This window comes from Rattus rattus, chromosome 9 (assembly GCF_011064425.1).
Source record: "Rattus rattus isolate New Zealand chromosome 9, Rrattus_CSIRO_v1, whole genome shotgun sequence".
In the NCBI taxonomy this organism is placed as follows: Eukaryota; Metazoa; Chordata; class Mammalia; order Rodentia; family Muridae; genus Rattus; species Rattus rattus.
Genome location: NC_046162.1, coordinates 5,473,103 through 5,617,281, shown reverse-complemented (window position 1 = coordinate 5,617,281; position 144,179 = coordinate 5,473,103). Strand labels below are relative to the sequence as shown.

The following is a 144,179-nucleotide window of genomic DNA, read 5'->3' as shown; positions in this document are numbered from 1 at the left end:
TGATGATAATGGACTGAATCTCTGAACCTGTAACCAGCCCCAATTAAATGTCCTTTATAAAACTTGCATTGGTCATGGTGTCTGTTCACAGCAATAAGACTCTAACTAAGATACTGGGTCTCCTTATCCTTAGGGTTCATACACCAGTCTGTGGCCCTCCTTAAGTCATGTCTCCCGAATTACTCATTCCTCACATAAGTCCGTTCTGTGTCCACTGCCAAAGCCAAAGCCCTCCAGTCTCTGCCTCCAAAACTTGCTTCCTGCTTGAGAGTGACCTCAGGCCTCAGACCACCTCACTAGTTTTTGCTTCCCTTGTGGCCCTGGGATGCATCTAGGCCATCCGCACCACCGTGGCCCACCTTAGATGCTCAACTGTGCCACTGGACTCACCTGGAACTCATCTATCTACCTGAGTAACCCTGGGGGTTCATTTTCTCTCTCCCAGTTTGCTTTAACTCTGTTAAAATGGAGGTGCAGACTATAATTTAGAGCCCCAAATGCTGCCTGCTGGGCCACCAGGTCAACTTTTCTCTTTGCCAGTCTCATTTTATGACCGATAATGAATGACGGAGCTGCTATGACCTGCTCAGTTTACACCATGGCAAAGTGGGCAGTGGCAAAAACTATGTAAGAGGAATTGGCCATCCCTGAAGATAACACTCAGCTAAGTGGGCCGGAAGTGGCCCCAAGCTACCCCTACCCCAGCACTGTAACTGTCTAGTCCTTCTGCAAGCATTCTGCTCAGGGCTGAACCCCCTCCATAAATCTGCATCTCATTTGCAGACCCAGTGCCCAGGCCTCAGAGCCTCCTGCTGTCATTGCTACGGGCAGAGGAAGTGTACTTAGTCACTGCGTCCACACTCTGTACTTGGTGTCTCTCTGCTGTTCCTCCACACTTCTGCCCGTGCACACCCAACTGCTAGGCTCACCCTTGATGCTCAAAGGGAGCCGAAAGGCACAAGGAGAAAAGGCTCTCTCCATGCACTCGATAATCCAAAACCTGCTGGCAGCCACCTGGGTGGCCTGATACATGCCTGAGGTGGCACTGGGGTTGACAAGAGCTATGGACTGATGTCACCGTTAGTGATTGTAAATGATGACTGTGAACTTGACAGGACCCAGAGTTCAGGCACATCTGCGAGGGATTGTCTGCATTAGGTTGTTTGAGGTGGGAAACCCAGCCTAAATATGGGCTGGGGTCACAGACTGCATAAGAAGGGGAGCTGGGCATGGGTGATCACTGTTCTCTGCTTCCTGACTGGACACATTGTGACCAGCAGCCTCAGGCTCTGGCCACCACGCCTTCCCCACCGCAAAGGACTGTGTCCTCTCAGACTGTGAGCCCTTCCTTCCTTCAGAGCACCTTGCATGCTATAGGACTGACTGTGCCCATCCTCTCACGCCAGCACCATGCTCCCCATGCAGCAAAGCTGCAGGGTTAAGACAGGAGTTAAGCCAGAGGAGCCACTGAGGAAAAATGAGCCCCAGGGACCCTGGCCAGGTCCTTGCTTTTCTTTTTATATTTTGAGACAGAATCTTGCTATATTGCTGAGGCTGGCCTCACACTTACAATCCTCCTGCCTCATCATCCCTAGTTCTGGAATTAAAGATATTTGCCACTGTGCCTGGTCCAAAGACAACATCAAAACAAGAATGCCGGTCTCTAGCCCAGATATGATTTTTACGATTTCAAAACAGGGATGCAGGCAGGCGGGGAGAGGATACCACACAGGAAACAACCAAGCATCAAGAAGGGCTCAGAATCCTCTCTCCCTGCACATCCATTATTGTGTTAATCACTCTTGCGAAGCTGTGACCAAAACACCTGAGAACAACTTAAAAGAAGTAAGGTGCCTCACTCCATTTCAAAGGAGTGACTCCATGGAGTCATGCACTTGGGAAAGTGTCATGTCGGGTGGCAGAGCTGTCTCTATCTGATGACTAGAAGTGCAGCGTGAGACAGGAGCTGTCAGGTCCAGGCCCCCAACCAGGAACCTACTTCCTCTTGTTGGAACTCCTCTCCTAGAGCTTACAACCACCTTCCAAAATGGCTCCCCAGCTGGGGGCAAGCATTCACCACGCCGAGCCTGTGAACACATTTTATATTCAAATCCTTCCAGGTAAAGAAAGTAAAAGGCAACACAGACAAAACCTTCTAGCCACCAGCAGACTTAATCAGGAGTGCTGGAACGCAGTGGACCTAATCGGTGAGACAGCAAAGAACATTCTAGGCCCACGAGATGGCTATGTGGAAAGTGAGTCCACCAAGGACACAGGTGGTCCCATGTGACTCCATCAAAGGGGTTGGAGGAACAGATGAGGTAGCAGAGTTATTTGGGACCAACGGGCAGCCTGTCCTTGTCACAGCTGTTGGAGGATACTGTAACTGCTATCCTTGATTTGGACATAACCACGTCATCACTTTGACCCATGGGAGTCCTGGGAGGAGGAAGGAATGTGCTTCAAGTGCCTCTGGCCTCCTGCCTGCTGTTTGCAATCATAGATCCTGGGGGCTGGAATCGGGTAAGGCAGGCCAGGGACTCCATGCTCAGCCTGCACTCAGTCCTGCTGACCCAGTCAAGATCAGTCACTTGCTGTCCCACAGGAACGTGCAAGAACAAGAATAAAAAATGTTTACCTCTGCCTGCTGCAGAGGCTATGTGGTCGTTTGTCAACTCAGTCGGCCTTGGAGGCTTAGGTTGGACATTCGGGGAATACTCTGGAAGCAAAAAGAAATCGTTCAACAGTTTAATGCAGACCCACCCTAAATATGAGCAGCATCGTTCCAAGGGCCAGTCCTTGCACATAAAGGAGACAGAGCAGAACATTTCACAAAGTGCGGAACAACTCCCAGTTCAAGTCTGGGTGAGGAAAGGTTCCCTTCCTAGCTGGATCCTGTAACAGTGCTGGCCACGTGAACAGCCTCACAAATTCCTTTTGGGTCTGTGTGCTTCTACTCTGTTTTCTGTCTTTAGCTTTGTGTGTGTGTGTGTGTGTGTGTGTGTGTGTGTGTGTGTGTGTGTGTGTGTGTGTGTCTGTCTGTCTGTCTGTCTGTCTGTCTGTCTGTCTGTGTCTGTACTTGTGAAGGGCAGAGGAGGGCATCAGACGCCCAGGAGCTGGAGTTACAGGGAGGTGTGAACTGCCTAATCTGGGTGCTGGGATCTGAATCAAGGAGCAAACATTCTTAGGCCCTGAGCCATCTCTCCCGCCTCTTTTCAGTCTCAAACAAACAAACCGTTTCTGCCGGGTGTGGTGGCCTTTAATTCCAGGACTCAGGAGGCAGAGGCAGGTGGATCTCTGTGAGTTCCAGACCAGCTTGGTCCACATAGAGAGACCTGTCTTAACATCCTCCACCAAAAGGGAGAAGAAGGGGGAGGAGGGGTGGGAGAGGGAGGGAGGAAGGGAGGGAGGGAGAAAGGAAGGAAGGAAGGAAGGAAGGAAGGAAGGAAGGAAGGAAGGAAGGAAGGAAGGAAGGAAGGAAGGAAGGCAGGCAGGCAGGCTTTTCTGTTATAATCTCTTAATGGGAGACTTGTCTGATTCTGACTCTCTGTTCAGAACCTCTGCAAGGGATGTCGGTAGCTAGCACACAGCGGGCTTGGAAGAGAAGACTCTTCCAAACATGAGCCCCAGATGATTGAGATGATGTTTGCTTTCTCTTCGGTCTCTTCGGCATGCCAGGACAGTGCTTGGCACAGAGGAAGCACTGGCAAACATATGAATGGCAGACACAGTGCACAGCTCTTAAGAAGTGGGCCTGTGACCCCTGCCTCAAGTGTTTCCCCAGCTGCTAATATGCACCTAATGACACAAGCATATCTCTCTCTCTCTCTCTCATGCACACGCACACGCACAATGCACACGCACACACGCAATGTCTGTTCTTTCTTCTCCCACTTAAAATCCCAAACGTCCCTGCCCCTGTGTGCTACTCAGCTTTCACCACAGTAACTCTCCCTTCTGCTTCAGTAATACCTAGGCTGGGGACAGAGTGACATCACTGAACCCCGTGAGTCAAGACATCTACAGTAGGAAAAATACGGGTGCCCGTCCCACACAGGCTGTCCGGGCTGTGCTGAGCCAGCGGCTCATCTCTGAGAGCCAGCTGACACAGTGGCTTGTTGATGCTGAGTATTTATACAGAATTTCCCACATCAATCTTGGTCTAAAATGGGAGGTGATGTCATTGAGCGGTAAAACAAATGTAGTCTGTAGAAAAGCCTGCTTGGGGGGGTAGGGAGTGAAGGGGGCAGTGCTTGTTTATCCTGCATGGATTGTAAGGTGAGTGCTGATCTGTCCAACAAAGACCGGGAGCTAGGAGAGACCTTGCTGCCTCCCCTGACCCTAGGGACCAATCCCTCTCTCCCAGTTGTTCCCAATTAAAAAAAAAATCCCCTGGGAGGGGCCTAAGGAGGCACATTAAGATTCATGTCCCCAGTTTAATTCCTGGAATCTCACCCAGAAAGGGGAAGGGACAACTTCTCGATAGTCCAGCTGGAGGTTTCCCAGCAGCTCCCAGGCATTAAAATGATTACTAGAGTTCTTTCTCTTTCTTGCCTTCCTCATGAATTCACTCTGAAAGTCACCATGCTGGCGGTAAAGACACTCCTGCAGAAGGGGAACTGAGCAGGCAGGAGCTGGTACACCACAGTGGCCATGGCATGCTAGCCTTGGTGTTGAATAGGTGTGTTAAAGACTAACGGTGTCCAGGCAGAAGGGTGACCCAGTACCAGTACCAGTATCTCACCCAGGCAGGTGGTGGTGGTGGTGGTGGCCAAAGCCCAGGAAGTCAGGGCCTGAGTGGGTAAGGGCCAGTCATATAGAACGATGATCCCTGTAATGAACTAGGACAGGGTGCTGGAGCCACGCTTGAGGTGCCCCCCACCCAGAAGGACTGCTCCAAGCACCCATGTGATGAGAAAAAGGATAAGGTTCCTGCAAGGAACAGTAAGCCATTAGTGGCTGTACTCTGGGTTCTCATTGCCAAGAAGTGCTACTACAGATACAGAGAAACAGGGAGTAAGTGTCTTAGGATTTCTAGTGCTGTGAACAGACACCATGACCGGGCATCTCTTGTAAAGGAAAACATTTCATTTGGGCTGGCTTACAGTTCAGAGGTTTAGTCCATTGTCACCATGACAGGAAGCATGGCGGCATGCAGGCCAGACATGGTGCTGGAGAGGGAGCTGAGACTTCTACATCTGGATCCATAGGCAGCGGAAAGAGAGAGTGACACTGGACCTGGCTTGACGTTCTGAAATCTCAAAGCCTGCCCCCCAGTGACACACTTCCTCCAACAAGGCCACACCTACTCCAAAAAGGCCACACCTCCTACTAGTGCCCTTTCTATGAGCCTATGGGGGCCATTTTTATTCAAACCATCTCAGTGATAATGAATTGTTTCTGTGTGTTAGACTGGAGACATAGAGAAAGAGGGGTGGGTAGACAATAGTTGGTAGGTAGGTGGATAGGTAATTGGTGATAGCGAAAGAAGATAGATGATAAAGAGCTAGGTAGATAGATGATAGATAAGTAGATAGATACATACATGCATGCATACCTACATATATACATACATACATAGATGATAGATAGATAAATATATAGATGTATAGATAGATACATACATAGATAGATACATAGTTAAATAGATACATAGATGGATACATACATACATTCATTCATACATACATACCTAGATAGATACATAGATACATAGATAAAGTGGGCATGGAAATGTGAGTGAGTGTGTGTGTCTGTGTGTGTATGGGCAAACATGAGCATGTGTGAACATATAGTTCCCAGATCTGACAGCCTGGACTCTCTAGGAGCAGCAATGGCCCAGGAGAGTGAGCACCAGAGAGTCACCCCTGGTCTCCTACTCTCCCCTAGAAGGAGCAGCTTCACCAGCACTGATCACTCTAGACTTTCTCAGCCTACAAACTTCCAAGTATGAGGTCCTCCACCAGTGTCTATGGTGTCACTCAGCAAAGACACATCCTCCACCAAGCCTTGCAGACCAGCTGCCCCCTGTTAGGAAGGAGCTCTCTTACAGGGCTCCAGGCAAAGTGGCAGCAAGTAGCTGAAGTATCCAGCCATTTTCCAATGATTTCCTTGGACCAGGGAGCGAGTTATGAGTTGATGCATCAGCACCCTCACTGCCAAGAATGGAATACCAACACACGGAGAAGTTGAAGGAGCTGACCCAGCCCCCAAATCCTCTAAAGAGCCAAAGGCTAACGAGCTGAGCAGGACACAGGGACAGTGAGCTTCAAATAGAGGCATTTAGGGGCTGGAGACATAGTTCAGATTAAGCACTTCGCTGCTTTTGCAGAGGACCTAGGTTCAGTTCCCAGCACCCATACAGGGTGACTTACAGCTGCCTGTGACTCTAGCATTAAAGGACTTGACACCCTTTTCTGGCCTCTGTGGACACGCATGATGTGTACACCACACACACACACACACACACACACACGGGTGTAATGTTGGAGATTTACATAAATGCCAGGACGTGACTCTGCAACTCACTTTGCCCTCAACTTTGTGCGGACTTCTATGCTGTACCTGCACCTCTTTCTCCATACCCGCTACACGCATGCTCCTCAACCTGCCCAACCAGTTTTAAACTGATGGACATTTCGATTGTGCCCAGTGTTTCCATTTACAACGCTGCACTGGAAACTCTCGTATACCACTCTGTTGCACATGTCCCACAATTTCTCTAGGGTAGACACTCAACAGTGCAATTTCTGGGTCATGGGTTATGTACATTTTTATGCCCTTTAAACATATTTAATAGATCCTGCCAAACGTCTCTCCAAAGTGGCTATACAAATTTATAGTCTCTCTGTAGAGCGAAAGAATTCCCCACTCACTCACCAACCTGAAGTGTGGTTTCCAATCTGCTGGGTCGTGTTCATTTGCATTTTCTGATGCGTCAGGAATTTGGCTATGTGTTTCTGCCTCCTTGCTGAAGGAAGAGTGGCAGCCTTTTTGGGCAGCAGCTCAGAAGACTAAGTAAGCATGACATGGGCTCATGTGGCAGGATCGTCTCTGCAATGAGGGACTCTGGGCTTGACTCAGAGTCTCTGTTGCAGTGATCGAATAGAGTGTGTGGAAGAGGCCAGCCAAGGCTTGACAGATCCAAACCAACTAGTAGATGCCAGGACCAGCCTGTTATTGGTTAGCATTATTGTTGCCATCCCAACACTTCTGTTCTGAGGCAGGAAGCTGTCATCAGAGTTTCCCATAATTCCCTGTGCTGACCTTGCACTTGTTTCCAGTGAATGGAACACAAGTAAAGCATTCACCCCTACAGTTAGCTGTGAAGGGCTGTAGATCCCACCTCACTGGTGCTTCTCCCTTTGTGAACTTTAGGAAATGCTGTGCTGAAAGGTCTCACGTGACAGGAAGTGGGAGGAGCCTCCTGCTATCAGCCAAAGAGGATCCGAGTCCTGCCAATAATGGTATGAATTTGGACACAGATCCTTTGCCAGACTTTTGATGATGACAGAAACTATAAGAAACCTGGAGAAGATGTGACTAAATCATGGTCAGATTTCATGCATACGAAAATCGTAAGGTAATGAATATCATATTAAGTCATTAGATTTGGGCTGATTTGTTACACAGCAATAGCTAACTGATACGGGATAGAAGTTTCCTCAGGAAACAGGCTCTATTGAGGATGTCTCTCTTTTTAATGTGGGCTGGTGGTATGTGGGCACCAAGATACATGTATGTAGGTCAGAGATCAGTTTTGTAGTGTCAGTTCTCTCATTCTACCTTTTTGATTCCCGGGTTCCAAGAATCAAACTTTGGTAGTCAGGCTTTACAGAAAGCACTTTGGCCCACTGAGCATCACGCCATCCCTGACCACTTTTCTTGACATTTACTAAAACTTAGATTTCCCCCTCCTCAAAGGAAACAATGAGATAAATAGAAGATAAATAATAGAGGAGACATAGACAAAAGGTATACAGGTACAACTAAACATACTTCTGAGTAGTTTCTGAGGACAGAAAGTTGTGTTTCTGGACAGTTTCACACCTCTTGTGCACCTTTGTGCAACAGTAGAATCGAGGACTCAAGAGTCATGGACTTGACTATGAGGTTGGGATTGCTGCCTGTGTAGGCTTAGATTTTTTTCAAAACCATTTAATAAGGGTTCTTAAATGCTTCAACCTCCCTTTAGCCCACCACCTGCCAGAGGTAGGGGGACAGAAAGGTGATTAGAAACAGGGGTTGTGGACCTGTTTAGAAATAGAAACAGGGCAATTCCAGTCTTCATTGTCAGCAGTCCAATCCCTAGCAAACACCAACACAAGTGAGCAGTCGCAGTCCAGCCCACTCGGCAATCACCGCTCACAAATCAGCCAAGGCCACCCAATCTCTGCCAAGACCACCAGAAGCTGCTGAAATATCACGAGTTCTTTGGTGAGTTGCTCGCTATGAAGTCACAGCAAGCGAAGATCAGCAACGCGATGCAAGGCGAACTAATAACAGAATCATCAGCGAAGACGAGTGATGCGGAGCAACATGGACCAATGCCAGAGCCTCCTTCCACTGTCAATATGCGGGCTCACACTTATGTTGTTTTTAAACATCACAGATCCTCTCGTGTGTCTGCTTCAGCAAAGCATCGTATGACATAACGGAGTTTCCAAAGAAACCAGGAATTTCCACTTCAGTCTGCCTTGGCCTGTCACTTCTCTCTTGACATCTTTTCCTTAACTATATACAAAGCAGTTTTAGAGAGAAACTCCCATGGAAATACAGAAACATATGATATAGCCAAGCTTCCAACCCATAGTGTGTGCGCGCGCGCACACACACACACACACACACACACACACACACACACACAGAGTTACTTCTTCTGAGACTTTATGACCTTGGAATCTCTGTCTCTTTGAGTTCCAGTGTATAAGATTATGTCCTCTGCAAACAGAAGCAACTGGACACCTTCCTTTCAAGCCTTATGCCTGGCTGAGACTTCTAATGCTGCATTAAATAAAAGCAGAAGAATGGTCACTCTCATTCTGCCCCGAGTCTTGGAACCCGCTCAGACACACCCTGTTCGGAATGCAATAATCAGCTGGGGGGTTGTCATTTGCAGCTTCATTGTATGTATCTTTCTACACTTAATTTGCTGGGTCTCTATCATAAGAAGATGGATTCTCTTGGATATCTTCTCTGACCCCTACGGTATCCCATGGCTTTTGCCATGGTGTGGTATTGATTTGCATGTGTTGAATACCATTGAGCTCTGGGAGTGAATCCAACTTGACATATGCAGCGAAGAAAGCTTTAAATGTACACCCCTTTGGAAACAGATAAAATGCTCAAAACCAGGGGGCAGTAACAGGCAGGGGCAGTTCTGCTGGATGCATGTGGAAGGAGGGAGCTGGACTTATCTGCCAAAAAATAAAGTAAGAGCAGAAGCCACCAGTTCTTCTACTCTCCCCTCTTCTAGAACAACAGCAACTTCTCATACTTTGCCAGCCGCATCCCTGACACAGGATGGTGAAGGTTGAGGTGGAGGGCTTGCCCGCATTGGGTGCCCGGACACCAGGGCTGCCAACAACTCTGGCAAAGTGCATGTTGCTGTCATCACCGACTCCTTCACTGGCCTCAACTACAGGGTCTACATCTTCCAATATGATCCTACTGACAGCAAGTTCCATGGCACAGGCGTGGCTGGGAAAGGGAAACTTGTCACCAGCAGGAAGGCCACCTCCAGCTTCGGGGAACATGAGCCTGCCAACGTCAATGGAGTGATGGTGTCTTGTGGAGTCTACTGGTGTCTTCTCCACCATGGAGAAAACCAGGGTCCACTTGAAGGGTGGAGCCAAAACAGTCACCATCCCTGTCCCTTCTACTGATGCCCCCATGTTTGTGGTGGTCATGAATAAGGAGAAGTATGACAGCTCACTCGAGATTGTCAGCAATGTATCCTGCCCCACCCACTGCTTAGCCCCCAGGCCAAGGTCATCCATGACAACTTTGGCATATTGGAAAGACTCACACAGTCCACACCATCACTGCTACTGGAAGACTGTGGATGACCCCTCTGTGAAGCTGTGCTGTAATGGCCAAGGGCTTCCCAGAGCATCATCCCCACATCCGCTGGTGCTGACATGGCTGCAAGGTCATTCCAGAACTAAACAGGAAGCTCCTAGCATAGCCTTCCATGTCCCCACCCTCAGTGTGGTCATCAGGGAATCTAACAAGCCACAAAGCAGGCGTTGGAAGACCCACTGAAAGGCATCCTGGCTATACAAGGGCCAGGTCACGTCCTGCTACTTTAACATTGTCAGCCATTCTTCCACCTTGGATGTGGGCCTGCCATTACCCCTAATAACAACTTTGTTAAGCTCATTTCTCGGTATGACAGCAAATATGGCTACAGCAATGGGATGGTGGGCCTCGTGACCTACATGGCCCCCAGGCAGTGAGAAGCCCTGGACTCCCCACCCCAGCAAAGACACGGGAGCCAGAGAGAGGCCCAGGGTTGCCCCTGTCCCAACTCAGCCCCCAACATTGAACATCTCCCAGAAGAGGAGGGGCTTAGGGACACCATCAATAAAGTTCACTGCATCCCAAAAAATAAATAAGAGCTGAGCAGGGCAGGACCCACTTGGGAATGAGCAGGATGGGGTGCGATGCTGTGAAAATTACAGTAAGGGCGCATGCTCTCCTGGGACAGGATAGGGAGAGAGGGAAGGGAGGAGGGTGCTTTACAGTGTTAGCCGGAAACATCAGGCTTGGGGTTCCTTTCACTGTCTCCATCAATCTTTCAGTCTACTGGACGGAGAGCTGAGGGGTGACAGGGTACTGGATTTAGGGGGGCCTTATCTGGGCCTCCTTTGCGACTTCCAAGATAAATACTCATCCAAAACCCCACAGCCTACACCTGTTTCCTTCAACTTCAAGGCTCCCTTAAACGATGTTTTCAATTAGTAGATGTCTCTCTAAAGCAGATCTGAAGACAATTTTTATAGCTAAAATATTAATTTCCTCTTAGCAGCCTCTCTCCCATACAAAGGGGTGTAAGAGAAGAGGTGTCCCGGCTACCCTCCCTCATTAAAGTCTTCGCTGTGAAATCCAGGCCGTTCCTCTGTGGATGCAGAGACCCTTTCATTCCAGAGGAAGCAGCAGTGGGGCTGTCTGTGGCCTAGACAGACACAGCTCAGCAGAGGATGGGCTCCGAAGGCTCGGGGGTGTCTTGGGTTTCAGCTTTGGCCAAAGTTTGCTCTTGTCTGCTTTCCTGCCTGTCTAGTGGGTCAGCCCTGTCTAGACAGGCAACCCCAGAGATCATTTCCACTGTCGGTTCCCTCCCTCCCTCCTGCACCCACTCATGACGGTGAGCCCATGAGTTAGGAGATCTTGCGTGGTCTGCCTCCTGGTGACTAGCAGGGAGCAGGAGAGGAGGAGGCCTCTGTGTTCCACAAAAGAAATAGAGAACAGCCTTGTGAACTAGCCTCCCCATCCACATGGCTTCCTAGAGTCTTTAAAACTAACCAGCATTGCAGTTGATATATCCTACGCTGAGCCTAAATAAACCTTTTTTCTGCGTAACTTAATTGTCTCAGGTGTGTTGTTACAGTAACAGAAGATCGGTGTATGGTGCAAACTTCTCTCCCAATACTGGTCAGCCACAACAAGCCACGGCTTATCCATGCGCTCAAGGGGCAGCTCTGGGAGAGCTGGCAAAAACAGGAAGTGAGGCAGTGTCCGCCTACAACGTTTGCTGCCTGGTGTGGGGGTTAGCTGGGTTGGGCACCTCATCTTCAGTCCAAGCTTCTACCTCCAAACAATGGGATTGGTCTAGTTCCTAAGGTTGGCACTTGCCAACAGAGGAGAAAGGAATGGTAGGCATCCTGGCTTCCTCTCTGTGGCTTGGAGAGGAAAGGGTTTATTTGGTTTACACTTTCAAGTCACAGTGTGGGCTGGTTCTCTGTCTTCATTGGTTGTTTTCATTGGTTGGGTTGGGGTTTGGTTTGGGTTTTTTGTTTGTTTTTGTTTCTGTTTTTTGTTGCTTTTTTTTTTTTTTTTTTTTTTTTCAACTTGATACAAGTTACAGTCACTAGGAGAGGAGTACCAATTGAGAAAATGCCCCTGTCAGATTGGCATAGGCAAACATGAAAGGCTCTTTCCTCTCTCTCTCTCTCCCTCCCTCCTTCCCACCCTCCCTTTCTGTTTTTTTTTTTTTTTTTTTTAAAGATTTTTTTATTTATTATATTTAAGTACACTGTAGCTGTCTTCAGAGGCACCAGAAAAGGGCATCGGATCTCTTTACAGATGGTTGTGAGCCACCATGTGGTTGCTGGGAATTGAACTCATGACCTCTGGAAGAGTAGTCGGGTGCTCTTAACCGCTGAGCCATCTCTCCAGCCCTGTTTTGTTTTTTAAGACAGGGTCTTATTATGAAGCTCTGGCTGGCCTGGAACTTGTTATGTAGCCCAAGACAGCCTTGAACTCACAGAGGTCCTCCCGGCTCTGCCTGTGCGGGCTGGGATCACAGGCTTGTACCACGTGCTGCCGTGAGGCATTTTCTTGAATGATGATTGATGGGGAAAGGCCCAGGCCAGAGCAAGCAGTGGTATCCCCAGGTGTGTGGCTAAGAGAGCAAACCAAGCCGGGAGGGGAGAGCCAACAAATAGCTTCCTCTATGGCTTCTGCTTTAGTTCCTGCCTCCAGGTTCCTGCTCCGGCTTCCCTGGATGGCGGGCAACTATAAGCTGAAACATACCCTTTTCTCCCCAAATTCCTTTTTGTCCTGGCGTCTTTTTCACAGCAACAGGAAGCAAACCAAGAGACAGCCCATGACCGAGAGAAGTCAAGATGGGAACTCAAGGCAGGAACGGAGTCAGATGCCATTGAGGAATGCTGTTTGCTGGCTTGCCACTGGCTGGTGGTCAGCTAGCTTGCTAATACAGCCCAGGGCTAGCTGCTGAAGGATGGTGCCACTCACAGCGGGCTGGGGTCTCCCATACCGATTAGCAATCAAGACAATCGCTAATAGACATAGCCACGAGTCAATGGAGACAATTCTTCCTCTGACGTTCTTTCTTCCCAGGTGACTCAAAGTCCTGTCCCACTAGCCAGCATAGGCAGGTTCCTGTCCACTGACCTCTAGGGTAGAGTCCAGACCTCAGGAGAGGTGGCAAGGAAAAGCACAAGAGGCCCAGTTCTAATTTCAGATGAATACCCATTTCTTCTACTCACTGTTGTATTATTTTCTGAAAATGGAGTCTTCCTAGGCGGCTTACATTTTAGGGCCATTCTTGCCTGTGGTGGAGTGGACTTTGGGAGGAATGGCTCGAAAGAACAGAGTAAGCAGCGGCCTCCAGCTGCGTGTGAGGATTCAAGGCCCAGCACCTGCAGAACACTCATGGAAGCGCTTCTCCCCGCCAGCGATTGTTCCAGTGGCAGCCTCTGAATGGAGCCACCACTGAGTAGGGTCCTTGTAACCCAGTTTCCTCTTAGCTGCTTAAGGCTCATCCTCTGGTCCCCCTTGATTCTGAAGGCATCCTGATCATCACGTGAGGTTCCTGTCCTGGGAGTGCCTTCTTCATTGGAGTTCCTTTAAACCCACCTCCTGCCTCAGTTTCCTCCAGCACAGCCATGACCTACGATGTCAACCCTAGTCCCTCAAAGAGAACCAGGCACCAATGTGGGCTTGCTGAGCGGGGAGCCCACTTCTCCCCCAGAAGCTCTGCTCGCCCTTGGTCTTGGAGAGTCAGTCACACTGCAAAAATATTTGGGCCTGGCCCTAGCCACCTTCCTCCATGCCTTTTGTGGTTTCACAAGGAAAGAGACCATTTATGGGGTGGATTTTAGTGAGACTTAGGCGCTGTGTCCCAATGTCAGCTGCATTTCATTTGCCCCAGAGGCCAGTGCTGGCAGCGGCAGGCCGTGTGTCTGTTCTCCTTTCCCTCTAGTAAAGAGGCCCCAGGGTCCTCTTTTAGCTCATGAAGTGGCCCAGGCAAATCACTTGCAAAAGAACTCTCCTCGAAGGCAAGAAGTCAGCAGGGCACTGGGCCTCTGCCTTTGCAGCTCGCTGCTGAAGATCCTAGGATGACGGGACCTGCTTTGCTTATGTGATCCAAATCCTCTCCTTCCATACCTGTTCAAAAGCAAAGGGCGGGGCCAGTGGGATGGGTCAGTGGGCAGGAGCCCTTGCCCCTCAATCCTGAGACCTGGGTTCAATCCCCTGAACTCACATAAAGATGGAAGGAGAGACTTGTCTCCCAAAAGTGGTCCTCTGACCTCCACACAATTGTGTGCCTACATATACATCATGTGCACACATGTGTACACACACACACACACACACACACACACACACACACACACACAAAGGTTGAAGCATGTTGGAACCTGCTGTCCTTTTCCTGGAGTATTCTCTCAATCCTGTCCTTTCTTAAGCTTCAGCTTTCCCATCTGTAAAATGATTAAATAATGAGAGGGTTTATGAGGTATAGCTAAAGTTATAGGGAGAATGAAGGGGAGGGAAGGGAAGAAATGGAGGGAGGGAAAGGAAGGAAATGAAGGAAGGGGGAGGGAAGGAGAGGGGGGAAAGGAAAAGAAGGGGAGGAGAGGAGGAAATGGAGGGGGAGGGAAAGGGAGATGGGGGAAGGGGAAGGGGAAAGGAAAAGAAGGAGGGGAGGAAATGGAGGAGGAGGGAAAGGGAGGGGATGGGGGAAGGGGAGGAAGGGGGGGGGGGAACAGAGGAAGAGGAGGGGGGGAGGGAAAGGAAAGGGAAGGAAGGGAAGAGGAGGGAGGGAAGGAAGAGGAAAGAAAGGGGAAGAAGTCCTACCAGATGCCTTGGTGTTTTGTTCTTGCCTCTACACCTGTAGAGAGGCAGTTCTGTGGTGTCAGCCATTCAACCTCTCGTGGCCACAGACAGTGTAGAGGTTTGACAGAGACGTCCCCATAGGCTCATGTGTTTGAACACTTGGTCCCCAGCTGGTGATCCTGTTTGGGAAGGTTATGGACACTTTAGGAAACCTGCTGGAGAAGTGTATGGTTGGTCATTTGGTGGGGGTGGGGTAGGGGGAAGGTTTCATGGGGAGTGGAGGAAGAGGGGATGGGAGGATGGGAGGATGGAAGGGTTTTGAAGTTTTATAGATTGGCTCCACTTCCTGTTTCTCCCCACTCCCACCCCCCCCTCCTCTCTCCCTCTCTCTCTCTCTCTCTCTCTCTCTCTCTCTCTCTCTCTCACACACACACACACACACACACACACACACACACACAAAAATTTTTCTCTTTCCCTCTCTCTTTCCCTCTGCTTCCTGTGCGGGGGATGCCCTCACTCCTGCTGCTGTGCCTTCCACGTCGTGATGGACTGTATCCCTTTGGGAATTCAGAACTGAAATAAACCTTCTTCTTCCCTAAAGAACACCTTTTTGCCAGCATAGTCTGTCACTGTAACAGAAAAAAAAAAAAAAAAAAACCAAGGCGGAATCCAACGGTGATTTGCAGACAGACTGGCTGAGTCCCCACAGGATGGCAACGGCAGGTGGACATGCCTGACTCAGACCTCAGGAAAGGCTCTTTCTCAGGAAATCCATCACAAGTCTCAGAACTGAGCCTCATGCACTGGTTTCTCTTGATGTGTTTGCCCCTTAAAGACCCCACCTTTAAATACCATCACAACAACAGCAGAAGCTTGGGAGGAGACATTAAGGCCACAAGCAGCATGTGACAGCCGTCTCTCAAGTCACAGAATCAGGATGTGGCACCCTGTGGGCATTCTTCTCTTCTGAGGAGACCCCAGTTCCTTCCTGAGGTGGAGATGAATGAATGTCTGGTAGAAAAAAATCTGTGTGGCCTTGGGTAAGTGGCTCACATCTCTGTACCAAGCAAGTTACTATGACTATTGACAGGAATGAATTAGTTCCCACACACCAAGCCCCTGCTGAGTGTGGCAGGAAGAGAACCCTTACTGAAAGCTCTGCAGACATCATCATCCCTCTGGAGGCCCGACTTCAGCATGGGTGTTGGGGAGTAGTCCAGAGGGAGACCTGCTTGTGTAGCAAACGTGCAACGGGCCCCAGTAAGGCACGAAAGAGTTGACGAGGGGTTGAGCAAAGTCACAGATGAGCCAGGAAGTGTGGGCAGTGGCTGGGTCAGTCTCCGCACTGAGCCATCCCTGCCCTTTCCTCCTTGACACCATGTTCCTACTCCACTCAGCCCAAATTCAAATGCAAACCACGGGGGAAACCCAAATACTGGTCATCAGATAAATCACCCGATTACTAACCAGGACTATCCTCCCACTGCTAAAACCACTGTTTTCCCTGTGAGAAGTCAGCAGGCCTCCTCCCACCGCCCGACAACGAGGCCATTAATCCAGGAAGGGCGGCTCTCCCCGCAGCCGGAAACCCCTTGACAGTGGAAAAACAGCCAGGCTCTCGGTGATTCAGTGGTCCCTGAGATGGCCAAGATGTGCGCTTTCTGCTTCCCTGGCCCAGTTTGCAGTGCTTTGTCTAGGCTGAGATTAGAGGTGAGCCTGGGAATACAGTTATTGGGGGTGGGGGCAACGCCGAGCCTAGCGCATGTCTCCTGAGGGCTCATCCCTGCTTGCCTTGATGCCCAGAGCGGGCAGGAATCAGGGAACAGGGCCCCTTAGAGGAACAGAAAGGAAGCCCCCAAGCACCTGGCTTTGGCAGCCGAAGCAAAGAGAGAAACACACATATTGGTACTTTTCATTTGCTGACAGCAGAAGGCACGTCCAGCACTGGGCAGAGACAACATTTGTACTGGACCGCGCTGCAGGAATAACGCTGGTGACACGGCGCGGGTAGGGCAATGGCGGCTTCATCTTCATCTGTGGCCATGCTCCTTGGCTTTCTCGGCTGTTTCTGCCCGCTGGGCCTTGGCTGGTGGAGCCTGGAGCTTAGAGAAAGGTGAGACTAGCCAGGTTGAAAGAAGGATAAGGTCCTCCGCCCCTAATCACAAGTTCTTGTTAAACATTTCAAAGTCCCCGTGTCAATCCCTAGGCCTTCCCCTCCCCCGACTACTCACCCTTCTTATAACATGTGAGCTACTCTCACCGGTCCACTTTCACTGGTCCCTGTGCTCCTGCTGTTGGCTCTATTCCTTCTCTATTCTCTGTTCCTGCTATGTCCTCTATACCATCTCTATTCGCTGCCCCTGCTAGTCTCGCCTCTCTCACTGATAACCCTAGCCAGGTCCAGGTCCAGTCTGCTGTCCATGTTTAATCTTCTTTCTCTGCTCTGGGCTCTTCCAGCTGCCTCTAATTGTTCTCTCTCCTCTTCTCTCTCTCTCTCTCTCTCTCTCTCTCTCTCTCTCTCTCTCTCTCTCTCTCTCTCCCCCCCCTCTCCCTCTCATCTACAAGTAAACCTTTCCATACCATAAAAGTAAACCTTTCCATACCATAAAGCAGCCATGGTGTCAGTTTATACACAGAGATGATCCAAGCTTCCCACATTCCCTCTGCCTGCCCCCAGCCCCACCCTCAACAGACTAGAGAGGCAGAGGTAGCCAGAGCCCAGGCAGGATTTATATTCACTTCTGAAATGCAACCATCCAGACAGGAGATGGGGGATCCCCTCCTGGATGGCCACTTTGTGTCTTCATCTCTGCCACAAAAGCCCAGTCTTGGCAAGATGTGTCCAGCCTTAGAGGGCCCATCATTGACCTACGCCTCATTACTGGATAACCTTTACTTAGGGCTAGTCATGTGTCCAGTTCTGATCATGTGTCCAAAAGTCCCTGGGAAATTTCCTTCCTTAATAAATAGCACGTCTTGGGCTGGAGAGATGGCTCAGAGGTTAAGAGCACTGACTGCTCTTTCAGAGGTCCTGAGTTCAAATCCCAGCAACTACGTGGTGGCTCATAAACAACAAGTCTTTCCTTTATACCTGGAATATCACAGATAAAGCTGTGATGCCCTGAGCTATGGCCCCCTAGAGGCTAGGAGGTAGTTTGTACTGTTAAAGAAAATACACCAATGCCAGCAGAATAAAGAGAGTTCTCAGAGCCACCCTAGGGCTGCCAGTCCGTGACTGTCTAACAGAGATGTCTTCCTTACGATTCTATTACTTGGTTGCCCTGTTGCTTTGCACCAAATACATCCTAATAAATCCCACAGGTAAACAAAAAGCATAAGAAAATTCCATCTTGGAAAAAAGATGGCCCTTCCGAGCGAATGATCCTGGCTTTCTAACACTAACATCGATTTGTGCTCTGTTCTTGGAAACCATGCTCCCCTTCCCAGTCCCTGTTTGTCACTGACTTAGCGGAAAGGGGATGAGGAGATGGGTGTGAAGTGCAGGCCACATTTCCCGTCTCTTGGTGGCCTCTCTGTTACTTTACCCTTCCCAGCATCTCACAGAAGATCTGATAAATCACCTTCCTCCCTTCACTGGCCTCAGCACTGGGTATGTATTGATGTTGGATGGACCCTCCTTCTCTTCATGTTCATTGGCCCTCTGGCCTGCTCTCTCGGCTGCTTAATGAACAGGGTTCATAAATGACATCATGCGTTTACCAGGCAAGCCCAAGGTAGCCCTTATGATTTTCCCAAGCCCGTTCTTTACTTACGGTCCCAGCTGCCTTCTAAAGGGCAGGGTGTGGGCAGGTCAGCAGACCTAGCTGAGGAGGACGGAGTCTGTGTGCCTCCGCCCCTTCCACTGCCCAGGGGTGCCTCAGCCTCTCTCATTGTCTGGGGGCCAAAAGGGAGTAAAGTTAAATGTTTAATGTGGCATGGGTGGTATCAGGAACCCCAGGTATCTGCTTTGAGGAGCCTTGGCACTCTGATAGGTGTGCCCTCTGCCTCCACCTCCATCCCAAACTCCTGTGTGCCACCCCCTAATCCCCACCTAGTTCCTTCCTGCTCCTTCAGACAGCAACAATGCCTTTGCCTATAATTTCAGCACAGAGACCAGACCACAGCAAGAGCAACCGATCTGGAGCCCCACCCCCACCCCTATCCCACTCCATCCAAGAGCACTTCCTACTTGCTTCAGCTTCTGCATCCTTCCAGCAAACACAGGCAAGCAGGACCCAGAGCCTTGCAGTTCCATAGGCCTGGCCACGAACTGACTGGAAGCCTGCATCTCCTGTGAGGAGGGGTGGGTGTGAGGACTTGAACAACAGGGACGGAGAGTCAGCGATGCCTCTGCAAGCCTGTGGTTTGGGCAGAGGCAGGAGGAGCAGTGGAAGAAAGGCCACAGGGGTCAGAGGCCTGGAGGGAAGATGCTCAGATTGCAAGCCGACTTTCCCCACCCTAGGAAAACAGGAAGTAGGGTTTTTTCCCTCTTAACGCTGAGCCAAGAGAAGAGAAGTCACACCTGAGCACCCCAGACACAATTTTCTTGCCTGGGAAAGCAAGGCAAACCTTAGTTCCCTGCCAAGGAAAACACCTACCTAGCTTTTGGTAGAGAAATAATGACGTCCAGTGGACATCTGTGTCATCCCTAGGTGTGGGCCAAGTTGAATGGCTGGGGCCATAAAGAACCATGGGTTGGGCGCTGGAAATTTGAGTCCCGGTACAACCCTTGTTTTTCAGCTATATGACCTTGGGTAAGTCACTGCCCTGCCCCCTCTCTGGACCTCTGTTGATACAGGCAGTGTCTCCTGTGCATTGCTACACCGACAAATTCTCCCATATTAGAACTTGGGTCTCTTTGCTAAGACTAGCTGCGTGGAAAGGAAAGACAACTTAGAAATCAGAAAACCTGAGGTCAAGTATGGAACCCTCCCAAGGAAAAGCAAGGGCCACTCCGTGTATGAAGTTTTGCAGAATGGGCTGGTGGCTTCCCCACCAAAAAGGGCAATAGCCAGTGTAGGGTGAGACCCTGAGGGGTTTGCAAAGGCAACATCTAGAATACAGGGAGGCAGATGTGTGTCTACTCTGAAAGCAGAGAGGGTTATGTGAATGGGATCGTGGGTCTTGGTGCTCTGGGATCCTGAAGAAGGGCCTCAAACCACCACGCTTCTTGAGCAGGACCTGAAGCAGACTACACGGCATACCATGAGAACTCCATGCCATGAGAACTCCATGCCATGAGAACTCCGGGCCAGCTCAGGACAAGGTCAAGGCTACCTGTTAGTGGAAGAGACACTCAGGTTAGAGAGAAGAGGAGCCGTGAGAGAACTGGATACCCCCAACATCAAGTCACATCCCACTGCCGTCCTGAGAGGGACAAGATGTCATGGCTAAAGGGGACTGAGTTGTAAACCCAAATCAACAGTGCTTAATTCCCTACATTTGAACTGGAATGTGGCTGCATTGCGTGGTCTGCCACAAAGCACACCATGGGGGCCTCACGAACCAACCTCAATCTACATTCTGGGATCAAGGCTATGTTCCTCAGCCACTGGCCAGAGTTTGTGACTGAGGAACACACATTCTGGATGGAAGCAAGGTACCTGGAGGTCTCAGGATGTTGAGAGGGCTTCCAAGCCATTCTGCTCTCCAAACTTTTCTCTTCCTAAATGTGGCTTTTGGTGGGTAGAGGCCAGGTTTACAGTTATGTCTCTAAGAAAGTTCATAGTCATTTGTCCTCAGAGAAAGGGAGCAGAGAGTGGGACACTGTCTTAGTTAGGGTTTATATTGCTATGAACAGACACCATGACCAAGGCAACTCTTATAAAGGACAACACTAATTGGAACTGGCTTCGGGTTCTGAGGTTTAGTCCATTGGCATCATGGCAGTGTCCAGACAGAGGTGGGGCTGAAGGAGCCGAAAGTTCTACATCCCCATCCGAAGGCAGCCAGAAGACTCTACAGGCTCCTCCACAAGAAAAACCTCTCTTCTGTCCTGGGTGGAGCTTGAGCAACAGGAGTCCTCAATGCCCACCCCCACAGTGACACATTTCCTCCAACAAGGCTATGCCTATTCTAACAAGGACTCACCTCCTAATAGTGTCACTCCCTGTGGGCCAAGCATTCAAATACATGAGTCTATTGGGGCCAAACTGATTCAAACCACTACAGACACTAACTAACTTCCCTGAGGTTAGCCTGGTTTGGACATGGGCCAAGTCTCCATATGCATCACTTGGTCACAGATCTACTGCTTGCCGAGTGGCTCACAGCATCTCCAGGCCACCAAAAGCCTGCAAGGGAGGTATTAACCTCACACCTACCCACTTGGCCAAAGGGGTTCCTCGAAGAGAGGCAGAACTCCTCCAGGTTGCATGGATAAGAAGTTGAGGGACTAGGGTTTGAAGTAGCTTCAAGACCCTTCCACCAAGGACTGTGAGTTCAGGGGTGCACAAGGCCTTATGCTGCAGCTTCACAAGGATACAGAGGACTCTGTCTGCTCAGTGACAACTACAGGCTGACACAAGACTCCTCACCTCACGCACATCCCTTCCTATAGATTCACAAAAATGCTTATGACCCCCCACCAGGGTCATGTAACTCGCATAAAGTCACTCAGCCACTCAGTGACAGGATCAGGACTCAGTCTCGGCCCATGCTGATATCAACAGCATCCTTGACCACTCTGTGATCCCAGGTGAGGAAGGCGTGCATGTGGAACACAGAAGGTGCCTTGATAGCTCCAAAGCCTTAACTGTGCCTTTCAGTTCTTAATCTTCAGTATCAGCAGCTACATCACCATGAGCAACACCACCAGCAGCAGCAGCAGCAGCAGCAGAAACCCTATCATCTTCATCATTGTTGTCATCACCACCCCTGTCATTACTGCCGCCATTGTCACCAACACAGTCACCACAAGCAGCAGCACCACCGTCATCACAATTATCACTAATCATCACTGCATGAGTCCTCTCCCTTATCGATGTGTGATTGAGTCATCTCTGACATGCACAACTTAAGAGGGAAGGTTGGTTGGTTTATACAGCATTCAATCCATCATGGCAGGGAAGCACAGTGCCTGGGGTCCATCCGTGGCACTAAGATCTTGTAGCACCGCTTGCTGTATCTTGTCCAATCAAGACACAGAAAGACAAGGAATGGAGTCAGCCCTGTAATGCTCAAAGCCCATTCAAATGCCGCACACCTACCAGCCAGACCCCATGAGCTTAGTTAGGGTTGCTGTGGAGAAACACCATGGCCATGAGAACTCTTATAAAGGACAACATTTCATTGGGGCTGGTTTACAATTTCAGAGGTTTAGTCCATTATCATCATGGCGGGAAGCATGGCAGCCTGCAGGCAGACAAGGTATTGGAGAAGGAGCTGAGAGTTCTGCATCTGGATCCACAGGCAGCAGACATGAATGCCACACTAGGCCTAGCTTGAGCACTGGAGACCTCAAAGCCCACCTTGACAGTGACAGACTTCTTCCACCTCATAATAGTGCCACTCCCTACAGGCTGAGCATTTGGACACACAAGTCTGTGGGGGCTGAACCTATTCAAACCACCACAGTTCAACAACCTTCTCATATAACCACCAGCTAGCAACCGAGTGTTCAAACATGGAAGACTGGGGGTGGGGGATTTTAGGTCCAACCCATGATGACCATTATCGCCACAATCACCACCACCATTATTCCAGTCATCCTAGCACCACCATCATCAATTAATCATTATCATCCAAATGCCTTAAAGTATAAAACATCTTGCTTTTCATCCTTTTGAACTTGCATTGTGATGTTAGACGAGATTTCGAGATTCTAAACCTTGATGTTTTTGGGTATGGAGAACTTGTAAGTCCCATTTGCAAAGTGAGCTTTGATCAAGGAGCTCTTTTTCCCACCAGCCCCCTTCTTCCTGAGCAGCTAGAAGTCATGAAGAAGGTCAGCAAGCCTGTTCCCAAAGCAGGCTAGACCACAATGGAGTCAAATACAAAGCTGTTTCTCTCAGGAAGGGTACCAAGAGAGAGGTAAATGATACCCTGACCCTGTGTCTCAGACACAAACACTTAAGGGATCAGTCGACTCATTTCTCCTGTCTCTGAGACTTCACTTACCCATCTGCAAAATGAGCAGTCAATGGTAGTTTCTAAGGACACTGGAGCAGATGGGAAAATTAGCCAACAGCAGCCTAGAATCGGACATTTGCTGTCCCACTAGCAGAATATCCTCAATGCCTATGTCGTCAGGCTGTTTATCAAATGTGGGTACCATCTATCCTCTAGCTAACTCCAATGCCTTACGCCCCACCTCTGAAGACAAATGAAGGTCTTGTCTTCAAGGTCATGCTTCTGGCTAGTAAGGTCAGTTACACAGAGCTGTAAATAGTTGGGCCTCTGAAGTCACAGGGTATGCACCCACAGGTCCAACCGCTTGATGTGAGATTCAAGAGGGGACCTGTCTGCGCGGGCACCTCATTACTACGTGCTTAGCAGTGCCGTCCACAGCCATAAGAATTCATAGATGAATGGTGGTCCATGGGACAATGGCAGGTTTATCTAAGCTGTTTTACAGGGTGGGTCTGAGTATGCCAGGATGTTGGTACCTGAGAGGTCCTAGAATCATCACCTGAAGATAGCAAGAGACTACTGCAATGCATTGTCTGCCTTCCTTAGTCATGAGGTAGGTGTCATGAGGTCAGGGATATTGGTTTTGACCCGCCCCAGCTCTGTATGTGGCACGTAGTAGGCCTACAAGAAATATATCTTGAAGCCAGGTGGTGGTGGTGGCACATGCCTTTAATCCCAGTACTGGGAGGCGGACACAAGCAGAGATCTTGAGTTCAAAGCCAGCCTGGTTTACAGAGTGAGTTCTAGGACAGCCGAGGCTACAGAGAAAAACCCTGTCCCTAAAACCAAAAAGAAAGAAAGGAAAGAAGGGAGGGAGGGAGGGAAGGAGGGAGGGAGGAAAGAAGGAAGGAAGAGTCTTTAGTAGGACTTGAACCTAAAGTCACACAGAATGTGCTGGATGGTGACAAGGAGCATTTAGATGACCTGCTAGATGGGTCTCTGTGGCAACAGACAGCACACTGAACTCATGAATTTCTTGCTCAGAGACTATCCCTCTAAGGAGAAGGCTTTAAAGCTGAGGCTTGAATGAGGAAGAAGCATCCATGTACACAGCTGAGGGAACTGGGTGTTAGGCAGAGAAATAGCACATGAAAAAGTCCTGGGGCAGGAACAGAGGTGGAGAACACTTCTGCAGCCTATATAGGGAAGAGAATCCTGAAATTGCACAGCCCACAGCAAGGAGTTCCTGTGAGAGTCTGAGGACGGTGGTAGCCACTGGAGTATTGGCAGGGAAGTGCCCTGATCTCACTTGTGTATGCAAGAGATTGGTTGGCCCTGTGTGACAGATGAGTTTCAGCTGGAAGGTGACAGCGTAGCTGCTCCCAGACTCCCAGACTGATCAGAACTGAACACTGTAGGTCACACCCACAATGCTGCCAGCTACCGGCTATGCTCTTTGTCCTCTATTTCCTTTCTAGCTGTGTAAGGTGGCCATGCCTGCTCTGCAGAGCTGGCAGGTGACCCTCGGGGGCGGACAGCGTCTCAGTTCAGGTGAGGGCCAGAGAGGATGGTGCCCAGACAGGGGAGTGTGGCCTTCCTTTCCATGCCAAGTGGCTCCAAAGCACTTTTTCAAGCACACACATGGTTTTACGCAGACTCCTCCATAAGAGACACACTTTCGGATGTGTTTTGAAAAATATTCCATATGCTAATGGAATGTCACCATCTGCCAAAGAAGGCAGAGCTGTTTTTAAAGGGAAAACTATTACAGAAATGAGGTATTCACAGAGGGGCACTAAAGAGCCAACTGTCGCTGACCTGAGGTTGACCTGGGCCACCTGTGTTACCAACATGAAAAGGGGCAAGGAAGTCTGAGACCAATTCCCCCCACACGCTAACCCCCCTCCCTCTCTCCTTCTCTCCCTCCTTCTTTCCCTCCCTCCAACCCTGTTCTTGGAGACATGATGAAATTTCCTGAAACAAAAGCTCACAGCCCATTCTGCAAACTGCCTTTGCCTTTGGTGGAAAAGTCCCCACGGCCCCTTTTATCTCCCATTCCTGAGGTGCAGACCTGGCCCTGGGCTGTTTGTGCAGATGGGCCTCAGGAACATTCCCAAGGAGGGAGCCAGCCAGCAAGAGCCAGGGAGAGGCAGGAGGCTGGAAGCAGTGTGAGGCAGGATTAGGTGTCCAGTGTGTGAACAGCAGACAGGCACCGCTCCCGTGAGACGCCTGCATTCTGGTTCTGTCTGTACCATGGCGTATCCTTTACCCTGCCCCCTAAGCCATGTCCGTGTCCATCCAGGCTCAGAAGCCACCAAGAGCCCCCTTTCTAGACAGCTCTCAGGTCAGTGCTATTCTGGATACCTCCAGCATTCAAACCCCAAAGCTTTACCTGCCCAACCCCGGCCCCACCCTGGTGGTTTTTTCTCTTATTTAGCAGTCTGGATGCCCACTCTGGAAGTTTCCACCTTAGGGCCTTTGCATCTCCACAGCCTCATCAGGGACATCTTTTCTTGACTCAGCTTGTATCTGGACCCTTACCACTGAGGTCTTGACTTAGCTGACCCAACCCTCCTCCAACCCCTGCCCTTCACAGCTCTTAATCGTCTTGTCATACCATGTGTTTCAGCAGCCTGGGACAAGGAACAGGGGGACCACAAACCTCCTGAGAGGAGGGGGCTATGTCCCCCTTTCTGTAACAGTGCCCCTTAATGATGCAGGGAAGATACACACCAAATATGGGAGTGAGCCTTGCCACCTGCTCTGCCTCCCACCATAGGTTAAGTCTCATTGTTCCTAGGTCCTTAATACCCACCCAAGCCCCCACCCCATCTTACCCCACCCCTGACACATCCTGTGTTTGTATTCCAGACTTCAGCAACCTTCTGAATTGGGACAGTAGACACCCAGCTCAATAGCTTAGCCCAGAGCCTGATGACTAAGCAGCCCACCTTTGTTTTCAATCACACCTGAGTGTTGGCCCAAGCACATCACACACATTATTACTGATCAAGAATGAATGCCATAGAAACAGAAGGTACACTGCCCAATTTGTTCTATGAAGGCACAATTATGCCTAAACTTCACAAAGACCCAACAAAGAAAGAGAACTTCAGGCCAATCTCCCTTATGAACACTGATGCAAAACTATGCAAGAAAATTCCTACAAACCGAATCCAAGATCACATCAAAACGATTATCCATCATGATCAAGTAGGCTTCATCCCAGGGATGCAGGGATGGTTCAGTATACGAAATCCATCAACATAATCCACTATATAAACAAACTCAAATAAAAAAACCACACGATCACCCCATTAGATGCTGAGAAAGCATTTGACAAAATTCAACACCCCTTCATGTCAAAAGCCCTGGAAAGATCAGGAATTCAAGGCCCAAAACTAAACATAGTAAAAGCAATATACAGCAAACCAGTAGCCAACATCAAACTTAATGGAGAGAAACTTGACACAATCCCACTAAAATCAGGGGACTAGAGAAGGCTGCCCACTCTCTCCCTACTTATTCAATATAGTACTTGAAGTCCTAGCCAGAGCAATTAGACAACAAAAAGAGGTCAAAAGGATACAATTTGGAAAGGAAGAAGTCAAAATATCACTATATGCAGATGATATGATAGTATACTTAAGTGACCCCAAAAGTTCCACCAGAGAACTACTAAAGCTGATAAACACTTTCAGCAAAGTGGCTGGATAAAAAATTAGCTCAAACAAATCAGTAGCCTTCCTCTACTCAAAAGAAAAACAGGCTGAGAACAAAATTAGAGAACTGATACCCTTCACAATAGTCACAAACAATATAAAATACCTTGGTGTGACTCTAACCAAGCAAGTGAAAGATTTGTATGACAAGAACTTCAAGTCTCTGAAGAAAGAAATTAAAGAAGATCTCAGAAGATGGAAAGATCTCCCATGCTCATGGATTGGCAGGATTAATATTGTAAAAATGGCCATTTTGCCAAAAGCAATCTACAGATTCAATGTAATCCCCATCAAAATCCCAACTCCTTTCTTCATGGAGCTGGAAAGAGCAATTTGCAAATTCATTTGGAATAACAAAAAACCCAGGATAGCGAAAACTATTCTCAACAATAAAAGAACTGCTGGGGAAATCATCATCCCTGACCTCAAGCAGTATCACAGAGCAACCGTGATAAAAAACGGTATGGTATTGGTACAGAGACAGACAGGTAAATCAATGGAATAGAATTGAAGACCCCAAAATGAACCCACGCAAATCAATCCATTCTTATCACCTTGTACAAAGCTCAAGTCCAAGTGGATCCACATAAAACCCAATACACTGAAACTAATAGAAGAGAAAGTAAGGAAGAGCCTCAAACACATAGGCACGGTGGAAATCTCCTGAACAGAACACCAATGGCTTATGCTCTCAGATTAAGAATCAACAAATGGGATGGACCTCATAAAATTGCATACCTTCTGTAAAGCAGAGGAAATTGTCAATAGGACAAAATGGCAACCAACAGATTGGGAAAAGATCTTTACCAATCTTACATCCAATAGAGGACTAATACCTAATATATACAAAGAACTCAAGAAGTTATACTCCAGAGAATCAAATAAAATGGGGGACAGAGCTAAACAAAAAATTCCCAATTGAAGAATATCAAATGGCCAAGAAGCACCTAAAGACATCCTTAGTCATCAGGAAAATGCAAATCAAAACAACCCTGAGATTCCACCTCACAACAGTCAGAATGGTAAGATAAAAAACTCAGGTGACAACAGATGCTGTTGAGAATGCGTAGAAAGAGGAACACTCCTCCATTGTTGGTGGGATTGCAAACTGGTACAATCACTCTGGAAATCAGTCTGGAGTTTCCTCAGAAAATTGGACATAGTGCTACCTAAGGACCCAGCTATACCACTTCTGGGCGTATACCTAAAAGATGCTCCAACATATAACAAAGACACATGCTCCACTATGTTCATAGCAGCCCTATTTATAATAGCCAGAAGCTGGAAAGAACCCAGATGCCCTTCAACAGAGGAATGGATACAGAAAATGCGGTACATCTACTCAATGGAATACTACTCAGCTATCAAAAACAATGACTTCATGAAAATCTTAGGCAAATGGATGGAACTAGAAAATATCCTGAGTGAGGTAACCCAATCATAAAAGAGCACATATGGTATGCATTCACTGATAAATGGATTATTAGCCCAAAAGCTCGGAATACCCAAGATACAATCCACAGACCACATGAAACTCAAGAAGTTGGAAAACCAAAGAGAGGATGCTTCAGTCCTTAGAAGGGAGAACAAAATATTCATTCACACGAGGAAAAAGAGACAAAGTGTAGAGCAGAGACTGAGGGAAAGGTCATCCAGAGACAGCCCCATCTGGGCATCCAACCTATATACAGCCATCAAACCCAGTCCTATTGTTGATGCCAAGAAGTGCTTGCTGACAGGAGCCTGATATAGCTGTCTCCTGAGAGGCTCTGCCAGAGCCTGACAAATAGAGGTGGATGCTCACAGTCAACCATTTGACTGAGAATGGGGTCCCCAATGGAGAAGTTAAAGAAAGGACTGAAGTAGCTGAAGGGGCTTGCAACCCCATAGGAACAACAATATCAACCAACCAGATCCTTCCCCACCCCGGAGCTCCCAGAGACTAAACCACCAAAGAATACACATGGAAGGACCCATGGCTCCAGCCACATATGCAGCAGAGGATGGCCTTATCAGGCATCAGTGAGTGGAGGGCCCTTGGCCCTATGAAGGCTCAGTGCCCCCATGTAGGGAAATGCCAGGGTGGGAGATGGGAGGGAGTAGGTGGTGGGTGGGATAACACTCTCATAGAAGCAGGGGGAGCAGGGAAGGGGTAGGGGGATTCCAGAGGGGAAAATGGGAGAGGGGATAACATTTGAAACGTAATTAAAGAAAATATCCAATAAAAAAATTAAAAAAAAAAAAAAGAATACCAGTAGCTAGATGTGGTGCATGTCTTTAATCTCAGCACACAGGAGGCTGGTGCAGGTGGATCTCTGTGATTTCAAAGCCAGCCTGGTCTACACAGGGAGTTATGGGCCAGTCAGGGCTACACAGTGAGACTCTATTTAAAAAAACAACAACAACAACAACAACAACAACAAAGAAAACAAAAACAAAACAAAACAAAAAAGCACAATGCCAGCCGACAATGTGGAAGAGAGGCAGGAGACACAAGGAGAGTCTTGTCAGCTTGAAGGGACCACACAGCCTGAGGCCTGGCTCCTCTGCAGGGGTTGGGGTGAGCTCTGCTGGCATCATGGCACTCGCAGAGCATGAGGTCAGCTATGGCTACCAATATGGACCAGAAGCAACTCTAGGCAACGCATTCTCCCATCTTTTTCATGGAGGACACAATGTACACCCTAGACCCGCTTGCAAACTTGGGGTTCCTTTGTGAGGGTACAGTCCTGACCGGGGACCATCAGCTCATGGGCTGACTTCTCACGCCATCCTAGACACCGCTCTGCCCTGACTGAGCACTCTTAGCTATTTAAGCGCCACCCATGGATCTCTCAGACACTATGCTAGGCAGTTGCTTCTGGGACGCCCACTCAGTCTTTGGTTCTCTTAAAATACTCTAGATTATTTTTAGGTTATACCACTTAATTTCCACAGCACTCTTAAAAACACTGTGTCAGCTTTCTAGTGGCGGAAGCTTAGATTCTAAAGCAATGAATGTCCTTGTCCGCTAACCTGCACCTACACAGATGACAGAGTTCCAGTCCTGGGTCCAAAGCTGCCCTGTCCTCTGCCAGCTGCTAGCGGAGAGGCCCTTGGAGAATGCTCTCCAGCAAGATCTGAAGACCGTGGTGGCTGTTGGGATTTGGGAGTACAAATAAAGCCCTCAAGGTTATTGAGGGTGGGCAGAGGGGCCTCCCCAGGATGCCAGACTTGGACTGTTCCTAAGACCCTCACCCTGAGTCTCCTAAGTTCTGGGTTCTCCCAGGCCAGCCCAGAAAGAAGTTCCAGAGTCATGAACAAAACCAATCGGCTTTGGAGAGGAGAATGGAGATAGAGGGAGAACAGGGAACCATTCGTGTTCATTCATTCACTGAACTCCCACCCCTGAGAATCCACCAGAAATAAGTTACGCATGTGTGCCCTGGCAATTTCTCACAGCTATGTCTGAGCAGTTTCTAGATCCATGAACTAAGGTGTCAGGGGCCCAGGTTAGGCACTGTGGGGTATGCCTAGGATCCCAGCACCAGGGAACAGAAGCAGGAGGACTGCTGTGAGTTCAAGGGCAGGTTAGGCTTACACAGGCCATTTCAAAAAAAACAAAACAACAAAAAAGAATCCACTGCCCCATCCTCAGGCGAATCATGGTACCCTACAGCAGCCACATGGTCTATGATAGCTGGATATGTACTGGGTACAGGACACAGCTTAATGCAAGAACACTCAGCAGTGGGAGACTAGAATCCAGCTCCTGGCTTCTTCCTCCTCTGGTCTCCTGTTAAATACCTCTTCATAACCAAACATGTTGGCGTGACTACTGCATACTCTGCACAACGCTACAAGGCCTATCTTCTATCTTGGTCCTTTCTTCTATAAGTAGGTCACTAAAAATGATGACACACTAGTTCAAAGATCCAAGCTGGTGAGGTTGGTTTAAAATAAAGTCACCAGAGGATGAGGGATGGCTCAGCAGAGGACCTAGGTTCAATTCCCAGCGCCCACCCACATGGTGGCTCACAACTGTCCCTCCAGGTCAAGGCGGTACCTAACACTTTCTTATGGCTTCTGTAGGCACGTGCGACTTGGTGTACAGACACACATACCGGCAGGCGGTGCTGGCTAGTTTTGCTCGCCACAGGCTGGTGCCGTCTGAGAGGAGGGGGCCTCAGCTGGGAAGACGCCTCCATAAGATGTGGCTGCAGGCAGGCCTGTGGGGCATTTTCTTGACTGAAGATTGATGTGGGAGGGGCCGCCCTAGGCAGAAGGTCCTGGTGCTAGAAAACAAACGGAAGGAGCTGGGAGGAGCAGGCCAGGAAGCAGCGGTTGAGCATGGCTTCTGCTTCAGTGCCTGACTTCCTTCAGTGACAGAGTGTGACCTGAGAACAAACCGAACAAACCCTTTCCTCAAGCTGCCTTTGGTCATAGTGCTTCATCACAGCAACACATCTTAAGACACTGACAAAACACTCAAAGATAAAACAAAAATGGATCTTAATAAATAAATAAATAATAAATAAATGCCAACTTATAGTTGGAGGAGTCCACAATCCGGATTTCTGGTTTCCTTGGAATCAGTTCGGGCATCACTGGTTCTGCACTCTCAGTCACCTTCCCTTGGCATACGCCTTCCAGAATGAAGTCTGACAGGGAGCAGAGGCCCCCACCAGGAGTGCCAGGCAGCTAACTGGGAAGGGGATCATAAGGCATTGGAATCTCTATTAATCACGAGACAAGCAGACTGGGATGGCAGGGCAGCTCATCCCTGATGACAGAGAGTGCTCCAGGGCCCTCACATTCCCAGCAGCAGGGGATGATACGCAGCATTCAAGAAGGAAGAAGGGAAGGAGAAAGAGAGGAGTCTTTACCAGCTTCAGGAGGAGACCAGGACCTGTCTTAGTCAGGGTCACTGTTGCTGGGATGAAACACTATGTCCAAAACAAGCTGGGCTTACACTGCCACATTGCTGGTCATCACCAAAGGATGTCAGGACAGGAACTCAAGCAGGGCAGGAACCTGGACGCAAGAGCTGATGCAGAGGCCGTGGAGGAGAGGCCATGGAGGGATGCTGCTTACTGACTTGCTCCACATGGGTTTGCTCAGCCTGCTGTCTTATATAGTACCCAGGACCACCAGCCCAGGGATGGCACCACCCACAATTGACTGGGCACCACACACACACACACACACACACACACACACACACACACACACACCCTCGACTCTCACCTATAATGGGAAAATGACCTTATAACCATACACTGAGCCACTGAACAAGCACGGCATAGAGTAATCATCAGAAAGGGTTGTAGTACAGCCCAGAACTGCAGCTTTAGTGCAGCCTGGTACCCAGCAGACACAGGAGAGGTGGAAGAGAGGAGAGGGGGAGAAGCGGGGAAGCAGCGCTCCACTCTTTTCAGGTTGTAAACTCATTTTCTTATCCAAATTCCTGTTATGTTTTTAATGAGACCTATAGCTCCACCACTCACACCATTTCAAGAGGAAGGATCCTCTCTCCTGCAAGTCTTGGGGACCACTTCCCTATCTTACAGAACTCACCTGAGACACAGCTCTGCTGGGGACAGTTCCAAGGGTAGAGCCCTCCCTCTGCTCTCGAAGCTTATTGGGAAAACCGGAAGTGAGGAACTCCACAGGCCAGAAACACTGCCTTCAGCTTCACCTTACAGACCAGATGATTTTGAAAATCCACCTTTGATGGTATGTCACTTAATTCCTGGTAAAGACAAAACTGCTTTTCTGAAAAATGTGACAGGACAGCGGGGCACTGCAACACTTTATTTAGCGTATTGGCGTGGATTAGCTGAAGTTAACAATCGCCAGGAAGCCAGGTCAGCTGGACTGCATAATACTCGTCTTCATTTATTGACATTACTTAGCAATTTATTGGACAAAGGTCAAACTTTTGTTTTTATTAAGCACATTCCACAGTACAAAGCCGTCATGATAATATCTGTACAATTTAACAGGTTCAATAGCTGTTCAGACACATATTTATTTCAAACAGATAATTGGCAAACATAATTAATTACCAGTTAGAATTAGACTACCCCAGTGCTTTAACACATTAATATAGCAGTAATTTACAGTTGTTCAATTACGGTTAGCAAAATAAAGTCCAGAGTACAGCTGGGAGTTACTACTGTAGTCCCAGAAACTGGAATTCCTTGGGTACCCAAGTCCCCTGCTATAATTAGTAGGCACAATTCAAAGGTCGTGTGCATATCTGAAGGCCATGATCTCCCAAGGACCGACAGGAACTTCTATATTAAACATGCAGAAACAACAGAAAAGTCCAATTGTGCAGAGCTCCCCTCCTCCCCTCCCCTCCTCTCATCTCCCCTGGGCGTTCCTGTCAAATGGGTGACGAGCTGTGAGGTGGTGTGTTCACACCCCTTATGGGCTGGGGCCTACTTTCTATACATTTAAGCCCCCACCTCTCAGAAACAAACATGGAAGCACGTGAGAATGATTTAATCGGGAAAACAAACAAACAAAACTAAAACATTAAAAATCTAAAAAGGAAAGCCAAACCCAGTAAACACATCCAGTACACACTGACCCCACCGCATCACAATGCCAGGACCAGCGGAGCCCAGAGGCTGTCTCTCTCCTAGAGTGCACTTCCACGGGAAGAGGCTTCATTCACAGGGAGGGCTGGTTGGTCCTTTAAAACCGTACTGACATTCCTTGATCTTTGGATACAATGGCAAGGGGCAAATCAAAACTTAATCTTGGAAGAGGGAAATAATGTCACCCATCTCCTGCCTGTGTGCCACTCTCACTTGGGAACTTTGAGAACCAAAGTGATGAGTGTCACCAAAGCTGACAGGGCCTGGGGCTGTCACACACACACACACACACACACACACACACACACACACACACACACACACACACACACACACACACAGTGCCTTGTCCCCAGTGTGGGCTCTGAACAGCTGACCTGTTCCACAGGCTCTAACTCAGCAGCCCATCAGAGCGCAGGGAGCCCAGAGCCAGGAGCCCCGTCCCTGAGGCCACCATCTCAGGGTCACTGCCCTATGATGGGCTGTTGGACAGAGAAGCCAATGACCACCCTGAGGAGGGGAGCACCAGCTCTGAAGATACTCATGAGGGAAACAACAGTGGTGTGGAGACTGCAGATACCTGCCCACTGCAGTTGCCACACAACAAACACACAAGGGAAACTTCTCAAGTGCCATCTGAAAGCACATACTGCACACACAAAGACAGTGACAACTAAAACCCAAGTGAATACTGAAGGAAGGTTCTAGGCCAGCACAGCAACCCTGGAGTCAGGTGTGACCTTCTCCACAGTAGTGTCTCAGGCGCAGGGGGCTGGCCAGCCACCTTGAGCTTGAATCGTTATGTACATTATATCTACATGCGGGTACAGTATTTTAAATTAGGAGGCAAGCACTCAGATAAAGGTGTTATTCTACCAAGTATCAGAAGATGAAGAGGAAACAGAGAACAGTTAATAAAGAAAATAGCTATATTACCTGTGCAGAGAGGTAATATAACCACTTATTCTTTAAATTAAAAGAAATTGAAACAGAAAGGAAGTGTAATCCAAAAATACTAAGATAATCCAGGTCTGCCCATTGTCCGTCCGACACATTCCTATGCAGGTCGTCGGAGCGACGTGACTGTGACTGGCGGTCTAAGGAGAAGCTGAGGCTGCAGAGAAAAGCCCTGAAGACTCTGGGTAGTCGTTTGGCACCCAGCACGTCACCAAGAACACAAGGCTGCTTTTAGTACCAAACCAAGGCGCAAAGCGACGACAAATCAGAAGCAGGGCTTCTCCTGACGGCCTTTGCTGTGTCCTTCTTGGGAACGTGTGCGTCGGAAGCGCTGGGGTCTTCACGGAAGGGAGGGGCATGAGCTGCTGCCCTACTTGCAGGGGTGAGCTAAGAAGTCCTTCTCCAAGTAGAGCTGGGGTGCAGTGAGAAATGTCGGGGCTAGAGGGTGGGGCTGCTCTGTGTCTACCCAGCATCTGGAACCAAGTCCAGCCCCAAAACTCAGCCGTGAACGAACGAACTCCCTTAGGCATGTGATAGCCATGTAGCCAGTAGTTCAAGACCAGGAAACCCTGAGGAACAAAGGAGAATGGCCATTACTTGAGAGGACATGGAAAGGACGTGAGGGCAGGCTCAATAAGGAAAGGGGAAGATGGGGGTGTCAGACCTCCTCCTCCTCCCCTTCCCCTTGGCTTTTCTGACTATGCCTGGTGAGGAGCTCCGTGTCTTCCCTCTGTGAACCTCTAGACTCGTGTGCTCTGAAGGCATCACTCAGTGAGTACTGACTGCGGGTGCGTTTGTCAATGGACTCACGTTCTTCCAAGAGACAGCAGTGGGGGAGATGACTGTGTAGGCAGACAGGGTATGAACAACAAATCGACAGCTCTCCCCCCAACACCCCCAGCCGCTGTCACCAGCCCATCTTGCCATCCAGTCCTTTGGGGTTGCACAGCAGTTTTTTTTTTTTTTTCTTTTTTTTTTCGGAGCTGGGGACCGAACCCAGGGCCTTACGCTTGGTAGGCAAGCGCTCTACCACTGAGCTAAATCCCCAACCCTGCACAGCAGTTTGAAAGGGGGTCCTCAACTGTCACTACTGGTCAAACTGAGATGTTCGAGGCAGCACAGAGTCACCAATTCCTGCACATTTCTGATTCTTAAAGGGCTACACAGGAACTGGCCGACATGTTACAGTAGAGGCCGTGTGAGTCCCAACTACTCAGTTCTGCCACAGAGGCACGGAAGCAGCGCGGTGACGTGTGAACAAATGAGTGCGGCTAAGCTCCAATCAAGACTCATTTTATGGAGGCTGCAGTTTTAATATCACAGAATTTTTATATGACATAGATTTTTTTGATATTTTTCAAGTGTTTAAAGTGTAAGAACTATTTTTGGCCTGCAGTGGCAGAAAAACCAAGCACATGATGGGTCAGAGTCCATGCTTGGCTACAGTGTGTTAAGCCTGAGCAAGGTAAACTTCTTGAGAGTTGTTTATGGGACTCAGAATCTAGACTAAGACATTCTGAAACAGATGACAGATGTGTGCAGCACCACCCAGCGTCTTCTTGGTCTCTAATCAACTGGAAGGTACACAATACAACGTTACAAAGAGCTAAGTAATGCTTTTTAATTAAGAGAATTCAACCACACATCTTTATAGAGTCACAGAAGTAAGGGTATTCATGAAGTGGACAAAGTGGGATGTGCGCAGAATCCAACCGCCCTTGGCAAATCTTCCAGGTGGGAGTGTTCTTCCCAGTAGCCACAGGTATCTGGGATGTGGGCAAGTCAGGCTTCTCACCTTTAAAACTGACTACCTTGGTGAGCAAAACATTCTGTCACCAATAGTAGGATGGCTTTGTAACTAGCGCAAAGGACTTGCTTGTCACTCTTCACCATGAAGAACAGCTTTCAAGGTGCACAGCACAACGGAGTGGCTGCTCCTTGTGGAGATGGCAGTGAAGAGTAGACTGTGGTGACGGGAAGAATAACTTGGATTGTCCTGTATGTGTGTGTACTCGTGCGCATGTACATATATCTGTCTGTCAGCCACAGAACCGAAAGACCAAACCTATCTTGGTGTTAAGTGGCTATGACCATATAGGAACTCATTTAGGTAGTCAGGTTTTGACGCACATAACCTTCAATGGTGACACGAGAGTCTATGATGTTCAGGGTTCTGTTGGGAGTCTATGGAGACCTTACCTGCACTAAGGAACCTCAGTGGAAAGGTAAAGCCCAGAAGCAGGGACTTGAAGAGCCCAGACAGAGCTAGGGTTTGATCACACTCACCAGATTGGGCCAAAGTGCAGGCTGCTATCTGGAGATATAGGTGTAGGTTCTGGAGGGAGAACGTGTCTCATTCTGGGCACTGGGAGGCACATTTAAAAAATCCCAAATCAAAATAGTGTCATCGTGGGAGCTGCTGATGATCTGAAACTCATCAAACTGCAGCCGAAACACACGTCCAGAGTGTTCCTGTGGAAGAGCAACTTGGTTATTAACACACAGTAAGAGCTGGGATTTAGCTCAGGTTGGAGCTCCTCCTGCGTGGCCTCCCAGACACTGAGCTGCATCCTTTCTCTGGGAACAAATAAAGGCCCTCTAGGTTTTTCCTTTTTAAATTAAGCATTCCTCTCAAGGCTACAGGAGAAATGCAGCACAATCATGAGGGCGCCTGCCCACCTGAGAGGACCCTGCAGCAGTGGAAATGTACTACGCTCTGGCCGACCAAAATCACTTTTTAATCACTGAAAGCATGGTACAAGACACAAGCTTTCCTGGGCCCCACTCCAACAAATCACATACCACCAAGGTGCGCAGACACAATGTGCTTGCTGGGGCCCGAGGGTCTAGAGCAGCCTGCAAATCCCAGACTTTAATCTTCCTACAAGGAAAAAGGAGACCGGAATTAACAAGAGTTAACATTTTCTACACTGTGGACATACTCATGACAGAACAGTGCACTTGAAGGGTGCACAACCAAACCCGACGGGCAACATGTTGGTGTTTGAACTCAGACTTTGAGTATCTGATTTTAGAAAAGAACCTAAACCCTCCCGGAATCCCTGAAGCCTTACAGGGATAGAACTGCTAAGGAGAGGAACAGGCGAAGACTCGGGGTTCTGCAAATTCACCTTCCAACTGATTTCTATGTTACAAAATTCAATTACTTGGGGGCCTAACTATGAGACTCCCAGGATGCCTTTCTCCAAATGAAGAAAATGATTAGCACACTAATGCCCCGCTGACCAAGCACATATAAGGCAGAACTGGGACTTAGAGTTTCCATCTGTCACTAAGAACAAAAGGAGAAAGAGAAATTTTATTACTAAGTTCATGGGGGAAGGGAATGTTTCCTGGTTTATTTATAATTAAGGCAAAGAATCCCCTATAGTTTAATCTGTGTGTGTGTGTGTGTGTGTGTGTGTGTGTGTGTGTGTGTGTGTGTGTGTGCTGCCACAAGACAGACAACTCTTCTGGAGTGAGTTCTCTCCTTCCCCAGGATTGAACTCAGATCTCCAGGCTTGTGCAGCAAGCACCTTTCTTTACCAGTGAGCCATCTTGCAGGCCCTACTCTATTTCTGTTAATGGTTACAGCACAAGCTAGAATTCAAGTGCCTGGCTACAGCATGATTGAGCAAGCTTTACTTCATCTTCCTAGGTCTGAGCATCCTCTCCTGATCCACTCATCTTCCTAACATAGAGTTCTGCACTCACAGAGCTATTTAACACACAGCGATCTTGTTCTTGACAAGGCTACAGCCATGCTCGTGCAGATGAAATACATACCCGTCATAGGCGCCACTGACAATCCTCTTGTTATCAAAACGGATGCACCGGACCAATTCTTCGTGCCCCTCTAGGACTCTTAAACAGGCACCACATTCAATGTCCCATAACCTTGAATAAGAAGCAGTCATTTATGAAACAAATTCTCTCACATGACTCATGCCCTCCTCAAGTTCTATACACCTATTAATTCTCCTGGTGTCTCAGCTGAAAATCCGCAGAGCCCAATGCCTCGGAAAAGCTTTTCTGGAGGACATGTGGACTTGAGGCAGGAAAGGGAAGAACAGCGAGGAAGGGAGAGAGATGGATCACACACAGGCAGGGACTCCAGTCCTGTGCGTGGTCTTCCCATCTTGATGAAGCTCAGGAATGACTCATGCGCACTAGCTACCAGGGTCATTCAGTTCCTAAGGAGGGCGCCTTGGACTCAATCGTCTTAGAAACACAAAACCACTGGCCATATCCAGCCTTCTCCTTTGCATGAGTCACAGAGTGTAAACACCTGGGCTCTGATTCTGGAGAGAGAGACTTTTTTTTTTGTTTTCTACAATGGTTTTCGTAAATATAAACTGATCTCTACGCACCGGATGGTATTATCTGATGATCCACTAACAACAAGCCGGTCCCGGTACTGCAGACAGGCAATGCCTCGCTTGTGCCCATTCAGAGTGCGGACGAACTCACAGGTGCTCGTGCTCCACACCTGCGGAAAGGCAGCAGTGCTGTTAGGACGACACCAGAGAGCTGGCAGGGACACATGCACCATGATCCTAGCATTTAAGAGACAGTGTGGCTACAGGAGGGAGGTAAGGGCACACTCCAAGGATCATCCCAAATGCCTGGCCATAAACTCTCTTCTCAGTTAATGATAGGCTGAACGCAAGTTGGCCAGTGTCAGTCTTCCTGGCCATGGGTGATAAAGTGAGTAAAATTCAGGGGAGTTAAGAAGTCTAAAGTCCGAGATCTTCACCAAGGTTCAGGCCTTTCTTTCTGTGGAGGAAAGAGTCTCTAGTTTTCACGCTAGCTCCCATGTTGCACTTAATACCCCCGACACACGAAATCCTCACTGTCCACATCTTCCCCTTCTCACCAGTCTCTTGAATAGCACCATTTATTTTGCCATATGACCCTAGTGTGTATGGGAATACACATAATGACATAAAGAGTCTCCTCTTGTGAGTCCGTTTGTAAGATGCAGATGCTCCCAGGTACTTACTACTTGGTGAGCCAAATAAGGACACACACAGTGGCCGCAGTCTCAGAGTGACAGCAGCATTTGCAGCTCAGCAGAACGAGCAGCTGTTTCTATGCCCATTCCCAATAAATGGAGTTGGACCCCAAGTCCCATGCCATATATGAAAACTTAATTCAAACAGATCAAAGATCTAAATGGAAGAGCTAAAGTTATACAGCCTTCACGGGGGAGGAACAAAAGAGTTGTGATCCTCTAGTGTTAGCCAATGGTTTCTTAGGTACCACAACAAAAGTACACACAACACAAAAATAAATTGACAAACTAGATGTCATCAAAATTCAGAGATTTTTGTATTCCCAAGAATGGCATCAGCAAGGTGAAAGAATGAAGGAAAAGTCATTTATTTGGTTAAGGGTCTCATCTCCATAGTGTATAAAAAAAGTTTTTTAAAAAATTACAACTTGTTAATAACAGTGATTGTTCTTCAGAGGTCCTGGGTTCAATTCCCAGCAACCACATGGTGGCTCACAACCATCTGTAATGGGATCCAATACCCTCTTCTGGTGCGTCTGAAGACAGCGACAGTGTACTCATATATACATTAAATAAATAAATCTTAAAAAAAATTACAACTCCACCCGAAATATAAAACTAAGTTTTAAGTGGGCTTAAGATACATTATCCAGAGCAGGTACAGTGACCAACAAGCAAGCAAGCACCATTGGCCACGCAGCCCAGGACGGCTATGGCTCAGATCAAGACAGTGATGAATGTGGACAGTGCCATGCGGAGCAATCTCCCCACAGAGGGGACTTCTAATCAGGCCCAAGCGTCCCTGACTCTCGGGGCTGCTCCTGTGCTGACTGTTGTCATGTGGCTGAGTTAATGCACACAAAATCCATTTGTTCAGCCTCCAGACACCTGCAGTTTCATGTAGCACAGCCATGATTTGTACGGTGAGTTCTCAGGAACAGAGCTGTCCAGTGCTAACCATTAGAAATCCCTAAAGCCGGCACGAAGCCTGATGCTCGCAGGACCATAACATAGGACAGCAACCTGGAAAAGCGTTTGGCAGCTTCCTTCGGTCAGTCAATTAAGAGAACTAAATGAACATGCAAATCTGCATGGCAAATGTTTGTAGCAGCATCATTCATGACTGCCAGAAAAGGGAAACCAGCAATAATCCATCAGCACAGGGGGGAAACAAAGCGCGATCCAGGCAGATGGGTTTGGCCACCAGAAGCAACAAAGCATTGATCTGTGCTAAACCCTGTATTACACGAGAAAGCCAGACACAAAGGGCCACACAGCACATGATTCCATTTACATGAAATGTCTAGAATGTCACATTCAGAGACAGAGGGTAGAATGATGGATGCCAGGAACATGTGAAGACAGGAGAGCTGGGTGGATGTGATCAGCATGGACAATGTGTGAAAGTGTCACAGAATCAACGTGTGTGTGTGTGTGTGTGTGTGTGTGTGTGTGTGTGTGTGTGTGTGTGTGTGTGTGTGGTGAACATGGATATGGGAATGAGAACTGAATTCCTTACACCCCATGGGTTATCTCAGTCTACACCTGCATGTTTGCCTTCACCTGCCCAAATGAGCTTCTTGAAGGCAGGGACGTGTCTTGCTCATCCTTCTTTCTCCGGCATCTAACCAGCACAACAGCCAGCTCTCGGAAGTCAATAAACAAATCTAAGCTCCACATGACCAGTGTGAGTCGTGTTTGTGAGCCCGAGACACCTACCCTAGAAAAGCATGCAGCTGGTGGTGTGACCGGTACAACGCTCCTTACACTGGTACAAAGCACACTCGGGGCAACTACTATGGCATTGCATGAAATTGCACCTGGTCTCTACTGGGACCAGTGGCTTTTTCTTGCCTTGCCTGTGGCTCCAGAAGCATGCGGAATGGGGAGATCTCATGTGAATGCATAAAGGATAGAGCCTGCCACCCGGCGTGAGCCACCTCCGCCTTCTCTGCTCTGCGGGGATGGGACAGTCAGACTGAAGGCCGAAGACACACTCACTTTAATAGTCCTGTCTCCAGAGGCAGACACGATGTACTTATCATCAAAGTCTACTACATTGACAGCAGCACGGTGGCCAACCAGGACACGGCGTAAAGTGATATCAGTGGCAGAAGCCATGTCCCACACAGCGATGGAGCGGTCCTTGGAACAAGTCACCATCAGTCCGTTGCAGAAGCGTAAGTGCAGCACGGCTTCGTTGTGGTGGATGAGTGTGTTGAGAACTTCCCCCGTGTTCACATCCCAGACTCTGGAAGAGAACAGGAAGCTGTGAGAGTGAACGCCAGGGAAAGGTGAATGTGGGCTCGTGTCACGCTTGCTGTACCGGGCGTGTGCTGTCAGCAGAACCCTGGCAGCAGCCTTCTTAATGCTGACAAACCTAAGGCACTCTCAAGAAGAAGTTAAATGTGGGTTCGTGTCACGCTTGCTGTACCGGGCGTGTGCTGTCAGCAGAACCCTGGCAGCAGCCTTCTTAATGCTGACAAACCTAAGGCACTCTCAAGAAGAAGTTAAATCTGGCTCTGCACAGGTTTATCTCACGCTCAGTAAGGAATTAACTCAGAGACGTCTTCAGGTTTGTACAGGTGACAAAGACAATCCCTCAGGACAGCAGGCTTTGAGCAAGTCTGTGACAACAGGAGTCTGACAGTTGGGGACCCCAGGGTGATCTCAAGCTTAAAGTTCCCACTGGCCTCTGGCATGCTTACATCTGAAAACTAAGCCGTGGCATTTTATCAAAGCACTTTCTGTCTGACGCCTGAGACATGGCGTGCACAGGTATAGCGTCTCTAGAAAAAGCTCCAACATCCTAAAGGATACTGTCACGGACCAGAGGACAAGTCTGAAGGCTGAGCAGTGACCTGAGGCAGAAGCAGTACTCTAGAGGCCAAGCCAGGGCATGGGCAGCAGCTCTGCTGTGGGCAGGGATGAACAGAGCCTGACACTATGACACGAGAGAAGTAACCAAAGGGGACATCATAGAAGCCAGGGGTAGAATGAGCAACTATGCCATCTCCTCAATGTGCCTGTGAATGAGCAATCATCTCCCGGCATCTGAGTCACCTGAGAAGACCTGCTGCTTCTCCTCCTCCTTCCCTATGGTCGCCCCCACCCACCCCCCAATGCAGCCAGATTTCACAACAGGATGCCCTTTTCTCTTTTGGATTTGGTCATTCTGCCTGCAAGCCTATCAGGCAAGGGGAGGTGTGCTTTCCCAGGAGTACAGGAACAGATCTCAGTGACGGTCCTTTTTTATCTTTGATACCCAACTACCAGTCACAGCTCCCTTCTGCACTGATTTCTCCACTCTGCCCAGGGTTGACAACTAAGAACTAAAGCCCACACCATTGCAATGCCTACAAATACAGTCACAGGTCACCTAAACTCAGGGCTCAAAATGAGGGACTCCCAGGAAATTATTTAACTTCCTAGTTTTCTAAGGTACCAAGACAGATGAAGTCAATGCCTGAAAGAACTAAAGCAGATATCTGTAATCAAAATGTGTCATCCCTGGCTCTCAGAGCTCACTTTCCCAAGGGTCTGCAAACAGCCTGATTCTCTCCGTTCCCACACCCTTCGCACTTCAACAACTGCTGACTTCTTCCCCTGTGCTCTGCTGGCAGGCTCCTGAGAACAGGAGGGAAGTTAACAAAAGGCAGTGTGATTTACAGGAAAGCATACTACTGCCACCTCTATATAACATGGCAAGAGGAGCAGGACACATCCAAAACAGCCTTCTGCTCTATCTGCTTAGCATAACTCCACCAAAAAGAACCTAGATACATGGTAAGTTAAAAAAAACATGGCTAGAACCACAGGTGTGCATGCATGTGGATATGTATGTATGTGCAAATCTCTGAAAAGGTCTGCATCCCTGTCTCCTCAGGTCTTTGTCTTTGAGATCTGAGAACAGAGTTAGAGCACTCACCTCACTGTGGAGTCTGAAGAACCAGTTACAATGACTCGTTCATCATACTGGAGGCAGAGGACAGAGCCCGTGTGTCCCGTTAGCACTTTCAAACATTCCAAGCTGCTTTTATCCCAGATCTATAGAGACAAGATCAAGCACAGCACTTAGTGCACACACTCACACAGGGATCCCCATGCACCCTGCACTCTGAATCATCAAGAAACACATGAGTGTAAGAAACAAGATGAGTCTCAAACAGGAGTCACAAGAAGAGCAGGAAAAGCTTTCCTTACTATGTGAGCAGCCCTTAGCTACTGTGCTGGTTCCATCAGCAGCCTGACGAAGTGAGTTTAATAAAACTCTGGATAGAGTCATCTTACTCTCTAGTAAATAATATGACAGCCTCTATGAGGATCGCTTAAAAATGCATACCCCTTATAGTTTCAAAACTTTAAAAATATTGAGTGTTTGTTCCCTTAAAATCCCAAACAAAGTACCAAGAGTTCTTAATAAGAAAATGTTTTAACACAAAGTTAAACTAAGCACTTAAAAACGGAAACAAACACGGGTTAGGCGGTGACACGTGGTCCTGGTTTCTGGAAAGGAAATGGAAGCAGAGTACTAGCTTCTTTCAGAGCCGAGCTCTTGTTTCCATCCTTACTCTTCAGAGCTCTATCTCTTCTTCCAGAGCAGCACACACTGGACCCTCCATTGTGGGGGCCTTCTCAGCCCTGTTCTTTAACTCAGTGACATTCACTTAGAGCTCTCTGTCTTTCTGGGGCTTGTCAGGCAAATTCTTCTCAATGCTGAAAAGTTACCCCACTGCAGGGTACCTGCTCATTCCCAGGCTGCCAAGTATGAATAAAGTTGCTGCAAATGTGTGCCGGTTTTGGGGTAGACTAAGTTTTTGACTCCTCTGACCAAATACTAAGAAATATAAGCCCTGGATCATATGATAAGAGCGTTTACTAAGAAACTGCCTTCCAAAGTAACTGGACCACTTTCCATTTCCACAAGCAATGAATATGGGCTCTGCAGGATTCCTTACCTTCTCCCAGCGCTGCACCCAATGACATGGAATGCTACCTCACAACAAGAAGTAATGAACTACTGCTAAACAAAGCAGGAGAGTGAGGTGAAATGTATCTGTATTGAGTATAAGAAGCCAGTTCAAAGTTTGTCACATGTTATATGGATACACTGATAGAATTGCTAGATTTTACACACACACACACACACACACACACACACACACACACACACACACACACACACACACACACACACGAAATGTGGTGGGAAGACCACTGGATTCCCAGGTGTGAGGATGTCCTGAGGGAACAAGACAAGTGATTCTGAGGGAATATCATGAACAGAGAGGACCAAATATGAAGGTGTTCAGGAATAGGTGAGATGAGACAGGGGTGGGGGGTGGGACAGGGGGTGCTGGTTCTGGTTTCTTGTGCATCATGAGAGCTGCTGGTGCTGAGAACAGATAAAAACCTATTAGCAGAAGCAGAGACTGCCACACCAGTACCTTACGTCTGGGCATCTCTCTAAAATAACACAGAATCAGTAACTCACCTTGATAGAGTTGTCTCGGAGGCCACTGATAATTTTGTCATCATCATATTGCAAACAGTAGACGCCCTTACTATTTTCAGAGCGGCACTGGATCCTCTGCAAGTTGTGCCGTCCACACCGCCAGTTGGATTCTATGGTCTGGAGAAAGGAGGCAAGGGGTGGGTTGTGAGCCAACTGTCCCTTAGGTTTAACAGTCTGGTGTTGCATCCAAAAACAGACACCAGAGACCCTGACTTCGCTCTTTTCCCAGTAAAACACTAGGCAACAAGGTTTCTTCTTAAACCCTCCCTGCCCATGGCAGTTGTCATGGGATTTCCATGAGTTCTGGATTAGATTAGACACAGCCTAGACAGAATTCAGTGTGTTTAAAGAACATCACTTGTACTTGCCCCCACAATACAAATAAACAGTAACTCACTGAATCACTCCCAAATACTTCCTGATCACTAAGCACTAACTGAAGAGTTGTCTGATCTCTGAGGCAAAGCCGGCCAGCCGGCCAGCCTTCCTTCTTTCCTTCCTTCCATTCTTATTTACAGTGGTTTCAGTCTGGCAGGAGCTTAAAATTAACAATGCAGTTCTCTGTGGAGTTGTGGCACTAGCACAATGCCACCAATAGCACTCTGGCCTGGGAACTACAGCCCAGTTCAGTGGGTAAGTAGAAAGTGTCCACCAGAAGGCCTAGCCTCAGGGAGGCGCTAGGAGAGACTATCAGGATTAAAAGGCATCAGCCTCTGCCTAAGACTAGTTGCTCTGTCTCCTTAGCCTTTGGAGCTCGTAGACAAGAGGAAGAGCTGCCCACACTCGACTTCTGAGTCCAGGTTGAAAGAGGACTTGTGAGGAGCTCAAGTGCTTGCTGTCTGAAAAAGGTAAACCTGGCTCTGTTCACAAAGGGGCCCAGTCACTGGGCCTCCTAGCACCCAGTAAGCCAAGTCCTCTGCTCTGAGGACTGCGTATCCCAACTTTCTTAAAATGCTAACGTTCTCTGAGCACTCCCTAATGCTGCCCTATGCTTTGTACACTGTCATCCCTGACAATTCCTACAATACGGCACAGATCCCGAAGTCTATGGTATAGATCCTGTAAAACAACATAATTATGTACAACAGCATAATTATTACTCTGTTTTTCGATTTGCCTTTTTAAGGGCACTCCTTACTATGTAGCCAGTGCTTTAAACTCTCAATCTTCTTGTCTCATTTAATTAAATGGCATATTATCTTCATATACCTATGCAATCCTCATATATACTTTAAATCATTTCTAGATGAGCTTTAATAATAAATATGATACAAATACTGGAGAATTTTTGAGATTTTGTTGTTGTTCATTTTGAAACAGGGTTTCTCTGTATAGCCTGGGCTGTCCTGGAATGCAGGGATCCACATACCTCTGGCTCCCAAATGCTGAGATTAAAGGTGTGGGCTACCATGCCTGACTCAAAATAAATGTTATATAAATACTTGTGATGCTAATAATATTTAGGGAATCACAACCAAAGGAGAGAGAAAAGATCTTGTCCATGTTCAGTACATTTGTAATGTTTCTAATTACTTTCCACTGTGGCAGGTGAGTCTGTGAAACCAGTTATACAGAGGACCAGCTGTATTTCTACCAGTTCTTCATCTAATGCTGAGTCATTTATACAGAGAAAGAAGCAGAGAGTTAGAGCTAGTCCTACCAATATCAATGCAAGTGTATTTAAAGGGCGAGTGTCTGTCCCTTGTGACCTCTGTGCTCAGCACAAGCCCTGGGCACATCTGGGTCCTCAGAGAGCCATCACTCAACAAGTGGGACAGTCAGCAGGCGGGATGGCACATGTACAACCCTGGGAGACAGCAGCAGTATAGACAAGCTCTTCTGTGCACCTGCTACCATTAAGACTTCCTAGGCCAGGCAGGGTCTCTAGTGGCTGGTACATGTCAAAGCCAGGAAAACTAACTAACTCATCCCACTGTACATCCATCCCTCACAGCAGGCATCAATTAGTCTCTATGGCAACTTTCAAAAGGGATCCAGAGCATAAAATCTTACTTAAACAAACCCATTGTTTAGAAACATCTAGAGAAATAGTGCATTTTTGGTAGTGGCTGGGCCATCTTAGCAAGCTAAACCCTCTAGGGAAATGCTGACTCAAGAAGCCAGATACACCGGTAAGGAGTCTATTCCTAGCCTATTAGTTCCCCATGCTCAGCTGCCGTCCTTTGGGAAGAACAGAGTTGATAGGAAGTGTGTGATCCATTTGAACACAAAGCACTGAACACACAGCATACCTTACTATACACCAGGCGTTGTTTTTAAATTGTATGGATACCTTGGGCCTTTACAGCAGTGTGAATCTAAAGTACTTTGTGAGCCGAAGAACTGAGAAAGCACATGTACATCACATGGAGTTACAGGGAAACTGCTCTTCGTTCAAATAGAGGGACTGAGAGGATGCCTTATACGTTGTCCTACTACTCATCGAGGTATCTTCTGGAAGAGAGCTGGCCATAATGTTTAACTGCACCTAACACACTGAGGACACAGAGAATGAATGAGGAGAGGAGCCAGGATGGCACCTCATGGTCTCCATCTCCTGTGGTGGCCGAATCAGTTCTTGAAACGCCTGGGTGAAGAAGAGTCAGTATCACAGCTGGGTCACAGCCTCAGACAGCAGTGAGAGCAAGGGCTTCTTCCCATGAGTGCCACCAGATGGCCCACTTGCCTTCCAGTCAGAAGAAAACCAGGTATGGCTGTATGGCTGAGCTTCTCCACATCCACAAGGTTCTTAACTTTCTAAGATATTTTTATATTTTAAGGAAAAGTTCAGAAGACTCTTGGTGAGTCGCGCTGGGAAGGCCCTACTTAGGGCAAGTTTTTCAATCTTTAGGTTCTTGAGTCCAAGGTAAGTATAGCTCACCAGAACCAACAGGAAGTCTCAAGGCGGCCATGCAGTCACCAAGGGCACTCCTGAGACTGCTTGTCTCTAGTTCTCCAGCCTCCCCCAACACACACACACACACACACACACACACACACACACACACACACACACACACACACACACAGAGAGAGAGAGAGAGAGAGAGAGAGAGAGAGAGAGAGAGAGAGAGAGAGACACTACCACCATGTCTGACAACTTCAACTCTCACTCCAACTCTTCCTCTAAACCGGGTTTTCACAAAATGTCGCCCTCGGGCCTGGCAGGCAGCCTTGGCCAGGGGTACAGCTGAGCATCGGCCTCCACCTCTATGAAGCTGGTCCCTGCTCCCTGAACTATCAGAGGACCACAGAAGATGAAACACGTGCTCAGCACCACCTACTGGGACACTGACAGAAGAGTGGGCTGTAATTAAAAGAGAGGGTTCTCCTCATCAGTGGACTGTGCTGGCCCGAGTCATTGCTGGCCGCCTGCACTTCATACAAGGACCATCAAGGTGCTCAGCTATCAGCCCAGCGTGGCGGCAGTGAGGCCCGTCTCACACGGGAGCCCTCTCTAACACCTGCCACGCCATGAGCCGTGAGGTGGTACCGCTCCTGTAGAGGAAGGTTTCACGTGGTAGGGAACTTGTAAAATCGCCTTACCCTGCGCAAAATCTCAAAACACTGGGAAAGTAGCCATGATATACAGAGTATACAGCGGCATTTAAATTGGCAATAGAGTGAAAACAGATGTCTGAGTATGGAGGAATAACATTATTTTTAGAAGCCTAAACATAACTGAGTGGGTGGGCAAGTTTCAGCATTTTCTAGTTGGGACAATGTTAATATCAAGTTTGCAAACCACAAAAAAAGCTTTCCACTTTCCTTGAATGAAATGTGGTTTATTAAAAGGTGTGATACAACACACCGCCATTTTCCCCATGGCCAGCTCCAAGGAGAGTGCTTCAAAGCCACTTACCCAGTAAATATACAGAGTCACTACTCTGGAATGGCAGACATTAGTTTGCTTGTAAGAGCAGCAGCCTTCCATCTGCAGAGGCATTGGGAGTGTGGGCAGACAGAGCCTGGGAGTCGGCAGTTTCATCTAACCAAGTCCCTGCGGTGAGTGGACACTGAGCCTTGAAAGTAGCACTGACAAGGACTCTAGACAGTGAGGGAGTGTGTGGCTGCCTCTTGACAGGACACGCCTCAGGTTTACCAGGAGTTCCTTTTCAATTTAGAGGCCTGCAAACCCTCCATGTGGCAAGAACACCCAGGAGAGAGGAACCTTTGCAGAAAGTTAAGAATGTGAACTCTTCTCCACAGACTGTGACTCTCACTTCCCCATTTTCTGAACAGCAGGAGCTAGCCACACAAAACCAGGTTGCCTATTTTTCCTTAAAATACAGTCAATTTCTGGTGGCTTGATGTGAAAGGCAAAGTTGGGAGAAGAACCTTTTCCTCTATGCTCATGATAGCCAAAGCTGAGAATGATGTACTTCAGCAAGCCATCAAGGAGAGCAGTGTGAAACAAGAGTGGGGGTCAAGGGAGAGCCGATCTGTGGAGTGTAAGGGAAGGGATAGTAGACTGGGGAGCTGTGCACAGGCGAGGGCAACGCTACCTTTTCCCTAACAGAACTAAAGCAAGGCCAAGGAATCTCATCTGAACAGTTAAGGAGCTGATTATCCATATTCTCAGAGGAAGACAAGTCTACTGGAATAAAACATGCCTTTCTCCTTCGCTTCCTGAACTTTCTACTTTGGAAATAGCAAACCACTAACTGTAAACCCAGGGCTAGACCGGCCTGAGCTAAAAGTCACCTGTCCTATGTAGCACATTCTAAAACTTCTTTTAGTCTCAGTGTCCCTTTGTGATATGATATGATATGATATATGATATGATATGATATGATACAATATGGCATGATACAGACCTTGCAAAATTACTGCTTTTATATGTGTAAGTCCCCTCACAGTGGTAGACTACAGGAGTGACAATCGAGGTGCCCTGCAAGTGATATTTTCACCGCAGTCATCATGGACAAGCTCATCTGCGTGCCTCACAGAGGCACAGAGAGAACTTCCACACTTATGCCTGCCCTGACAGAGCACAGCACACTCCTAAAGGGTCCTGTATGAAGAGCCCGAGTGCGTGGTTGGTAGTGGGCTCCAGCACTCAGTAACTGTGTTTGTTAGAGTACATGGATGGCTGTGGACTGTGCCACTCAATAATGTGTCCGTTAGAGTGTGTGGGCTGCACCACTCACTGTGACCCAGGGTTAACAGTTTTACCTTGTCAGCTGTGTTTCCTAGATTTTCAGTGTGGAGTTGACCTACTTTCTAGGGTATCTAGACTACTGAATGAAAAGGTATGCTATACACTACTAAACAAAGTATCAAGTAAGTGTCCTATCAGTGGTACACTGTTTCTGTCACTATTACTATTAGTGAGTACACTGAAGTATAAGCGTCATCCCTCATACTAAGAAACTTAGCCACAAAAATTTGGAGGAGACTCTGTGGCCAGGCATTGGGTTTTCCCAAACCACACTGTAAGAACCACTGGGAAGACCACCATGATGCAGAGGTTTTGTGTCAAACTGTGTTTCCCCATGGCTCCATTTCCCGTCACATCTGCCTCCTCTGCTAGCTGTAAAGTATTTTTTCTGCCTGAGGAAATGGTTATGGTAAGTGCTGTCATCCTGTCAATTATAACGGTAGTCATGACAACTAAATAAAATAATCTACCTCACCAAACCTCAATCTGATAAAGGTTCTCCAGAATTCCTGTTTATTAATGAGTGACTTTAAACAACACCCCCTCAGAAGGAACGCTTTCTTGAGACCACTCAAAAAGTAGGAGAGTCTGTCGACAGACTCTGCCAAAGAACAGAAGGGCATTTCTTTTTCTTTTTTTTTTTTTTTTTCTTTTTTTTCGGAGCTGGGGACTGAATCCAGGACCTTGCGCTTGCTAGGCAAGCGCTCTACCACTGAGCTAAATCCCCAACCCCCCAGAAGGGCATTTCTAAGATGTGCATGCACACAGTGTCTTGGTGCGCCGACCTAGAGCAGCCCCTTCCCTCCTGAAATACACAAGCCCTAACCTGTAATGGCGGTCTGCTCTATGTCACCTACTAAGCCCTGCAGGACATTAGTCCAAGTTCTGAACAATAAGTCAATTAATTCCTAAACTTTATGTGGCCATGGTTTAAAATTATTGAGCCCTCCCTAAAAGGTTAGTTTTTAAGTCGTTTTAGAAAGCATACACACAGATGTGCCATTAATGGGATGGATCCATTAGTTCACATCTGCCTGAGAAGGAGCAGGGATGAACTCCACAAAAGCACCTGGCTCTCGTAAGGAATTTTGACACAATAACTTTTATGTTCCTCACCTGGGGAAGAGGATTACTTCCCACTTTGGAAACTGGCTGCAACTTTATGGGAGATACAACACTGGCCATAGAAAGCTCACCTTCTCTGCCACAGAGGACACAGTGGAGAGATTAAGAACATACATGAAAGAGTTAATGAAGAAGTACCTGGGCGTGCCTATCCTGGTTTAAGGGAAAGGGCTTAATAATCAAAGTGAATCAGAGCACACCGACAATATCAAACATGGCTAACATCTCTTAGCAAAAGCACAGAGCTCTGCTGGTCACTGAAGTCAACTTCACAACGGCCCCAAAGCACAACCTGCTTCACAAAGCCCGTTTCATAACAGCTTAGAATAACCTGGGCCATTTTTATGAAAACTTATGCATGACTTAAGAGTAGACTCCATACATGCCTTCCAGAGATGACTCAAAAATACAAAAGTACGTTCACCTAAAAATCTGGGCCTTGGATTGTAGAAAATTTATCAAATTAGAATACAGTTTATCTTGGATTAAGGTTTTAATTAACTGGCAGCCTTACAGAAGCATTCTGTGTTTTAGAGAGAAGTTGTGTTTCGATCAAAAGGTGTGTTCGGCTCTGAAGAGCAGCTACAGATTACACACTGTGACATTCATGTCCAAAACTCAACTTTTAAAAGTGCGGGTTCCATGAGTTTAGAACAAAAGGACTTTGAAACAATATAAAAAATTGAGAACAAGCCCCCAAGGGTGTGAGACAATTAAGTAAACAGTTACCTCTATGTCCTGGATAATCTTTGGGTATAATGATCTATAAAATGAGTTGGGAGGGCCATCTGTAGGTCTGTTTTTAAACAGGTACTGATCCCTGGCAAATGAAAACAAACACATGTTACGTTTTTGCACATAAGAGAAGGGATTTCACTTAAGCATCTTATGAGAACAGCCCGCGGTCCGTGTCTTTTCCTTGCACTAGTGTCAACTGTCAAAGGGAGGGCTCTAACAAGCTACAGTTCCCGTGGTAGACACAATCTAGCTCTGGCATGACGCTGGTCTTTTGTCTTCTGAGTGCTGTCTATCACATAGATAATTAAGCTCTCATTTTAGAGCTTTTTCCCCCATAAACTTTATTTGTAAAAGCTTGCAAAAAAACAAAAAAACAAACCAGGACACACAGAAATGAAGCAGTTGCAAAGGCTATACATTTTAATGAATGTCTTAAAAATTACAATAGGCATTCTGAAGCCATGAACTTCACACTAGACTTCACACTTTCAGGATCAAATATATCTTTATGGTCTTATCCACTACAAAAAATGAAAACTCCATGCTAGAGTTAGAATCAGGAGAACAATTAGCTTGCTATCCCTTTTCAAAATTCCTCATGCCCATTAGCCACACTCAGTCCTTCCTCCGCAGGACTGTGCCGTCCAGTGTGGAGTTCTGTTAGACTGCACCCACATGGAGAGTAAGTGCTAACGACGTCTGTGAAACGTCTTATTTCACATTACCTTTCCCCCATATGGAAATGCAGCGTCGCCCTCCATCTTCCCATCTTGTGCCTGACTGTAACTCTATGCTGACTGAGCCGGATCACCGACAATGCAAGCTATCAAACTGCATCTAAGCTCATGGGCCTTCCTAGAAACCCCATGGTGTGTTTCCATTCTTCCCCGTGCACAGCAATAAACAGAGAAATGGCCTAACTCAGGCTGCTGGAATAGCTCAGTGACAGAGCAGTTGGTTCAATCCCTAGCAATTACAAAACTCAGTAACATTACTAGACTCTCATATTTTCCTTTAACAATTTGTTTTATGTGTGGGGGTTTTGCTTGTGTGTAAGTCTGTGCACCACATGTGTGCCTGCTCCCCATGGAGGCCAGAAGAGGGCATCAGATCCTCTGGAACTAGAGCACCAGACTGTTGTAAGCTACCAGGTAGGTGCTGGGAATTGAATCGAGGTCCTCTGAATGAACAGCCCATGTTAACCACTGATGGATTTCTCTAGCTCCAGCTCTCTTACCTGTCTATGATGGGAAGAAGCACACATTTAGAGCTTTAAAAGATGAATGTGTCACCCACCTGAGGCCTTAAAACCTTTGTACTAACAAACCCATGTCAGAGGAGGAGCCTCTAACAGCTTAGTCTTTCATTTTCTTCCTTGTTGAAACAGACTACACATTCACAAGCATTTGCCTGAGTAATCAAGCTGACAGGACACCACACGAACGTTTTCCAAACAAGCCCGTACTTACCAGCCTCTTCTTTCTGAGAGTCCCTTCCAGAGAGGGTCGGTGCGCACCATCCTCTCGATCAGCTTCTTCCAAAGCATCCCCTCGGAGATGACCCGCTGCCACTCTTTACACACCAGCTCTGCTGCACACAGAGACCTGGCATCCAGGTAGGAAAGAATGTTCTCTGCTATGTGATCTAAGCCTTGCTCTACAACACAGAAAATCAAGGGAAGGAGTGGGTAGGGCAGTGCACAGACCAGTCCTTACTCCAAAGGAACAGGGAAGTAACTCTTAAGGCAGGCACAACAAGCACAAGCAAAGCGTGGAAAGGCTCAGGAGCTGTCTTGCCATGACAGCTGCCCTGGGACAGCTCTGTCCTTGGAATTCTCAGAAGCCCCTCCCCATTTTTCTGCTGAACTTTGAAAGGCCAATGGTTCTCCAAAGTTACAGCCAAGGAACACAGAGGGAAAGCTCTTGGGCTGTGCTCTGTAGTGAAGCCAGAATGGGAACTCAAGCTGTCTTGCTTCAAAACCTGTGCTTTTGCTCATATTGTGAACATGAGCAATAAACCACACTCCACAATGAACTCTTGACAGCCATGGGACCAAACGGTAAGACTGACCCATTTTTTAAAACATATGAAGATTTAAAAAGTGTTCAAGTCATGCTGGAGAGAAGGCTCAGAGGTTAAGAGCACTGCTCCAGAAGAGTAGTAATTCAATTCCCAGCATCCACATGGTGGCTCACAACCATCTGAAATGGGATCCGATGCCCTCTTCTGGTGTGTCTGAAGACAGTTACAGTGTACTCACATACATAAAATAAATAAATCTAAAAAAATGAAAGTAAAGAAAGGTAAGTGTTCATGTCAGTCTTCTAATCTCCTCTGACAAAGAACTGCTTTCTGTTCTGAGCAGATGGGTAAGAACCCTCAGAGCAATGTCCTACTTCCTCACTCACTTCAGGACTTTGGGAAGAAAGAGCCTGCTCGATCTACAGACCTGAGGAACCCAGAGTGGAAGGACATAACCAACTCCCAAAAGTTGTTCTTTCACCTCCATAGAGTTGGGAGTGTTGTGGCACGCGCGCGCGCGCACGCGCACACACACACACACACACACACACACACACACACACACACACACACACACACACACGCACATGGCAGAAATAAGAGGAAAATGCAAGGGCCTTGCAGAGAAATTCACTCAAGACCCAGCTCTGCCTGAGCTTTGCCATGGAAGATCACCATGGGTAGCACTGTCACCGTCCGTTACATTCCTTCTTGTACTTGTAGGTGTCTGCTCTGTAGCTACAGAAAGCACTACAAGCGTGGAACATTCAAATTCCATGTCCCAAGTTCAGTGTGCACTGCTGGTCGCATGACACAAACCAAACACTGAAACAACCCTGCCTCAGTTAGCAGCGGCTGCTGCCTCCATTTCCTCCTCACAGAGTATGGTCAAGAATGGCAGACTGTGAGAGAATCAACACAAAATGATGCATAAGGAATTCTGTCCACCCAGATGTGGTGGGCGCCCATGCCTGACATTTTAGTTGGAGGCAGGCATGTTTCACTTACTGTCTCAGAACGACATGGTCACACTGCTGATGACAGTCCCAAGCCTTTCATATACTGATTCTATCCTGGACTGGATCTAAGACCCAGCTCCACCCCGAGGCTGGAGTAAACTGCTATGCTGTTTACTTGAATTACCTTAGGGTCATACAATCAAAGACTGACCTCCTGCCCCTAAGGGCCACATCAGAGCAGGCTCCTGAGACGGTTACAAGTTAAAATAAATCCCATGTCCTTCTCCCCAGTTGCTATTAAAATGATTGATTCCCTTCAATTCTGACTTGCCCACCAGTGGGACAGGATCACAGCACTTCCTGCTTATCCCTACTGTAATTCAGCTTCAACACTTCCATGTGGCCCGGCCACTGCAGTCTCGAGAATTCTGGTTTTTAGCATCCAGAAAACGGATATTTCTACATAAGGAGCAGACCACCTCTACCCGCAGCTGACTACAAGGATGGGGAACGGGTCAGAACCAAGGACAGCACCCAGGACGGTGGCGCTCCCCTGCAGGCTATTCCTGATGACTCTGGTAATACTCCAGGGTCTCAAGACTCAGGTGCCAGCTCAGTGAGACATACAGACAATCCAGTCTACATCTGTCACTTCAGTCCCTAGGGACATGCGGAGAGGCTCCCATGAAGACACTGCCGTCTGTAGCTCATTCTTCTGACCTTGACTGAGGAGGAGCCCACTGAGTCTGGCTCACTTTGGTACTTACTAGTTGCTCTGCGTCCCTCCTAACATACACAATCCATGCTTATTGGAGAAAAATTACAAAACACACATAAACAAATTAACTGCTCTAAAGCCCTTATCCAAGCGATCTTTCACACCCTGCATTCACCTGTTGGAAGATTATCCACCCTTCCTAATCTTTCCAGGTGCCAATTAACTTTTTTTAAATTAAGATGAGCTGAAGAATAATATCCAGTGTAACAGATGCGTCCTATAAATGCCTCCTCGGTTCTTTTTTTAAAATATTTATTTATTTATTATATATAAGTACACTGTAGCTGTCTTCAGATACACCAGAAGAGGGCATCAGATCTCATTACAAATGGCTGTGATCCACCATGTGGTTGCTGGGAATTGAACTCAGGACCTCTGGGAGAGCAGTCAGTGCTCTTAACCTCTGAGTCATCTCTCCAGCCTGCCTCCCCAGTTCTTTTTTTTTTTTTTTTGGTTCTTTTTTTTTTTTTTTCTGAGCTGGGGACTGAACCCAGGGCCTTGGCTTCCTAGGCAAGCGCTCTACCACTGAGCTAAATCCCCAACCCCGCCTCCCCAGTTCTTAAAAGTTGGAGACTTGTCTGACAGTCTCCTCTGGGCACCATCAGGCAGGACTACGAGCCCAGCTGCACCAATACTCAGTAACTTCTCAGAACTCCCCAGTTCTGAACAGCAATCCCAGGCCCTGTCGCTACCCCACAAATTTGCTTGCAGGATTTCTAAATATATTCACATCTTTCTGGGCCACATTTTTTTTCCTTTACTGTTTAAGAGACAGAAAGACCAGAGTGGAGATAGACCATGCTGCCATCTACTTCCAGCTCAGCATCCCTACATTCCTTCTAACTCCCTCCAGGTGGTTGGCTACTTGGCTTCAACTCTCCTTCTCTAGACAATCTGACACGATGTCCAATGGGTTCTTGATACCATTCTCCAAAGCCCAGCCCCCTTCTGTGAGCCACATGTGCGCCTCTCCCACAGCTTCTGTGTGTAGTCACACAGGTCTGCCTCTCTCCACACCACAGCTACAACTACGGACTCAAATTACAGAATCTCTCAGCTGCCGAAAGCCGAGTCTATACTTATCCAAATATAATCACATTAAAATCATGCTTGATCACATTCTCTAGCCACAGGGTGACATACTTGGTTCTTCTTGGATTTCTCCAAAGCTGGGGGCTCACAGACTTCCTCCCACACAGGATATTAACATGACTTTACATGACTCCCATGACTTCCGCCCCACTAACTGGATCCTCCTAATTGGTTATAAACATGCCCTTACCAATTCCCCCTTCAAATCCTCTATTCTTGGAAAGATGAAACAAATAGCAAGACATTAGAACATGCATGAGAATGCCAGCTGCCTTTCCAGATCTCAGAGGCAGGATTCCCAAGACCTGTGAAGAACCAGGAGAAAAGCATTCAAACTTCTACTTTACCAACAAGCCAGAGCTTGCAACCATGAGACACTAAAGCCTTGGACTGGAATCAACTAGGGTCACTGACTTTCAAAAGGACAGCAGCATTACAGATCCCTCACGCTTTCTACTGATTCAACCTCTGGAGGGAGGCAGCCTAGGAATCCATCTCTTGGAAGTGCCACCAAATTCTGACAAATGGGGGATGACTGGTTTATAGCAAGGGCACCCTAGAAGTCTTGGATCTTTCTCCTTACTGATTGTTCACACGACTAAGCCATTAATAAATTTTTGCATAAGCAAATCCCTTACATATCTTTCCTTTCAAATGCCATGAGCTCATTTAAACAATGCCCTAGTGACACCTAAGGTTTCCTTTGGTTACTACGTTAAACTGTTAGTCTTACAGAAATGCAATGGCTGTCAAACCAGATAATCTGGCTTACATTTTGTTTCAGGCAAGCTGTGTGAGTGACCATGAGCAAATCTATTATCCTTTTTAATATCACTAGCCCATAACATAGGAACAATGTAAGTGCTGAAACAAGTTATCTCATACAATCTGCAAAGTAACTCTCCTAGGTAAGTGTTCTAAATATCCACATTTCATAGGGAAGGAATCTCTCCAGTCCGTTGGGAAGGCTAATTTAAAGGGAGATTTAAAGGGCCAGATATTTAACAGATATTCAATAAATGCCCTTAATCTTCTCTCCTTCCCGCCTTTCCCCTCCCCTCAAATTTCCTAGGCTGATACGAATGTGAATGTTCATCCACAAAGAGACAATGCCCATCTCTGCTAGCAAAACCAGCTAACTCCCGTTCTATTAGCATGAGCCCCACATTCTCAAAATGTTTTGAGGCGAGTAAGAATCAAATGTCCTATTTCAGGCTCTTTGATCCACTGAACACAGGATGCTTCAGCAGTCACACTGAAGAGCCATACGAATCTTGCAACTCTCTGGTTTCAAGTCCACTGAGGAAAAAGTGGTTATGGAACAAACACAAGGTGATCTTTAGCCAGGGTTGGAGGGCTTTGGGGTGTTAAACTAAGTATTTTCCTCTTATTACTCTATTATGCTGAGGGAGCCCCCTCTCCAAGGCAACACGAGGACACATCACCACCTCAGCAGAATACAGCCCAACAGTGCACGCACATTTCTGAGAGTGCTGCTGGTGCTAACTGCAGACACCTCATGACAATCCAGAAAAATGTCAGCAGTAAACTCAAACAATTAAAAGGCAGCGATTTCAACGTTCAATGTATAAAAACTACTATATCAAAACAAACCTCTAATGTGTGATGTCAGCTCAATGTCCTTGGTGAGGCCAGCTTGGCACAGCTGCTTAGATTACATAGTAACTTCTAGTAGTTTAGAGACCTTCAAAGGGCAGCTGTAAAGAAACTCCCCCCAACCCCCACCTCTGCTGCTCCTTGCCTCATGAGTTACAGCTTTGGTTATAAAATCTACAGTTAAAAACCTTTTTAAAATAAAACAACCACCTACAACTGCAGCCTTTCCTGGTTATGTGTGACTCCAAGGGCTAAAGGGGAAGTGACAATATGCATAGGTCACAACCCCAAGGCTTCCCGCTACACTACAGTGAAAACCCAATGACCAAGTGAAAACCTTCTGAGCCACACCCACTAGGTGGTAGGCACACTGCAGACACACACTGTGTCTACATAGATGAGGATGGGTGGGCTAGTCTGGGACTGAAGCCTTGGGGCTATCTAGTTCCAGCACTCCCACTTTCCTTTCTTGATGCTGGGTCTTTGGCCCTGTACCCAACCTGAAGTCTTGGCTCATTCCTGACCGTCCCTGTGACCTTTGATCTAGTTGTCATATTCATAGTCTTTAAAGGTTTTCTTACTTGGGAGCTAGACGAATGGATACAGCATGGTTAGGAAGCTAAGCATTCCGACCTTGTTAATTGCACAGACACCTCACCAAACTGATCAGCAAGACTTATCATCTTTTCTGAGGTACAATCTGCCTCTATTTTAAATGGTATAATTTTTCCCTTTAACAACAGTTCTTAGAAACCACAAACTTAGCCTGCAGAAATTGACATTGCAGACTAAACATTTACCATGATTTTTAGAAAAGCGTATCATAATTATCACTTTTTCCACTGAACCAAAAGGAGCCAGAGACCACAAACATTTTCCACTTTTCTTATACTGACAGGTACAATGTTCACAGTAAGCATTTTAAAAAAGCCAAGACTATAGAGCATTTTCTAGAATTAATGTTTTTCACAACCAAAAGTTTAAAATGATTGTCAATCTTAAAAGTAAAAATCCAAACTTCAGATAGTTACTGAATGACTGGACACTGAACTAGCAGAATGACTAAGTTTTCTACATCTCATCAAACCTACTGAAGTGCGTACAGACTTCTCTTCCCCATAACGCACTGCCTGCTTAAGTCTGGGGGAAGAACTAATGCCAGGTTTAATCCAAGTCTACTAGTCACAAGCACAATCAGCTGGGCCAGCTTGTCCCTGGCTATTAGATTCTCATGTATGAAATATACTGACATATGTATATATGTTCAGATCAAATCCTGTTAAAACAAATAGCATTTTAACAGAAATATTTCCATGTCCCAGCCAACAGTCCATTCATTTCATATAACATTCAATACCACAAAATTCCACGTTAACAGAGATGTGGACAATGCTTTACAATTCGCTGTAATGAAAACTGAATTGTATGCCATTATACTAACCATATTTATATACATAACACATGTTCATCTGTTCTGCCTCTTCTCCAGGGCTGTGCATACCCCAGAAAAGGCTGCGGGAAACCATCAGGGGAACTTCAACAGTGCCACCTTGTGGCCATTCTGTAAACATCAGGGGCAATCAATCGCCCACATCTAAACCATTTGGAAAGCAAATTAGAGAGAAGAAAATAAAACCAAAACGAGAGAGACAAACAATAAACGGATTTGCCTGAGAGAATGGAGGCTTGGCCTCATTAGTTAGTAGTCACTGGTGAGAAACAGTACAATCAGTGACTTGAAACACTTCCCTGGCCTTTCCTGGTATAGTACAATGTCAGGGCTCTGGAGTTCCAGCAATGTACAGAGAAGGTGCACACAAGAATCCATTCACCTACACCTTTCTCTCTCACAATGAAAGGCCCCTCATCTCACCCTCTACAACTAAAAGTGAATTGAATTACTGTCCTGATTGGGTTTCTTTTCAACTTGACAGAGGCTAGAATTATCAAAGAAAGCAAACCGAGGATGCCGGGAGAACAAGGCAGTGGTCCTCGTGGTCTCTGCTTCAGCTCCTGCCCTGAATTCCCTCAATGGAGGCTGTAGGATGAGATAAAACCTTTCCTTTCTAAGTTGCTTCTGATCATGATGCTTAATCACAACAACAGACAGCAAACAAAGACAGTTATGATACATTTACTTAACATTCGTGATCAACTTAAGGACTCTCCCAGAGTAATCTTAGCAGAGTGATTTCATCCTTTGTGCTAACTTTGAACCGATGTCTGCCCACCATCATTTTACCACAGCACATGACAAAGAAGCCATGTGACCCAATGGGAATATCATCTAACTTCTCTGACCCTTGTCATTATAATCTGCCTAACGAGAAACTGGACTAAGCAACTGAATGCTATAATTCTGGATGGAAAGGGTTCCTATTTGCTTTTGTAGACACACTCACCAGAAGACAACTAATGAAAGACAGAACAACATTCTGATCAGCAGAGTCAAGCCTTTCTCAGCTAACTCTCAATACTCTTGTAGAAATATTCAGTGTAGAACATAAACACACAATTCTGGAAGAGTGCAAAGACATTAGACGTTCCTGTCACTTGTAGCCCACACGTTCCAGGCTAGAACCACAGCTCCACCAGGTCCTGTGTGCTGTGAAAGAAAGCACCAACAGCCAAAACCCTGCTGTCCCTTCCTCAGGCAGGGCTGCTGCAGTCGCACTGGCCCATCTTGGGAGGTTCCTAGACCTGTGCTGGTGTGCGTGGCGGCAGTAAGTGCTGCGCTGACTGTTAAGGGAGAACCAGCATTCTCCTCAGAAGTCAGAGCTCTACAACTTCCCAACCAAACTGAGGATGAAACATTTCACAATGAGAAAGGAAAGTCTTCTAAGTTGTTAAAACCCAAGTAGAGTGAAGTAAACACCTTCCATGAGAGTGAGGGGGACAGGTTCACAGGTCACCCAGCCCTATCATGATGTACCAACCATGACAGTACAGACAGCTGTGTCTGTGGGAGAGGTGGCACAGGCAGGAACACAGAGTTCTCTGTAGTTATTTTTTAAGACTTTGCTCAGGACTACAACTGTTGAAAATACAAATAAGACTTAACCAGAAAACTGCCCCCGTGAGTGCATATGACGAGTGAGGACGGTGGGACTTCACTAAGGAGAAGACAGAGAAGCAGGAGAACAGATGGTAACAGGCTGGAGAGGGGCCCAGTGTTATGAGCACTGCTCTTGCAAAGGACCCGGGTTGGTTCCCAGCAGAACACAGTGGTTCACAGCCACCTCTAACTCCAGTTCCAGAGTACCCAACATTCTTGTGACCTCCATGGGCACAAGGTAACACATGGCACACAGATATACATGCAGATAAACTCACACACATAAATAAATTGAAACAAAAAAAGAAAGGAAAAAAGAAGCATTAACAAAGACAACAGTTTTTTCGGTTTCTTGGCCACTGCCTAAGTATCACTTCAGAAAGAGAACAATCTCAATCAACTCTTTGAGCCTTGCCAAGATTCAGACTTAAGGAAAAGTAGGTGTGTGTGTGTGTGTGTGTGTGTGTGTGTGTGTGTGTGTGTGTGTGTGTGTGTGTGTGTGTTTTATGTGCAGTGTGCATATTTTGGCTGACTTCAAAATAACACCCCCACTAACAAGTTTTGGGAGGACAGACATGAGTTGCCATGCCTATTTTAAAATTACATGCAAAATGCAGATTGTCTACACACCAAAATTAAAGCGTATCTTTAAAAAACAGAAAAGCAATTAAATAAAGCAACAGCATTGACTAATACGTGGCAAAACCAATCACAGACGTGGCCTGCGTTTTCTAGAAATTCATCTACTGTATTTTACTTTATGACACTTGAGGAAGGATTAAAATCTAAGTACAAACACAGTGGCTGTCCAGAAATGACGGCTCACAATGTACTCATTCTGCCACTTACTTCACAGGTCCCACTGAGCACTACCAGGTTCAAGGACTAGGAACTTCACTGCCCAGCAAGTGTGAGGAGAAGTGCAGTGACCTACCTGGTAAAGCGGTGATGAAGTCCCGCTGCAACATGGGCTTCAGGTAAGAGTTAATATGTCCATGCTGATAATGACACATTCGTGAGATAAGATGCTCCACAAATTCTACCTGATCTGATTCAGACCACTGGTCAAAGTACTTGATGCACAAGTCCTTTTCTTTCTGGTAGTTCCCCTCCGATGGCCTCTTTCTGGAGACAATCACAGATGACGTTCCATTACTTATCTGTTTTGGAAAAACAAAGAAACAATAATTAGCTAGAAAGACATTTAATCAATTTCATTAAAAATACCTTTTGTCCTATGGATTTAACCTTAAAATACCAATTTTAACCTAAGCCAAATAAGTTCATTCATTACACAATTAAAATGCATTGAGGGTCCACAGCCTCAAATTAACAACCATAGTAATTACTAGAGTTGCAGCTGTTTCTAAAGCTAGCCGGTGTCTTAGCTAACCATTCCCCGGTGCGTGCTGTGTCACTTCTCCACCACTAGATAACTCATGTGGAGAGATCAACTAACTGCCCGACCTGAGAAGCCAGCATCCAGTTGGCTAGTAGTAGCCTGTCTCCACTTCCTCAAAATCAAAAGTTACTGTCTCTCTTCTATTCTCAAGATATTTCCAAGACCTCAGGTAGACGCCTGAAACCATGGACCCAAACACATTTTTTTGTCTATATATACATACATATATATACATATATGATAACGCAGAGCTTACTAATTATGCCTAGCAAAAATTACTGACAATTCATAAAATATACCACAATATGCACATATGTTCTCCCCACCTGTACGTCTGAACTTTTCATTTAGTATGTTCACACTGTAGCTGACCATAGGCAATATAAGCAAATACAACCAAGCAGGGTTAGGCTGATGTCCATAATGCTAATGGTTCTCACCCCTGAGCATGGGTTAGAGCAGCTGAGTGCCTGATAACACAGATTCTGAATCTGTCTGTCTGTCTGTCTGTCTGTCTGTCTGTCTGAGAGCCTCAGAATCTGTATTTTAAGTTCCTAAGTGCAGCCGAGTCTGCTAAAAGAGAGAGAGCTGAGAGCCCCCATCTGTCTAAATAGAAGAGGGGTATAAATGTAAGTCCATCTAGAAAGCTTCATTTCCTAATAGTTTTGACCCTTCCATATTTGTTCTGATGGCTAATAACTGCTGCACAGACAGCTTAGGCTTTCCATCCCTTTCTACTTCTTAGAAAATAATCCAAAATCCTGAAAGGTATTCATCTGGGCAGTTTTAATATGACCAGCATGGTCCTTCCAGCAATGCGCGTCTCTCATCAGCTCCACCTACCCTTCCCTGCATAGCAGCATCATCTAACCTGACAGCAAATGAGACAACTTAGCCCGAGTTTGATTCCAGAAACCCACAAAATGCCAAGAGATCACTGACCCCAGTAAATTGTCCTGTGGCCTCCTTACTTACACTATAAAATGTATGCATATTAATTAATTAATTAACTTTTTAGTTGAAACACAGGACTCTAGGTATAGTCCTGGGAGGTTCAATTCTAGAAAGCCTGCATGCACGCACACACAGGCATACACAGGCATACACAGGCATACACAGGCACAGGCACAGGCACAGGCACAGGCACGCGCGCGCACACACACACACACACACACACACACACATACACAGAGAGAGAGAGAGGAGGAGAGAGAGAGAGAGAGAGAGAGAGAGGGAGGAGGAGGAGGAGGAGGAGGAGGAGGAGGAGGAGGGAGGAGGAGGAGGAGGAGGAGGAGGAGGAGGAGGAGGAGAGGAGAGAAGAAGAGGAGAGAAGGAGAGAGAAGGAGAAAAGAAAAAGCCATAGACACTACTTCTGGATGACAGCACCCAACAATCCAGAGGCTGGGAAGATGTGCACCAGATAAGGGCACTGGCTCTGCAAGCATGAGAACCTGAGTTCAAATCCCCAGAACCCACATAAAAATCCAGACATGGCCCAGACATAGTGGTGCACACTTTTAATCCCAGCAATTAGGAGATATAGACAGGTGGATCTCTGTGAGTTTGAGGCCAGGCTGGACTACAAACAGAGTTCCAGAACAGCCAGGGCTATTACATAGAGAAACCCTGTCTCAACACCCCCCCCCCGCCAAAAAAACACGCCCAGACATGGTTGCACATGCCTCTAACCCTAGCATGGGAGTGTGTAAACATGCAACCACAAGAGTTAGGCTGGTTGGCCAAAAGAGCTGAAAATGCAAGAGACCGTATCTCAAGGTAATAAGGCTGAGAACAACAGAAGACCATGTCCAGACACATCTGCACACTCACACCCCATACAAACCCAGTCACCATAACAGTAACAGTCCACATCCCTAGGCTAAAGCCACAACCATTATAATGCTAGGAAGTGCAGTACCTTCCTTTTGAGGCAGGGTGTCTCTAAGTAGCCCTGGCTGGCCTGGAACTCACTCTGTAGACCAGTGTGGTCAGATCCCCCTGCCTCTGTCTCCTGGGGTTGGAATTAAAGGCATGCACCACCACCTGACCACATCTGTGTTTTGTTACAACCTTGAGAAGCCATCTGTCCTCTGATAGCCTACTTGCATGAAAGTAAGACCCCTAAGAGGTGAATTACAAATGTCCATTAATTCCATTAGAAACATGTTTCCAACATCTTATATGGAATGAAGAGCTCTTTTTTAAAAGATTTATTTATTTCATGTATATGAGTATATCTATATACATGAGTATATACATATATGTACACACACACACATGTTGTCTTCATGCACACTAGAAGAGGGCTCTGAATCCCATTTCAGATGGTTGTGAGCCACCATGTGGTTGCTGGGAATTGAACTCAGGACCTCAGGAAGAGCAGTCAGTGCTCTTAACCTCTGAGCCGTCTCTCCGGCCCCGAAGAGCTCTTGTTAATAGTATGTTCTCACATTAAACTCGACTACTCAGCTAAAAAGAGAATCTCTGTAAACTTCAAAGGAAACTTCCAACCTACCTTGACAAAAATCTTTTCAGTTTCATATCTCAAGTAAGTTCTTTTTGTCTATATTTATAGGCAAGGTCAGAAGGCACTCATCGTCCACTTAATTTACATTAACCATCTATTTCCAATTCTCCATGCCACCCCCAATTCCCAGAGAGGGATAATTCAATTGACATCTGTTACCACCAGAGGGCAACACTGAACAGGCATTCCAAAAGTTCAGTTTGTTGAAAAGATTCCCGTCTACTCGTCAATAGAAGAGCTTGAGACAAGGTAAAAATTCTTTGCAGTGATAAATATCACCAGCAAATAAAAAAGAAGACATATAAGGATATCTTACATAAGACATCAAACATAAAAAGATAAACTTAAAAGGAGATGTCAGTGTTATTTTAAGCATAACAGTATCACAATGTTATAACAGGAAAACAGAAGACACTGCCTAGTTACCAGCAATTGGTAATGCAAATCACAACACATCTTTCTGCACAGAGGCACTGAGGTGTGGCTGTTACAATCCAGCTTTAAATACAGTGAAGCTGGATTAACCATGGCAGCCCTGAAAACGATGGGAAGGACCAAAGGCGAGACGTGGAGTTTATGGTGTTGTGAACACCATCACCAAATCAGGCTACACACCGGAACACCAACTGTGGGGGCTTACGGACTCCATGCACCTGCTCCTTCTACTCAACATTGCTGACAACTTTCCAGAACGTCTGCTTTCACACAGGTTAGCAGAACTGTGGCAGTAATTCTGTGCACTGCTTCCTAGATCACAGTATTTTCACATCCACTCTCTCCCTCTGACAGGCAAAAGGTTATTATTTCATCACCGAGTTTCCTGCTAAGCAACGAGGAGATGGACAGGTGAAGAAACCTGGGTGCTAAGGAGTAGGAGCCACTGCAAGCTAAAGGGTCACAGTGAAGAGCAGTCGTCGAGCCTGGGATGTGGAAGGTCACGCATGTTCCTTACACACAGTGTTCAAAAAGACAAACAGACACATATGTGCTTAGGAGCACATTTCCTGCTGCTATTCCAGCTCCCCGGTAGCCCAGACAAACCCTGTAGCCCTGCTGCCATTACTTCACCGTGGTCTACACTTCACTTCCACAGTGTAGTCACATCTGCGCTAGTCTAACTAACCTAGTTTATAGTTTTCACATGGGCCCAGGTCACTTTTGTCTTCATTCTATATATGCTGTGCCTTTACTCATGTCCTCACAGAGGAGAGAAATGCTCACCAGCATGTTTAATGAAAACACTAAACCATGAAGGTCTGTGTTCCCCAGACCCTCACCACAATGCCTGGGAGGTCGGACAGGAAAGTAAGAGAGCCAGGGAGGAGCCGGAGAGGAAAGGGGACAGTGGCTCACAGAAGAGCAGTGAAGGAGGAGTGGGATGCAAACAGAGAAGAGCAGCTGTCTGAACTTGCTGCAGGACTGGCATGAGGTCTGCACTTGGCTAAAAGGCTCCACCATCCCCGGGATGGAGGATTTCCATGTGGTCTATCTTGGGTCACGGAGTCGGAATTTTAGAATACTGCCCCTTTGGAATATTACAGAAAACTCCGAAGTTCTTTACTAACATAAGGATACTTCCCAGAGGACATGGTGGATAAGCAGGGTGGCCTCTGAATCTGACACCCTACACAAAAGAGGCTGGCTCTGCTCTCCTGAGGACACAAGGAAAGGCAGAGCGTTATCTAGTCATCTGCCAGCTTACCATGCCTACCTGCCAAAGAGCACTTTTCTTTGGGGACTCGTCTTCATTTTGATCTTCCATAACTGAAGTGTTCTAAAGGGGGAAAAACAGGTTATTTGAATTATGCCAAGTTCTGCAAAACCTAAATGACTACAAGACATAAACTTTGAGTGTAGGGATGCAAACCCAGTAACTCTGGTTGCTGCTCACACACACCAAGCTGGGTCAGGAAGCTATACCCGGCTTTCCTAAGTCAATAGCAAGCATACAGTCTTCCCTTACGGAGCCTGTGCATGACTGAAGAACAGCTAACTTGTGGGGTGACCTTCATCGTCACTGCTGTTCTATGGCTCGTGTCAGAAAACTCAGAGGCTCACAAGTTCCCAATGGTTGCAAACAGTAGTGCATCCCACCCACCAGCAATTACAAGTGACAAGGCCCTTCAAGTGCCCTCCTCCTCCCCTCACTGCACAGCTGTTCTAGAGAACAGCCTTGCCATCTCCCCTAGCAAGAGTGGAAGGCTGCCCCAACCTCCTCCCTAAGAAGAGGATGCTGTTAGTCACTAACAATCTGGCTTGCCTTTGGAATGTTTTCCTTCCATTTTTGTGTTTACTACACAAAGAAGTACTGTGTAATTATCCTTTTGGTGACCTAGTGGCTCAACAGATGCCCATTAACTGGAGATTATACATGACTGGGTTTTCCCTTTTGAAGCTTCTACCTAACAGCTAAGTGGAACCTTAATGTGAAGGGGAAGTGGGCGGGTTGTGCTCAGAAAGGAGTGACATACAGCTCTCTATGGCCAGGATGCTATCACGTTCCATTCCAAACCTAGAACTCTTAAGATTGGAACACAAAACTTAAACTCCAACATCTGTCCTGTGGTATTTTTGGAAGGTCCATTGTGGCTCCAGAGGGAATCTCTGTTTGCATCTTCAGGGATAAACTTTCTCAAATTGACCCTACTTTTCCTTTACATCCTAAAATGTCTGGACCCAACCCAGAGTACTTCCCAACACAGCAATGGAGAGTCCCCAACAGTTGACAGGAGCCAGCACTGAATAGGAGTCACTGCTGTCTATGTTAGTGACACACAATAGGTGAGGCAAAGCAAGATGCTGGAATCTTGACTTGTCACTCAGTATGGGACCTTAGCAAATAAAACCACTCATGAAACAGGGCCACAGGATGTGGTGAGAGCATCAGTGCTGTGCCTGATGCTGAATCTCTGGCCAAGATGTCCTCCTTCCCTCCTTTGAGGACACTGCTTTCCCACGGTTTCCTTTGCACATGTTTACAATGCCAGTGACCTGGGCAGAGCACAATGGCTGTGGAGGGAAACTCTTCCTCAAAAAAATCTTACAAGTCCCAGATGTCAAGGCCAATGACAGAGTACAGGTGAAAGGGTGTGGAGGGCAAGCAGTACGTCCTAGTGTTCAAAATCGGGGCAGCAGTGGAAAATCCTGAAGCAGAGTTGGGATTGAAGTGGATAGAATTCCACTGCATCTACGATCTGCTGGAGCACATAAAGGGGCTGGTCCTGAAGCTCCAAAGCTGCAGGATCTCCAAGACACAGAGCAAGAGCAGGATTTCTGAGAGGAACCCTAGTGAGGAGCCAGTATTAATGGTGTAGCAGAAAGCCAGAGGCCTCAAACTAGACCAGTAACTCACTGCAGTGAACATTTGCAAGCAAAGATGTATGGACAAAAGGCTACACTGTGTGACACACTACAGCTTCCATGATGAGATGGGTTTTTTGTTTGTTTGGTTTTGGTTTTTTTATTTTCTTTTGGGTGGAGTCTGCAATGGGAAGGGGCAGATGAGTATGAAGGGACAGGGAGGCAAGTGGGATTGGCGGTGATGATGTGGAACTCATAAAGAATCAATAGAAAGGTAAAAAAAAAAAAAAAAAAAGGAAGGCCAAGGAGACACAAGCTTGCCTGGATGCACAAGGAGATCACAGGAAGGATGGGAAGTCAAATACAAGATGGCCAGAGTTCTTGTCACTCAAAGGCCAGTAATAGTTTGCGCTGAAGCCTTCTACAGTCGGGACAGTGTCTTGGTTCCTTACCTCCTGAGTAAGCATAGTTCTGACCTAAGCATTGTCGTATTTTTCACTCAAGGAAGGAGTGAGGATGTCCAGAGTCCTGCAGATGGCACCAGTAACGGCATCATCACAGTGAGAAGCTTTAGTTTACCTGTGCCACAAAAGCATTATTTACATGGCTGAGAGGAAGGCAGCTCTTGTGAAGAAATAACTATTCTCTTCCTGTGAAATTACAGAGGCTAAGTGTATATGGTTCAGTGAAACCCTCTGAGGGTCAGACCAAACCTGCCTCCCACACACTTCCCAGCCTCTCTTACAGATCCTTGAGAAAAGCTACAATAGAGACCACCATTCAGAGTATACTGAGGAGGCTTGCTTCATGACTTCCACCCATCTCTACAGCTCAAACATGGGCCCTCACCTGGCCGTTGTTGGACCACATTCTCAGTCAATCACTTCTAAATAGTATTTAATCCTACATGGTATGAGAGATGCTGAGAAAGAAAACCAAAAACAAACCCAGGGTAAGTAAGTTTGAGAAACACGGTCTATGTCCATGAACACACACAGTCACCTGAGCTATCACCCGTTCCAGTAAGTGACCAGGCTACTCACTGTACATTTTGTAAGGAACTAGAACTCTGAGTCGGACCTAGTCGGTTTATACTGCTTCCCTCAAGCTATGTGGACATGAACAGCCCTCAGTAGTGATCTCTGCTAACTGCATGTCTCTAGACTTCAGACAAACAGCTGTGACTAAAGGGGAAGGAAGGGCTGCTTCAACAGTCAGTCACAAGCAAAAGCCACTTCTCCAGCACCTTTCTCAGACTTCTACATAGGATTACAGAGACTTCTCTTAGGACAACTGTCTGTGCCACACACTTGCACACACACACCCACACACACACAACACATACACACAAACACCACACTCCCCAATGCACATAACACTCTCAAGCGCGCCCACACACACAACGTATGCACACATTTTTATATTACTTCTTAAACACCCACAGGTCCAAGGTTTGGGTGGAGCCAAGGTTAGTTATACACATTCAAATTGTCAGGTGAAACCACGGGGTCAACCCATCTGAGACGTGAATCCCTCAAGTTCCAGAGCTTCCCACGCCCTTCCTTACTTCCTGCCCGTTTGTAATCACTTCTTGTCTCCTGTCTATCTGCCAGGAATACAACATGCAAATGGATAAAAATTTAGACCCTCCTTTTCTGAACCAACCAACAAATACCACCCAGGAAGCAGCAGTGAGACTCTTGGGAGGTTGGCCCGGGCACTACTGATATTTAGGGACAGACAATGTCTTGTTATGGCAGCTGCTGTGAGCATTGCAGGAAATAAAGGGTATCCCAGGCTTTTATCTGTCCTGCAGCATGGCAATGTGACTATCAAACTATCTCCAGATTGCCTTGTCCAGAGAACAGGAGGCAAACTCACCCTGCTCACTTGAAAGGCAGTTCTCTATGAGTGTGCAGTGCACTGGCCTTCAGAGGGCACTGCCGTGCAGTCTGCTTGGCCCACAAGGTATTGGAGGCTCTCCACATATGCATGACTGTAGCAGCCACATAGGTCCGTTTTGTACTAGCCATTCCCCAACCCCCAATGGAAGGGCCTGTAATCCCAGGTTCTTGAAAGGCTGAGACAAGATCACTGGGTCTGAAGCCAGCTTAGACTACAGGGTGAGTGGTGTACAGACATAGTCGACCTATATATTTACCTCCCTACCTTCTGGGCTAAGTCCTGCTTACCATCGGATCAGTTTTGTGAGAATCTTTAATGACAGGAGTTCTTATTAGTCATTCATAGGCTTTAACAAAATGTTTGTAATTCTTTGAGTAATTCTATGCCTCTGTTTAAACCATACTGTTATGGCAAAATGTTATGGCTGAGGCATATGTAACCTAAGGAAGGAAGCCCCACTAATCACAGAACAACAGACCAAATCCAAAATACAAGATTCCAGAAGTGCCGCTAGAATCTGATGCACTGCTGACAGCTTCAGCCAGTAGTAGTCATCAGAAACATCCCGGTGCACCTTGCCTAGGAGGTCTACTCAACGTAGAAATGACAACAGTTGCCATTTTAAAAGTTATGGGTGTGAACAGGCCACAGCCACATAGAAGTCAGAGGGCAGTCCTCCTCTTACCTACCGTGTGGGTTCCAGGGACCAAATTCAGCCTACCCAGCTTTACCTTTACCCACCAAGCCATTGCTCTGGCCAAAAAGAGTTAACATTTAGTGACTTTCTACAATAGTCAGACTTTGAAACTTTTAAAAACTGTATGAATTCCCTCTGTTCATTACAACAATCCTATCTGACAAGTACACAAATTCAAATTTACCAACGCCAAGAACCACGACTCAGAAATATTATTCACTGCTATTTCACATCAGTTAAGTACTAGACTTCAAAGCCTGCCTCTTCCTTCATGCATGAGTCCCTCAGTAATACAGCACAACACAGCTAGCTGGGGTCCTACAAGGATCCCAATCCTGTTTTAAACATCCCTTTTCTACCATTAATCACAAGGAGACTACAGACACCGAGGGAGGATGTGGCCTTTAAAAACACTATTCAACACTGGGCCCCACGGAAGGGCCTGGAATTCCAGGTGGTTGGGAGGCTGAAAAAAGATAGTGGGTCTAAAGCGAGCTTGCCCTACAAGGTGAGTTCCAAGCCATCAGGGCCAGACCGTGTTCCTCAGATCTATAAGGAAAAAGAGCCTGACACATGGCAGAACATTTGCACAGGTCCTGGCTTCATCCCACAAAGCAAACGCACTCAGCATCCCGAGGATAAATCAAGCAGTACAAATTTTCATGCTGACGAAGAAACACTGGCTTGATTAGTTGGATCAACTAGTTAAACTCCATTAAATATACCATTAAATATACCCAAAGATTTAAAAAAAATTCCATTTTTTTAAAAGCGCATTTTAAAATCTGCCCTAAGATAGATGCCGTCGGTGGTCTGTGACAAAAGGTCCAGCAGAAGCTTCTTCTCCCCCATGACTTTGTTAACACTTCTCCCAGGTAACTGCAGCCACAGCTGCTGTGAGGGTTTCTGCCCTCTAGCACTGACAAACACCTCTTCTCCATTGTCTTTAGCTTGCAGATAAGCAGGGGAGCTTCTTTGCTGGCAGGTGCCACCAAGGAACACAGAATATATTTCACTTTAAAAAGTGCCCACTTTGAGAATCATCTAAAAGGAACAATTCCTATGTAAAGCCTGGGAAACTCTGCAGTAGGTTAGAGGCTAGGAGTCGAGTTGCTAAGGCACTCACCTTTACAACACTAAACCCTCCGACACCCCATTCCCTCTTCCCTCAGGCCCTTCTCCAACTGCTGGCTGCAGCCCATCAATATTTAATGGGTTGCAACCAGCATTTTAAATTTTAAAAAAAGAAGAAAAAGTAAGTATAAGGCATTCACCTAACCCACAGAGTAAGCACAAATTCACAGAAGAGGCGTTAGATGTGGTAGTGGTGGCGGGATGGGGACATGCAAAGGTCCCGTGGCACGCTGCACAATATTCAATCAAACTCCTGACTGACAACTTCCTAAGTCTCTGAAAAGCAAGGGTCACAAACAGGATAAAATGTGCTTTTCCAACTATACTGAATAAAATTTGACTAAGGACACTAAAAAGTTATTAATGTGTTTTTAGGACACTTATCTACTGCCAAATTCTGTTTGTTTCTAAGACAGGTCTCAGGTTCGAGGGCCGGGCACAGGTGCTGCTCACCATGACCCCTAACTCTCCCTGTGGCCTTTACTGGCCATCTCTGGTGACCGGGTGGTGGTATCTCTGCCTGGAATTTCACTGTTCTGAGTATTTTTTTTCTTTCTTTCTTCCTTTCTTTCTTTCTTTTTTTTTTTTTTCAGAGCTGGGGACCGAACCCAGGGCCTTGCGCTTGCTAGGCAAACACTCTGCCACTGAGCTAAATCCCCAACCACTGTTCTGAGTCTTGCTTAACATTGTTTCATTGAAATTTTTAAGTACAACAGTAGTTCATTCTTTTTCATTTCTGTGTACTATTTCAAAACTTCCTTATCGGTGAGGATTTAGCTCAAAATCAGAGAGTTTGCCTCCATGAGGCCCTAGGCTCAATCCCCAAACCGCCAAAAATGTTAATGCACAGTCACTTCCACCTCAGCTTCTCCTTTTCTTCTTCCTTGGTGTATGGGGTCTGGCCTGGACCTCTTTTGGCATTTCAAAATAACTGGCCACGTCTTCTGGTGTGCATGTGTGTGATGCTATCAGGTCTCCTTACAAGTACAACTGGACCACTGCAGTGCATGCCCGTCGTCTCCCAAGGCGTGTGCCTAGCTGCAAGTTCCCAGGGGCCTTGTCCTACTACTCATTTTTCCCTCGCCCATTCATACAGCACCCTGATCTTCCAGTCATAAAGTAATAGATGCCTCCCTCTGTGACCTAAGAAAGCCTAATTTAAAACTATGTGAGCTATGTAGAGGGACAAATTACAGTACGCAGACACACAGCTGTTTCTCGATATCCATTCAGACCTGATCTCAGGAACCCCCTCAGAAATCAAAATGGAAGGACGACTGCCGTGTTCGCACTTGAGCTGCACTCGTACTCTTTCAGCCATCTCTAGACTCCTATCAAACATTCTGTGAACTGTCCAGCTGCACTGTACTGCTCAGTGATGACAGGAAAGTGTGCCCATGTCCGTAACACACAGAGGTCGGGTTTCCCCTTTTGTTTTGGTTTTTTAAAAAGATTTATTTATTTATTTTATGTGAGTACACTGTCGCTGTCTTCAGACACACCAGAGGAGGGCATCGGATCCCATTACAGATGGTGTGAGCCACCATGTGGTTGCTGGGAACTGAACTCTGAAAGAGCACTCGGTACTCTTAAGTGCAATTAAGCCAAGCCATCTCCCCAGCCCCTCTGCTTTGATATTTTTAGCCTGATGTTAGTTAAATCTCTCCCTGTAGGTAGACAGCCATCTGTATACCACAAAATGTGAACACAAGCTCAACTGTTGCTGATTGGTGAGACTCTTATTTTTTTTAACGAAGTATTTGTATTGTATGAATTGCCCACATATATGCATGTGTATGGGTGTGTGTGTGTGTGTGTGTGTGTGTGTGTGTGTGTGTGTGTGTGTGTGTGTGTGTGTGTGTGTGTTGCCTAGAAGGGGACCCTGGAAGCCCTGGAACTATTGTTATAAACAGCTGTGCTCTGCCAGGTGGGTGCTGGAAAGTCTGCCTGGGTCCTCCCAGATACTGGGTCCTCCCCAAGAGTAGCAAGTGTTCTTAACCATCTCCCTAGTTCCCGGAGAGAGTAACTTGACAATGAAAAGGGTATGAGCCACACTGAATGTGGGGATCTCATTATGCGAATAAACTTTAAAGGCAAATAAATAAAATGTACCTGAATACCAACCACATCACAATCACTACTTAGATATTGTCCAAGTATATACCCTGTCACATCCATCCAAGACCAACACACAACACCATAGCAACTACAGAATATATCATAATGGTTACACCCACACAATAAGGTAGCAACCACTTCCTAAGTGATGAAAACTGGGAAGTAAAAAGAAACAAAACCAAAGGGAGCTAAGTCCACCAAAAGCCTGACTTAAAAAATAAAGAGATAACAGATTCAACACAATAACTGGCAAAGCACCAGGAGGCTCCCAGGCAAACCTCTCCGCACTGTTGCCACGCCCCCATCTAAGTGCCACACAGCCCACCTGCCACATACACCCTGAGCAGAGGTAAAAGTTCCCAGAGAACTATAAAGGGCCAGCCCCCAAGAATCAAAGCAACTGAAGAGCCAAGCTAGGGGATCCACACCATGGACTTCCAAGTGCTCACATGTAACTATGATAAAGGACAGCCATGCAGACAGACAATCTGAACAAAGTCCACAGTCAGTTTACCTGACTAAAAGGACTGGGGACCTTTCAGTGCAGGAGGAAGAGAATGGCCATGTTAGTTAAAACACCACATAACCTATTGTGTTTAACATATCTTAAACCTCCTTGCCCCTCCACACAATCTACTCTACATAGAGATCTAAATATAAATAATAATGCTATTAATATTTATCCTCAACACATTCTTATGATCTTGGAATGGGCAAGTTTTCTTAAATAGAACACACTGTTTAAGATAAATGTGGTAAATTGTACTACAGTTAAGTAAGTCTGCTCATTAAAAGCATTATGCATCTGTGTGTGCACATGTGGAGACCAGAGGTCAATGTCAAGTGTCTTCTTTGACCCTGTCTAATTTATTTTCGAAGCAGACATTCAGTCTGTCTGGAGCTCTGGGGTTCAGTGAGGCTGGCTGGCCAATTGTTCCCAGGATCCTCCTGTCTGCCTCCTGGGCTGCAGCTACAGAAGTGTACCACAGTCCTGGCTTACACATGGGTGCTGGGGACCTCATGCCTGTGCAGTAAGGACAACTAAGTAAACCACCTTTCCTGGCCCCTGAACACATTATTAAGTGTGCAAAAGGCATTTGCATGTGGTGACAGTGAAAACATCCTAGGAGTAACTGCGATGATGCTTCACCCTGCACTGCACATGACAATGACACACACATACACTCACGCACACACACTCACGAACACACGAGCGCGACTGAATTCTAAACAGGTAAAATACACAGGCATTATACACACATACATAATTCTTTTTAAAGAAATCAATCAAAACACAGCCTCGTAGAGATAAAACTACTGCCATCGACTTGATGCGATAACCACAAAGTACAATGAAAATTGCCTAACACATGCTCTCTAGAAACTGCTTCTGCCATGTACCTCTGTGTACCTACATTTTTGTTTTGATGGCTACAGTTTATTTCATTCTATAAGTTGTAAGAACAACAGGAAGTAAGAACATTGTTTTTAGTACTCTTAGGTATGACATGAGAATGAACTTTTGCACCTACTACAAGTGCCTCTGATTTGGGTTCCCAGAAATGCAGAAGATGCTTGGGAACCTGGGTTTCATAGTGGATGACCAAACTAACTTTGACTGTCTCTAAAGTTATCAAGTGTTTCCCTAAGAACAGACTTCACATCTAAATCCCTTTATCCAGCAGTCACTTCCTGCCCTGTGAACAGAGAGGGGCACTTCTCTGACATGGCTCTTGCTCCCAGGAACAGCTGTGAAGCCCTAAAGTCCCTCAAACATGGTAATGGCATCAGATGAAAACACTTGAATTTACGGAAGGAAGGAAGAAAAGAAGGAAGAAAGGAAGAAAGGAAGGAAGGAAAGAAGGAAGGAAGGAAGGCAGGCAGGCAGGCAGGCTGGCTGGCTGGCTGGCTTAAAAAAAAATCTGACTATATACATATTAATCTTGACAAACAGACAAAAAGAAATTAAAGACACAAACATCTAGATACCCTGTGCCCAGGGATCACAAGACTTAAGCAGTCAGCATTATCATCAAGTCAAAAACACAAGACAATGTCTGTCAGAATCTCAAGTGCTTTTGGAAGAAAGAAAAATCCATCCTAAAACTTCTATCAGTCCCTCATAAGACCGCAAATGGGATTTAAAAAAAAAAAAAAAAAAAAAAAAAAAAAATGGGGCTGGAAGGATGGCTCAGTGGTTAAGAGCACTGATTGTTCTTCCAGAGGTCCTGAGTTCAAATCCCAGCAACCACATGGTTCACAACCATCTGTAATGGGATCCGATGCCCTCTTCTGGTGTGTCTGAAGAAAGTTACAGTGTGCTCACATGCATGAAATAAATAAATCTTTAAAAAAAAAAGTGAAAAACAGGAACAAAGTTGGAGTTGGGTTCCCAGGGCCTCTGATGCCCTCGCCTGGCTTCCAAAGGCACCAGGCACACAGACACACACACAGGCACACATCCATACACATAAAAATAAATGTTAAAAAAACTGAAAAAGTGTTAAACCATGCTGTAACAATGTTCACAGCAGAGTATGGATCACACACTTAAGGCCAACTCATCTTGATCTTGAGAAGGAACAAAGTCTCTTCAACAAATGGTGCTAGAACAACCAGACAAACAAGCCAATGACTCTAATGTAGATACAAGCCTCTCGCATTTCCCAAAATTAATTAAAATAAATAAGAAAACTTGTTAATAAGGTGTTAAACCAAGAGCCAGAGGGCAGTGAGACGGACGGACGGATGGTTCATTGAGTACAGGTGAGCACGTGAGCTCAGTGCCTGGGATCCATGGAGATAGAAGAGAGAACTGAGTCCCACAGGTACCACAGACACAGAAGCAATGGACCAGCCTAACACTCAAGAATTTTACAGAGTCTGGGCAGTAGTGACACACATCTTTCATCCCAGTCAGAAGGCAGAAGCAGGCAGATCTCTGCGAGTTCAAAGCCAACCTGGTCTACATAGCAAGTTCTAGCTAGGACAGTTGGACTATACAGAAAGTCTCAGTCTCTCTCTGTCTCTCTCTCTCCCCTCTCTCCCTTCTTCCCTCCCCCTCCTTTTTTTTTTTTTTTTTTTTTTTTTTTCCCTAAGACAATGTTTCTCTGTGTAGCCCTGACTATCCAAAACCACACTTTGTAGACCAGGCTGGCCTTGAACTCACAAAGATCATCTGCCTCCAGAATGTTGGGATTAAAGGTGTGCACCGCCACCACCCAGCTGAGACCCTGTCTCAAAACAAAAAACCAAAAACAACAGCAACAAGAGCTGTAAGTTTCTAACATTGTAAGTGAGTGGGAATAAATCTTTCTAACTTTAAGAAGGTCTCCCCCGCCTCAAGAAAAACCCTCAAGTCAAAGCAGTGCATCATGGCTAGAGACTAAGAAACAGGATGCTTGTCTAGCATGCAGTAAGGGACTAGATCCAGTCCCAACCACTAGGGTGGAGAGGAAGAATCTGAGATTTACACTGTCTACTAAAGAGATTTAAAGTGATCTGCTTTTCCAATGTGCACACGATTGACAAAAGCTAACTGAACACTAAATCACAAAGAAGCTGCACAGAAAAGAAAGATTAGGAAATAATAGTTTGTGGTTTTAGGAAATAATAGTTTGTGATTTAAAACATCCTAAAACCAAGAATAATTCCCATAAAAAGTTAATTTTTCAAAAACTAGTGCTACATACAGAGCCACACAGCGGCCTGGCATCCAGGAACTGTACGTCTGTGGACTGGTTCTCTGGGGACTTCTCTGGGTTTGAGGCCTGCAAAGGCTAAAGCACTTACATCTGCCTTCGTGCTCCTTAGAGAGCTTGCTTCCTCCTTCCTTCCTGACGACCTGGACAGGCTTACTTTCCACGTGAGCTTGAGTTCCTACTTGTCTTACCCCATAAAAAGCCTTTTGTGTTATTTTTGGAGGTGTGCTGACCTATACATGTTTTCCAACAGAAGTTATAAAGCAAAACCCCAGTGTAAAGCTTGCTGCCTACGTCTCAGAGCCGCCCACCCCTCAGTTATGCTTTATTTTCCCCCTGAGCTGTCCTGTCCTGAGAATGCGTGTGGAGAATAAATACTCTCAGGACTCTTTCCCTCCACCCTGTGGTTTTACTGCATGCTAGACTAGCATTCTGCCGCTGAGCTGCATCCCCACATTCTCACCCTAGGACTCTGTTTCTTAGTCTCTAGCCATGATGTATTGCTTTGACCCTGAGTCATTGTCTCAGCATTAGAAAGGGAATTATAAACTGTGAGATGATGAATCTCACAAGCAGAGGGGAGCAGAAAGAGGCAGGTGGATCTCTGAGTTCAAGACCACTCCAGACAATACAGAGTGAATTCTAAGACACCCAGGGCTACGGAGAAACCCTGTCTCGATAAACAAACGAAAGAAGTTAGAGATATACTAAGGGTTGCCTTGCTGGGTGTGGTACCTTATACTGAGGCTGAAGGAGGAAGCCTGTCATAGAGAGCAGCCTGGGGTACAGTGAGTCCTAAGAACACTTTGGAAAACTTGGAGGCCATGGACTCAGACCAGCACTACAACACCTGCTTAGCAAGAATCCCTGGGATCAGTCCTCAGTGCTACCACTCACAAACTTATGTTTTGTTTCTTTGTTTTCCCTGGCTGCCCTACAATTCACTACATAGACCAGAATGGTCTAAATCTAAAAAAGACCCTCCAGCCTTTGCTTCTCAAGTGCTGAAATTAAAGAAAGGCATACACCACCACGACTGGCCTAAGAATAATTGATAACCATTAATATTAAGATATAATTAATGTTAGATATAAATATAAATGCAGTAATAATAAAGATATATGTATGTTTGTATTTTTAAAATATTTTTGGTTTCTCAAGGCAGGGTTTCTCTGCATGACCTTGAAGTCCTGGAACTCACTCTACAGACCACTATCACTGAAGTCAGAAATCTGCCATCTTTGCTCTTGGTAGCTGGGGCTAACTGCTCAGTTTGCCTAGGGTGTGCTTCAGGGTCAGCTCATATGTGTTGGATGCGCCTGTGTCATTGTTTAAGTATTTCGTACATTCATGTTCCAGGCTCTTAAAAAAAATTGAGACAAAAAATAAGCATTTGATTCTCAAAAAAAAAAAAAAAATTTAAATTAAGACAACAATTTTTCCTACTGGGTTATTACCACAAATATTCTGTAGATAATAAAAAGTATGGGAAAACAGTCCTCACACGCATCTGGAAAATACTACTCAAGCAGCTTTTGTAAAGCTCACCATAGCAGTAACTCCGCACTCTGGAGGCTGAGGCGGGATGACACTGGGGCTGTTTGAACTCAGGGGTTTCCATCCATAAGAAGGTAGAGGTTTCAGAGAGAAACAAATGACATCTTCTAGCATACTGGCTGGGCCCAGAAGCAACAACATTGTCCCAGCAACACTAAACACGCACTTGTACCTGAGTATAGGAAAACCCAAGAGCCTGGACCATGAATGTACAAAGCACTTAAAACAATGGCAAAGGCAATCAAACAGATACCTGAGCTGACCTTGAAGGACCCACTAGGCAAACTGAGCAACCTGGCCATCAAAACAATGACTAACAGCCTACAGCCTACAGAGTAAAATAGGAAAGCCAGATACTGACACAGGAGATGAAAACAAAGCGCCAGGGAGACATACGCTTGCATCAACTCAAAGGGCCTCTCTACAGATTACGGAGTTACAAAGGGATAAACAACTTTACGGTGAAGGATGCTTGCTGGGTTCTATTTAAACCAAGCAATCACTGTTGAGAAGACAAATCAAAATTACACTCGGCCTAGAAGGTGTTATGAGCACAGAGCAAGCCTGTGTGCTGATCCAACCACAGAGGCACACGGAAACCTATACTGAAACACCACCTAACAGTTGGTCTGCAACCCACACAATTGGCAAGGTCACCAGGATCCAGCAAAGGCAGAAAAGCTGTCCCACACCGAAAGGGGTACAACTGAAGTCAGCACACCATTCCTAAATGACACTTAGGTAGGGCCTGAGGAGTGATGTCAGCCATGTGTCAGTGTTAACCCACTGCTGAGTCCTAACAGACTTCTGAGACACTCACCCTGCACCAAGACAGCAGAGCAAGACAGAGCCAGCCAGCTTTACTGTCAAGCTTTCAGAAAGGCTTTTGCTTGTAATACGCCTGCAGCTTCTCTACAAAAAAGAACCCTCCAATGGCTTGCTCACATTACTGTCCAGCACTGCAAATTATGCTGTCACACAACTAAGAATGGATATGATGAAATAGTTGAAACACCTCCCCCTTTCAGTTTAAATAGAATCAGGTTTATCTATTCACTTATTTATTTAATCTATTGTTTATTTTTACAGTGCTGGGGTTGAAGTCAGGCCTTGCACATGATTGACAAACTATCACTACATCCCTAGCCCTAGGCTTTTATCTTTTTATTATTGGTATGAAAAAATTATTTTTGTTTCTAAAAAATTAATCCTGGGACTAGGGAGATAGTTCAGTACATAAAGTGCTTTACTGGAACCCATGCATTTGGGAAGCAGGGACAGAAAATCCCTGGGCAAGATAGCTAACTAGACTAGTCAGAATCAGGGAGCATCAGACTCACAAGAGACCCTGTCTCAATAGAGTGGAAAGACACCCAGCATAAACTTAGGGTTTCTACAGCATAACCATACATGGGAGCACTCAAATGGGGGTGTGTGTGTGTGTGTGTGTGTCTGTGTGTGTGTGTCTGTGTGTGTGTGTGTCTCTGTGTGTGTGTGTGTGTCTGTGTGTGTGTGTCTGTGTCTGTGTGTCTGTGTGTGTGTCTGTGTGTGTGTGTGTGTGTGTGTGTGTGTGTGTGTGTGTGTGTGTGTGTGTCTGTGTGTGTGTCTCTGTGTGTGTGTGTCTGTGTGTGTGTGTGCGTGCGTGCGTGCGTGCGTGTGTGTGTGTGTGTGTGTGCTTTCATTTCTTTCCGCCAGAGTCCTTCATTGCTCCACTATCCTCTTCCTCAGCTCAACTAGTTCCCAGCCCCACCTCATCTTTTTCTTTCATTTTGTTTTTGGCACCTATGAGATTGATTAGGGCTGCTTACATATACATGGACACTTTACCAGTGGCTAAACTGAAGAAAATGTCTCTCACTCCCTGCTTGTATCTACAGGGAGGAATGGGGCCTCGTGATCCCTCCGTTGGCGCCCTCTGACAGGATGCTAAAGGTCCAGTGCTGTGTAGGTCTCGTGCTGACCATCAGAGCTGTGAGGGACAGAAGACAGTGTTCCACAATCCACTGCTTCTGCCATCCCTTAGTTTCTTCCTCTGACCCTCATCTTTGACACTCTGGGCCCCGGAAAGGGTGATCAGATGTCTCCCAAATTTTCAAGAGTCAGTCATTTTCAGCATTTTGATCAGTTATGAGCCTCTGCAATTACCAATGCTCACCGAAACAATACACCTCTGTGACTGAATCTGATGACAGAGCTAATCCATGGGCACAACCAAAAAGATTTAAGACACATTATTCCCAGTCAGCAAAACCACAGCAGTAGCTTTCTCCACTCAGCCTCATGACTTCCTCGCCATGTTTATAAGGGTTCGGGGTGAATCCCTGTAGTGCCAGCCTCAAATCTAATCAGAGAGTAACTGGTTATTCCTGAACACCTCCCCCCTTTAAACTATTACTATCAGATGATCCTAAGAAGCATCTGGGGCCAGCAAGATGGCTCAGCAGGTAATGGCACTTGCTCTGCAAACCTGATACATGGAGTTCAATCCTTAGAACCCAAGTAAAGGTGAGAGGAGAGAACTAACTCCACATGCACACAGGCACATGTGTGTATGTGCGCGTGTGTGTGCGCACGCGCACATGAAAGAAAAAGGCAGAGGTCAAGTTAGTGCTGACTGAGGACACCAGGTTCAAGTGTCTCCCAGGCCATCCATGATAGTGAGGAGTGCAGTCCTGATCCTTCTAGGATTACTACATGATTCTTTCCTATCTGTCAGCACAGATATTATCATTGTAACTGTTAACTTTTCCATTCCTGTTGTTTTAAAGATCAGAGACTTTGGGCTGGGGAGATGGCTCTGTGGTTAAGAACACTAGATGCTCTTCCAGAGGTCCTGAGTTCAATTCCCAACATGGTGACTCATGACCATGTGTAATGGGATCTGATACCCTCTTCCACCACCCAGGTAGGTGTACATGCAGACAATGCACCCATACATTAAACAAAATACATAAGTAAATAAATATGAAGAGATTTTAATGTTTGTTTTGCTCTAGAGATTTCAGATTAAGCAACTAACAAGTATCTTAGGACAAAGGTAATTTACAGACTCTAGTAAAGCACACCTGACGGTCTCAAGGGGTAGGAAGCTTCCTTATATAAAACAACTCGTGCTTCCGTGTAATCTGTCTGGGACTGCCAGCTTGTTCTTTGCACTAGCGAGGCATAGCATGATGGACTACAGGGGTCCCCCGGCTGGTAAGACATGTATGAGAGAGTGTACAGCTATGTGAATGACGCCAATGTAACTGAATCATCTCAACATACAACTCTAGACACAGTGACCAGGTAGCTCAGTCAGAAGGCCTGGGCTGTCCCAAGCTGGCACAGCTGCGTGCTTAGAAATGTCTCTGGGGCTCTTTCTCATAGCCAAGTGTATCCAGGAGATGTTCTTTCCTAAGCCATGATTTCAGCTGACTCAAACATATGCTCAAGTTGCTCAGAGTGAAGAGTTGACATGTGTCATGATGTCTGCCAACTTTGATGCCACAGGGCAATAGACTTTCCAAATTTCTCAAAATAAAACCCTTGGTTAGGGTTTGGTGAGATCTGCTGTTGTTGTAAAAATATAAAAAATAGAACAGTTTTTTTACCCACTCTAGGTCCGGCACCGCAGTGTCCCAAGGTATCTGCTAGATATCTTGACAAAAGCATACATCCCAATTCCAAGGTGGCCCAGACTAGCCACTGCACATTTTCTTACATTTAAATCTGCACATGAAAGAACACACAACCCAATAACCTCTGACCCAATTGATAAGACATAATTGCCCACCTAAGCATACAGAGCCCTGCACACATCCATCCCTTAAGAACATTCATAACGACCTGTAAAGGTATAGCTTCCATGCTGTCCTGCGGCTACTCTGCCCCAGCTTCCTGTCTCCTCCCCTTCCCTCCAACTTTTCTCCCGCCCATCCTTCCTTCTCGTCCAATGACAGGCCTCCTTCTATCTTGTACCTGCCTCACCTGTGACATCATCCCACAATGTACTTCCAATATGAACCAGGTGATGAGCTCTGCCCACCCAGCCCTGTGCAGTTCAAATGAAGGCAAGGACAGAGGTGACAGTGCATGCTGTAATGCCTAAAACCGAGATTCCGAGTACCTTGATTAGTACCAAATTGTGGGATGCTTTTAAATCACATTATCTGGAGGAAAAAGCTAATACAAGCATCCTGAATAGGACAGGAGTGATGGTAACACCTTTAACCTCAACACTCAGAGGCAGGGGCATGTGGACCTCTGTGAGTTCGAAGCCTGCCTGGTCTGCATAGTGAGTTCACAGTGAAGGCAGAGTCTATCTCCAACAAAACAAAACAAAACAAAACAGCAAAAACCTAAATAAATCTCTAAACGATTGTACAAGGCATAAATAAAGAAAAATGAAGCATCTCATTATGCCCATAAAAAGGTCTCAACCACATGTAAAACGTGAAGTGCATTGCATTTTTACCCCAATTCTCTGTTAGTAAACTATATATTCAGAAAAGGTTACTTTTTATTTTGTTTTGTTCTCAAGACAGGGTTTCTCTGTGTAGCCCTGAATGTCCTGGGACTGACTCTGTAAACCAGACTGGCCTTGAACTCGAGAGTTCTACCTGCCTCTGCTTCCAAGTGCTGGAATTAAAGGCACCCACTACCACTGCCTGGCTAAAAGATTACTTTTTAAAGCAAAATAACAGCTAGTTGGCTTAAAAGCATAACCAACTTTCGTCCAAAGTTACCTGCCAACTCACAGAAAAACTTAAATTCACAGAACTCAGAAATCCAAGTCCAAAGTGGACCTACTTATGCAATCCAGTGAGAACCAGAACAGAGCCAGAACCTTTCCCTCTCACTGCAGCTGACTGTGCCCACTCTTCAGTCAGTGAATAATTACTAAGTGCCCACTACCTGCCAGTCTAGAAACAAGTATGTTTACAGGCACTGCACAGGAAAACATGACCTGTGGTTTTTTTTTTTTTCCTCAAACATGGATTGGGGTGGGGTAGGTGTGGCAAGAGACGGAAAAAACAAATTTACAATCTAATTTCAGCCAGCGCTAAGTGCTATGAAAAAAAAAATCAAGCCCCAAAGGAGGGAGCAGTGGCCAGCAGGCCAGCAGTGCCCACTCAGAAAGTCCTCTCAACAGACACCCGGCCTTCAAGCTACCAGTGGCACATGACACGTCTCCTGATGACCAACACAAGATTGAAAAGCCCTTATAGTAACATTTCAAACAGTTGGCATGAATAATGGGCTGACCAAAGTCAAATGTATAATTTCAAAGTGAGTTATAGCTTCATTTCTTCTGTTTAAGATACCAGTGATAAAAATATATAGCTGTCAAAAAAAAATATTGAGAAGCCCTTTATGTCTGTATGTCAGATGCAGACAAGCACTGCAATGCCTTACTGTAAGAACCAGAGAGGTGCCTAAGGTCAGAGACTAGCCTTCCTTCAGGCCTCCTCCTCCCTTCCTCCTCTCAGGGCACTTTCCTCACATATAAACAGACCTAAAGATGCCTGCCTTACAAGCTGTGCAGAGGGTGTAAGAGGAGAGCTCGGGAACACGTGTAAGCAGGTACACGCTCATGGACGGCTCATGTACACGCTCATTGACTGTTGAGTTCCCACATACTGCACCGATCTTCCCGTAACAACCCTGCTTCGAGTGCCATGCCTGTGCTGTAGGCAGCCACTCAATCAGCCATAAATTCTCATCAGATATCAGTGCTATAAATGATACCAGTTTGGCCAGATCGGCAACACGTCTAGTAATGTTACACCCTCCTTTTCTCTTTTCATTCTATCATGACTATCTCTGTCTGCACCTAATCGCTAACTCCAACACCAGCGCCCTTACCCCAGGTCTAGTTTTGTGATTGCCAGTTTCGTGTATCTTCTTGCCTAGGCTATGGTGGCCATTGTCTGCGCAAACACTAATCCAGATGCTGCTGGGAAATACTTTTTCAGATATGATTGACACAGACAACCAATAAGCTTCCAGTAAATCATATACCCTCTAGGATATAAGGGAGCCTCATTCAATCAATCAATGGAAAGCCTTTGAGTAAAGGCTAAGGATTTCACGGGAAATTGCTTCGTGGGAGCAGCAGGGAACCAGGCCTGCCTTGCGAAGCTCCAACCTGTCAGTACCACAATAAAATGAACAGTTCTCTATGCTTCCTTTCCTGCCTCCCCTTGAATCCGTGGCTCTGGAGAAATGCTGACTAGCATCCTCCATCTCTCCATCTCACTGTGTGGCCAGAGCGAGGAGAATGTTAGATGGCTTCCTGGTAAAATGCTCTAGGTCCAGGTGCAGTGAGGGCAGACGGACAGCTGACAGGTGAACCCCAGGCCATGCTCAGTCCACACTAATCCCTCATTCCACACCCCAGCAGACCTCGGCCTCTGCTGTCTCCCACCCCAAGTGCTCTCCCTCCCACTGATACTCACTGTCCCCAAGGTCTGCGAGCCTCTCACCCTTGCCCTTGCAATCAGCCTGCTCATTCATTTCACTCTTAGGGGGCTTCTCTTCAGCCCAGGTAAAACTGAAGCCGTCTCCCAAAGCTTGAACCACCCCAACACCTCTTCCCACACATCTCTTTTTTTTTTTTTAGATCCTATGATAAAAAGTCACACATAGTAGGAATATCATAAATATTTGCTGCTGGGGAAAAAGAAAAAGGGTGCATGTATTTTTTTTTTTTTTTTTTGGTTCTTTTTTTTTTTTTTCGAGCTGGGGACCGAACCCAGGCCTTGCGCCCTAGGCCAGCACTCTAACCACTGAGCTAAATCCCCAACCCCGTGCATGTATTTTTAATAATTAAAAGTTTAGGGTTTTCTACTTTATTTGTGTGTGTGTGTGTGTGTGTGTGTGTGTGTGTGTGTGTGTGTGTGTGTGTGTGTGTGTGTGGCTTCCCCTAGAGCTGGAGTTGTGAGCCACCAACCTTGGGTGCTAGAAACTAAACTCAGGACTCAGGTTTTCTGGAAGAACAGCAAGTGCTTCTAGTCACTGAGCCATCTTTCTAGCCTCTGACAAAGGGTAGTTTTAAATTTAATCTTCATGTGTTCCTATGTTTTCTAGTAGTTCACACTGGGCATTATTTCTATACAATCATATCAAATAACCTTTCTACTGAACTTTAAACCTGCTGTATCAACTTTAGGAAAACCCAAAATTTCTCGGTGAAAATTTGTATCCTTATCAAATTTGTATCATGAATATATATCAAAGTTTAATGACAGCAGTGTTCTAGTACTATAAAAGACTGATCAACTTAGTATAACCTAGACAATTAAGCAAACAGTTATTTAAAATGGAGGTCTGGGGGGTTGGGGATTTAGCCCAGGGGTAGAGCCCTTGCCTAGGAAGCACAAGCCCCCGGTTTCGGTTCCCACCCCACAAAAAAAAAAAAAAAAAAAAAAAAAAATCAAGAAAAAAAAAAAAAAATGGAGGTCTGGAAAGTCACACCTGTAATCCCAGCACTCAGAATGCTGAGTTCAAGGGATCAAGAGCTTAAAGTCAACCTAGGCTACATACTTAATGAGACCCTGCCTCAAAAACAAACAAAACTATACAGAGGGACTTGCACTAATATATACCATATCATTCCATTAACAATATTTAAAAGTTTATAATTGAGGATGCAATATGAAACATGAGTCTTTAAAAACAAATACATAAATATAATTTGTATGATATATATATATATATATATATATATATATATATATATATCTCACACAAATGCCAAGGTAAAAACATCACAGAGTGAACAATAAAAGGAAGCTGATGTTATATTACAGCTATTTGATGCTGAAGCTACATCAGTACTTTTTCTTTAGACTTACCTACTCCCACTATCTAAATTGTCACTTCATAAACAAAATAAACAACTATAAACAAACCAAGAGAAATAAGTGAGGTTTTACAAGCAACACAGCAAATAGCAAATTTTTATTTAAAAAGAAAAAACATTTTAATATAGTCTAAGATCCATTTACCTATCTTCTTGACCTAAAATCACACTGTAGAGCCTTATCCACAATGCATATTGCTCTAGAGAAAAGATGGAGTGTTCCTGGCCCTTCACCTCACGTACTGACATGAAGAGAGGGGACTGAGCTAGCTACTGTACACAGTGTGGTGTCTGCATTAACAGTGTACACAGTGTGGCCGTCTGCACTTCACCTGAAGGTAAATTGGGAACCAGCATGTCAGATGACAAGTCCTCAAGTAAAATTGAGGGGGGGGGGTCAAAGGACAACTTGAAGAAGTTCTCTCCTTCCAAAATAAAGTGGGTCCCGGGGACTGAACTCAGGCCATCAAACTTGGCACCAAGCATCTTGACCCTCAGAGCCATCTTGCTCTGGTTTTCTGAGTTTAAAGTCTAGGTAGTCCAGGCTAGCCTCAAGCTTCCTATCCTCACACCAGTGGAGGAAAACAAGATTTTCCACGCTTTCCTGAGATTTCTATACTTCTCAGCCTCCCGAGTACTGGGATTATAAAGACAGACCATAATACTATGGGCCTTTTTATAGACTTCAGTACCAACTGTTCCTTTTCATTTTTAAATCTTTAAATGCTGACAGAAATCAGTGATTTGTCAAACTTGCTTTTTTTTCTTCAGTTACATCATCTTAAGTCTGTTTTAAAATGTCCTGGAAAACAGCAAAGTCGGAGGTCTGAAGACTGCTCATGATTAAGGTAAGTGCTTCTCATGTCTGCAAATGCTTACAAAGTTCCACCCCGGATTTCAAATAAAGTTTGCAAATAAAATCCTCTAGAGAAAAGATCAATTCAGAAGTATTCTGGGTAAGGGAGAGTTCAAGGAACACAAAGTCCAGCTTCTTCTATGGCTCTGCTGACTCCAAATCAAGCTGGGCTCACAGAACAGTTAGGACACTGTCACTGTTGTCAGAGCTGCCCAGAAGCAGGTAAATGAAGCCCTCAGGTAGTAATTGGAAGTGAGATTACTGGCAGACATGGGAAGGGAGGCATCTACTAGGAACTGACCCTAGGGCTCTGTGCATGCTAGGCTTGCAAGGCCTGGTTTCTCCCACTAAGCTGTATCTCCACTCTGGTCACTGTATTTTGCCAATTTTCCTACAGAAAGGAAAGGTATGGTTTTTAATGTTTATAAAGCATTAAAGGCTCTAACACTAAGAAATCCCAAAGGTCATCCTAAGCATCATATCTTCTAGACCTGAAGTGTAATAAAATAATCATCAGAAGTAATAAACTCTCAGAAGAAATGAGGACAGGTGGTCAGGAGAGTCCACTGCTGGGCCAGGCCGCATCACCTGCCTGGTCTTCTAGCTTCTCTTTAACTTGCCCTAGAACTACAAATAAAATAGCCTCTTCTTCTAGAGAGGACTCACTGCAAGCAAAGAAAGAAATGGATTTCCACCCCTAAGAAGCAGACCATCAGCATGAGGCATTTGGTATTATTCTCTAATTAGCCAAAACCCTGACTGGTAAAGAACTACTTGCCTGTCTCAAAATGGGAACAGACTCTATCCTCAAGCAAGAAGATGAATCTGGGCTTACCAGCTTGGACACCAACTCCCCATCCAATTCACCTCACCCACTACACAGCCACCCTGTCAGTAGCTACAGCCTGAAGTAATGCAGCATTCCCAGCCCTCGGCTCATTGCTGAGTTCTTCACAGCCCAGGAAAGCAAGAAGCAGTCAAAAGGAGGTCAATGAGTACAGCCACGGGACCCTACCCCTAAGAAACACTGTCACTCTTCAGTCACTTCACTGGGCCTGTGTGCTCCATTCATGCCTTTTCAGTCTTGACATTAAAAACAAGGGGAATTTGTTTTAATTCTAAAATGACCATTGCCAAGTTAAAGAAGGCTGTAGTGACTGTAGTCTGGGGCAGCTCTGCAGGGCTAGGTTCATAACCCAGTTTCCTATTAAATAAATACATAGCCTCAGACAAGTCAATCCAATTCTATAGCTTCATCCATAAAGCAGCAGCCCAGGTAATTTCTGCAGAGGATCCTAATGAGGGCAGAGGCATGACTGGGAGGATGCATGCCTACACATGTAAGGCCTGTGCTTCAATCCTCAGGACCAAAACCAAACCAAGAATCATAGGTCATAACACAGGAAATAAAGGTACGCCATCAGTGTTAACCTCAGGCCAGAGTCCTGAGAACCAAGTGGTCAAATCTGGGCTTGTGAAGTAAAGGATACTGGCTCGGCTCAGCTAGATTCAGAGACAAGCCAAGTGTTCTACGACATGGAGTGACCAAGTTTAATCTGGCTACCATGACTCTAAAAGCCTATGTAGATTCAGCTAACTGCAGAGCTTTACTGCATGCATGCACACACATGCGTGTACGCACGCAGGCATGCATGCACGCACTAGAGCAGTCTGCATTTTCATCTGTGGTTCACTCACAAAACTCCCTGACAGCAGGAAACAAGCTGTGCCCCTGACTGCATACCAGGGACACTCTCATGGCAGTACCTTCCCGGAAACCCACTCAGGCTCTAATCCCAGCTCTAAGATTTGGGAGTATTCCTCTTGGCAAAGGGAATACTTGAACTTAGCATGTTTTTCTTATTTTAGGTTCAAATTAATAATGACTAAAGAAACCATACATTATTTATTACTAGTACAATTTCCGCAAATGAAGCTATCCAAAAAAAACAAAAAACAAAAAACAAAAAACAAAAAACAAAAAAACAGGAAGAGGGAAATTTAAAAACCAGTATGGGGGAAGAGAGTCTGCACCAAGGCCGCCATGGATCTCAAACACCTGCTCCAGCACCTCACAGTCTCACAAACCTAAGCAGTCAGCACACATCGTCTCAGCCTGGGAGCTCATCATCTACTCAGCTGCCACATGAGGAAAACGGGGACAGTGATTCCTGCATCCCGCAGGTTGTCATAAACCTAACAGCTGTGAGCCATCAATTAGAAGTAGAGGACTGCTAACCCTCTACTCTGCTGGCAAACCCTACAAGACCTAAATTAAGCCTAAATACAATTACTACCTTCACTCCTGTATTTTCAAAATGTACACAGCCACCCACACAGGACAACAGACGGAAAGCCGAGGTTATGACAGGGTCAGTGCATCAACTGCAGACCTCTACAGCCCAAGCAAAGTCAACTAAGGCGCTATCCTCTTCTACAGTCTTTTTAAATGCAGAGTCAAAGAGAGCCGCCTTTGTAATAAAACAAAGGTTGAGCCGTCTGGATACTGCAACACAGCCCTGAGGCCCTCCCCACATACACAGAAGGAGAAGGAAAGGCCAAGGCTGCAGCTCAGTGACAAGGCAGTTACCTAGAATATACGAGGCCCTGGGTTCAATCCCCAACACCAGATGTTAGAACGATAATTATACTTTTTTTTTTTCTTTTTTCTTTTTTTCGGAGCTGGGGACCGAACTCAGGGCCTTGCACTTGCTAGGCAAGCGCTCTACCACTGAGCTAAGTCCCCAACCCCGATAATTATACTTTTTAAGAAATAACTATATTTTAATAGTAAGAATTAAACTCCAGATACATATTTTGTTTAAAATAAGCAACAACAATAACACTTATACAGAACAAGTAAGTGGAAAGAAAGGACATCTTCCAGGTTCATTTTCACAGGGAACAAAATAACAATTTGCTACCGTCAGCTAAGCCCTTGGTTTATCTCACTGAGCCACCTGCCTTCGATTATATGATAGTCACAGTAAAGGCTCAACAATCAAAGTTCCCTCCATGCATTTAAAGGCAATATTGCTCCTAATCTTTGAAACAAGGTTAGATGAAGGCGAGGTTTCATCTTTTTTTCCTCAGAGGAAGGTGACTCCAAAGAACTTTGAAGGCATTTCCCCATTTTTAAGAGGAACCTGCACTTCCTCCCTCTCCCTAGCAGCTCCAGAGAACCCACAGTAGGTACCAACACACTGCCTGGGGCGCTCTGCTTAGTGCCTTATGCTGCCCTGTATTTTAACTGAATGTAGCAAAGAGAACCTCAGATTAATAACTTAGACTTAAAACTACAAGTCTTCCCCTATTCTGGCTAAAACTGGGTCAGCCCACTACAAACCCAGGGCAACCCTCAAGAACACTTAAAGAAACACTTTTATAATGCAAATGGCCATTCTGTGGTACCAAGAAGAGATCACTGCCGCACTGCCCTTTTGAGGCAAGAAAGCCTGAAAGAAACACTCAATTCTATATCCCAGACTTGTAACCTACCTTCACAGACCTAAGAACTGGGCGGTGTGCCAAATCTAGCCTCCCTCTAGCTGTTCTGAAGTGCCAGCACAATTTTCCAAAGACAGTCATTTCAATCAATAACCACACCAATGCTACTCAGAGGCTGGCAAATAGATGGCAAACATCAACATAAAAGAAACTTCTTCCTTCCAAACCCCTAGCACCATTTAAAAACTGTACACAGCAAGCCTTGGGAAAGAAAGCAGCCATGGCATCAATTCCCCTCTGACTCATTTCCTAATATCTGTGCAGTATCATCAGGACTCCAGGAATTTAATACTGTTTTTAAAAGACAGTTATACCAACCTGAACAAACTATACAGTAATAAAAGCTGATACTGCTACTGACACATTTAATTAAACACTCTCTAAATAGAACTTCCCATGTAAGGCCATGATAGCTGTGGCCTTGGTTTTATCAGAAGCCATCATGATCTAACACCAACTGTACTCCTGCTAACAGTTTTATCCTAAGCAACCCCCACCCCATCCATCCAAAACCCCCACCCAATATTACTTTTATCTGTGGAATTCTCTGCTGGCCTTGGCCTGGAAAACTGGGGGGACCTGAGGGCAGGTATCAGATCTGCCCTTTTTTTGGAGTTGGCTCAAACCGATGGTTGCCAGCAGCATAAAGCTGTGGTCTTCGTGAAGTGAAACAGTACAGTGTTAACTGGCGGGTCCCTCCCCTCTCTACCTTTTTTTTTTTTTTAAATGGAGGAGAAAAGGTAAACCAAATGATGTTTCAAAACAGAAAAATTGTTTTAATTATGAAACCCTCTTAACTCAAAACTGTTAAAAGCAGCCAAATGGGAAATATCAGACTGTTTTGTTTTGTTTCGTTTTTCAAAGGTTTGACAATTAAACATGAGAATCACAACTCTGAAGTAAGGGGGATAGAATTAAAAGGCAGGAGCAGAAAGGGGAGTAAGAAAGGACCCTTCAAGACCTGTTTGTTCAGAAGGGTCCCTCCTAGTACTCCTCCTCCATGGGGGTGTCCAGGCTGGAGGAAAGCAGAGGGTTACACAGAACATTTAGCAGACTTAACATTGGATTAAACACACTACTGCAAGTTTCAACAAATGTTCATGGCATACGTAAAACACATTTACAACAAGAAAGAAGAGAGGCACCTGGAGACATCTGACACTGGGCATGCTCTGCAGGCAACTCAGTGCGCACATGCTCTCTACCAGGTTGGCGCAGCCTAGCCACAAAGACCTTGGCACAGAACACTGCAGGATGACAAAAAGGAAGGAAGAGAAGAAGCAGTTAGAGGCCGCAACAAGTCACTCCTTCACACAGGCAGCTTGAGTGTTAGTAGGGGCAGGGGTGCACCCATGCAGTTTAGAGGGCAGGGATGGTCCTAAGTTTCCTGAACCCTGGGAAGCAGGCCCCCTTTCTGTCTTATGGACAGGGATTTTGTGCTGCCAATCACTCATTTCACAGGATACAGTAAACAGAATCAAGAGGGAGAGAATGCTTCCATGAAAACCCACTAGAGGGAACTGGGAGTCTGAGTATGAGGCAAGACCACGGGAGAGAGTGGCAATTCCACAAGTTCTGCTCTATCTCACACAGTCTCAGCTGCTTAGGAAACTGCTAAGGCCTTCTTAATGGGCCCCCTATCCCCCACACCACACTATGAAAAAAGGGAGATTGAGTTGTTGAATAATTTGTACAAGGACACACATCATAGGAGGGGAGGAGCCAGGGCTCTAAGCTTTGCTTTGTTGGCTGCCAAATCCCATTCTTTACCTAAGACCTGGACGCCCCTACCGAGAACTTTGGTAACCTAACATTATGTGAATACAGTTTTACACTTCTCCAAAGTAAAATTTCAGGAGGTTTAAGAGAATGAGGCAAAGGAAAAGACAGATAAGTGATAGACAATTAAAACTGCTTGACATACATCCTGTATTCACCGGCGTCAACGTCTCTGCATTCTCAGAGAGAAACGCAGAGCTTTGTGACCGACGACTTTCCATTCTGGACTTTATGTACAAACTTGGTGACAAAACTAAGAATTAAAAGCTTGCCAGCCAGTGGTGACAAACACTTATGAATCCAGCACTCAGAGGCAGAGGCAGGTGGACCTCTGTGAGTTCAAGGCCAGCCTGCTCTACATAGAGAATGCCAGGACAGCCAGTGCTACAGAGAAGCCTGTCTCAGAAAAAAAACAAAACAAACAAAAATTAAAAAGATTAATTCCTTGATTCCATTCTACCATTAAAAAAAAAAAAGTCTTGCTTTCAAAGGAATTAAGAAAATGTAAAATTGAGCACTTACAATAGCTAATATATAGTAACCATCTACTGGTATTTAATAAATATTTTATTCTAGGATCAATTAATTTACAAAGGCAAAACCCAATAATCACACACACACACACACACACACACACACACACACACACACACACACACACACACACACACACACACTCTGAAGATAGGTGTTTGAGTTCTACTGAAATACTCCACACATCTTAAGCCCAAGCCATGTTTGGTCCCCTGGCTCCTTGGTTTACACTAGTAACCTCTGCAATTAGTACAAGTGTATTATAAACAAAGAAAGCTTTGCTTGAAATCAGATAACCCTGGGTTTCTTACCCAGCATTTCCTACTTACTAGTTACAGCTCAACTCATAATGTAGAGAATACCGAGTTGATTTAGAAAAGGCATGTGAATGCATGACACCAAAAAACGGAGTAAGTAGCAGTACCCCTACCTCTCTCTAAGCAATGAAAGCCACCAGACATTCCAACCTGAGTGCTTCTTAAAGGCTTGGCTTGGGCGATACAATGGGGAAGTGTCTGCTACTCCAGAACAGACTCTGTTGTCCAACCATTTTGCAACATAAAAAACAACCACAGAAAGACCTGAGAATGAACACCTTTGTAAAATGCAATGAAAGTAGTTGCCATCTCTAACGTCCTCTAACCCATTCCTATTATGACAACTGTCACAGTAAACTCTCACAGTAAGTGCTGAAGAGCACACGCTGTCTTCGCCCACAGATGATCTGTTTGAACACCAGCTAAGGTCCACACGCATGTGAGTGATTCTACCACAATGAGCTCTCTACCGGGGGGGTGCCATTACACACACTAACTGTTGTTACACATACTAATTGGAATGAATAGTGGTTCTATCAGACTGTGTGGTCAGAGAAAAGACCCACATCACATGTTCATTACATGGATTACTTAAACTCCCAAATATCCTCAAATAGTTCAATTTAGAACTCTCTTAATGATTTTGTCGTTTCTCCTTTTGGCAGTCCTGGGACTGACCCGGCACCTTTGTACGTGCCAGGTATGTGAGCCATGAGCAGAATCCCTACCCACAGATCAGTGTTTCTTTCTGGACTGTTTAGTTTGCTCAATCACAAAATCACTCAGGTCCTAAACAAGAGGGTCACAGCAGCAGTGTCTGACTAATGCCAAATTAACAAAGCTCACTTGCGATCAATTTCATTTATTCAGTAAATGGTCATGTTGCTTTGTCAAATTTACTCATGAGTTCCAGAAAAGTATCCTGCTACTGAACTATACCCTAAACATGAGTCACACCATTTTTAAAGTCTGACATAAATTTGCAGACTCCAGAGGAGTTTTGTTTGCTTGCTTTGGCTTCTTTTATTATAAGTTTTATTTATTGGGAGGGGAGGGGGCTAAGAGCAAAACTCACATGCCATGGTACAGGATGCCATGGCACAGGTGTAGAGGTCTTAGGATGGGTTAGAAAAATCAGTTCTCTCCTTTTCTCCTCCATGTGGTTGAAAGGATTCCCAGGACAGGATTGGGGTCATTGGGCCAAGCAGCAAACACCTCTACCTACTGAACATCTTACTTGCCCTGCTTTTTCGTTGTTTTTGGAGTTTTGTTTGTTTGTCCGTCTGTTTGTTTGGTTTTGAGACAAATTTTCACTATGCTGCCTAGGTTAGCCTCAACCTCATGATCCTCTAACCTGAGTCTTCCCAATGCTAGAACTAAAGGTGTCTGCCAGCATGTCCAACTCTATTTAGAAAGCAAAAAACCAAAACAATAACAACCACAAACCCAATCAACCAAAGAAACCTTTAAAGGACTTGCTGCTGACCTAATTCCAGCTTTTCTCCTACCATCCACCATAGATGCTGTAGAATGACAGCAGTAGGCCCTGAAATGGGACCAGGTCCTCCTCGTGAGTCACAACTCACCACCACTTCCATTTTATGCACGCTACTTTTCCAATATTCAGAATAGGAAAATGGATTTAAAGAGATGCGATTTCTTGTCCAACAATCTCACACTGCCAGGTCTGAGCTGGGGCTGATCCTAGTAACCCTAGATTAGAATGGCAGCTCCACAGCTGACAGACCTGCTGCAGACCAGGACCGCAGAGACAGCAGCTCCAGGCACCTCCCAGCTGTGCTGTAGAGCAGCTGCCAAAACCTCCCAGTCAGAGATCTCACCTCTCCGCTCAGCAGGCCTGCAATCTTCCAAGTCAGAATGAGGGCGGAGACGTGGGAGTTAGAGGGCTTTAGGAGTGCTCCGTCCCATACTCAGTTACCCTGTGGCTGACTAGCTAGACACACTGCTGGAAACAGTCTTTACTCAGCAGAAAAGGCTGCTACACGAAATCCACACACCTTGTAATAAGGAAGTCCACACAAGCTGCCCTGAGCCTAAAACCCAGAAAGTCATGGGCCCAACTTGAAAATGAGCAAAAACAGAAGTTCAATACTCGTTAATCTAAGAACAGCAAATAAAATGCAGCTAGAACCGTAACAATAATTGATTCAAGCTTTTAATTTAATCTTCAGGACTTGGTTGGAAACTCAAGTTGTCATTTTTTTTTAAATAATAAAAACTGTCTTCTCATCGGCTATGTTCACAATGTGACTAATCCTCCCTCCCTTCTTGTATATTTTTAAATATCTTACCTTAAATATCTTTATTTACTGTTATAATAGGTCTGAGGAATTTACCATGAATGGTGTATTTACAAATAAGAACAAACTTACAAATATGTATCAACTTACTTAGTCAGCAACCACCAACAACGCCAAACAAGCCTTTCTTCTTCCAACCTCAGCTTCAAGTCCCACAGACTCTCACAAGGCCCATCCATCCCAGAGGCCATAAAATATACACTTGTCAGAATTTCATATTTAGCCACTTCTAATATTAATTAATTAATTCTAATTTAAGATTATCTGTAGAAAACATGAAATTATTCATACCAGGTTCTAGAATTAAAGGCAAATAGAAATCAGGATGGACACCTTTCCAACTCTAATGTCAAAACACTGGCCAAGGAACCCGGCAGCACTCACGGATTCTGCAACATTCACCGCCAGCTGGGAAACACTTGGAGTTGGTAAAAGACTAGAATAAGAGCTTTTTGGCATTTTTCAAAAGCTCAAAGTGTATTAAGGGGTAAGTGAGGAGTGGCCTAGACTCTCTTCCTAGTGCCATAGGAACCACGAGTCAATAAAGAGCAGTTGCTGCCACCCTGTCTCTCACTGGCCGGCCTGCAGAGCGCTCACAAAGTCTCCTTCTGCGTGGGACTGCTGCATGTCTCCTGCCCCCGTTCCTTCTCAGACAGGCAACTCTTTTAAAGCAATACACAGAGGAATGCTGTCATCTCTCTGGTGTGTCTTGGTTTAGAAATCCGCATTATTACTGATTTTCTGTAATTCCCCTTGCAGGTACTTTTCTTTAAACCCCTTCTCACCAAATCAACCATTACCGTCATCTAGCTCACATCAGATGTGCTGGACGTCCTCAACCCCATCTCATTCAATAAAAATCCTATCTGCACAGAAAAACTAAAATAAAACAACAAGACTTTCCCCTAGACACACACAGGAAGCTAACTGGACAATGTATAAACACACACACACACACACACACACACACACACACACACACACACACACACACACACACACACACACACCCCACATAGACAACCTAGCCAAAGGCGGAGTTAAAACCTAAGATGATGAGTAGGGAAAAGAAAGGATGGTTCAAGAACAAAGAGCATATGCAAAGCTAAGAACTGCACAACTTCCAGTCAGCGGCGTGCGTACACAGAGGCAACTCAGCAGCTAGGAGCACTTCCTTCCAGAGGCTCTGCGTTTGGTTCCCAGATCCCATCCAGGTAGCTCATAACTACCACTAACTCAGCTCTTGTGCGTACACCCGGCATCAGCACACACGGTTTAAAATGATAAATCCATGGGGCATGGATTCTTAGCTCAACAAGGAAATGGAGCACACTATCAATCCACAGCCAGCTTCAAAGAAAAAGATCTGTTTTCTAGAACATATAGTAAACACAGAAGATGACCGTCTATTCACAAAGAACGGAATGATAAAAGGTAGAAGTAAATAATACAAAACCACAGCTGCCATTAGTAGGTTACTGCAAACTTTATTAAAGTTCAATAAATATGAATATTGGACCATTTAATTCCGTTATGCAAGAAATCACCAAATTCAGTAATCAGGGGCAGGGAAGAAGGCTCAATGGGGAAGCGCTTGTGCACGAGTATGAAGGCCTGTGCTCAGCTGCCTAGTTAGTACACAAAAGAGCTGTGTAGTGGTGCACGCTTGGAAACCCTAGCATTGGGGAGGCAGCAAAAGGATCCTTGGAGTTCTCCTTGGCCGATCTGCCTAGTTCATCACTAGCTCCATGTTTGATCGACAGAGGGTCTTAAAAGCTAAAGACATTGCCTCCACATGAGTACAATTCATGGACACAAACACAGTACACACAAAACTGTTAATTCAACAATTAAACCACTGGTGTGACAATGTAGGAGGTGCTCGACTATGTCAGCAGAGCAGTGAGTCCTGGCAGCTACAGAAAAAGCACAATCTGAGGAGAAGTGAAAAGGCCATCTCAGGGAATGCAAGGCACTCGTGATTGTTGGTTCACATACTGCAAACTTTGCTCAGTACATAAGGAGCCAGGACTCAGCAACACTCAGAGTGCAAGTCCTTTTCTTCCCCATAAGACTTCCATTATACCCTCCTTATGAGATGGATACAGACACAGGAGCCAAAAAAGATCTGTTTCTGGGGAGGACACTGGGCAGTAACAAATGCTCCACTGAAAAGCTCCAGCCAGCATCAGCTCTCTAAGCCTAAGTTTAAGAACCAGCAGGACCCACTGAAATTTCTCTTAAGACTGCACTCGGGGTTGGAGATTTGGCTCAGTGGCAGAGCGCTTGCCTAGCAAGCGCAAGGCCCTGAGTTCGGTCCTCAGCTCTGGAAATTAAAAAAAAAAAAAGACTGCACTCAACTCAAGACAAACAGAGCAAGCATTATAATTAATCAAAATTAAGAACCATGCTTGTGTGTCAAACTGCTTGTTCTAAGTCAAAAGACTTAGAACCTAGGGTTCTAATGTTGAACAATGACCTGAGTTCAATCCCCCAGAGAACAAAATAGAAGGAGATTCTACTCCCCAAAACTATGCTCTGACTACCAGTTGCATCACCGTCCACACTTACCGATGCGCGCACGCGCACACACGCGCGCACACACACACGCACACACACGCGCGCGCGCACACACACACACACACGCACACACCAATAATAAAGTTAATTCACAATTCAAATGCCTTTTTCATACCTTTAAAAAATATAATACCAACTCATACCTTCATGTATAACAATCTTTCAAAAACAGAATGACACTTTATTAAAAACAGAGCTGGACAATAACCATGTGTCATGTGACCACAATTGATATTTAATTTTTAGCAACTGTAATTTAGAAGTGCATATTTACTTGTCACTGATATTACACCAGAGTATTTTCAAGCTGAGATATACAATAAGGAAAGAAATGACAAGAAGAAATGGGAAAAGAGGGGAGAAATAAGGAAAGCAGAAACTATTTCCTGAATTGTTGAGATACAAACAAGGCCAACAATGATAAAAACTTGACAGCATTAGAACTCAAGGCCAGAGCCCAACCCATCCTTACACACTGCTCTCTCAGTTCTCAAATGTTCAATTACTTCATCTTGACGATGGTCCAGGATAAGACACTAAAACCCCTAACCTCATGATGCCATCATGATCTCCATGCACAGAGGAGAGATAAAGGATAATTACTTTTTCTTTCCCCTCTTTCTCTGTTATGTTTGCTTGTTTTACAGCACTAGAGCGTGAACCCAAGCCTTACACATGCTGGCAAAGTACTCTGTGGATGACCTATTCCTCAACCCTTCTGTTTGCTTTGTTGAGTAGCACACAGAGTTTAATTAAGGTTGCTATAAGAGTTTGGGTGATGGGTTATTTACAGGAACATGTACAACTAAACTGTCAGTGGCTACACCACTTAAGAAAATGTCTCTTCCCTGGCCCTCTCCCCTTACAACCATGAACTGCACCAGTGACGTAGAAGCAGGAGAATGAGGACCATTCTCCACTATGTAGCAAGTTCCGGGCCAACCTGGGGTATGTAAAATCTTGCCTTTAAAAGGGGGTGGGGAGTAGAACTAGAATTCTATCTACTCCCAAACCCCTGTTTCCTTTTCTAATTTACACCACCTATTACTCTCTGTTTAATATTAAACTCTCCAAACTGGCACATCTCCCTGGTTAGTTCAAATTGTATCAACCTGCTACTCCTATCTCAGCCCTAAGGGATGTAACTGGGTAACTGACACATAACCTGTGAGGTGCAACTGTGCCACATGGATTCAGAGTCTGAAAAGCACATGTATTACTGACTCATCAATCTATAAATAAGATACTATGTTAAGGGGAAGAAACAAAGACATTATCTAAGACCACAGAGACATCCATCAGATCAGATCATACTAAACATAATAGCACATAAAACCCCAGCATCAAGGACAGACAGTAAGTTATGGGGTACCCATAGGAAAAGCAGGATGTTTGCCACATAGGACCATCCAGCAGGTGCCTATTCATGACCCAGATAAATGTCAATTAAAAAAAATTCCAATACACTGAAGGCATTTAAAAAGCACTAACTCAGGACTAAAACTGATGGCCCCATTTAATACATGTAAAACACTCAGAATAAGATTTCTACTTTAGTCTTTCAGTCAACCACATATACCTGGAAATACAGCAACCAACTTCTAGATCCCATGTCTTCAAGTTAAAACACTGGCTTCATGCTTTACCATGCTCAGCATGAGGACTTCCGTTTGACAGGACAAGCAGCAGAGAGCCAAGTCCTCAGTGCTGTCTGCATCCTTCCTTCCCACTGGCTAAGGTCCCATGGGTTTGTGCCATCAGGGTTCCTGTGTGCTAGAGACGTGTTAACCAACATGACAGCACTGTGAGGTGGTGGACCAGAAGTAGGCTAGAAGGTGGTTAGGTCATGGAGCGCTGTCACATGAGAATAATGTAGCTCATGAGGTCTCGGTTCCCGAGAGGACGCTGTCCTAGTCCACACCAGATCTCTTCTGCACACATTCCTGCCATTATAAGCACATCTGTAATGTCACAAGATCCTCATCGGAAATCAAAGATCCTGGGCTATCAGCCTCCAACCCTCTTATGTCCATACACCTCTCCTCTTGGAAACTGAAAATGGATTGATGTAGCACCGAAGACAAAGGTGCAAGCCTCCCTTCCAAGCCCTTCTACTTCACAAGCCAAAAAACCTCAACTGTCTATGGAAATGTCTGCATAAGATTCCTCTGCATTCTAGCACACCAAGTTTTCATGTAAGAGTGCAAAATTTATCATGTTTTATATAGAACAATAAAAAGATATGGGAAAAACTTTCTCCCCATAGTCTTATTTTTCCTAGAAAGAGATAACTGCTTCAGGAAGATGGCTTAAGGACAATTTGCTTTTTCATTTTAACTATTTATTTATTTATTCAAAAATATTTGTTGCAGAGGCTTATACTATATGTTTCAGCCAACAATTACCAAGAAATGGCAAAAACCGGGTTGGGGATTTAGCTCAGCTGCAGAGCACTTGCCTAGGGAAGCGCAAGGCCCCTGGGTTCGGTCCCCAGCTCCGAAAAAAAAAAAGAAAAGAAAAAGAAATGGCAAAACCATATATTCTAGTATGGGAAGTGATTTCTGTAAACAATGCTGTATAGTTTTTCACTTACTAAATGGAGAGATGTGGCCAACTCCTACAGGGCAGGTGCTGTCCTCAAGCCCCATCTCACTGTCTCCCACAGGACTGAAATCAGTTGGTATTTGAAAAATCTTTTGTAAATCTACTGCAAAACTGCCCCAAGCTTTCTCCATCTAACATGATCCTAACTCTGTAAACTATGAATTAGTGCTTAAAAAGTGAGCTGGGACTGCAACTCAAACCTGTAATCCCAGCACTCAGAAGGCAGGATTGCCATACTTTGCAGACCAGCCTGGGCTAAGAACGACTTGGATGATACAGTAAGTTCCCAGATGGCCTGGGCTAGAGTGACCCTGTCTCAAGGGAAAAACAAAAGCAAGAAAACAACCAAAATCAAATCTAAACTCAACTAAACTAAAAGCAAGAAGGGAAATAGGTGCTGCTAGCAACCTTGGGAACTCAAACCTCAACACCATGTAAACAAGCCTCTGTTAGCACTAAACACTAACAACTTCAGAAGTTAATCAGGCCCTACTTCCCCTAATCCACACACATTCCAATGGTAGGTCTTCGATGCTTTCGTTTTATAGACAACAGACTTAGAAAGCAATGGTGATCAAAATCCTGCTTCTTAGAGAACAATGTGGGTGAGGGACCCAAGCCTGGCTACTACCACGGGATATGTTTATTAGCCCTTAATTTAAACTGTATATCACATTTGTATTGATTGATTTTGTGTGCATGAGTATTATGTGGGCAGTACGTAACAACTCTAACTTAAGGAAATGGGGTCTCTCTTTCCACTGTGGGGGTCCCAGCATAGAATCAGGTCCAGCATGGAATCCAGTTAGTCAAGAGCTGCCTTTACTCCCTGAGCCATATCACCAGTCCATAATTTTATAATTAGATTCACACTTTCCTTTCCCATATGGCTACTGTTCCCAGACCCTAACTGACTTTAGGTAATAAAGCTCTGTGCTTTCTGGCCCACCAGGCACCCAGAACAATTGAGCATGGCCTCAGGAAGAGGTTCCTGCTACTCTGAGTCCCTCCACACTGTTTCCTACAGGTAAGCAGGTAAGGAGTCTTCTCACTGCTTGAAGCCAGGGACTTCATTGCATGCTGGTGCTGAAAGGGCCTTTATAACCCTTGTGTTTGTGTCTTTACACTGATTTTCCAGTCAGTTCCTCTGTATCTCTAGCCTTGGCTTTAAGTACTTAGCCATTCAAAGCACCTAATCTCCATGGCAGACAATGGTAAAGCCAGCCTTTAACAAGGTTAATAAGTGATTCTGCAGGCGTGCACATGACTGGGTGCACTGCAGCACTGCTCACAGAGGAAGTAGTGAAGCTACACAAAGGCCAGGTATAGAGAGACACAGAAGTCCTACCAACTTGCCCAAAACCCTTTTAACACAACTGTTTCAATAACGTGACTGACTTAGCTATAAGCAAATAATTAAAATACTCCACAAACCAGGAACACAGATGTGTAGCTAGTCTTTGTTGCTTTGTGGGTTCTTTTTCCACCCTTTATTCCCCCCAGCTTCACCCGCTATCACAGATAGGAAAGAAAGAAGGATAGAGGAAGAGAGGAGAGGAAGGGAAAGAGGAGAGGAAAGGAGACAGGAGAGGGAGGGAGACAGGGAGGGAGGGAGGGAGGGAGGGAGAGAGAGAGAGAGAGAGAGAGAGGGAGGAGGAAGAGAGGGTGGGGGAGTGGGAGGGTAAGGGAGGGAGAGAGAGGGAAAGAGGAGGAAGAGAGGGAGGGGGAGAGGGAGGGGAAGGGAGGAAGAGAGAGGGGGAGGGAGAGAGAGACAGCAAGAGCGAGCGAGTGAGCGCTGAAACTAATTTCTTTCATGTTTCTTCTTTAAACACTATTAACAAACCCATCAGCCACCCCTCTCAGGGATCCTAGCATTTATATACCCTCTGAAAAGCTCCCAGAATTCTAAATGTCACACATTTGGATAGTTGCAGAAATTATCTTCAGCTGGCAAAACCATGCCCCTGCTAGAGTGAGAGACAAAACAAGGTCAGCAGCTACAGACAATCTGAAACAGCCCAATATTCCACACCTGAGATCAAAACAAAAGCGCATTCTTATAAAAATAGTATAGTATTGTTTTTTTAGAGAAACCAAAATTCCAGAATTCTCAAAACTTCTCACTACACAGATGTCACCATCATAGTGAACTTACTAATAACCAAGGAAACATAGAATGCAAAAGTATGACTACACACCTGTAACCTCAGGAATCTAGAGGCAGAAGCAGGACTGCAAGTTCCAGCTTGGTCTATGCCATGCAGAACAACTTAGGAGCTGCACATTTAAGTCTGCAGGGAGGGACCTAGGACATGGCTCATGCCTGCTTTGCAAGCACGCGGTAAGATCTGAATTCAATCCTTAGAACACATGCAGAACTGCCAGACCTGGTGGTACACACTTGTAATCTCAGTTCAGGGTAAGTAGAGAGGACACCTCTAGGACGTCTGGGATCACTCAAAAGCCAGTCTAATCTACCTGTGCGCCCCAAGTCAATGAGAGACCTTGTCTCAAAAGAGATAGACAAGCTTCCTGAGGATGACACCTCTGGCCCTGACTCAAAAACGCACATACAAGCACACACAACCATGCACACACAACTTTCACAAAAAAGTGGTAGAAGGCAGCTGGGGAATTAGCTTAGTCAATTAACTGCTTGCCCTTCAAGAATGGGGACCGGAGGGAAGAAAAAAAAAAAAGAACCAAAAAAGGGGTTGGGGATTTAGCTCAGTGGTAGGGCGCTTGCCTAGGAAGCGCAAGGCCCTGGGTTCGGTCCCCAGCACCGGAAAAAAAAAAAAAAAAAGAATGGGGACCTGAGTTTGACAGTGTACAGCTGTTGGCTCAAAGCTGAGGCGGAAGAGACAGACCAGTCCTTGAGGCTCCTTGACCAGCAGCCTAGCTAATCAAGTTCCAGGTCAAATGAGAGAGAGATACAGGCTCAAAAACCTACATGGACAGCATCTGAGAAAGCATAACCAACAATGACCTCTGACCTCCATATACATGTGCATGTGGAATCTGTAGAAACAGAAACAGTTACGACAGTTGGGAGATGAGGGCAAGAGGACTCTCATCTTAAAAATGAGAGTCCTACCTCTTTGAAATCTATCAGCTGCATGAATGGTGGTGGTGCACACTTTAATCATAGCATGCAGGAGGCAGAGGCGAAAGGATCTTTGAGTTCGAAACCAGACTTATCTACAGAGTGAGTTCCAGGATACAGAGTGAGTTCCAGGACAGCCAGGGATAAACAGAGAAATCCTGTCTTGGGGGGTGGGGGTGGGGTCAAATTACCAAGTCAAAAATAGGTTTAAATATAAGAAGTTAATAAAAGCTATTTTTTCCCTCAAAAACTATACTTACTTGTTACAACCAGGTGTTTTATTACAAGAGATAGAGGAGTATAAGCAGTCAGCAAGAAATAAACCAACTTAGACTTAGTGTTCTCAGGTCCTCACAGAATCTATAAACAGCAGACGCTCAGTAAACACCTGCTGAGTAAGCAAATAATCAGCAGCCAACTCTAGAAAAGTCTACAGGATGACAAGAGAGAGCGCATCAGTTAAGAGCGCTTGCTGCTCTTCCAGAGGACCTGGCTTCAACTCCCAGTACCCACACAGCAACTCACAACTGTCTGTGACTCCCATTCCAGAGGCTCCAACACATATATAGGCAAAAAATAGAAATGCACATATTAAAAATGTTAAAAGGTCGACAGGTAGAGCAAAAGCCTGGCCCGAGGCCTGCTGAACAGCCACAGTGCTTTACCACACCACCCAGGCAGTTACTGCTTCAGTGTGCTCACGTGCAAGGGTGAATCAGAAGATTTGTGTGGGAACCAAAGGAGAAATCTCGTCCTCACTAAGCTGGGCAAGAGATGCCACCGGGGCTGCTGAAAACACTATGCCCTAACCTGGTTCCACATACACCTTTTCTTCTCAAATTAGAAATTCCCTTTCTTAGCTTTACATAGTTTTGAGTTTTCTATGACTTTCAACTGGAAAAAAAAAAAAAGATCACAAAAAAAAACCTTAACTATTTCCTCCAAATAAATACAGGGACTAGGTGTGATGTGCACACCTACAATCCTGGAGTGGAAGCAGGATAATCAACACTGCCTCAGTTACATGAGTCACTGTCTCAAAAAAAATTAATTAAATTTAAAATAAATTTTATAAAATTCAGGCTGTAAAGATCTGGTATTCTACAGCTGAAACATTCTTAAAACCTCAGTTTACTATGGAGTCATTAGTTTTGCTGACAGTGTTTGAAATTGTCTAAAACATTCCATTCACACTAAAATCCGGAAGCTCTGCTTTGTGTCAATGACCGCGTACTTAGAGAGACTATGGTACACCACAATTGAGAAAGCAGCACAGCACTTACAGTTATCAAGGGAGCTCTGGGGGATTCTGCTCTTACTTCATATTATTTCTATTTTTTCTAAGATACAAGTGGACACTCTGCAAAAGAAAATATAAATTGGGGCTGGAGAGATGGCTCAGCTGTTAAGAGCACTGACTGTTGTAAAGGTCCTGAGTTCAATTCCCAGCAACCACATGGTGGCTCACAACCATCTGTAATGAGATCTGATGCCCTCTTCTGGTGTGGCTAAGACAGCTACAGTGTACTCACATAAAATAAATAAATCTTTTTTTAAAAAAAGATAAATTAAATTTAAGAAAAAATTCTAAGAGGTCACTATTTACACTATTTGGAACTGAACTCCTTCACTAGGCCATGAGATCAGACTAAAATCAATGTGGAGCAGCCCGTGCTAACGTTTCTATGTCACCAAATTAAGTCATCTTACCTTCCTAGGAGTCAGACAAGCTTCCCAAACTGGCACGACAAAGAAGGTCCCTCCGGTCCAATCTTTAATCTATCCCTCATGTAACCTGAAGTGACCTGGTATTAACACACCAGTTGTTTTTCTATTATTCATCTCCCTGCTCACAAAGAAGGAACTCTCACAAGACCAACTGCCTCAGCCTTCTCAGCATGAAACAAACCTCCTCCCTCACTTACTCAATATCAAGGCAATGAGTATGCAATGTATGAAATGAAGTGTTGCCTGATTCTAGACATACAATCAATCAAGATCTGTGTCAATTGGTGTCAATCTGTGTCAATTTGGTGGAATTTTGTCCTTTTACACATTCAGGCTTTGTTTTGTTTTGAGACAGTGTCTCAGAACATAGTCCTGGCAGTCCAGATCTGCCTGCCTCTGCCTCCCAAGTGCTGGGGTTATAAAATGGCACATCTATCACAAGATATAAGTAGCCACAAACACATAAAAGCTGAGCAACATTGGTAGTCACTCTGTGGGTGAAACCATGAGGCTGAAGCAAACTTCAAGAGTATAAAGCAAATTAAATGTTTGCATGTTGCTAGAGAAAATAAAGGCATATCTTCGTGCTTTGGAGAAGATTCAAAGTTTGTTTTTCTAGCTACATGTGACGTCTAGTGGTACAATGAATACACAGTTCATCTGGATTCTCTGTTTACCCTCTGCCTCCTTCCAGGGACAATGGCTTCTAACACTTGGAACTCCCTACGTGCAAGGGAAGAAGACCACTTCCTATCTATAATCAGCCCTTTCAAGCAGACCTGGGTTTTTGTGAGTGCGGTAGGTAACTTCCTCAGCCACCCGCCTCTGGCCCCCGTGACCATCAGTGACCTGATGGTCGTTGTTCTCTCTAACACCCTTTCATGGACTGACGCTATAGCTCAGCAGTTAAGGGCACTCACTTCACTTCCCAGCACCCGCATGGCAGCATTGTGTATGGTAAACACCAGTGCCGGGGAATCTAATGCCTTCTTATGACCACCTCAGGCACTACACACACATGCAGGCAAAACTTACACTTACTACTTGTAAAATAAAAATAAACAAATCTTATAATATCCGTTCATAAAGCTAGTATCCCTAAGTAAAGTGTTTCCTGGAATTCTCTGCACCACTGTAGCCCATTACTGAGCATGAGGAAGAGGGTGGTGGAAACTCCTAAGGGAAGCAGGTCACAACATGGAACTGGGGAGGGCTATCTAAAGTAGGGCAAGCTGGGATCTAACACAGACGCCAGGTCTCACTGGAACTGAACTGAGTAACAGGATCCCTGGTAGGAACATGCAAAGAACTGGAGAGCTGCTGGTGTAAGACACACCCGACCACAGTGTCACGACTCTGGGTAAAAAAGGAGCTTTTTTCTTTTTGAATTTGAACTGTGCCGACAACTCCACTCTTAAGTGCGTCTACCTGGAAACAAACATCCTGCAAAGTCTACATCATGCTCCCTTACACTAGTCCCAAAAATCAAACAATACAAACAAACCCTCTAACAGTAAAAAGAACTTGAACAATTCTTGGGGCTGGAGAGATGACTCTCAGTAGGAAAGAAAAGGTGCACTTGCTACATACCTAACGATGAGGAGCACACTTCCAATCCTAGCACCTACATAATAAATATAATAAATGGGCAACCCAGATGTCTGCAACTCCAACGCTAAGGCAGCAAACTCCTTTTACCCTCAAGGCACACACCTGTACATGTGCATATATTCATACAACACAACACACACACATACTCTCTCTCTAAATATTTCTTAATGAATGAATGTGTCTTAAAACCATGTTGAGCAGAACAAAGCAAGCGGACCCGAGTGCACAGTGTATACAATGCTAAATGACTTCTAAAAGCATGGAAATGAGCCATATGCTGATTATGGTGATGGTTATATGAGATATAAAATAAGTAGTACATTTAACTAAACATCAACTCTTCTAAGCTGATTAAATAAAAGGCAAATAAAGGCTACAGTAAAGATAACAGCACACACCCATTAGACTGACTGACAAGGACCGGCAAGCCACCAGGTGATGGAGTCTAGTGGAACTCTACCTTAGCAACAGAAACTTAAACTGGACTAGCACCTGCAGCTCGCTCAAAGACACCTGAGCTGTCTTCTCTGAGTTCCCAATATCCTATCCACAGTCAACTCTTCTATGTCAGTTGTCTTAGCTAAGCTCCCTGTGCCCACCTGTGCCACCCACAAGCCAACACTTCTATCTCAGAGCGGTCTACTCAACAGAAACTCGGGGTTCTATCTACCTAGAAGTGTTATCCACATGAGCAACCAAAACTTGGAAGCAACTGCATTATTTATCAACAGCACTCAGCACTCAGCAGCCCAGCCATTCAAGCTACCTAGTAAAAAGCATTGAACTAGAAACGGAAAGTGCAAAGGGGCAAAGATTACAGATGTGCAAAATAGGAGAACTTCCCAGATAGAATTATGGGCGAAGTATATGAACATGTGACTACAGAGACACAGCTAGCCCGATATACCTTTGTGAGAGCTGGCAGGCACTGCTAACTCTTGGAGGGTTTTGGAATGATCTCCATCATATCTACTGAGTTAATCTTCAACCCCAGGACTTTGTGTTTTAAAGAGTTTTATAAGAACTTACGGGGTTGGGGATTTAGCTCAGTGGTAGAGCGCTTGCCTAGCAACTGCAAGGTCCTGGGTTCGGTCCCCAGCTCCGGGGGAAAAAAAAAAAAAGAACTTCCATGCCTGGCAAGATGGCGTTTGCATTTGCGGTGTGATCCTGGGGACCTAAGTTCAATCCTTAAAAAAAATACAATTGTAATTCCATCACTCCGATGGTGAGCTGAGTCTCCTGCCTCTGTGTCAACACAGCAGGACAGAATCAACGCCCAAAAGTTGTTCTCTGCCCTCTAAGCACACTGTAGATGTGCGATTCCACACTCATCCACACAAACTTAAGTCTTTTTTTACATAAGAATTACTTCTTTTGTCAATCCCTGGGCACACTGTGCTCACATCTATCAGTACACTCTCTCCACTCCATAGCTACAATGACTCACTTCCTCCTCTCCCACCATCTGTTACTAGCTTGTCTTCCTTCCCTGGAATAATGCAACAGTCTATTAACTGCTCCAACTGCTCTTGTTTCAATGCAGCCTCCAAACTGACTGCCAGAATAATCTTTATAAAGCACAGATGCGGTTCAACTTGCACAGTCCATGTCCACTGCACTCATCTTCCGGTTCATGCGAGAATCCCAAGCCCAGACCCATCCGCAGGTAACATGAGGCGAGTAGGACTGCAAGGCAGACAGAAAGCACAAGCTCAGCTCCAAGAGGCAGGAATCACTGTGCTCCACATTTTCATACAAAACCAGAAATGGGGATGCTGATACGAAAGGCCCCAGTCCTTAAACTCTATGCAGATCAAATAAAACTGTCTGTGGGGTCCCTGTCCAAAGGTAAACGCGTCTGTAACTTGTGACCTAAAAAGTGAAGTTTAGTTCTAAGGGCCTTGGCAAGTTCATCTCCTTCAGCTGCTTCCCAGGCTACAGGAAGCAATGCACAGGACTCCTTACTCACCCCTTCTCAAGAACCCACACACCCTCTGCCAGGCAGAGGTAGCACATACCGGTAATCCCACCCCTCGGGAGGCCAGGTAAGGCTGTCATACATTCAAGGCCAGCCCAGACTACATAGCTAGACTCTGCCTCATAAAAAACCTGCTCCCACATGCACACAATTAAAAATTAAAGGGATATAGAGAAACAGCTCAATGGTTAAGACCACTTAGTGCTCTTGTAGAAGACTAGGGTTTGGTTCCCAGCACCTGCACGGTGGCTCACAACCACCTGTAACTCCAGTTCCAAGGAATTTGAAACCTTTTTCCGATCTTCATGAGCACCAGGCACATATGTGGTACACATACATACATGCAGATAAAACTCATACACAAAAAGAGTGTGTGCGTGTGTGTGTGTGTGTGTGTGTGTAATAAAACTAAATAACTATTAAAGAGAAAACGAGATAGACAACCTTTTACCATGTCCTGATTCTCTTTGCTATGATGGTCCCTACATCTATGTCCATTTCTAATTTCTGCCAAGCCTCATATAGCTTTTAAAATGTGTCTTGTGACTGGAGAGATAGCTCAGTGGTTAAGAGCACTGACTGCTCTTACAGAGGTCCTGAGTTCAAATCCCAGCAACCACATGGTGGCTCACAACCATCTGTAAGGGGATCTGATATCCTCTTCTGGTGTGTCTGAAGACAGCTACAGTGTACTCATATATAATAAATAAATAAATCTTTTAAAAATGTGTCTTGTGTAGCTAGAGAGATGGCTCGGTCTAGTTGTGCAAGCATAAGGCTGGGAATTCAGACTCTAGCGGCCATGTAGAAGTTGTGTGTTCTACATGTACTACTGCATAGCCTAGCCCAAACAGCACAGGCTCCAGACCCACTGAGACCCTGTCTTAAAGAGCAAGGCAGAGACTGAAGAGAAAGACACCCAACACCTTCCTCAGGCCTTATGTATGCATACACCACACAAATATAACCAACGCTCACAAACAAAATAAGCATCCCTTATAAAACTTTTTCTAACTCCCACAACACCAAACAAACTGATTCTCCATTTATGATTGAAAACTACTGGAAGTAACATATATATGAGTCTATTCTGTATCCCATAATACTAAAAAGGACATGCTCAAGAATGAATGAATAAACTACTTACCTATTTATGTAACATGTGCACCTCAACTTTGATGGCCATTATATTAACAAGATCCCTTAGATTTTTTCAATATTCAGACTATCAAGCTCAGAGGGAGAAAAACTGTAATACTAAATCTGAACCAGAAGTAAGATGAACTCATAGTTCCTTTTAAATGTATTTCTCAGCACTGTCTATCACAAGGGTCTACAGTGACAAGAAAGTTTCTAGAAATAGTCCCATAAAAAGCCACAGTGTCACATAGACCTGGGACAATCCGGTTCCAAAAAGCGGGGAGACACACAAAGACTGGTGGCCATATCAAAGGAAAATGGAAGCCACCAGATGGGGCTCTCATTAACCAAATCTGGGACACTGAGAATCAGTAAGGAGGGTAACTGACAGTTAACACATTGTATAAACAAAATCCCACCGGAGTATGACGGCACAGATTCCCTTTCTAAGGGAGAACCAGGCTAGTCTTTGAACACTAGCTAATAAACAGAAGAAGAATGACAACTAAACCACAACTTTGTGACCCTACTTCAATAAAAGACTGGAGGGTTGGAGGCTGGAGTCTCTAGGTGAGGAGCTGTGAGTAAGAAAGACTGTTACAAGACGCCAAGCGGTGCCCTGGAGACAACCTTGCCAAGAGCAGAGGGGAAACTGCAATTATTACAGAGAGCTGGCTGCTGCCACATTAACCAAGGAACAGTTCAGCGCAGCTCTTCTTGCCTGTGATGTGATTTGATGTGAGGGGCATTTCTCCTATGACAAAGCATCCCTACGAAAAAGCTTAGCTTGGATTACAGCTCACCAAAGCTCCGTTTACAGGAACTAAAGCAGCAAGTGAATGCATGTGGAATGCTGCACACTGCTGCACACATATGAGGAACTACCTAAACTGGGCTCTTCCGAGAAGTCAGTGGGGGAAAGGAAAGATAAGCAGCTGCTTCTAAATTAGGACAGCAGAGACAACTAAGTTCAAATTTCGGGGCAACAACACCAAAATGTTTGCAACTACTCTCAAAAGATTTGTACCAGGGTAAGAAAGAAAGGAGGAGGGGTGGGAGGAAAATAAGAAGGGGAAGAACAGAAGGAAGATGCCAAGGTCACCCATGATGATTGCTGAGCACAAAAGAATGCATCTGTCTGTTTGACTCCCAAATCCGTGTACATATCCTATTTTTCATGCAAGGTCAAAGAGCTTAACCTCAGTGCTACAGCAACTACCCATTAAGCGGAAGGCCTGCGTTGGTGGGCTGGACAGCTTCCAGTTTAAAGTCCACTTAACACCATTAGGAAATGAGTGCAGTCTGAGGCAAAGCCTGTGCAGGTATATGCTAAGGATCAAACTCAAGCCCTGCACCTTAGGCAAGCCACTGAGACAAACCCCAGCCCAGGACCAGATCTTTCAAAGTGCCTACCTAGCCCAACTCCTCCTCAGAATCTTCCCTAAAGATATACTACTTCACATGTGGAATGGCACACGCACAAAGTCATTCTTATAGTACTGTAAGTTACAGCAAAACCGAAAATGATTCACGTGGCAGTCATCAGTCCAGGCTATTGCACAAATTACAGCCCTATTATACAACAAATCAGCTTGCATTTTAAAAAGCATCCCCCAGAAAGTGAGTGTCCTTTAGGAATTGATAGCTAAGATGATTAAATCATATTTTACATTAAGGTAGGTAAGATTCAGGGCTGTAGAGATGGCTCTACTGTTAGGAACACAGGTACCTGGGTTCAATGCCCAGCACCCACACAGTGGTTCACAACTGTCTATAGCTACAGTTCCAGAGAATCCAATACCCTCCTCTGGCCTCCTCCATCACCAGGCACATATTTGTGGTATGTAGACATGCATACAAGCAAACAAACAAAAAACACTCCTACACATAAGATAAAATAAGATTAAATAAATTTAAAAAATAATTTTTTAATTTATATGAAAAAATTACATACATAGTAGAGCATGCCTTTAAAATCCTGACACTCAGAAGCAAAGGCAGGCAAATCTCTGGTCTACACTGCAAGTTCCAAGCTAGCCAGGACTACAGAATGAAATTCTCATCTCAAAATAAAACAATAAAAATACTAGTAATAATAAAAATAAGGTAGGCATATATAGAAAAGGTTAGGTGTGCTTATAGAACAAGAGCCTTGTATTTCCTTTTGCACTGCGCACTTTATGGCCCATACAGCAGATACATATAATTTACCTTAAAATGAGTTAAATATTGATGGCCATCTCCAACAGTCTTAAGTGATTAAGATAAATATAGCATGAGGTAAAAAGAATTGCATTAAAAATCCCTTAAGGAGGGCTCTTTCCAGAACCCACATGACAGCTCCTAACCATCTCTAAGCCCTCTTCTGTGGGCACTACACACAAGTGGCACACAAGCATACATGCAAATACCCACACCCACCAAATACAAACAAATCTGTTTTAAAATCCCCTAAGGTTCTCAACCTGTGAGTTGCATCCCTTTGGGGATGCATATCAGATATTTACACTACAATTTATAACAGTAGCCAAATGGTTATGAAGTAGCAACAAAATAACTTGGGGGGGGGGGCACCACAGCATGAGGACCTAGATCAAAGGGTCAAAGTGTTAAGAAGGTTGAGAACCACTGATCTAAGGACCGGTGAATTTGAGCTCAGAGAATTCATGAACACAGAGATACTCTGTCTCAAAATTAACTCCCCAAAGGCAGTGCTACACTAGAGACCAACACAGCAGTCTATTATTCCAACAAGGCTAATTCTGACTCCTGCATTAGAACAGCTGTTGCTTTAACTGACAAGTAGGTGAAATAGCTGACTTGGATTCAGGCTTCATGTTGTGATGTTTAAATGCCGTTTAAAATTCCATGGTTGCACTCACCAGGGCTGGGTGAGAAACACTCAAAACTGAGGCTGGCTAGGACGTAACCAGATGTAGAACTGAAATCGGGTGAAGGAATAAAGGATGGACATACAGTGAGCACAGTGACTTTCTGATTAGCCGGTTAGAGTAAGAAAAGATGCGACTGCGAGCAATGGTTTCATCTGTCAATGGGAACAGGAAGTAGCAGGCTGCTGGGAAATCAGAGTTCGAGAGATGTGTAGCCATACCTGGTCAGCATCACAGCCCATCCCTGTGTGCTGGCACCCAGACAGGCTGTCTGAGTCATCTCACACAGCTACATGAAGGCAGAAGCTCCCAAACTTCCCTCCTGGTGAGCTCAGACCAACATTACATACAGCTATCTCTACCCTTAGGTTTGTTTCATCGATTGGTGAATCAAATTCGTCATTAATTTTGCCTAATATAAACTCATTTTTCTTTTCCCCTAATACATTCTATTACAGTATTACCAATCCTAAGGACGAAAGCAAACACCTACCCCAAGGCCTCAAGGCAGAAAAAAAATCTAAAACTCATGATATTACTCCTCAAGTCTGCTACTAAAGCCAACAACCCCTGAACTCTGAGATCCAAGGCCTACAACTTCCACAAAGCAACGGCACCCTAGTGAACCCTAGTGAACCCTAGTGAACCCTCTTGCACCTCTGCCTTCCATCTCTTCATCCTGCATCCATTTACCAAGCTGACCTCCTGAAACACCAATTCATTTTTGTTTCCCTTTTTACATCAACAGAGAGAAAATGACAAAGCAAGAGAAATGAATAACACAGTAGGTGAAAACACGCCCCACAGAGCAGCGTGCAGTAATGATGGCGAATGTGCCACTGGGTATGATCCTCAGTGTGCCCCTGTACAGCACACTATACGACCAAGTTACATAAGATTAGTAAGCCAACCGTCTCCTTAAGAGTACAAAGTGGACAGAAAATGGGTCACAGCAATGACAAAGGAACTCGAAGCAAACCAGGGGCCAGAGCTGGGGAGAAGGCTCATCGGAAAAGCTCTCCTCCTACAAGCTGGAGGAGGGGAGTCTGAATCCCAATCCCAGCAGCTAACTATACTAGCCGATCCATGAGTTCTGGCTTCAGTGAAGCTCACTGTAATGAAACCTCAGGTAAATAAAGTGAAGAGCAATGGAGAAAGACATCAGCTTCTAGCCTCTACATGAAGGCATGCACACACGTGCTCCAAATGAATAACACATACATATGCAAAAAGGAAAAAAAAAAAAAAGAGGAAGAAACAAGGACCTCTCTGACTTCTAAGTCAAAAGTACATTCAAGCTGAATGTGCTAATGACCTAGGTGCTCTAAAAGCAGATAGAGTGCTGTCATGCAGCTATGACTTCAGCACTGAGGTGGGTGAAGGAGGACCACAAATTCCTGCTCAACTTGGGCTACATACAAAACCCTACCTCAAAACAAAAAACAAAGGAGAGGGAAAAAGACAGGAAAACCCAAAACCCTAAATACCATAGTCAGAAAAGGTTTTGAAGTGAGGTTTTTGCCTTCAATAAATCTATACACTTCATGGGAAACAAAAAACCAAACAGACAAAAAAGTTTCCAGTCAGCCATCCAGCAGATAATCTTACTTAATTAACAGATTTGAGCCCATGATATGACCTGCTAGGCCAGTGGTTCTCAACCTTCTTTTTTTTTTTTTTTTTTTTATTCATTTATTATATATAAGTACACTGTAGCTGTCTTCAGATACACCAGAAGAGGGCATCAGATCCCATTACAGATGGTTGCGAGCCACCATGTGGTTGCTGGGAATTGAACTCAGGACCTCTGGAAGAGTAGTTAGTACTCTTAACCGCTGAGCCATCTCTCCAGCCTGTTCTCAACCTTCCTAATGCTGTGACCCTTTAACACAGTTCCCCATTTTATGATGACCCCCGCCAAGCATACAATTATTTTCCATACTACTTTGTAACTGTAATTTTGCTACTGTTTTAAACTGTAATGTAAAAATCTGGTATGCAGGATATCTGATATGTAAGCCCTGAGAAAAGGTTGTTTGATGCCCCCCAACACACACACACACAAAGGATTGACACGCATAGGTTGAGCATAGGTTACCTACAAAAAGAGAATGTTGTAGTCACTCTGGGTAGTCTGCAGGCCCCTCTGAATTAAACTAGCATATAAATAGCATCTAGCAACTCTTGTGTTAGGAGAATTCTCGGGCTGGGGATGTAGCTCAGTTGGTAGAGTACTTGCCTAGCATGCACTAGAGCTCTGAGTTTGATGCCCACCATTAAATAAAACAGTGTAATCGTGCATGCCTGTAATTCTCAGCACTGCCATGTGGATACAAGGCCATCCTCAGCTACACAGTGAGTTCAAGGCAAGCCTGAGAGCTACATGAGACCCCGTCTTAAAAGAAGAAGGAAAAGAATATACTAATCTGAAGAGACAGATGGTTCGGTGGTTAAGAATATACTAATCAGGGCTGGAGAGATGGCTCAGTGGTTAAGAGCACTGACTGCTCTTCCAGAGGTCCTGAGTTCAATTCCCAGCAACCACATGGTGGCTCACAAGCATCTGTAATGGGATCCGAAACAGCTGAAAACAGCTACAGTGTACTCATGTAAATAAAATAAATCTTTAAAAAAAAAAAAAAAAAAAGAATATACTAATCATGATATATATTCACCATGAACTTACACTAGTTTCTGGACTTACTAGCGGTACTGTAAAATCACTGATGTTGCCCCACCCCTACGCTACAGATACACTTTGAGCACAATAACTGAACAGATTTCTGGGAACTCCCAGCCAGCTTCCCAATATTAGGATTACAGGCTCATGAACTGCCACGCCCAGCCTTACTAAAGAAAGAAAACTGTACATAGTGTCACACAGTGAAACCCAGTGTAGCCATGCTGGATGTTGTTCTAAACAAGAGCACAGAGTTGGATAAAGCACATTCCCTGAAGCCTCGCTGCCTGGGTTCCCTCTCATCTCTGCTCTTGAGCAGATTATTTAACCACTCTAGCCATCGGTTCCCTCAGCAATGAAGCACTGAGAGCGCTGACCCCACCAGGTTACTGTAAGGAAATCTGAGTTCCGATCTGAACATGAACTACATGAATCTTCATAGGTGCTACCACCTGCTCTTTCCACTGCATCAGCCACAACCCACTGCTCTTAAGGCAGGGTGCTAGAATATTAGCAAATGCAAAGAAATCCAGTCTGTAACACACAGTTTTCAAACAGTATAGAGTGTGGAGAATAGAGGGAATTTACATAATGAAAAAACTGTATTACTTGAGAACATGTATCCTGTCAGGCTGACGGATGACAGGTCAAAAGAAGTATATGCATTTGAGCTATAAGCTATTTGAGTAAAGCTATAATACTATGAAGGAATGGGAAAATGTGGGATTGAATTCAATGGGGATCCCTGTATACAGCACACTGTGTTTTAAGGTACTGTGCCTCTCTTCTGCTCCTAAATTACTTTCATATTCACCTGAACAACTGACTAAAGATCTGTTGGATTTTCTCAAAGCAGACAGAACACCAGAAATTACTAAAATACTGTGTTGCTAGTTTTATGTCAACTTCACACAAGTTAGAAGTCACTGGACAGCGGGAAGCTTCCACTGAGAAAATGCCTCCATAGGGCTGTAGGCAAGTCTTAGGGCATTTCCTTAATTAGTGATTGAGGGGGTAGGGCATCACCTTGTTTGAGGTCCTGTTTTAACTTCCTTCAGTGATGAAGAGTGATGTCAAAGTGTAAGCCAAATAAACCCTTTCCTCCCTAACTTCATGATGTTTCATTATAACCATAGTAACCCTGACTAGGACAAATACCATGCCAAACAATGAGCTAGCATGTGTGTGCTCTTCAAGGAGAAATCCACTGTGAGGGGCTAGGGAGACGGCTCGATTAATAAAGTGCTTGCTGCACAAGCATGAGGGCTTGATTTGATCTTCACCCACATAAATCAAAACATAACAAAAATAAGTAAGCAAATCACCTCAAAGTCTGAGGCGGCACACCTGTTATCTGAGCACTGTCTCCTGGCCAGTGTAGGGTCTCAGGAGAACCTGTCTCCACAACAAGGTGTAAGAGCTACTGAGAGAGACACCGCCATCACCAGGCCTCCGTGTGCAACCCCTATCCCCGAAACAGCCACAGTGAGCACATACACACCTACATCTACACACACACACACACACACACACACACACACACACACATATACACACACACACACACACACACACTTTTCACTGTTTTGAAAAAAAGTGAAAATCCAAAAAGGCTTAAATACAAACTTCACTGAACCTAAAAACCCAGGCTTGAATCTGGCTCTGCCATTTACTGGCTGCATGGCCTGGGTAAGCTGCGCTCCCTCAGTACTTCCGAGCTTCATTCTACTGTTTAAAATCCAAGTGACCAACTAAAAATCCTGTGTGCTAACTAAAAAACATGCCAAGTACCTACCGACGGTACCTAGAAAAAGTTAGCAATGCTCTCAACAGTTGCTACACGGAGCAAATCTTCCTGAGAAAACCGTCTAGGAGTCCTCATGACAGACCGCTATTTTACATGTATTTAAAAAAATAATCTGGCCCATTATCAACAATTAGTCCACAAAAGAAAATGTCTCAAAATGGCCACTTGTTTTATAAACTATCCCCTCAGACCTCCCAAAATCCCCGCTTACAATATTCTGTTGAGAACTGATGAGAAGATATTTAAGCCCGTAATTGTAACCCTTGCATGTACGAAGTTTTTACTCATAATTCTGCCATAGCCCCTTCACTGACTGCCAAATACTAGGCACAAATATCCAGTATGTCTTTCATCCCCTAGCAACGGGCAAAAAAAAAAAGATTTGTTTGTTGTTTGAAATACAGCCTTACCCTGTAGCCCAGGCTGGCCACCAGCCTGCAGCAATCCTCTGCCTTACCCTCCCAAGTACCGGGATTACAGGTGTGAGCCTCAATATACAAATCTGAAAAGATTTTTTAAAAGTGTCTTTCAGTGAGGTAAGTCCACAAAACAACACAACACAGGGCAATGGCTTACCTGGAAAGTATTTTGCACTTCAGATCCACCACTGAATGAATGGGGGATTCCCTTCAGACTAGTCTGAGAAAAGACAGCAGTCAAGCATCTTCCAAGATTCTTTCCGTTTACTGTATCCAGCTTTCTTCAACAAAATCCCAAACATGCACTTCGGTAACTGTTGAAAGACAGAGAGCAATCCATACACCCACCATGGCACCAGCGGCAAATGACAGCCACCAAGAATGGAGAGAAGGGCCGGATGGAATGGTGGATTTGAGGCACAGACCTTGGCCATGAAGGGCCTGGGGCAGTAACCTTCACCTTTGCATTGAGAGGAGTCTACATAAGGAATAATGAAACTCGGCTAATGTTAATACTTATGTATGACAAAGAGCATACTATCTGCAAGTGAGAAGAACTAAAAACTCACTCAACCGTCCACATCGACTGTCCCCATCATTCAGTACAATGACCTTCCTGTTGTTTCTAGGACAGCTCTTCCGCCATTGCAAAGGCAGCTTGCCAGCCAGAATGAAAACAAGCAAGGACTCAACTATCCCCCAAGATTTCCTGACGTTTGGTGTGCCCTGGAAAGACATGAAATCCACATGCACTTCTCAAGTCCTTGGTGCTCAGCTGGGGTACAGAATATTCTTAGAACATGACAGTAAGTGTGGACTTACAGTTCAACAAAGGCCAGACCCCACAACAGCTAATGACAGTAAGTGTGAACTTACAGTTCAACAAAGGCCAGACCCCACAACAGCTAATCACCAAGTAAACCAAGAAACAATAATATAGACTAATCAGTAATTTACAAGATCATCTATAAACACTACAGTAAATCCTAATTCTATTAACATCCTTTTTTTCTACTGTGAGTTTTCTTAGACCACAAATTCTAACAAACTATATAACAAAAAGAAAAGCCACTAACTTAAAGACCAGAGAGAGTGTGAAGACTGAACTTGTCACACTATAGCCAAAGTGTCCCTGCAGTATTAAATATCTATGACAGACCAAGCCTTATATATTACTGACCCACATTTAAGCTGGGAGGTGGTAGAACACACCTTTAACCCCACCACTCAGAGGCAGAGGGTGGTGGATCTCTGAGTTCAGGCAAGCCTGGTCTACAGAATTCCAGGACAGCCACTGCTACACAGAGAAACCTGTTTCAAAAAAGAAAAACAACAACAAACAGCTAAAAGCACCAAAATATTTAATTCTCAAGAACTTCTCCCAAGTCCCCCCATCTATAGGAGGAGGTAAAGCCCATATCATTTTCAGAAAACACAGCTGCCTCCTAAGTACGAGGGTCAGAAAAGCCATTAAACACTTTCAAAGGCCCTAAGTTCATGAGAACCACAAAAGTACCGAAGGGTGAGAATTTCGGCCTGGTAACAGAAATAACAAACTCCACATATATTCCATGTTACCAAAGAGCCATTCCATCCCAAGGTCCCAAGCATGAATGTCACAGCAAAACACATCTTAAAGGTGCCTGAGTCCTCTTCTGTGTTAGCAACCATCTAAGTTCCCATCCCAGCTCAAGAGAAACTTCTCAGATGCAGAACCGTCCACAGGCAATGGTAACAGTGTGCTGATTTCCACACCCTGGGCACCGAATGGCCAGGGCGAGTGTGAGTAAACAGCCCCACAGTGACCAGATGCAAATACTACGTCCTCACAACTTAAAGACAGCACCGCGCCAAGAGAAAGAAAGAAAATGCTCAAGCTGTTCCTCACTAGCTGATGTTACTGAGCCAAGAATGACTGGAGGCTGAGGCTATGGCTCAGCTGGCAGCGGGCTTGCCTGGCATTCAAAGTCTCAGCGTCTGTCCCTGGCACTGCATGAACTAGGTGTACATCCTTCTAAGCCCAGGTGGAAACAGGAAGATCAGAAGCTCAAGGGCATCCTAGTAAATTCAAGGCCAGCCTAAGATACATGCAACCAGTCTTAATTAATTAAACTGGAAATCCAGGTGTGACAAAGTATCCAGTGAACTACACTGGTAGCCAGTTGCTCAAACAATACATTCCTTTTCAAAGTTCAACTTACATCCAAACTGCAGGACAGGACACAGCAAAACCACCACTTCATCGGCCAACTTGTTTCTCACCCTATTGAATCCTCTGGCTTTCCCTGGACTGGTAAGTTAATTTTTCACCCTTCCTTCAAAGAAGTCTCTCTCCAATGCCTAACTGGTAACAGGCTTTGCGGAAGGTTAACAGACAAAGGTGGAGAGTGAAGACTGAGTTCTCCCTGTCTCTTCTCAGACAGCCAAAATATACTTTCTTATCAGTTCTTAATGTGGCTAAAGGTTCTCGGCTTAACTCCTTAAGAAGAAGGTGTGTAGAGCCCACACTTGGTTTTCCTTCTGTGGAGGGGGTCTTTCTCCTGGAGACCAGCTCCTACATTCACTGCATTCGCACACTTCTCTACACACGAGCAAGCATTTTTCCGTTTTCCCTCCATTTTTCTTAATAATGTCCCAATTTCTACCTCACTACATTCTGGCCTGTAAGTCCTTTATGTTGCCTAACCATCAGAGTGAATTTCCTAAGTAATCTTCCTGCTGACATTATGAAACTCTACACAAAAGTCAGCATGTGTTAAAAGAGTAAGCCAAGGTTAGACACAGCAACTGGATTGTCAGGCCCTCCTAGTCTGTCTCTCATTTGCCTACAAAGACAAACTTCCTGTTAAGCAATTGTGATGAAGCAGAAACTTAACCAAGGGGAACTCATTCCTGACCAACAGGTTTTCCCCCATTGTCAACTAATTCAATAAACATCCAACCTAGAAGGAAACATGGTTTATTCAATTAATGGCCAAAATCACCAGCTTTACCAAGAATCACAAATCTTCTAAACCAAGAAACATTAATCAGAATATTCGATGTTCACACACATTAGCTGCCAGTCTCATTCTACTGGGATACCTAACACAGGGCTGGGGTGGAGGAAGGGATTCTCTCCATAGTTACAAAGGTCTGATCAGACTACACATGATACCTCCCACATTTTCTAAACCATTGTGGATTCTGTAAAATATTACCATTTCCCTCAAAGAATGACTCACTATCTCTATGGGCTACAAGAGACTGAATGTTAGGCCTCTAAAAATAAATGCATATACATATGAATAGCTTTACAAGTAAACATGTGCACAGCTCAAGAAGAAAAGTTAACTTCCCACACCATCTGTCCTGACTCTGCTTTACAAAATGCAGACCCCTGAAGGCTTGTCATGGAGGCACACACCTACAATCCTAGCAACTCTGGAGGATGAGGCAGGAGGACATCAAGTTTGAAGCCAGCCTGGGCTACATAGTGAGTTCACTAACATACACACACACACACACACACACACACACACACACACACACACACACAAATACACATACTCACACATACACAAATATACACATCATGCTTATGCATACACAATAATAAAATGTTTTTTAAAAAGAAGCATCAGTCAGGTGTGGTGGTACGTGCCTGAAATCCTAGGGGAGGCTGATACAGTCTGGACAACTTAGCAATGGTCTCAAATATTAGAATTAAAAAGGGTCTCTGAGTTAGTAAGGCTGCCCCCACTGGGAAGTTCTTTCATATACATATATACATGTCTCTTGAAACCTCCCCATAATTCAGAAGGCTCTCCAGGTTTCCATACGTGTACAGCTAAGCAGCCTTATTAGGCTTCCTTTAAGGTCACATAGTGAGTACAGAGCTTTGAGAGAAAATCAGGTGTCTTGCTCTTCTGCCGTGCCCTTTCTGCTAGTTAAGTCATGATTTCTAAGGTTAGAAAGTCCTTGTAGCTTAGCAAGTATTCTCACCAAAAGGAGAGTAGCTTGCTCAGTTCTTGATTAGATGGTCTAGGATGCATATAAGTCTATATGCATATACAATGACTAAATGTTTATACATGTCATATGAGCCACACACATCTTCCATTTCCCTCATCAGTCTTTTTCTTCTACGTACACCTTTGTGCTAAACTTATTGAAAGAAAATCTTAAAAGGATGATATTTAAAAACACAAAACCTCAGCAGTGGTCTTTGGTCCCAGCGCTCTAAAGGCAAAGCTACAGAGCAAATTCCAGGAAGACAAGGGCTACACAGAGAAACATTGTCTTGAAAAAACAAAACCAAAGAGAGAGAGAGAGAGAGAGAGAGAGAGAGAGAGAGAGAGAGAGAGAGAGAGAGAGAGAGAAAGAGAGAGAGAGACCCCTAACATTAATTAAAATTAATAGATAGCCAAGCCACTGAACAGTACACACTTGGCACACCGTGAAGGAGTGAAAGGATCAGTGGCTGCAGCTTCTGACACAGGTGTTTGGACCCAACTGTAATTCTGGGTAATTCCGTAAATGAGGCTAAGGTTCCATAAAAGTTAAGTTACTATGAGCACTAGAAACAGGTGAAGTCTCACAGACATAAAGACGGCTGAGATACAGAAAGTAGCTCACTAAGTAGCTCACTACTAAATGAACGGCTATTACAAGAGCACACTGTGTATGTGAGGAGCTGTGGCCAGAGGAAGGGAGCTCTCCTCCCATGAAGATCTTTATCATCTAATGGGGGACACAAACAGGTAACTACAGTGTAACCACAGACTATGCTAAGTGCCACCAGATAACTCAAATGTCAGGATTCCTTTAAGACTCTTCCACAGAGGTAGTGCTATGCAACTAAACAACATGTTATCCACCACCACCATATACCAACTGACATCAAAGGGGTGGCCTCCATTGCATTCTTCCAGAGGTTTATCAGCATAAATAGTCTCAAAGAAGTCTGCTGAGATACGACCTAAGTCAATCTGGCTCAAGGCAGTTTATACCAGTGCTGTCGACACAAACAGTGTGACAAGTGTATGCAGGAACATGGCCCACCAATTCTTGCTGGAGCATAGAAAAGAAAGTGGGAAGAAAGAGCAGAGTGGCAGGTTCAAAGAGGGCAAGAAAGTGGCAGGAGGGAGCCGGACTGAAAGAGGGACAGAAAGTAGAGTCAGCAGTGTCCTCTACAGGATCCCTGAGTCCTTACAAACAGTTCTAGAACTCACAGCTCCCACAGCACTGCCCAAAAACACATGTGTGGGTCTAGGATTCTGGGTCAGTGGTCTAGGGAGTACCCTGAGCTAGCTCTCTACTTAAAGGGCAGACTACAGCAGTCAGGGCAATCCCTGTCAAATCTCAAGGACACTCCGCCTACTTCGAATTCTCAGGCAGAGTATCTATCTGAGCCACAGTCTCACAGAACAGGACAGAGTCTACAAACACATGTGGTTTATTTCAGCTGGGTCCTGCTGAAACCTGCATCCATTTCTGCACATGCGGTGAGCTAGCACCACCAGAGAGCAGTGAGGGGGTGAGTGCAGACGCCCAGTGTCTGGAGACTCACTAAACAATCCTACTTGCCTTACGAAGCCAAAGACAGGAAGGGAACGGGGAAAACTGAACCAAAAAGAAGAGAAAGACAAACAGTAATTTACCTTAACAGTTTCTCTCATCTCCCTAGTTTTGCAGCCTATATTCAATAGCTCTAAAAATAGCATTTAGATTGCACCTTCTTATATTTAGTCTTTATTACTTCATCCACTTAGGAGCTGAAAGCAAGAAGGAAGTGACTCACTTAAGGTCTCTTAGCAGAGGGGAATGTTACACAGCCAATAACTCAGTACAAGTGTAAATAGGCCAGTTTTGTTCACGTTCATGAGGCAGAATTATCATCCTTAAACTTCTTTAAAATACATTTACTTATTTGATGGGATGGGGTAGCTTTCCAGAGATTTCTTCTTCCTCTATGTGAGTCCTAGGGAATGAAACTTAGGTAGTTAGGCTTGGTGGCTAGCATCTTTGCCTGTTGGCCTTAAACTGCTGCAGCTTTTTGCTGTCCTCTCAGGGAGGAATTGGCCACCTGTCTGTCAATCTGCAGCTTCCTAAGGAATGCCTGTACATCAACTCATGCTCCCACCTCAGTGCGATGCATAATGAATGAAGTCTGCATTCTTTCCACTGAAATCCGACCAACCAGACACACAGCCTGGTGAGCCTTGAATATTTCCAAAAAGGGTCACTGCTGTTCTAGCTCACTCATAATAAAGCTGATTGTTGCAGAGACGTTTAGAACACAGGCCCATAAAGTTGGCCCATGAAAGCCACAAGACAATTAAATTATTCACTATCAGCAACTATAAAGTCATTGTCTCTTTCAAGAGTTCATTCAAGAGGATGGTGGCACCATAAATAATCCCAGCACCTGGAAGGTAGAGGAAAGGAGATTGGGAGTTCAAGGCCAGCTTCAGCTACAAAGTTCCAGGCCATCCTGGGCTACAAGAGTCCCTGCAAGAGGACAGGGACTGGAGAAAAAGAGAACATGTTAAGAAGAAGAAAAAGGAGGGAGAATGATAAGGAAAGGGAGGAGTAAAGAGAGGACAGAGCAGACAAAGGAGGAAAGTGGGGAGACAGAGAGCCCATATGAGGTTTCTGTTAAGAGTCCTAGACACAGACGCACCTTTGGTAGGCCAGGCCTCAAATAGTCACCAAGGGGACACCTGGATTTTTAAACTTAACTATTCCGCTGTCACCCACCATCTTTCTCCTCCAACTATCCTAGGGACAGAAGCAAAGTGTATACTATAATAAACAGGTGTAGTGTACTGGTATTCCACAACCAACACGAAGTCATTCTCAAAGTAGTATTTTAAAATATAACACAGTAGGGTATGTTGACTGTAATTGAAACTGATCATAGTGAGAAACAGGTACCACCGATTTGGAAAGACTGTAGCTGCACACCTTATAAATGACTCAAGCAACGAGCCAAACGCAGACAGTAAATCAGACCCAGCAACGCAGGCCTCGGCACTACAATCGTTAGGGGGTTTGAGACTGACTTTTGGTTGGTTGTGGGTTTTTTTGTTTGTTTGGTCTTTGTTTTGGTTGGTTTGGGGGATTTCATTTATTTGTTTAGGTTTTGAGGGACAGGGTTTCTCTGTGTAGTTCTGGTTGTCCTGGAACTCACTTTGTAGACCAGGCTGACTAACTCACAGAGACTCACCTGTCTCTGTTCCCTGAGAACTGGGGTTAAAAGCATGTGCCACCATGCCTGGCACATTTTCTATTACATTTCTAAGAATCCTACATTAAATCCCTTTTATGTCTTCATTAGGTGACATCTCTTCAATGTAAGGGCAAACAATTTCACACAGTCTAACCCAGCCATGAGGATTTATGGACACTAAGGAAGCATGTGCTCTACCACTAAGGTGCACCCCAGCACCTTAACAGTTACTCAAAACAAAGCAGTTGTAAGCTTAGAAAACCAGTAAGTGTGGGCCAGAATAGTTCTTTAGTCATATGCTAAAAGACCATGCCTGAGGTTAATTACACTGTATTTCTTCTAACTCTCCTGAAAAAGAAGACATTTTGGTTGTTTTAAGTGAATATGTCTCATATGAAGCACTGGTCATTATGAAAGCAGATATACTGTTTTGTCTTTAAGAAGATGGAACATGTATGAAGACACTTTGCCAAAAAAGAGGTCATCAGGATGGCTCAACCAAAGACACTTGATCATACATGCAGAACGAAATGAGTTCAAGTCCCAGAACCCAGGTAAAAGCAGAAGAGAATCTTTACAACGTGGTCCTCTGACCTCCACAGGCCCACTGTGGTGCACGTGTAAATTCACATTAATACATAAGGAACAACGTTTTAAAGACATTTTGTCAAAATAACGGACTACTAAAGTTTCCCAAACTGTTACAACCAACAACTGGATGCTGAAAAAGAAAAAAGGTCCTCAGAACCTGAAGATAAAGTGACAGAATCCCTGTGAACACACACACACACACACACACACACACACACACACACCCCAGAAACTTCCAGGTTTGATTTTTCAACCATCCAGTTCTGCACATTGTGCTGAGTCCAGCAGACATGAGACTCTGTAGTTATGCTACTATACTTCCATTTTAAACGTGTACCTTAGCTCCCTGGATAACATCATCCACAAAAACCATGGGCTATCCAACAGACTTTCAGTATCACCATTTATTATTTATAGCACTAAATGGGGGAAGTGGCTCTGATGTCACCAACCCTACCCAGTGGAATCACTGACTCAATAAGCATTTCACACTGGAGAAACTCTGACGAGGAAAACACATTGCTAAGTTCAGTAGATCGTTCACCTTTCCTCAGTTCTGTGCGGCAGATACTAGTTGTTACTATATTAGTACAGATACAAACAAACTGTCAAGCTTTTCACAGGAAGAAGCCTTTCTTATGTCCCCAACTCTCCTGGGCCCAGTTTGATTTCCCTCACGTTCAAACTGGCAGGTACTACCAGCCATACTTTATTTCTTCCACCAATGAGCAAATCCTTCACTTTCCCAGCCATTCACTCACAGCCCTGTTTCCAAAAACCTTTCTAGCACCAAGTCTGAGGTCAGAAATGGGTTAGGGGTGTCCGGGAAGACCTGACCAACCTGGCTACCAAGGGTTTCTAACAGTAAAGGGATCGCTGCTTCTCGGTGGATCAAGAACACCCCACCACCACCGTCCCGCTTTTTATTATTAAAAGAAAAGAGGTTGGCAGTGATGAAGGCGACCTCTTCTCCCTCCCCTCTCATTTCCCAAATGATAAAGTTATGGTTTTCCTTTTCTGGGGGATGGAATTCTGAGTACCTAGGGCCCTGCTATACAAACATCCTTCACAGCAGGGTAGGAAACCCTTTGTCCAAGAAGCCTGACACCGCAGGGGCCCGGAAAAGAGGCCCCTTATCCCCTACAGCCTCAGACTCGTGGGCATGCCCCACATCCCAGTCCTGAAGGGCCTATCCTGGCATCCACACAGCGGTAGCTTGGGGTGAGGGTGCTGAGACCCAACCCCACCCCACCCCCTAAGCCTAGGTTACGGAGGCCGAAGCGGCTCCAACTGGTCTCGGACTCCCTCCCACCACCATCACCCTCGGGCTTGAGCGGGGCTGGGAAGCGCGATGCAGGCCTGGCAGAGGAATCCAGAGAAGGGAAAAAGAAATCCCCTTCTAAAAAGACAGTGTGATGGCAAGGCGAGAGTGAGCGGTGGCTCCGGCAGGAGCGAGGCAGGGGCGCCCGAGACTGGTCGGAGCCCGGCAAGGAGCGGGGAGGGGGTGGGGGGAGTTCGCGGGGAGCGGAGGCCGGGCCGGCCCAAGAGCGCGAGGCGTCAGCAACGAGCCGTAGCAGGGGGCCGGCCGGGCCCAGGCGACGGGGAACGAGGGCTGGCCTGGCGCGGACGCCGAGGTGGGCAGGCCCCCGGGCCGCCGGCCGGCCGGAAGAACTGAAGGCCAGCGGGCCGCACTCACCATGAGCTCGATGGTCTTGTCTTCAATCACCGAGTCGGGCTCCATGGCGGCCCCGGCGGCCCCGCCTCGCTCTCTCCGCTCAGCAGCGAACGGCCCGGGCGGAGGAGGCGGTGGCAGCGGCGGCGGCGGAGGCAGCTCTGGCACCCACTCTAGCTGCCAGCCCGCCCGGGCCGCCGGCAGCTCCGCCCTCCCCCTCGGCGGACGCAGGACGCACGGCGAAGACTACAACTCCCAACAACCGCGGCGGATCGCTAAGCCTTATGGGAACAAGAAGCCGTCGGGCCACTCTGCCAGGGTTCCGCCACGGGAGAGAGCACCTAGGGGAGGGCAGGGCTGGGAGTGCGGGGACATGCAGATCTGGAGTATCTAGGACTTGCTCGGGATAGGGCCTCGCGAGCGCCGCGACTACTTGTCCCAGAAATCCTCGCGCGCGCGGTCTCCTTCCGGTTGGTCGTTCCAGACTTCCTGGCAGCGGGTGGCTGCCCGGACCCGGACGGAAACTCCGAGGCAACTCCTCACTTGTCTGAGATCTTTGCGGTGCGACCGATTTCCGCACATGCGCAGTAGTTGTCTGCAGTGCCCACTGGTCGTCTAGGTGCCTGCGCGGCCGCCCCGTGTATTTCATTTGGTAGGGACAGATGGTGGAGACAGGTGGATCCGAGGTTGCACCAGGAGGTGTGGGAGGGGTCTGTGAGCCCGAAGATCCAACCAAGGGAAGATGGACATCTCAAGAGGAAAAGTTTGGAGGCTTGAGTTGGGAAACAGATGTATGGAGAGCTGCTACACTGGAAGTAGCTAAACCATGAGAAAGAAGCTGATCATTTTGAAGACATTTTTAAGCATTCAGTTGCTACTAGTACTGCCCTAAGCTCTGGAAATGACAGGCGAGACCTCTGTTCTCGTGAAGCTTAATTCTAATGGGAAGACAGCAGGACATTCACCAAGAGTTAGAAGTGCCGTGAAGAAACACATCTAGAGACTTCCAGTGAACTCTTCCTCTTAACTCTGTGTGCCCTCCAAGTTGTCAGTGCCCTCAAACCAAAAACCCCCAGGAATACGCTGTAGTTAAACAAGGTGGGTTTATTTTAGCTGAACTAGAAGAGAACATGCACCACGATGAATCATGGACGTCTCAGTAAGAGACCTTAGGTAATGTAGAAAAGGATTTGAAGGGGCTCTGGAGCGCATACTGCCAGGAAGTGGGGGTAATAAGGTTGGACACCTTATCTATGGGAAGTTATATTAGATTGAAACTAATCCAGTAATTGATGACAGCCTCTCATGTTAGACCAGATTCAAGTGTTTAGTCTTGTAGCCGTGTGTCAGGGGCTTAGACAATGTTCATGTTTTATCTGTGTTCACGAGTAATTATGGAGTGGTCTTGTTTTTGTCTTGATCCATAAGATAAGGCCATTCTGTGGCCTTGTCTAATGTTAATGGTCTGTGAAGTTGTTTATGTTTTACTGGAGATCTGGCAGTAGGAGCCAAGCTCTGGCTATTATCGTGTATCTCGAGGGCCTGGCTCATTGTACCCAACCCACTTCACAGTAGCAGTGACTTGAGGAGCTTTCCTGCTTCTCAAGTGTGTTTCAATTCTTTGCCCCTGTGAAGTGGATGACTTAGAACTCTTCCCATTTCCAAAGAGCAAGGAAGGCATTACAGTAATCTGTATGCATCTAAACCACAGTATAAATTCCCTGCAGTTAGAGTCTGAAATGTTAGAATCTTTATCTAGTGGCTTTCACCAAGAGATTGAAAGAAAAACACCTGGGAAAAGCCCAGAATTAGAGTTACTGCCAATACCTTGCTGTCTGGATTTCCCCAAACTCTCCTCCCTTTCTGGGTTTGGGACAGTCAGTAGTGTAATGAGGAGGTTAGGTTAAATGACCTCAGTTTCAGTTACCTATTGCAACATAATCCTCCATCCCAAGGTGTGGTGGCTTAGAATAACAATGGCTTATTATTTTATACAATTATGTAAATTAACCAAGCTCATCTGGACCAATGTGATGTAAGCTGGGGTTATACTTGGGGCTTTAATCAGCTGGGAACACCTTCAAAATGATATCTCATCTTCTGGAGCCTCTCAAGCTTCTGGAAGGTGGGTTCAAAACAAGACAAGACCCATCAGCAAATGGTTATCAAGCTTTCTGATTGCTGCACTGGTCAAAGCAAGTCATGTCCAAGCCCATAGCAAGAGTGGAAAGTTCTATGAATACCGAAAGACTAGTTTATTGGAGTTCACCAATTTAACAGCCAACCAAGACCTTGAAGTTGTCAGTACCTTTCATATGAGATAGCATGTAGGGGAGCACAGGATGAGTATGAACTTCCCATGTGTTTGTTTTAGCCTAGACTACCATATTCATTTTTTTTTTTAAATGTCACACACTGAGTGTGGTAGCACACACCTTTAATTTGGGAGGAGACAGAGGCAAGTAGATCTCTGAGTTCAAGGCCAGCCTGATCTAAAAAGGAGTTCTAGGCTGTTAAACCGAGAAACCATGTCACAAAACAAACCAACAAACAAAACAAAACACTCTGGCATATTCCTAACCTGAAGGCCCTGGGTTGAACCCATAGCACTGGCGAAGTCAGTCAGTTAAAAGTTTCACACTTTAGGGGGCCTAAAGAGATGGACCCAATGGCTAAGAGCGTTTTCTGCTCCTGCAGGCGTTGAGTTCAGCTCCATACTGGGTACCTCACAACTGCCTGGAACTCCTGTTCTAGAACTAATGCCCTAGTCCCTGCAGGCAGCTGCATGCCCGTGCACACACGTGAACACACACAGGGTTTTTTTAAAAAAATTACATCTTCAACTTCACATTTAAAATCTGTGTTTTAACTCCTCTTGAAAAAATGAGAATATCTGAGAGATCTATGACAACAGCACGAAGTGGCTCAGTATCAACCATAAGTAAGGTCCCACCATCGCCATTACTCCTTGTACTGTTACATGTGTCTCAGCCCATTTTTTGCTACTGTATTAGAATATGTGAAAATAAATGTTATACATATATATGTGTATACATACACATATAATACACACACACATATAATACACACACACACACACACACACACACACACACACACACACACTAAAGAAGTTGGGCAGTGGTGGCACACCCTTTAATCCCAGCACTTGGGAGACAGAAGTAGAATTCAAGTGAGTTCCAAGTTAGCCAGAGCTACACAGAGAAACCCTGTCTTATGGAAAAAGAAAAGAAAGAATGAAAAAGGGGTTGGGGATTTAGCTCAGTGGTAGGGGGCTTGCTTAGCAAGCGCAAAGGCCCTGTGGTCCCCAGCTCCAAAAAAAAAAAAAAAAAAAGAAAGAAAGAAAAGAACGAAAAAAAGAAACTTGATTTAGTTCATGGCAAGAGCACGGTGCCATCTGCTTGTCGTAGGTCAGTACCCTCATAGGGTCATTGCAAACAGTGGTCGTCATGTGACAAAATGCTAGAGCAAGGTAACCAGAGCAAGCTCACTCCACAGTCCAGCAAGTCCCTTATTAGCCCATTAGTGTAGGAAGGGGGTTAAGTGATTGATGAGAGTAGAAGCCCTCACGATGGGGACTCTCCGTTTCAACCAGAGCCTTGGTGCCACATTCACACTATAGCAATCTGCATGCTTCTCATTGGAATGCTAAATCCCTGAGGATATCTGAGCTTGCAACCCCTGGCATCAGAAAGCCTCAAAGTTTCCGTCCTTTAATTAAAACCATATGCCTCCTGAAAAGAAAAAGAAAACTCATATTGGCGTGGACTCCAAACTCTCAAGGGGTTTTTAAAAAGCGTGTTTATGACAGAAGACTCGCACAAGCCCAGCCAAGGCTGGCCTGCTTGCCTGGGCCTTTTAGACCAGGGTGTGCAGGTTCTTACTGCCTCAGGCTTGGTGCTAGCTGGTGATCAGATCTGACCATAGACAACGGCAGAAAGTCATAAGGCAGTTTCCGTCCAGAGCTGCAGACAGCTCTAGGCCAAGCTTTGCAAGGTGCTGACAGGGAAGAGGTGCAGATCCGTGACCCTCAGCATGACACTGAGGCCTCGACAGACATCAGAGTGCATACCTCAGATGACCATGGCAGAAGGCGCATACCGCACAGTGTGAGGTAACAGCCTGTCCTTGCCATCCTTGGAGATGCTGGAGCACGTGGACTGTGCTTCACTTCATCAGCACAGAGCATAGCTGTGGCAGAGTGAAAGGGCTCCTGGCCCTGCCTCTGCTGGGCCTTCTTCCCTTATTGCTTTGGTGACCCAAGCAGCAAATGTCCTACAGACTGTCTTGCATGTGTTCATTCCACCCCACTCTGTATATGCATGGAGGTGATGGGGTGTCTGCCTGCCTGCCTGTCTGAATAATGTGTGTTCATTCTCTCTCCCTCTTCTCTTTCTCCCCCCTCCCCAACCCCATTCTCAATATCAGCACCACCTCCCAGCTGAAGTGGTCAGGTCAGTGCACCTCAGTAAGTTACCAGCTCCCCTGCCCCAGCTTGTACTCCTTCAATAGAGTACAGAGCTTGCAAATCATGGGTTCCTGACCCTCAGAGACTGTATGAGGTCATGTTTGTTCTTTCCAGACTGTTAGGAAGTAGTTGTCACACCGGGGGTCAGGGGAGCCAACTCACGTAAACAGTAGATTCTGTGAGATCACTTCCAATCAAAACAACACGAACTCTTAATAGAATTTATGCCTGTCTTTTTTTTTTTACATATTTTTATTTATCTGTTGTGTATGTGTTATATTTGCATGTGTATGTGTGTGGGCATGCACGCGCACATACACACGCAGGCACACACAGAAGCCAGGGGAGGCCATCAGGTGTCCTCCACAACAGTTCTCTCACTAAACCTGAAGCTCACTGTCTGACCTCAGCTGATTGGCCTGTGAGCTCCTGGGGAGTGCCTGTTTCCACCCTGAGGTTATAGGCACGTGCAGCCATCTCTGGCTTCTACAGGGATGCTGGAGACTCAAACTCAAGTCCTCTTGCTTTACATAGAATGCACTCTTACCCACTGAACCCTCCCTCCCCAGTCCCCAGCCCTGTGACTCTGTGGAAGGTTTTCATAGGGTAACATTGTAAAATAGTATATTTTAATCCATAATTCAATTATTTAATCCAAATTAAATTAATTAAAATTAAAATATACTATAAGGTGATGATTATACTGAGTAACCTCTTGATTAGTTTCATTTCCAACTAATATCTTTTGAGACCTTTAGCAAAGAGTATTAGTAAGATGGATTAAAAGCAATATAATCTTATTTTACCCATACGATAAGATTACATATCTTTATTTATCTATAAAATTGAGGAAAAAGATAACTGTGACAAAGAGAGTGCCTGATCTGGCTGACCAGTGAGTTACTTATGTGAGTGTGAGTCTGTGTGCACATCAAGCATCTGTGGAGGCCAGAGGTGAAGCCTGACATAGGCGCTGGGACCTGAACTCGGGTCCCCTGCAAGAACAGCGCCCACCCCTAACTACAGAGCCATCTTTTCTGTACCAGGGAGATACATTTTAAACTGCATAAATAAAAACATTACTTCTGGGGCTGGGGATTTAGCTCAGTGGTAGAGCGCTTACCTAGGAAGCGCAAGGCCCTGGGTTCGGTCCCCAGCTCCAAAAAAAAAAACCAAAAAAAAAAAAAAAAAAAAAAAAAAACATTACTTCTGTCAATCTACTCCCAAATATGTACTGAAATTAATATTTATAGTTTTCAAACTCTTTAAGCTTATGTTAAATAGGACACCTGCAAATGAAAGCATAAAGGGAGGTTGTCCAGAATCTACTGGGTCACAACAGCAAACCAGTCTTGTGTATTAGCCAGAACCCAGTCAGAAGTTGGGTGTGGATGCCCATAAACCAGCAAGAGGGAGACAAGCAGGATGGTGAGGAATCCAAAGCCATCATGAACATCCTCAGCTACACTGTGAGTTCAAGGCCAGCCACACAAGACTCTGTCTTAGAAGGGGACGGGGGGGGGGGCATTAAGATGACTTCAGTGGGTAAAGCCATTTGCCACAAACCCTGACTACTGATCTCACTCCCAGGACCTACAGGAGCTATAAAGGAAAGAACTCACTTCTGCATGTTGTCCTCCAACCTTCCTGTGTGCACAGTGGCAAATATGGACCCACACATAAGTGAACACAAATTATTTTATGTGTGTGAGTATTTTGTCTGCACCTCCATTCATGTCTGGTACCAAGGAGCCAGAAGAGGACATCAGGTCCCCAAGAACTGAAATTACAGATGGTTGTAAGCCACTACCCAGATGCTGAGAGCGAAACCCAGGTTCTCTACAAGAGCGGCAAGCATTCTTAATTGCTAAGCCACCTCTCCTGCCCCAATAACATTTTGTTTGGTTTGGATCTTTGGGAGAAGGTTTCTCTGTGTAGCCCTGGCTGTCCTAGAACTCACTCTGTAGACCAGGCTGGCCTCGAACTCAGAGAGATCCAAGTGCTGTAATTAAAAGTGCATGTCACCACTGCCTGGCCCCAATAACATTTTAAATGCAAATGAAAAGAAAAAAAATCAGGGAATCAGAACCAGAGTGTATTGAGGAGCTTTTTAAACTAGGAACTGACTTCGTGTCTTTGCCTGCCCCGGCAAACACTTAGTGAAGCTGTTACCTTGAGCTGGGTTTCAAGGTGGGGTCAGCAAGAAGGGGAAGTGATGTGCAGTGCACACTGGGTCGGTGAGTCTTGCTGTTCGTGTCGTGTTCTAGTCCGAGGCCCTGTTGAAGAGCGAGATACACACTCAGAGCCAGAAGTCAAGAGAAGGAACTTAAAGGACGACTGGGATTGCAGACTGCACAGATCACTGATGTGTGGTGCATGAACAACATACAACCAGCACCTCCCTCCCAAGCTCCCCATCCTGCACACAAATCTCTCTGCGTCTTGTCCTAAGCAGAAACACAGAGGAGAAGAATTCAGAGAAATGTCTTAATGGCCGGGGCAAGCGGACATGATCCTAAGCTTCCGTAGCAGAAACAGCCCCACCAATAGACAAATGCTCACGTGTGTCCGTAATCTAACTGTATCCTAAACGTGCACAATCTGGGAAACACGCTCTCTAGTATTATAGGAAAGCAACATGCAGAGGTGGCTCACTAGCGGGTGACTACCAGATCTCAGAAGCACACCCTTCATGCTCATCAGTCATTGGCTAGCACCTAGCATTGGCTCCAAGAAGCTGGTAGAGAGGCTGCACACGTGCTCTTTGAGTGTACTAGAAAACAGGAAATATAAGGCCCTGGTTTTCATGTCTAGCTGCAAGATAGGAGGGTAGGAAGGATTTGGTAAGCCATATGTGATGGCTCCCACCATAAAATATATAGTCACTTAAAAGCCTAAGAAAGGCTGCCTTCGCCGCGCCGCCGCCACTCTCTAACGCCAGCGCGGCCTCGCTTGCTGAGCTCCAGCCAAAGGAGAAGGGGGTAAGTAAAAAGGTGCCCATACCATGGCCTTGTACAAAGCAGACTGCTCGCAAATCCACTGTTGGTAAAGCACCGAGGAAACAACTGGTTACAAAAGCCGCTAGCAAGAGTGCGCCCTCTAGTGGAGGGGTGAAGAAACCTCATCGTTACGGGCCTGGTACTGTGACACTCGGGGAAATCAGACGCTATCAGAAGTCCACCGAACTTCTGATTCACTAGCTCCCCTCTCCGTGTCTGGTGCGAGAAATTACTCAGGACTTCAAAACAGACCTGCGCTTCCAGAGAGCAGCGATTGGTGCTCTGCAGGCGGCAAGTGAGGCCTATCTGGTTGGCCTGAAGATATCAACCTGTGTGCTATCCATGCCAAACGCGTAACAATTATGCCAAAAGATAGCCAACTAGCACGCCGCATACGCGGAGAACATGCTTAAGAGTCCATATGAGAGGAAACATTTAATTCTCAAAAAAAAAAAAAAATATTTCCCTCTTCTTCCTGTTATCAGTAGTTCTGAATATTAGAGGTTTTTCCATGGGGTCAAAGGTACCTAAGTATATAATTGCAAGGGGAAACATAAGGGACAGAATCAAGTATTGGCAGTTTCTCCACATTCATTTTTGTGTGAATTTTTAATATAAATGCAAGATGTAAAGCATTAGTGCAGGCAAAACGTTTCAGAGAACACACTTCAACAGTTCAACTTTATAACAATTATAAATAAACCTGTTAAAATTTTCTAGACAATGCCAGCATTTGGATTTTTTTTTTGATAAGTAAGTTTCTTATTGACAACAACTAAATGGTGTTTGTATCATTATATCATACTGTAGATTCCATACATTCACTGTACTTTTCTAACAGAGTTGTCCTACATGCGAGTACATGTCTTTAATGTTGTCTGTCTTCTGTGCTGTTCCTGTAAGTTTGCTATTAAAATATATTAAACTGTAAAAAAAAAAAACAAAAACAAAAACAAGAAAAAAGCCTATGTAAATGAGCTATGAGGCGGTTGACTTAGTTCTTACCACCAAGAATACAGCAAAGAGGAAAAAAAATGTTAGAAAAGCCATTTTGGCATACTTCACACACAAAAAGCACTGGGTACCTACATTTTTAAAAGCCTTTTAGGTGGGTGTGGTAGCACATACCTACAGTTAGTTACCTTGGAGGCTGAGGCAGGAGTTCCACGCTGGCCTAAGCAACATAGCAAGATCCCGATCTCAAAAAGGAACAAAACGAAAATACACATCCTCCCATCAGTCAAATGGTTTCTAATTTTTTTGTTGTTGTTGACAGCAACATCAGAGGAATATGAAACTAAGGCTGAAACAAACTTAAGAGTACCTGGACATGGTGGTGCCATGTTCCAAGAGTTCCAGCTGCGTAGGAAACAGGCAGGAAGACTGTATGAGCCCAGGAGCCCAAGGCCAGCCTAGGCACTGCTGCAAGATCCTATCCCGAAGAATTGACCCCAGGGCTGCAGAGACAGCTCAGCAGTTAATAGCTCTGGCTGTTCTTCCAGAGGACCAAGTTCAATCCCCAGCACCCACATGGCCAATTACAATTGCAATTCAAATTCCAGGAAATCTAGCGCCCTCTTCTGGTGTACAGACATACATGCAGCCAAATTACCTATACACATGAAATTAAATGCAAAAAAAAAAAAGGCAAAAATAATGATTTTGCTGGTAGGCTGTTATTTGTTTTAGTTTTTGTTTTTTAAGGTGTGTTAGAAATTTTTAATTTGGAAAGGGAACGGTTACACGTAAAGGAAAGTAGATTCTGTACTAACAGATGTGCACTGCAAAGCTGGTCTAAGAGAAGGAAGGAAGTTCCCTGGACTGCCCACTGATGCCCTATCAGAGTCATGGTTAAGCACAGTGCTGAAGAATCTGTATGTCCAACGAGCTGCCCTCTTAAGAATTCTTATCTAGGGCATGACAAAGAGTGAGCATTTCTGCCAGTCTCCACAACTAAGTCAACTGGAGAAGTTCAGCCAACACAGTTCATTAAAAGCTTCAGGATACCTCGGGCAAAGAGATAAGCACAGGCCAGAAGTCGACCTTTCTCTGAGCCCGGAAGTCTACCTTACTCTGACAGTTGATCTGAATTCTCAAACGGATGGCCAGGATGAAGCTGCCCACATAGAGGATGAAGCCAAGGAGGATAGAGTTGAAGGGGAAGGGGCCCACGGGGACATAGTAGCTGGACCACAGTTCCCTGATCGGCGGGAGATACAGGAGACAGGAGTGCAGGAACCTCAGCCCTTTCAGAGGGAAGCTCAAGTACTCCTCCAGAAATCACCAGACAATGGACGCCTGTGTGACGAATGCAGGACAGTTCCCACCGTGTAATTTTTGACATAATTTAGAATTCTAAGAGGTCTCATAATGTGGCTGAGACAAGTTACACTCGTGTGTGAACAGGTTTTCTCACTACTAACAAAAAATAAAAATAATGCAAATTCTATCAGCAGCAGCAAGCGATATTCATGTGCAGAAATATTACTCAAATGATTTTAACGAATCCTGTATTTAAATGATGTGATGCTAATAAAATCTGTACAAGATAAGAATTATAGCAACACTCAGGAGGGAAGTCTAACATAATAATAAAAGACTTCCAAACAAAAGAAATATGTATTAGGTTTGTCCCAATGCGCTTGATGTAAGAAAAAAATAGGATGACATTCTTTTTTTTTTTTTTTTTTTTTTTTTTTGCTTTTTTCTTTTTCGAGCTGGGGACCCAACCCAGGGCCTTGTGTTTGCTAGGCAAGTGCTCTACCACTGAGCTAAATCCCCAACTCCATAGGATGACATTCTTTCCAGAAAAATATGTAGTTGGTGCACACCATTAATCACAGCACTTAGGAGGCAGAGACAGGCAAGTACCAGGCCATCCTGGTCTATCAAACAAGTTCCAGGACAGCCAGAGCTGTCATTCATAGATAGATAGATAGATAGATAGATAGATAGATAGATAGATAGACAGATTTTGATAGATGAGAAGATAAGTAGGTATTATCGTTTAGTTGTAAAAAACAGAACTGAGAAAAATTCAAGAAACTTTGGTAAGAGCACACGGCCATGGGTGGGAGCAAAAGAAACGAAAACCAGAAAACACCAGAGGTCTCAGAAAAAGACAAGGGCCCTGGAATCTGCACAGCACGTGGCCCTGAGGGAGTTTGTCTTCCCAGCACGTAACCCAAATGCAGTGTCCAGGAGCCATCTTTAAGTCCAAGTCACAGTATTTCCCTGTCTCTTGAAACTGTAACCAAAGTCATAGCTGGCCCTCCAAATGTTGGTTATAAAAGAGTGGGTAGACTGAGTCAAAATGCTCAGAGATCCATGCAGTGGGAATCTGTTTTGAAATACAAAGGGGATTATCGAGAAGGTGTAAGAGGAGAGCAGGCAGGTGCAAGGCTGCGAGAGGTGCTTCTATGGGAGTTTCAGAAGAGGAGGCAGGACCCAGGGTCCCCCTACTTCCCCTTGAGCTTAGCCCCACTGGGTCCCCCTGGCCCCACAGCATCCATCTCGGAAGGCATTAGAGACCTAGATCTAAGTCAGAAACTCCAGTACCAATGGCGCCTTAGGAGTGTGCAGACAAAATCATCCCCCAGTAAATCGATGCCTTAAAACCTGTGTTCCAGCACAGCCCATCCTGGAGCAAGGCGGCCAAGGGCGAAACTGGCTGTGCCCACAAACCACTCCCTTTGGTTGCTAGCCTAGAGACACAGTGAGGGAGGCAAAAGTAAACAGTGTATGCTCTGTGACCTCTCCAAAGGAAACTTGCCAGGTCACAGGAACAATAATGTTCAGTCAGCTGTTAACTTTCACCTCCATTGACATAACTGATATCTTTAATGAAAAGGAAACTGGTACTTTTTTTTTTTGTTCACTTAAGTAAACTTTTAAAATGCCTGCCATACCTGTTTGGTTGAATAATTACACTTTTTTTTAAATGGTTCACTTCATTTCCTCATGTTTTAATGTATGATTTTTTTTTTTTTTGGTTCTTTTTTTTTTCGGAGCTGGGGACCGAACCCAGGGCCTTGCGCTTCCTAGGCAAGCGCCCTACCACTGAGCTAAATCCCCAACCCCTTAATGTATGATTTTTAATCCTCTCATCTCTTTTTAAAATCTTTGAACCATTTTCTCCATTTCTATATATATATATACACATATATGTGTATATATATATATATACTCTTTTTGCCATCTTCTGATCTATGACCAGTTGGCTTCAACTGAATACAATTGCATGCTTTTCCGTTATCTAGTTGGTTTGGGTGTTACCGCTATGGGAGTAGTTTGTTCTCCCCTCTCTGAGTGCTCCTGGAGACTGAGCCCCCAAAACAAGGCTGTTCACTAAGGCAACCAGATAAGACTGAGGGAAATCCCCAAAACAACAGAGTACAAAATACAACACAGAAACACCAGAAAGAGCCAATGCGATTCTTCCAAGAGATGCTAAGTGCTAGGCCACCAACTCCAAGAATGCTGAAACGGCCAGACACACAACCAAATCATCAGTGGCTTTCAGAAAAACAATAATTATCAATTTGAGGTTGATAAGATGACTTGATGTGTAAAAGCCCTTGCTGCCAAGGTTGATGACCTGAGGTCAATCTCTGGTAACCCCACATGATGATGGGAGGAGAAAACCAGCTCCTGCAAGTTGTCCTCTAACCTCTACAACTACACTGACTTGTGCATGCCTGCACACACACACACACACACACACACACACACACACACACACCCATGACACAAACATGGATTCACATATACAAACACACACATGCACACAAACACACATGCAGGCACTCACACAAACACGCATACATATCCATACACATGCGTGCATGCACACAACATGCACACAAATATGCATTTGTGTATACAAACACACATGTACTCATACACACAAGCACACGCACATGCAGGCACTCACAAACACACATACATATGCACACACGCACACATACACACACAAACATACACAAACACAAGCACAAACATGCACATACACACAGACACACACACACACATACACACACACACACACACACACACACACACACACACACACACACACACGGTGCACGCGCATGCGCACACATAAGCTATAGTCACCTGTGATGAGGGAACTTCAATAGAAGAATTGCCTCCATCAGATTGGCCTGTATGCAAGTCTGTGGGGGTATTGGTTAATAATAGTGTGGGAAGGTGCAGCCCATGTGGGCAGTGCCACCTCTGGACAGGTGATCCTGGACTGTATAAGGATGTACGCGTAAACCAGCCATGGAGAGGAGGCCAGGAAGCAGTGTCTTCCACGGCTTCTCCCTAAGTTCCTGCCTCCAGGTTCCTGCTTTGAGTTCTTGCATTGGCTTTCTCTGAGGATACACCACAATCTGTAAGTGAAATAAACACTTACCTCCTCAAGTTGCTTTGGGTCCGTATGCGCTATCACGACAGAAACGCATACGACAGCACACACGAGTGAATGTAATTTTGAAATTCAGGTACACAAAGAGGTAATTTTGAAATCCATATACATGGGGAAGACAAAAGCAAGCGGGTCTGGCTGGGATTGTGTCTGAGAAATGTAGTCCAACCCAAAATGAAAAGAAATGAAGGAGAAAATTATCTCACAGGGCAGAGGAAGATGGCAGCCACGGTGGGCTAGACCCTGCAGGGAGTAAACAGGAGAGTAAGAGCTCTCAGAAAAGGTGAGTACCAACAAGAACCCCTGCTTCAATGGGAAGTAAGATACAAACGGTCACAAAGCACAACAGGAAAGACCCCAGTCTATCCTGGAGGGACTGCAGTGATCTGGGAGCTCTCCTTACCCAGAGATTGGGGCCACAGCTTAAGACAGAGAACCTCAGAACTTGATACTCTGTTCTTGGTGACACATTTTAAGGAGAGAGAAGGGGAGAGGTGGGGCGAAAACTTGCACATCAGTGAAGAAGGGGAAGGAGATGCTGAGGAAACATTTCTGCTTAGCACTCCCAGAGCAGTGGTGAGTCCCCATTTTGAAAAGGCCCTTCAGGGACTAGGGGTGAGCTTCAGTTAGTGAAGTTTGCTGGAAAAGCAAGAAGACCTGAGTTTGGGTCCATACTAGGCCAGGAGCAGCAGCACGCTCCTGAGTCCCCACGGGATTCCAGCGTTCATTGTCTTTTTCTTTCTTTTTTTTTTTTTTTTTTTTTCCAAGTCTTCCTGGGTTAGAGGTATCCCAAGTTTTTGTTTTTGTATTTGTTTTTTGTTTTTGTTTTTCCTCAGTTTTGAATGGGTTTGCTTTTCGGATTCAAGGCTCCTTTCCTAGTTAGTGGATGTACTAACTCTAGGAGGGGGAAACACTTAATGGTACAAACATAAGAATTTTTAAATGTAGGCACTCATACAGCACAAACCTAAAACAAATTTTCATGGTGAATATTAATGCCAAAAAGTTCTCAATAAAGGACCCGGATTTGATTCTCAGCACTTATGTGGGCTCTTGTCACCCCCAATTCCAGTTCCAAGGGGACACAATGCCACTTTCTGGCCTCTGATCACCGTGCATTCACATGGTATGCAGACAGACACACACACGCAATCAAAAATATCCATACACACACACTGAAAAGAATTTTTTAAAAATACTCTCAACTGAATTTGATGACAACAGTAGAAAGATCATTTACCACAACTGTGTTGGTTTGGCTCCAGGGACGTAAGGATGGTTCAATATACATAAAATTCATAAACGTGACCCAGCACACATACTCATGAGACTTAAGTCACATCACCACAGAAGTTGCAGAAAAGGCCTTCGACAAAGTCCACCGTCTGTTCAGGATAAAATCTCCAGCAGAAGATTTTGGAGTGGAAGGAACATACCTTAATGTAGTCATGGCGTCTTAGTCAGGGCTCTCTAGAGTCACAGGACTTATGGGGACGCTCTATATAGTAAGGGAATTGGTTGATGACTTACAGTCTGTGGTCCAACTCTCCAACAATGGTCAGCAGCAACTGTGGATGGAGGTCCAAGGATCTAGTGGTGGCTCAGTCCCCTGAGGCAAGCAGGCAGGCCAAAAAGAAAGACTCTTCCTTCTTCCAATGTTCTTATGTAAAGCTCCAGCAGAAGGTGTGTCCCACATTAAAGGTGAGTACCACCACTCCGGGGTCTGGGACTTGCTCTGTCCCAGGTGACCTTGAACTCAGAGATCCCCTTGCCTTAAGCTCCTGGGATTCATAGCCACTTTGCCTCAAGATCTCCGCACCAAGATCCAGGTCAGAACTTGTGTCTCCCAGCCTCAAGATCAGGATCACAGGTGAGCCTTCCAATTCTGGGTTGTAGTTCATTCCAGATATAGTCAGGTTGACAACCAGGAATAGCCACTACACACGGCTATGGGCAACAAACCTATACCATACCCAACTCAGTGCTGAATGGAGAAAGACATGGACATCCATTCTCTCCACTCTTACTCGTCCAGAAACAGAGAAAATCTAGTGCCCTGTTCTCTTTTGGGGCTGTGAGCCTGTCCTTTAACAGTGGAGTCCTCTCTCCAGCCCCTATCACACGATCCTGTGCTTAAACAATGATAAAGGCTCCAAGAGCCAGCACGACGGCTCAGCAGGTAAAGGCATCATTTTTATAAAAACAAACCCTAGCTGGGCATGGTGGCACATGCCTTTAGTCCCAAGAGGCAGAGGCAGGCAGATCTCTGTGAGTTCGAAGCCAGCCTGGTCTGCATAGTGAGTTTCAGGACTGCCAAGGCTACACAGAGAAACCCTGTCTTGAATAATTCCTCCTCCTCTTCCTCTTCCTTCCCCTCCCCCTCCTCTTCCTCCTCTTCTTTCCTCCTCCTCTTCCTCTTCTTCCTCTCTTTTCCTCTCTTCCTTTCTCTTCTCTCTCTCTCTTTTCCTTTTTCACATCCCCCATCCTACCCTCAGGGCAAAACACTGAACTCAGGTCCTCGCTCTTTT

The 144,179-nt window shown here is 45.5% G+C and overlaps 1 protein-coding gene across 10 annotated transcripts; it reads right to left on the bottom strand.

The window, feature by feature from the left end:
• Nucleotides 1–32,371: 32,371 nt before the first annotated feature.
• Fbxw11 (F-box and WD repeat domain containing 11) lies at nt 32,372–128,994 on the bottom strand. 10 transcript variants are annotated; one of them, XM_032914075.1, is made up of 15 exons: nt 128,760–128,867; nt 119,417–119,573; nt 92,913–93,014; nt 66,849–66,920; nt 62,152–62,377; nt 53,164–53,350; nt 51,686–51,776; nt 44,650–44,787; nt 43,084–43,202; nt 41,157–41,406; nt 38,512–38,630; nt 37,928–38,038; nt 36,944–37,022; nt 36,428–36,613; nt 32,372–34,710 (listed from the first exon to the last, which is right to left on the bottom strand). In XM_032914075.1, exons 3-14 carry the CDS (start codon nt 92,961–92,963, stop codon nt 36,452–36,454), a joined length of 1,605 nt encoding a protein of 534 aa, XP_032769966.1. In that variant the 5' UTR covers nt 92,964–93,014; nt 119,417–119,573; nt 128,760–128,867; the 3' UTR covers nt 32,372–34,710; nt 36,428–36,451. The 10 variants fall into 10 exon arrangements, with proteins under 10 accessions (XP_032769966.1, XP_032769963.1, XP_032769964.1 ...); XM_032914072.1 differs by lacking the exon at nt 119,417–119,573 and having other exon boundaries at nt 128,760–128,994; XM_032914073.1 differs by lacking the exon at nt 119,417–119,573 and having other exon boundaries at nt 66,858–66,920; nt 128,760–128,937.
• Between the last annotated feature and the right edge of the window lie 15,185 nt (nt 128,995–144,179).

What these genes read in the sequence shown, in the direction of transcription:
- Fbxw11 (XM_032914072.1), bottom strand. Translation starts at nt 128,804, where the DNA reads ATGGAGCCCGACTCGGTGATTGAAGACAAGACCATCGAGCTCATG. An exon ending in CTCTTTGGCAGGTAGGCATG is followed by an intron (nt 62,378 to 66,848) that starts GTAAGCTGGCAG and finishes TTTCCAAAACAG; the next exon opens with ATAAGTAATGGAACGTCATC. An exon ending in TGTGTCTGCGCACCTTGGTG is followed by an intron (nt 36,614 to 36,943) that starts GTATGTGATTTG and finishes GCTCTTCCACAG; the next exon opens with GAACACTCTGGACGTGTGTT.